Source organism: Grampus griseus (assembly GCF_964374135.1).
Source record: "Grampus griseus genome assembly, chromosome: X".
Taxonomy (NCBI): domain Eukaryota; kingdom Metazoa; phylum Chordata; class Mammalia; order Artiodactyla; family Delphinidae; genus Grampus; species Grampus griseus.
In genome coordinates this window covers 113,865,939-114,010,117 of record NC_138999.1, presented here as the reverse complement: position 1 = coordinate 114,010,117, position 144,179 = coordinate 113,865,939, and the positions used below count along the sequence as shown (strand labels likewise).

At 43.8% G+C, this 144,179-nt stretch overlaps 1 protein-coding gene across 1 annotated transcript; it reads left to right on the top strand.

The window, feature by feature from the left end:
* Nucleotides 1–24,241: 24,241 nt before the first annotated feature.
* On the top strand, nt 24,242–133,026 carry GPC4 (glypican 4; the record flags this gene model as incomplete). Its single annotated transcript, XM_082681649.1, has 9 exons — nt 24,242–24,401; nt 95,843–96,001; nt 110,181–110,572; nt 123,050–123,215; nt 128,402–128,532; nt 128,626–128,772; nt 129,364–129,500; nt 130,159–130,334; nt 130,433–133,026. The coding sequence occupies 9 exons, from the start codon at nt 24,242–24,244 to the stop codon at nt 130,633–130,635; spliced, it is 1,671 nt and encodes a 556-aa protein (XP_082537775.1). The 3' UTR covers nt 130,636–133,026.
* Nucleotides 133,027–144,179: the final 11,153 nt, after the last annotated feature.

The following is a 144,179-nucleotide window of genomic DNA, read 5'->3' as shown; positions in this document are numbered from 1 at the left end:
TGGGGACCGGATCTTGCTCATTTCTGAGTCCATGGTGCCTAGCACAGAGCCTGGTCAGAGTAGCTTGGCCCATTTAATGATGTCTAAACTGCCCCAAGGAGTTTTAGTGGGTGAGACCACAGCAAGAGTGCAGTAAGGGTGTCCTCTCTTAGTTGGGGGAGGAGTCAGAGGGAAAGGCTAGCATTTCTGGGGCCTCCCAATCTCCTTATAAGGAGGAGTTTTACTTCCTGGAGCATTAGGATAATAGTCAAACGTCACTGTTGCCTGCTTCACCCCACTTCCCAGCCCTCCACTCTATTTACACTCTGCCACACAACTCCACTCCCCACTATAAAGTTTGGTTTTCTTTTTTCCTGAACCCAGGCCATGGCAGTGAAATCCCGGAATCCTAACCACTAGACCACCAGGAAACTCCTAAGGCCTGGTTTTCTGTGAGTAAGATGCAGGGGCAATAACTAACTTTAAAATCCGATCAGATATTTCAAGATCTACCAGGAGACCTCACCCATCCTGCCAAACAGCAGCCTCTCAGATGGACTGGTTGTCTTATAGAAAGATGGGGGAAACTGGGTCTTTCCATGAGTCAAGGTCAGTTACTACCTTAAAAGTGGTAAGATCATGCTTTCAGGAAATAGGGTTTTATTACTTTCCATCGTGTAATAACAGTAAGAAAGTGTTGCCCAAAGAGATTGGGTTCACCTCTTTGAATGAATATAAGGAAATAAAGTGAAACAATCAGGTTACTATAAGCAAAGGATTCCAAGTGGGTGCTCTAAAGACATTTGGTCTCTTTAGTAGGGCTAGTGTATGATTAACACACATTTGATATGATTTTGACTTGCAAATCTCTTTTCATAGATGTTCCAAAGCAGCAGTATCCAGTAGAACATTCTGAGATGATGGATATATTCTATATTTGCATTGTCCAATAGGATAGTCACTAGCACAAGTGGCTGCTAGGCACTTGAATTGTAGCTAGTGCAACTGAACTGAATTTAAAATTTTTCTTTATATGTATAACTGATTCACTTTGCTGTACAGCAGAAACTAACACAACATTGTAAATCAACTATGCTCCAATAAATTTTTTTTTAATAAAAAATAATTTTCTTGGGCTTCCCTGGTGGCTCAGTGGTTGAGAGTCGGGTTCGTGTCCCGGTCCGGGAGGATCCCACATGCCACGGAGCGGCTGGGCCCATGAGCCATGGCCACTGAGCCTGCACGTCCAGAGCCTGTGCTCCGCAGCGGGAGAGGCCACAACAGTGAGAGGCCCACGTACCACAAAAAATAATAATAATAATTTTCTTAATTCCAATGAATTTCTTTTTAAATAGCTATGGTTGTCTAGCGCTTAGCGTTAGCATATTGGACAGTACAATTCCAAAGTAAATCTAGGCCCAATGAAGGTCCCAATCACCTTGCCACCTATAGATCAAGATCAGTTTGTCTCTGGCAAACTTTCTTTTAACAAAGCAGTTATTATTATTATTATTTTTGGCCACACCACACAGCTTATGGGATCTTACTTCCCTGACCAGGGATTGAACCCGGGCCCCAGCAGTGAAAGCGCTGAGTCCTAACCACAGGACCACCAGGGAATTCCTGTGACAAAGCAATTTTTAGAAAAATTACTATTAACACTTTCCTGAAAAGGGAAAAAATTCATTATTCCTGATCTTAGGATTGTTACAACTACTGATACATTTTGGTACATGTTTTTCCCACTTTGCCCAGCTTGCTCATTAGGACCTCGGGCCTTCTGGCAGTCAGAAGGCCTTTGCAGGGCTGCAATAGCCATGGGCTCTGCAGTGGACCCCAGGGACCCCGGGGTCAGCCATGGCTGGTTATCCATAGCCTCACATGAGTGCTTCCGGAGGGGTGAGCAGAGGGGCCGAGGCTGTTCACTGTGGAAGCAGCAACCATCATGGCATCCCAGTTTTGTTTTTTGTTTTTTTTTTGTTTTTTTGCGGTACGCGGGCCTCTCACTGTTGTGGCCTCTCCCGTTGCGGAGCACAGGCTCCGGACGCGCAGGCTCAACGGCCATGGCTCACGGGCCCAGCCGCTCTGTGGCATGTGGGATCTTCCCGGACCGGGGCACGAACCCGTGTCCCCTGCATTGGCAGGCGGACTCTCAATCACTGTGCCACCAGGGAAGCCCCGGTATCCCAGTTTTGACTCCCCAGGTGGCAAGGTCTTCTCTGTGTTCCAGACTCATGTTCTGTCCTACCTTTTAACTTCTAGAAACTCTCCTCCAGAGGTAAATTCTGGAATACTGGAGCTGGAAAGATCCCTAGCAATGAGCTAGTCCAACCTGCTTAGAATGTAGATGAAGAGAGACACAGGGCCAGAGACTGAAGGAGATTGGATCCCGGACTCTTGACTCCCAGTCTTTTCAGCAGCTTCCCAAGTCCAGTGACCAGGGCTTCTTCCTCCTCCTGGTACTGTCATACCGCGGCTGCTGAAAGGGACCGAGGCAGGAGAGGGACCAAATGTGATGCACTTCTCCTCTCCCAGATCTTCTCCTCTGTTTCATTTGCTCAGCAAAGTAGGAGCAAGTGCCCTTTACTACATCTGGCCTCTGTCCTTTGGGAAGCCCCAGCCAGATAGCGAGGCCACCATTGCCTCTCCTCCATGCCTGCCACCATTGTGAAATAAGGTCCTGGTCGCCTGTTCCCACCATCCCCTTCCCTCCGGGCCTTCTCAGAATGGCCTGGTTGAAACCTGAGCCCAGTTCTTTCCCACACAGGAAAGAAAGGTTCCCACAATGGAGGCCGCCTCTTTAAAGGCTCCCATGGCACACAGGAGGAAGGACCACATTCCTCTAAGGAGGCAGTCCTGGCCCCAGGTTGGGTAATTTGCCCACATGCTCCTGCCTCTTAGGGGGAAGCCCTCCAGCTGGGGTACACATTCACGACTCGCTCTATGCCCTCTTAGTTTCTCTAAGAGCCCTGGCCATCACGGGGTCTCCATAACTTGGAAGTCGGGACCCTATTGCTACTTTCCAAATCCCCTAGCCCCATTTGCTCCCAGTAAATTTAAACAACTGCATGAGTGCGTCTAAACTCCCCTTTGTGCTATAATTAGGCTGGAACAAGGCTCACCCCAGGACAGAAATACAGTATGCAGCGGGTTATAGACTGCTGCTGGTCTCCACAGTAGGGAAGGAGCGACCTTTTGAATAGGAGGATTAACACATTAGCACATAGATTCCTGCTTCCGGGGAGGGTTGAATTCTAGGATAAGAGCTCCAGCTTGTAGAAAGGGGGGGAGGGGAAGGGGGAAGCCGGCACACTAAAGACTGTGTGTTCCCGGGGTACCTGGGGAGTCGACACAGGAAGAGGCCCACAGGCACCAATCAGGGGAGCAGAGCCACTCCAGACCTTCCCCGGTTCGGGGTTGTGCCGGGAAACCGCAGAAACCCAGGAAGGAAAAGCCTCTCCTGCCATCGCCTCTTTATTCTTCCCTGTCAGGTAGTGTTGGCGCAGCTGGCAGGCTGCAGCAAAGCCCAGGAAGCAGGAGCCCTGAAGCCAGCCTCACAGGAGTACCCGGAGGGGCAGCTGCGTGGCCTTGGGCAGGTGCCGGCCCTTCTCCGCCGGCCTCTGTTTCTTCATGCACACAATAGGGGATATTAACATTCATCTCAGGAGGTTGTTAGGAAGATTACATGAGATAACATAAGAAAGCACCTAGAAATGAATAAGTAACACCTAGCAGGCCCTCAACAAATGATAAGGCCTCACGCTCCAACATCCTCTCTGCCACCCACGTTGGCAAGAATTTCCTCAGCAGATTCCCCACTGATTCTTGTCTTTGACTCTGTCTCCAGCTACGCCCCAAGACAGTTGTCCCATGGCTGTCCCCTCTCCTTGCCCATTTAGTATAGGGTGCAGAGTAGGAGTGATTGTGGCCACCCTCCTACTTCTCCTTCAAAGGGCTCAGCCCTGGAACACGGCGGGCCCAAGTTGGTGATGGGCTCCGCCCTGCTACTCTTCACAGGAACTCATGGAAAAGAAGCTCTTGATCTCCTCAAGGGCCAGAAGGGAGGTGATGGTGGCAGGGAGGGGACCCTTAGGGTCTCTGTACCCACTCATGAAAATGCATTGAAGTGGGCTCCGAGACAGCAACAGAGGAAGTCAACAATCAAGGGGCTAGGTGACAGGTTCATTTAAAAGAGAGCAAGAGAAGTTGGGACATTACCAGCTTTCGACACCCCCCCCCCCACTTAAGAAAGATGAAAAAGAAGAGAAAAAACAACCTGAAAAACTTTTAAAAACCAAAGAGAACCTAACAATAATAAACTCTCAAATCTAACAAAAACAGCCAAGAAACTCAGGGAAATGTCTGGGTTGTTGAGTCCCTAAAATAATGAAAAGCTTTTCCTTTACCTCTAGGGTAAGATTGGAAGCGGGCAGGGAGGGAGAAGCAGGAGGGAAGAGAAATGGGAACATGTGTATATGTATAACTGATTCACTTTGTTATAAAGCAGAAACTAACACACCATTGTAAAGCAATTATACTCCAATAAAGATGTTAAAAAGAAAAAAGATTTGAAGGGGGCAAAAGATGTTTCACACCCCAAACCTGCTGGACAACCACAACTCTGCAGCTTAGATACGAGGCAGGGTGCAAAGCAATACGAAGGATGGCAGCGAAGCACCACTTGCCCTGCAACAGATTTGCCTTCCCCAGAACAGCACAGGGCCAGTTCATTTTCATGGCTTCTGCTTGCCCTGTTTAGTTGAAGATTGACAGATGAGGCCAGAAGACAACTCACTGAACGTCTATAAGTCTCAGTTTCCTCATCTGTAAACTGCGGGTGGGTGACAATACCTGACCTGCCTTCACCCCAGTGGGACCCTGGCATCTGAGTTTTCATTTGAGATCTTAACATTCATTGAGCTCATATGTCCCTGGGGTGTGCTGAGTCTTTGCTCCTTTGAGTCCAAGAAATGAAATCCTTTGTAAATTATAAATTAATACCCGCCCCCCAAATTATTATTATTGAAAGTAGCACTCCAAAGTCTTGAATGCTTTCTTTAAAATGAATGTTCATCTAAGGGCTGAATACACTTAAAACTTAGATGGAATTCAAGATACAGGCTCTAGGACTTCCCTGGTGGTGCAATGGTTAAGAATGTGCCTGCCAATTCAGGGGACACGGGTTCGAGCCCTGGTCCGGGAAGATTCCACATGCCGCAGACCAACTAAGCCGGCGCGCCACAACTACTGAGCCTGTGCTCTAGAGCCCGTGAGCCACAACTACTGAGCCCACGTGCCACAACTACGGAAGCCCAAGTGCCTAGAGTCCCTGCTCCGCAGCAAGAGAAGCCACCGCAATGAGAAGGCCATGCACCGCAAGGAAGAGTAGCCCCCACTTGCTGCAGTTAGAGAAAGCCCAGGCGCAGCAACAAAGACCCAACACAGCCAAAAAATTAATTAATTAATTAGTTAATTTTAAAAAAATAAAAAGAAGGCTACACAGATCCTAAAGGGTGTCTTATGGCCTGATTGTCATCTTGTTCTGTCTAGCAGAGCTAATATTAAAAAAAAAAGATATAGGCTCTAAATCTGCCTCTCCAAGTGCACATCTCCAGGTTGAGTCTATCAGGCCTGAATGGTTGAATTCTGCTTTGTGAACAGCCACTCTTTCAGAGAATGATGATTTGTGTAGGGTCAAAGGTCAAGAATGCTAATTTCATGTTTTTACTCTTAGAGTACCTTTAGGGGACTGGCAAACTACTGAAAAATGGTTTGGAGTTTGTAAACGTCTTGTATTTACTTGCCACGTTTGCTTGGTGGCAGCTCTTCGTTGGAGCAGAAGAATGTACTTGCCTTGGAGAGTGACTAAACAGGTGGGATGCTACAGCCAGAGGGCCTGCCTGGCACCCGGGAAGCCCAATAACAGAAGGAAGGCCCAACACCTGGAGTGCCCAACTCCCCGAGGGTCAAAGCGGGAGCATCTCAACTCACCCCAGGAAGTACTTGGTCTGGAGCCACGTCCCCTCCAGGAGACAGGCTTGGGGGACCCTACTTAGATTTCTAAGGGAAGAAATCCCCATTGTACAAGCTGGCACTGGCACTGGCCCTGGACCTAAGAGCCACTGAGGTCAGGATGCCAGGATCTCATGTTTAGTCATTTTGAATTATGGGCGGTTAGGGCTTTGGTTTTGCAAATTTAGGCAGAGAAGCAGGATTCCTGGTTAGGAGGACTAAATCAGAAACTTAAACACTTACCCACATGGAGAACTCATTACCTTAGCAGGCAACCCATCTAGGTTTTAACAGCTCTAGTGTGTTAGAAATCTCTTCCTTATATAGCATGGAAATCTTTATCCTTGTAATTTCCACCCTTTGTCCCCAGTTTCTCCCTCAGAAACCACATGGATTAAACCTGCTCTTCCCACCAAGAGGCCTTAGGAACATTGTTCCTTGACTCTCAGATTTGGCTGGGCATTGGCTATAGTGATATGCAGTTGGTTAGATAGATGCCTTTCCATCCTTATGATTCTTTGTGGGAAGGAAATTGCTCCTAAAGGGAGACATGACAGTTCCTAAGTCACATAGTATCTCAGTGGTTCCACTAGGAATCCTTCCTGACTCCAGGTATGCTCTCCTTTGCCCCCTCCCCCAAGAACAAAAAGGCTCCCCTGAATTTCTGTTATCAACCAGAATGTTGTGCTTTGGCTAATATGATCAATAACTCCTTAGCCAACAGAAGCAAACGTCACACAAAACCCTTTACTGTGGTGGGAGTAGTAGCGACCAGAAATGTTTACAGTATTAAACATACCTTAAAAGGTCAGGCTTGGGGCTTCCCTGGTGGCGCAGTGGTTGAGAGTCCGCCTGCCGATGCAGGGGACGCGGGTTCATACCCTGGTCCGGGAAGATCCCACGTGCCGCGGAACGGCTGGGCCCGTGAGCCATGGCCGCTGAGCCTGCGCGTCCAGAGCCTGTGCTCTGCAACAGGAGAGGCCACAACAGTGAGAGGCCCGCGTACCGCAAAAAAAAACAAAAAACAAACAAACAAAAAGGTCAGGCTTTTCAAAATAGACACTCCCATCCTCCCACCCCCACCTCCCCTTCCCCACTCCCTTTGGCTTCTAGCACTTTTAATAGGCAATTTAGGGGGACTTCCTAGGTAGCCCAGTGGTTAAGAATCCGCCTGCCAATGCAGGGGACAGGGGTTCGAGCCCTGGTCCGGGAAGATCCCACATGCCGCGGAGCAACTAAGCCCCTGCGCCACAACTACTGAGCCTGCGCTCTAGAGCCTGTGTGCCACAACTACGGAAGCCCGCATGCCTGGAGCCCGTGCTCTGCAACAAGAGAAGCCAGCACAATGAGAAGCCCGCACACGGCACCGAAGAGTAGCCCCTGCTTACAGCAACTAGAGAAAGCCCGCGCGCAGCAACGAAGACCCAACGCAGCCAAAAATAAATAAATAATTTTTTTAAAAAAATAGGCAATTTGGGGACTTCCCTGGTGGTCCAGTGGTTAAGACTCCGCACTTCCACTGTAGGGGGTGCAGGTTCGATCCCCGGTTGGGGAACTAAGATTCTGCATGCCGTGCGGTGCAGCCAAAAATATTTTAAAAATAAATAAAATTTAATTAAAACAAAATAGGCAGTTTGCTGTCAGAGACTCAATTCCACAGAAGGTAATCTGGGCCTACGTTGGAGAGGTAATTATATCCAATCTCCTGAAGGAGATGACTGAGCCACCGCCCTGTGCCACCTTCCCACACCCCCATCTGCTCACAGGCAGGCTTTCTGGACCGAACTGCCCTTGGCATGTTTGCATTTTGTGGTTCCTTTTGCACTGTCTGAGCCAGCCAGCCAGCTGGCCGGGGTCACCAGTTAATGCCACTTAATGCTACTTAAGCTGGGCTTCTAACTAGCCTGTTGACCAAGTCCCCAAGGTCAGACAGTCAGCAACTTCTATTGAGCCTCTCTGCCCTTTGCTGAGTACTGTTCTAGTCGCCTGGAGAGGGAGGGGGAAACAAAAGAAATAAAAGCCAGGGCCCTTGTCTTCGATGGGTTTACAGGCCCAATTAGCAACTCTCTTGAGAAAAGACTTAAGGACACTTACAAAACAACACACAAGTGGGTATAATAGGGAGGGGAGTGAGCCAAGGGGAGATTCTAAGTTCCTTGAGGGAAGGGCTCTGCCTTTGTGTCCCCCCAGGAAGGACCTCTCCACTTCCTCATTAACCTTTTGTTTGGAACAATTAAACAGACCTTGAGGCTGGCCGGCCTCCTCTTTCTCTCTGGTCTCAGGCTCAATGATCAAGTTGACAACTCTGGGGACTTCATTGACTTCAGATGGGGGTATTTCAATATCTTGCTGAGATGGCTGAATAGGCCTTTGATGTCATGTATATCCATTCGGATCTCAGCATTCCATCCAGGGGAGGAATGATAAAGCTTTCCTCTGGAGTGTCTTCCCCTACTGTCTCCTGCTTTATAATAATAATAGCAGCTGCTAATAACTGAATACCTACCCTATGCCAGACACTTTACATATGTTATTTCATTTAATACAATAGAAAGGATTATTATTAAGTTAAATGAAAACAGTACTATCAGTATTTTATTTGTTCAGAAACATTGATCTGCAAAAACAAGAAGGCCTGGGTCCAACCTGGAGTTCTTCTGCAGGACGGTGAAAAATAAATCTAAAAAGGACACAGAAAAAAAACACCAAAGGAATAAAAAGTTCTGAACATACAGATGAGATCCAACTATAAAACATGCCATCACAGCCACATCTCCCCACAGCAAAATGCTGGCGAAAACTCTAGGCAGTGTTACATTGATTAAAGTGATATTTAGATCAACAGAAATTGACATAGATCATGTTTTTCAAAATGGATTAAAAAAAATCGCTATGGCACATTGACGTAAAAAATGAAGGGAGCTAATATTTGTCATCAGTATATTGCGTTCAAGCTTCACAACAACTCTTTGAGGAATGCCCTATTCTTATGCCCATTTTTCAGATGAGGAAACTGAAGACTAGAAAGGTTAAATATCTTTCCTGAGATCACATATGAGCAAAATGGCAGAGCAAGGCTTCAGACACAAGTTTACCTAATTCCAAATCTAGGATTCTTCCCTCTACATCATGTTGCCCTCTATCAATGAATGAGTTAACCCAGACAATGAGACAACAGAGGAAAAAACTCAATTGCATCCACCCAGCCCCAGGCAAAGTGCTGAGCTGCCCTCTACCTCCCTGTGGGCCCGAGGAAGAGCCCCCAGCCCTGAACTGCAGCCAGAGGGATTGCCCATCTCTGAGCCTCACCCCGCTGAAAGGCAAGTGATTGATTGTCCAGGCTTGGGCGGGGCTGCAAAGGCAGCCCCGTCCCAGGAAAGACGCCGGGCTCACTGGGGCCTCAGTGTGGGCCAGGCCCGCCCTTCCTCCAGTCCCTCTGCCCCCTGCAGCCACTACCGCTAGCCACAAACAAGGGCAAGGAGGCCCACTCCTCCCTGGTGGGTCTGGCAAGCACTTCCTGCCTGTCAGGCTGGTTCATCTCTGTGCCAGGTGCCCAGCTGGGCCGGTGGCCTCTCTCTGGACACCTGTAGCCACCTGTCTGGGTGGTCTGGTCCCGGACCAGGGCCCTGGGGAGCAGGCAGCCTTCCTGGGACGGAATGGATGGATATGAGCCCAGGAGGCAGCTACGCAGGATGGTGTGGCCAGGACAGCGGGGCACCGTCTATATTGTTCCTCCTTATGCGTAATGGGTCATAATTATAATACTTGGAACGCATGTGGGGCCTGCTTTTCAGAAGCGCAAAGCCCAATAGAGTACTTCAGTTTCCCAGTCAGTCTCTCACACACAGAGGCACGCACACACACTTTAAAGAGCAGGCCAAAAAGTGTTATAAATAAAATTCTAGAACATGAGTGGGAGGAATAAACAGGAAAATTTCACTGTAAGCGATGAAAATGCACCAACTCCTTGTAGGATGGCTTTGCTCCAGCAGCCCACAATTGTGCTGTTAATCAGAAAGCAGGCGAGATCTATATTGTTGCTTTGCTCAGGCTTTTTCTCCTTCTCCTTGTCAATACACATTAGAGACGGTGTAAATACCATTGGTTTTCAGGGTAAAGCTAGCAGTAAGAGAAAGAAGACAGTCCTCATTGGTACAGTGACAGCATAACCTGATGGGTTGCACTGACATTGCAGAGCATCCTTTCCTCCCAGCCACTCTGGGCTCCAGGCTGCCAGCCCCATGGGTTTAGCTCACTTGCCCCACTCTCCCCCCAGGCTCCAACGTCCTCCACACTCCTCTCTCTGCTCATCCCCAGAGGTTCCTCATCCTCTAGGCCTTTGTTCAAGGTATTCTGTTCATCTGACACACCCTCCGCCTTCCTCCTACCTCTTTGGGGTCTCTCTGGTGTGGATAACACCCCTTGCCTGGACCCAGCCCCAGAAGGCCCAGCCATCTGACCCCTCCTCTGACCATGAGGACCACTGGCTATCTGGATCTAACACATGCTGCCTGCTTTGTGAGTTAACAGTTCGGTCCCCACTAAAAGTGGACGCTCCCGGAGGCCAGGCTGGGGCTGTGGCTTATACCCTCTTCATAATATGTACTTGATACGTGACTTTTTTCAAAACTTGAAAAGCAAAGGAGTTGTCCAGGGCATGGTCCCTATTTTGATGGCTTTCATCAAAGTGTAATTACCCAGTGGCTGCGTACATGACTCATAGCTCTTGTGACAATTCCTCTATCACTTCATTCTTCTCTTATTTGCACAACCTCTCCTCTCCCCGACCCCGGCCTTTGGCTCAGTGTTTGTGATGGGCCAATAATTCATATTTTTCAGGCCAAGGTAGTATTTTCAAAAATAACACAGGAGCCAACTCCATAGCGCTAGAACTTCTTTCAGTTCTTATATTGTACAAGACCAGGAAATACACATGGAGGTTGCTAGGAAGTAGAGAGATTTTTTTTCTTTGGGCCTCCACAAATTAGAAATAAAAGAACCCATGGGAAAAGACGGGTTCTGGAAGGCTCAGAAGAGCTCTTCGAGAATCTGCTAAATAATATTTTTGTCTGCTGTGTGTAAATGTGACTCACTTTGAAACCATCTGTCATGCAGTCCTTTGGAGAGAGCTGAGAAGTATTTAAATCTGTGAAAATGAGTATATTTTGGTATATACCAAAGCAGTGGTTTGTTTTTTTTTTTTGCGGTACGCGGGCCTCTCACTGTCGTGGCCTCTCCCGTTGCGGAGCACAGGCTCCGGACGCGCAGGCCCAGCGGCCATGGCTCACGGGCCCAGCCGCTCCGCGGCATGTGGGATCCTCCCGGACCGGGGCAGGAACCCGCGTCCCCTGCATCGCCAGGTGGACTCTCAACCACTGCGCCACCAGGGAAGCCCCCAAAGCAGTGTTTTAATGGGCCCCTGCTGCACGTTGTCCAGTGCATTCTTTGAAATGTGAATTTATCCAATTGTCAAGTAACATTTAACATGGAGTTGAAAGAAGTGACAGGGCAAGGAATGGCGAGGCCACGGTGCAGTCTGTAGCTGTGTTTCTTCACGGAATGGGCAGAGAGGCTGCAATGCAGGTGGGAGAGCCATGTTTCCTCAGGGGTCTGGGGTGGAGTTAGAGATTTTGCTGCTTTTCCTGCCGTTTAGGGAAGCAGCCTTCCCCAGGTTGGGGGAGGACTCTGGCCAGCTGCTCCTCATTTCCTAGTAAAGGGCTAGCTTTGTGCAGGCAGCATTGGGCATGATGACAGCTTAGCACTTCAACCTTTATAACATTTCTGTTTTCACTGCTGTTTAAATTACTGGCAGGAGCAGCAGCAGCTGCGGTAAAAAATTTGAAAATCATCAAAAAGGGCTTCTTCATGTAGAGTGGAGAAGGTAGATGCAGAGAAAAACTCCTTTCTCCCAACACCCAAAAGACTAATTCCTGGTGTTTCACATGTGCGGTGGTGGGTCACCAATTGTCTCTGGGGGACATGCCTTGTTTGCCAAGTAAAATTGTAAATTTCTTGAGGGTCAGGATCTTGTCTGGGGCAAAAATCAAGCGTCAGACCTGGAAGGAACTCCAGAGCCCAAATATCGGAGATGAGAAAATTGAAGTCAAGAAAGTGGGAAGTGGCGAAGTTAGGACTCATCAGAGGCCTCCAGATTCATGGCCCAATGGCTTCTTACTATACTGTTCTCCAAAATCTGCCAAATACAGACTACTCAACTACTGTGCCACAAAGGGCAGCAGGCTAGAAACTTCTCTTATAATACCTGGACACAATCCATGATAAAGAAAGTATGTCAATACCCAAAAGAATTGGAAACTGGTACTCAAATACATGTACATGCATGTTCATAGCAGAGGATGAATGGATTAACAAAGTGCAGTATATATACACAATGAATATACTTATAACGATTTCTTTATGCATCTCCTTGGTTATTTCCTTAGGATAAATTCCTGGGCGTGCAAAAAATGGAAACCACCCAAATGTCCATCAACTGATAAATGGATAAACAAAATGTGTATATTGTATATAATGGAATGTTATTCAGCCAGAAAAAGGAATGAAGTACTGATACATGCTATAGTATGCATGAACCTCAAAAAAAATTATGCCAAATGAAATGAGCCAGACAAAAGGACCAATATTGTATGATACCACTTATATGAAATGTCCAGAATAGGAAGATTAATAGAGAGAGGAAGGAGGAAAGGAGGAGTTATTACTTAATGGGTATAGAGTTTCTTTTTGGGGTGGTGAAAAGGTTTGGACATAATTAGAGGTGGTCGTCGTCCAACCCTGTGAATGCACGAAATGCCACGCAATTGTTCACTTTAAGATGGTTAATTTTATGTTATGTGAATTCCAAGTCAATTAAGAAAAAAAAGAAGGAAAAAAAGCGTGTCAGCATCTTAGCTCATAGGTCTAGGCTGTATCCGACTGCTGGCTGCCCCAGCGTCCCACGTGGTCTCACTGGGACACAAAGAGTGTTATGAGACCAGCCTGGCAGTCAAGAGCAGGGCTTTAGTATCAGAATCAGGCACAGTTCTCAGCTCTGCTACTGGTCATCTGGGTGCCCTCAGGCAAGTGATTTAATCGCCCTGAGCCTCAGTTTCCTCAGTTTCCTGTAAAATGGGGATTCAGACCCTACCTCCTGGAGTTGCCACAAAGATTCAATAACATATAGCAGGTGCTCAAAAGGTGGTAAATAATATTTTGAGGGAAGGTGTAGAGATGAGAAGAAATCAATAAATAGTAGCTGTTATCAAGGGTAGGGCAGCAACCTCTTCCACCAGCCTGAAAGAAACAACAAAGGAGCCAAATGAGTATTGGACCTTAAAAGTGCAACATCTAACAGTATTCAGCTCAGGGGATGTGACTGTCGCACCCTATTACCTTGAAGCAGTTGGACAGCCAGGAACTCAGGTTCCCCTGACTATTAAAGATAGACTATGCTCCTCAATAGAATTTGTAGCTTGTACTCTTTATTTTATTTTATTTTATTTTGGCTGCATTGGGCCTTAGTTGCGGCACGCGGGATCTTTCGTTGCGGCTCGCAGGCTTCTATCTAGTTGTGGCGTGAGGGTTTTCTCTTCTCTAGTTGTGACATGTGGGTTTTCTCTTCTCTAGCTGTGGCGCACAGGCTCCAGGGTGCGTGGGCTTTGTAGTTGTCGTGTGTGGGCTCTGTAGTTGTGGTGTGTGGGTTCCAGAGTTAGTCCCTGACTAGGGATCCAACCCGCATCCCCTGCATTGGAATGCGGATTCTTTACCACCGGACCACCAGGGAAGTCTCCCTGTAGCTTGTACTGTTGACTTTCTCCCTAGTTTCCAATCAAGTTCTCACTTACGTAGTTTCTACCTGGTTTTCCACTTTCAGCGCTATAGTTGGTAATGCCACCATTTCAGCCCTGGGATGCTTGTGTCTGTAACAGTCACTTATTCTTCATCCTCAGATCTCCCTCCAGGATTTGGTTCATTCATTTTTCCAGCTTGTCAGCTTTTGAGCATCCTGGGCAAGCTTTGCCTAGATAATTCAGCATTGCCTTCTAATCATCACCCACACACATGCCCACCTGAGAGCCCTGAGGTGTGAGATTTCCAGAGTAGCTGCTTGGTAAATGCTTGAGAATAATGCAAGAAGAAAGAAGACTTTTGTTTAAGTGAGCCGAGGTATAATGTAGCTAACAGACTGGGAGCATTAGAGAGGAAAGAAAAAAGCAAGTAAGGAAAATGAGAGCTTCTCTTCACCAGGACAGTGATGCTCATTTTAAAAATATATGTTTATTCAGGGCTTCCCTCGTGGCGCAGTGGTTGAGAGTCCGCCTGCTGATGCAGGGGACACGGGTTCATGCCCCGGTCCGGGAAGATCCCACATGCCGCGGAGCGGCTGGGCCCGTGAGCCATGGCTGCTGAGCCTGCGCGTCCAGAGCCTGTGCTCCGCAACGAGAGAGGCCACAGCGGTGAGAGGCCTGCGTACCGCAAAAAAAAAAAAAAGAAAGAAAAAAAAATTTATATATGTTTATTCAACCTTACCAAACAGGAAAGGGGGGGAAGGGATAAATTAGGAGTTTGGGATTAGCAGATACAAACTACTATATATAAAATAGATAACCAGCAAGGACCTACTGTATAGCACAGGGAACTATATTCAATATCCTGTATGGAATAGAATGGAAAAGAATCTGAAAAAGAATATATATATATATATATATATATATATATATATATATATATACATACACACACACATATGTATATGTATAACTGAATCACTTTGCTGTACACCTGAAACTAACACATTGTGAATTAACTACACTTCAATAAATATATATATGTTTATTGTTTTCGAGACTGTAAAAATCCCACGTTTTTACTGTAAAATACAGAAAAGTTTCCAAATTTTATGTGTAGACACACACACACACACACACACCCCTCAACCCTTCTACTGAAAAAAATTATAGTTGTGGTTTCTTGTATCCCCTTCTTTTGTACAGCATACATAAAGTGCATGAATCTGCAATGTACAGACGGATGAATTTTTACATATGTACACGCTCATGTAATCACCACGAGGTGGTTACAAGATATAGAACATTCTAACACCCCAGAAGGTTTTCTTGAATTCCTTTTTTCATAAATATTGCCTAACACCAGCAAATTTTAAAGATCGTATCATTTGTACATATTTATTAAAGGTGGACAACCTGACACGAATCTATACCTCAAAAGAAATAAAGTTAGGTGTCAGAGACTTGAGAGCATTTAAATCGGAAATTTGACTTATGAAAACAAATTTCTCTTCATGCATTTTGTGGCTGCCTCCTTACCTTGCCCCTGAGAAGTCAGGGCAGAGCAGTCAGGGTTCTCTTAGAGGTGGTGGAAGTGGAAGAGTGGGGAAGAGGCTCTTTCTCATTTCTGCCAACTCGTGTGCATCCTCCCCCTTCCCCCCAAGCCACGTGCATGCTGTGTACTTGGAAAATTAAGAAAATGGCAGTTCGAATTCTGGAAAGTCAGTCTGGGTAAGGGAAACTCGTGTATGTCAGCAGAGAGGGACATGGGCAAGGCCAAAGCCCTGTGCTGCGTGTGGAGCCTGGATTCCGCGAGAGGCCCGGAATGTGTGTCCAGGTTTAATGGTTTCCTTGCTCATTTGAATGTGTTATTGTTCGAGCGGCAGCAAGAGCAGCCGTTCTGTAGACATTACCCATCACTGGTTAGAAAATGACAATGTCAAACTATGTCTGACCCTGACTCTCTTCAGTTCTTTTTATCTGTGGTATCTCTTTGGAATAATAAGGCCTGCTCCCTGCTGGGTCTTCTTAAAAATGCACATTGTCTCTTCACATAAAAGCAGGGATGATGGAGCTAGGGAAAAAGAAGAAAAAGAAGAGGAGGACAAGACGGGGGGGGAAAAAATAAATAAATAAAAGAAAAGGGCTAAATTGGCACTTCATTAAGAACTTCCTTTAAAACATTCTGGTGCTTTCTAAAGGGGGCTTGGTTCTGCGGTAGCTCAGTATCCTGATGCTCACAGAGGAACTGGTTTCAAGATGTTCAGGGCCAGTGTTGGGGAGGGCGCCCTTCAGCTTCTGGGAGCCCTGCAAGTGTGAAGCTGCCACCAGACGGCTTGTCTGTTTATCTAAACAAAGCAGAGAATAAATATAAAATGCACTAGGCAGTGCCATGTGTCCCTGGGTGTCCTTCGCCACCTTGAGCCACAGCGTGCCCGATACCTAGGAGCCTGCGTTCTCACGTAAAATCCTGAGTAGAAGCGGCCAGGTTAAACAAACACCATTAATATGGCCACTGTTCTAGACAGAACCCATGTTTTGCCTCTGACAGTCTTTCTCTGGCTTGAAATTTCAAACAAAAAAGGAAAGGTCAGGTTTCAGGTGGACTGACTAGACAAATGCCAAGGTCCCTTCCAGATCGCACATTCTAGTAGCCTCTACTCAGACCATGCTCGGTTTTCTGCCTCCATGCTACCTTTTTGCCTGTGCGATTTTCTCATCAGCTAGGCGAGATGTGGAAGAGTTACATAAACAATTTTGAAAAATGAATGTTCCAGAAGCGCCTTCACAACCTAAATGCCAAACACTTAGTACTTTTATTTAATCAGAAGGATATGAAGAAATAATTTTCTTTCCATCAATGAACCATTTATGTCCACTGGGTAAATTACAGAAGGAACTCTCTCCCAATTATATTGAAATACACATTTTATATCTAAAGCTGTAAGGCAAATTACAGCCAACAGCTAGAGTTTTGCCATCACATGGAAGTGTGCCCACTGAAAAGTGGTTTGTTTTTCCCATTAATTAGAAATCCTCTCTATAAATTAGACTATAAATAAGAGCTTAGGTGTACAGAAGACCAAGTCCAGAGACAAAAGATCTCTTCCCATACCACCTTTGGTTTTTGTTCTCCTACAAGCATGAGACATGAGTCGGAATTTTTACAAACTACATACTTCATGAAACTTTTGCCCCAGTAATAAAGTATGAGAAAATATCAATACCAGTAGATATGTGATTATTGCATAAAAATGTCCACGTTACTCTCTGGGCCTCAGTTATCTCATCAGGAAAATGGGGATAATAAGAAACACCTTCCCTGTAGTGACAGAGCCATACTGTATGAAAGTAACTCAGATCCCTCTCTGCTCTCCAACTTGTATAATTCAATGCTAATTATGGACCAATACGGAGGTAATTCATGTATCCCAATACAAAATTATCAGACCAATTTATTATCCCGCTAAATAGCCTTCAATGCTGACAGGGCTGGATCTGCACAAACTGTGAAGTAGATGGAATTTATAATAACCATAATAACAATAGTATTGGCTCATATTGATTGAGCCCCAAATTTTAGGCTCCGTGAGAGAAGAGACATTGTTTTATTCATGAATATATTCCCAAAGCCTGAAAGAGTACTGATCTTCTAAATATGTGTTGAATGAAGGAATGAGTGAATGGATAAATAAATGGATGCTTTGTACCAGGCTGTATGGTAAGTGCTTTCCGATTATTTCAATGAGTAGATATTTTCTCCTCCATGCTTGGTGCTGAGGGCACATAAAGGAATTTGACATGCTCCAGGCCAAGAGGAATGCTTTTCATATGTTTTCTCTTGTAATCTTCACAGGGTAGGCATGACACATGAGAAAAGGGAGGCTCAGGGAGGGTAAGTTACTTATCTAGGGACACACAGACAGGAAGTAGCAGAACCAGGATTCAGCTCTTGGTCTGCCTGACCCTATAGCCTCGCCTCTTTCACTGGGCAACACTACCTTTCTTCTGTCTGTCTTGTATTTATTTTCTTTTTCTTTTTCTTTTTTGCGGTACGCGGGCCTCTCACCGTTGTCGCCTCTCCTGTTGCGGAGCACACGCTCCGGATGCGCAGGCTCAGCGGCCATGGCTCCCGGGCCCAGCCGCTCCGCGGCATGTGGGATCTTCCCGGACCGGGGCACGAACCGGTGTCCCCTGCATCGGCAGGCAGACTCTCAACCACAGCGCCACCAGGGAAGCCCATGTCTTGTATTTATTTTCTGCTCTTCATAAAGAATCCCCGGATAAGGAATCGTTGGGACTTTATCACTTGGCTGAGAAGACTGCCATGGCCTAACTTGCCTCTTTTCAGTCCGTCCTATGCCTCCTCACTTCATTCTTTCGAACGCACTACTTGTATCTTTTCACTCTCCGCTTATAAATCTTCAGTGTTGGTAGGATCAAGATGGCACCGTCCTCCCAGGGTAATGTGTCCCCCTTATCCGGCACCGTATTTCGTGATAGTCACCCGGATGAACCTGTACTTGGTCAAGATGGTGTCTTCACTGGCCTCATAACCCCCAATCCTCGCTGCCTAGTGATTCTTCCCCATCCTTCATGGTCCAAAAGGAGACCTACCTTCTCCACTCCTTTACACATCAGCCTTGCACTGTCCTCGAAGTTTTCCTGGGCATATTCTGGGTTTGGAACATAGTGAGAAGTGACTACATCATTGAACTTGGACTCAGAGGACCTCAATTTAAGACTCCGAGCCAGTTTCCTCACCCGTAAGTTATGGAAAATAATACATGCTTCACAGATAATACATGTGGAAGCAATACCTAAACTCTGCCGCACTAAACAAATGTGTTATTATTGTGAGATTGTCTTCCTATGGAATTCTTTTTTCACCAAAGAGTGTGACACTTGGAAATCATGTTATTGGAAGATTGATTCTGTGACAGCCCCTGGGTGGATGGAGGGAGGGAGAAGTTGGAGATCTGTTAGGTGTTGGCTCTACAGTCCAGACAAAAGGTAATAGAACTTGGACAAAGGTTGATGGCTGTTGAGTGGAAAGGAAGACTCAGTCCAAGTTTTTAATACAGAGAGAGGGAGTGTGGCACCTATGGCCTGGGGAAAACTGGGGGCAACCCTGACACAAACAGGAAAGTATGGTGGCTAGGTACCTGGAGTTGGTGATTAAAGCTGTAAACACAGATGAGCTCTCTGAGAGAGAAGGAAAAGTAAGGCAAGCTTCAGGCACTAGAGAAAGAATACTGAAGGGAGGTCAGGAGTAAGGAGACAGGAACAGACCACACACATCAACTCCTTCAAAGTGGCTGATCCTTCAATTACTGGTACTTCTGTAAATTTCCAGAGGGACCAAGAGGAGAGGGGCCACCATGAAACAAACAGCAAATTGGGATGAGTGTCCTGAGGGACGTGCATTGCCTTCTGCTTTCTTCGCCAGTGTCTTTCTCCATGTAGATATGGATCTTACCTCCCCAGGCAAGATGCCAGCTCCTCAAAGGCCTCTGGTCTTTCAAGTTTCTAGGGCCTTCGCAGAACCAACTTTTGTTCACAGGAAGTGGTAAGAAGACACTACTTGCTTGGTTGCTTGAAAAGGAGAGGTGTGCAGCGAGGGAGGAAAGTTACTTGGTGAGATCTAGGCTGAAGACAGGCTGAGTTTGTCCAGGAAGCTTTTAAGAGTTCCGAAGTAGTAACTAATTTAAAAATCAGGAGATTTCAGGGAGTTCCCTGGTGGTCTAGCGGTTAGGATTTGCTGCTTTCACTGCAGTGGCTCGGGTTCAATCCCTGGTTGGGGAACTGAGATCCTGCTAGCTGTGCTGCCTGGCCAAAAAAACCCCCCAAAATCAGGAGATTTCAGATACAATTCTAGGTCTTTGTTTTCCCCTGGGATACTGCCCATCAGGTGAACCTGTACCCTTGCAGGCAACAGGCATTTACACAAAAAGCCTAAAAAGCCTTTTGGAGGCTGGGGGTCGAGGAATCCTCAGAGAAATCAGGACCTCTGCTAAGGCACAAATGTGGTAGTCATTTTATAAAGACAGTGCTCTGGAGGCCTAGAAGCAGGAGCCATTAGCTCTGCTTGGGGGGATCTATGAAGGCTTTCCAGGAAGAGGTACTATTTCAGCTGAGTTTTGATGGATGAGTATGAAGGACTTGTCCAAAGAATGGAGGGGAATGAAAAGGTATTCCCAGCAGGGGCAGGGTGAGGATGCAGGCATGATGGAGAATGATACAGGGTTGGGGAGGCCCAGTGAGCAACTTGGTAATGTAGACTATGGCCCGATAGCAAAGATCCAGAGCTGCTGAATGACTTGGCAATTGACCTGGAAAGCAATAGGGTACCATGGGGGAGAGGGGCAGGGTTAAGCAGGGGAGGGACATTGTTCAAGTGATGTCAAAGGCTCACTCTGATGGCTGTGGGAGGGCTGGGTATGGTAGGCGGAGAGACTAGAGGCCCACAAGACCTATCCTAAGGGAGGAAGCCACATCCTACTCTTTGTCCGCCTATTTGGCAACCAAAGCAGTTTCCCAGCAGGCCAAGAGAAGGGCCCCCAAAGCTGAGAGAATGGACCTAACTCAACTAATTCTTAAGGACAGCAGCAGTGAGTACATACTTTGTTCCCTCTGCCCACCAGCGAACATACCCCAGTGCTGCATCAGGAGAAATGCCTCACCTGGGAAGACCAACTGTACCACAAATACAGTAAACCGTGAACTCCTTTCGGCTTGTGTATCTCCCCTCTCTCTAGGGCTGGGCAGCATCTGGCACATAGTAGGTGCTCAATAAACATTTATTAATCTGAAATAGGGACACTCATATGGGATTCAGTCAAAGGCCTTACATTTTTTTCAGTCTTGGTTCAGCCACTCAAGAGCTCTGTGGCTGTGGACAAGCCACATAACTTCAGTGAGACTCAGTTTGTTGATTTATTATTATTATTATTATTAATTTTTGGCCACGCCGCATGTCATGTGGGATCCTAGTTCCCTGACCAGGGATCAAACCCGCACCCCCTGCATTGGAAACACAGAGTCTTAACCACTGGACCACCAGGGAAGTCCCTGCTGATCTATTTTAAAAATCAGTATGGGAGTGTGCCTGGAAGCACTTTGCAAACTCTAAAGTACTATATGACCAAAAGTGGTGTGTCCATAAAATGGAATACTATTCAGCCATAAAAAGGAAGTGCTGACACATGCCACCACATGGATAGGTCTTAAAAACATGATGCTAAGTGAAGGAAGCGAGATGCAAAAGGCCACATGTGACATGATTCCTTTTATATGAAATGTCCAGAATTGGCAAATCTATAGAGACAGAAAGCAGCTTAGTGGTTGCCAGGGGTTGGGGAGAGAAGGGAATGGACTTAATGTGTTTTCTTTTGAGATGCTGCAAATATTCTGGAACTAGATAGCGGTGATGGTTGTGCACCATGGTGAACGTACTAAATGCCACCAAATTGTACTTTTTTTTTTTTGACCGCACTGGGCAGCTTGCGAGATCCTATTTCCCTGACCAGGGATCGAACCCAGACCCTGGGAGTGAAAGCGTGAGTGCTAACCACTGGACCACCAGGGAATTCCCTGTTAATGTATTTTATCACAGTTTTTAAAAAGCCCCCCAAAAGGGCTATATGAAGGTTAATCATCCTGAGAAGTTGTTGATTCTTGCACTCTACCTGCAGACCCCAATCCATTTTTTGGCATTCAGAGAACTTACAGAGTAGATACACCTCTACTAAGGAGCACAGGAAAACTGGAATGGGAGTGGGGGGAGGGAAGGAGGAGCTTCGGGCCATCAGAAAAGGGAAGCTGGATGGTATTTGTTTCATAGATTGCCAGTTGTTCACCCTGTTTGTATTTACATGAAAGGAGGCTTTGAAGTGGGAGCCGCCTCTGAGCAGGGCTTGGGGTTCCTGGCTTGCGTGGTAAAGTTCAGACTTGTCCAGATCCGTTTCTAGCCAGAGGTTACTGTTTCTGGTGGAAAAGGCTTAAGTTTTGGTTAATAATACATGAACAGGAAGAGCCGAGTAAACTGGGGGGCAAGGAATGAGTTCCCCCTGGACTTGGTATGAAAGGAAGCTTTCTCTGATTTGGGCTTCATAGTTTGGGAGTATCTTTTTCTCGCTCACAGTGGCTGGGTTTCATTTTATTATTAATGTTGGTTGCATCTCAGATCGTATTCTTTTTGGTAAAGAACATCTTTGAGTAAATGCATCAATCAATGAAAGTTAAAAGTGCTCTGGGCTAAGCCCTAGCAATGCCTTGAGGACCTGACGGTTATCCGTTTAAGGAAAACCTGGACCATTTGAAAGTCCCTCGAAAATGGCAGGAAATTCATCTGTAGCTGAGTTTGCTTATTTAGAAAGACTCCTCTCCTAGCTGCAGAGTTAAATGTTATGCCAACCCACCGAAACTGGAAATTTAAGTTCCACTTATAGACGGGTCACAGTCTGTCTGTTTCTGCTGATGATCTCCAAGAGTTAATAAAATGTAGAAGAGTCTGCAGTGGGCTTTCAAAACAACAGCTAGCTACTTTCTACAGCTCCTCACAGCCAACCGTGTCAACGAGGTTCGCAAACAACAGTGGAGGAAGTCTCAACAAACCCCATGAGGGTGATAATTGTAATGATGGTTCATATCTTCACCCTATGTAGTTTTATGGGAATTGAGAGTCTAGCCAAATAATAAGTTCCAGCCCCTTTTATCTGCCCAGTTCCCAGCACACTCCCGAGGTGTCTGAGGCGCTTCTCACCCTAACCTCTTACAGCAGATTGTAACAATAACAACCGTAATGACAAGTTCTCAATCTGCACAGTTCCCTTCATTAAAGGAGCCCTGGAAGCTTCAAAAACACTCATTAATGGAATGTGACAAAGCTTAGAAGGTGGGAAGACTCACCCATTTCCAGTTTTCAGGTGGCTAAGTGGAGACAGGGACCCAGAGAGGTGTGAGACTCTGTTAAGAGGCTTAAGGGCAGAGGGGAAGGGGGTTCCTGGGCTACCTTTATTCCATGTGACCTGGGAGTCAAGTCCCGGGTTCTGGACACCCCCCCTCCCCGCGCCAGCTACATGCTATCAGCAAGTCGCTTCTCTTCTCTGGGCCCCAGTTTCCCTTCGTGAAGAAGGAGGGTTTGGGCCAGAAGGTTTCCAAGGTCAACCCTGAATTTGCTCTGCGGTTGGCAGGGCAGCGGTTCTCCCGCTTCAGGGTTTGATTAGACCTGTAGCAGAACCAGACTGGGGGCTGGGGGGGGCTGAGAATGCCTGCCAGGTTTCCGAACAGGTCGGTGCTCCATGAGCACCGTCTGACGGAAAGCAGGTCTGAGGAGGCCAGGTGAGGCTCTAGGGCCAGCTCGGAGTCCCAAGTCCCTCTGGTGCCCGCTTCAAACAATGAGATTAATGCCAGCGCTTTCCACTCCTAGCCCAGGAGCTGGGCGGTTACGGGCGTCCTCCAGGCTGCGGGGCTGTAGCAGCGGCGGAGGGGTGCTGGTGGTTAGGTATCGAGGCCGGAGAGCTCCGTCCGGCTTTGGCCCGCGGGCAGCGGGTCAGGTGGCCGCGCGCAGAAGGCCTAGGACTCGGACGTGGGTTTCAAGTCCCCAGCCTCTCGGTCCCCTGGGACTTGGGCCCTTCACCCCGGAGAAGTCAGCCTGTCCTCCCCGGGTTGGGGGCGGCGGGCAGGCTCCCCGCCTCCCGGGAGGAGGGAAGGAGGGAGGAGTCCCGCGGGGCGTGTCGCGCGAGGGCGTGTCGCGCGAGGGCGCGTTGCGCGCCCGGTGCGGGCCCCCTAGGAAGTGGATTTGGACGCTCCGGATCCAACCCCGCTTCCAGGTTTTCTCCCGTCCCGGCCCTGCTTGCTCCCGCCCGTCTCCGGCCCCCCCGCCGCCCGCCCCCTCCCCCTGAGTGCCGCCCGCTGGGCCAAGTTTGTCGAGCGTCGCCGCGCACGCCGGCCAGTCAATCAGCGGCAGAGCTGAAGAGGGCACAGCCGTGCGGCCGAGGGCAGAGCGAGCCGAGCCGAGCTAGCAGGGCGGACCAGCGCCGGGCAGCCCGAGCCGCGCGCCGCGAGCGCCCGCCGCCGCCCCTCACGCCCTCCTCGGCCCCCGCGGCGCCTGCCACCTTCCCCTCCTTCCCCGCGCCCCTGTCCCGCCTCCGGCCAGCCCGCCCCGATCGCTGCCCCCGCGGAGCCGGGAGGTCACCGGCCCGCGCCTCCGCTCCCCTGGGCCGCGCACCGCCTCCACGCCCTCCTCCTCCTCCCCGGGCTGGGCGCCTGGCACCGGGGACCGTTGCCTGACGCGCGAGGCCCAGCTCCACTTTTCGCCCCGCGTCTCCTCCTCCTGCTCTCCTCCTCCTCCTCCAACTCCCCTCGCCCTCAGACTCCGCTCGCGAGCCCCCGACTCCGCGCCCGCCCGCCACTTTCCGTCCCGCCCCGAAGGTGGGAGCGCGTCCGCCCCGGCCGGCACCATGGCACGGTTCGTCTTGCCCGCGCTGCTCTGCACCCTGGCCGCGCTCAGCGCCGTGCTGCTGGCTGCCGAGCTCAAGTCGAAAAGTTGCTCGGAAGTGCGACGTCTCTACGTGTCCAAAGGCTTCGACAAGAACGATGCCCCCACGCACGAGATCAACGGTAGGTGGGAGCCCCCGGGAGGCGAGCGCAGAGACGGGAGAAGGGGCCGCAGAAGCCCCCTCGCCCCGCCGCCCCTCGCGCCGGACGCAGGTAGCCGAGACGGAGAAATGGGCAGGCGCGCCGGAGCGAGCCCCGACGCAGAGCGTTCGCTGCGGACGCCGGGGCCCCGGGTGCGCAGCAGGCGGAGGGGCGCCGCCGAGTTACCCGGCGGCACTCCCGCGCTCAGCTTCCTTCCCCCACCCCCCCTCCCGCGGTCTCCCTGGTCCCAGGAAGCCCCAGAGGACTCTGGCCCGCAAAGTGCGTGTCACCGGCTCCCTCGCCTTTTCCGGGTTGAACTCCTTACTGGGCTCCCCGCTTTGTTGTGTGGGTGACGAGAGGTCGGGTAGGGTGGAGGTTGCCAGGTTCCGGGGGGCGCAAAACGTGGAACTTGATGTTTCATTGATGTTCTTTAAAAACCCACTCCCCGCCTCTCTTCCACCGCTGACACGGATTAGGAGTTTTAGTAGCTACAGCGGCTTTCGAAGTGGCCTTTAAAAAGCAAACGACTCTCCACCCCTCCAAACCCTGACTTTTGGGGACTCTCCTGCTTTCCGGAACGTGTTGGACGAGAAGGGTATTTTCCCCCCTTTTCTTTATTTCTCACCTCATTTTAAGGGTTAATTGCACTTTAAATTACAAATCTTTGAAAGGACTGATTACTGGAAGCCTGAATCTCAGTTGGGAGATGGTTATGCAAATAGAGACCGCTTAGCCTGTGAAAAAGTTCACCGGGTTTCGGCGCTGGGGGTGCGTGGGGTGTTTGTGAAAGCCCTTCTTGCAGCGCTGGGGAGGCAGCTTTGCGGCGGGTGCCCTTCGCCCCTCCTCGCCAGGCTGGCGGCTGTGGCCGGGCCGATCCCCTCTGGGTGGCACTCATTCGCAGAGGCCAACTGTTGCGCGCAGTCCCGCGGGCCGCGCTGGGGCCAGCGGCCGCGCAGGTAGCCTCTTCGCCCCGAGGGTTCGGAAAGAACCACGAATCTAGCTGGCTGATGGCCAGCTTAACCTAACGGAGAAGTGAGCGATTCGAGCCCCGGGGGCCAAGCCTCCATTCCAAACCTTTCATGGAAGTGAGCAGAGCGCGCCTTTGCCTCGCGGTGTTGGTCACCCGGGTGGGGCGGGCAGGGGGCCGGCAGCCAGCAAAGGAAATACTGTAATTTCAACCAGGCGCTTCCAAAGGCTTAGGAAGACTTGGGGGTCATTATTTGGGAAGGGCTATTAATAACCTTGGAGATTAAGTGCAGTCATCAATTACATAAAAATTACAAAGGTAGTTGAGGGAAGTTGCTGGGCACTTTTCTTGTGTGACCGGCATCTATCTAGAAATAGAACCTAAGAAATGGTTGGAGCAGCCTAGGACCCCACGCACCTTGGGAGGTATCAAGTACCTCGCACGTTACTGATTAGAGACTGTTTGCCCTTGAGCTGCTTGTTTTTTGGGGAGCTCACGTCTGTCTTCACCGCGGCACGATGTTATTGGTTGTAGAGCCCCAAGAAGCCCTCTTTCCTTCCCCTCTCCCTTCCGCCCCGCTCGAAAAAGTAAAGTTGAGCCAGTAGCCACTGAAGCTTGGGGGCTCCACAGGTCAGACCTGGGGTCTTTGTGCCCTGCACGGTTTGGGCCCGGGGCCCAGTGGAGATGATTGGCGTGAAGGTTACAGTTGTCATTCCCACATTTTGAAGGGATAGATGCAGCGATGCACTTAATGGGAACGTGACAAGTTTTCATCTTCTGCTCATGCAAAACAATATGTGCCTTTGAGGTGGACTGGAGGCGTTCGGGGAGTGGGCTGTGAAATTGTCCTCCCCACTTTCTCCAGCTGTGTTCTGTGCAGGCTTGCAAGGGCAGGACATCTTCCCCCGCCAGCATCTCAGGAAAAATGAAGTTTGAAGGGTGCCCAAGGACAGTGCTAGGTGTTCCCTTTGATTGTCATGGTCCCCAGAAAACACCTGAGGAATGTTTTTGCATAAATATTTCTCTGGACATATTCCCCCTAAAGATAAGAGCGTTATTAGTGACCAGCAGCAGGAAATGGAAGCTAATGTGCTCACACCCAAAACATTTTATTCTTTTTGTCTTGTCCTTCATCTCCCTCCCAGGGCTGCTGCTTTTATTTCCCCTTTTGAATGACCTACTGGACTGCATTCTCCCGAGGAACAAAGGAAGTGCCTTTTTAGCTGGAATCCTTGGAAGACCACCAAGGACTTTAGCTCATGCAGTGCAATTTCGCACCACTTTCAACAATAACAAAAATGCATGACTGAATGGCTCAAAAATGTGGAGTGTTAGAGGCATTCATTTGAGTCTAGGACACTGTCACAACACAGACAGACCCAAGTAAATACCTTTAGACGGCCAGTATAGAAACGGGGTAATCTTTACCATCACCCTGGCCTCTCCAGCTGCATACATTGTCGTTGTCTTCCCTGGGCTCCACTCAGATAATTTTGGTCATTTGGGAGAGCATACTCAACGTAGCGACTTGAATGAATTAGTTGCCAGGCACTTTCTTTGGTTGGGGGTGTGTGCGTATGTTTTCTTAAGTGCAAAAAGTCCAGGATTGTTTTCCAGGCAAAGGGTCACAGTGTCTGGGTGCCTAGCCCCAAGTTTAAGGTTTGATTCTTGATGGCCTTGCACTTGCCTTCTAGAGGTTTGAAGAGGTTTTGAGAATACTCCACGTTCTTAAGGAACGGTTCAGTCTTTTTAGATTATAATTAAGATAATTTGATGTGCTCACAAGGGTGTCGGGGAGTACACCATGCTGACAGGGCTCCGACCTAAGTCCTGCATTGCCTATCCGCTTGACCCCTGAACTTAACCAAATACTGTGTAGCCCAGATGCCATGATCAAAAGGGATCTTTAACACAAAGGATGGGTTTTTGTTCAGCTTCAATGGGCATATCTTTTGGAGCACCTACTGTGTGCGATATTCTGTGCTTAGCATCATGGGGGCAGCAAGAAGGACGGGAGGGCCTCTGCCACCAGGACCTTCCCAGGTAATAGGGAGATAAGCCTTGCACACACACGATTGGAATACAACATGGTGTGCAATAAGGACCATATGAGTGGTACAGATGAGAAAGGAGTACCCGGGGAGTTCAAGGGAGAAGGGATTTGGGACTAGGATATTAACTTACTAATGGTAGTTCAATAGTAAAAAAAAAAAAATAGTATTTATAACAAGGAATTGTAAAATCTTACCATTCTCATTGCACCTCCCTCCGTAAGGACAGGATAAAGGATATGCAACAATTGGCATTAATTACTAATCTAATCTTTGCTTGTAATTGTCTTGAAGAGTGAGGCAGTTGGTTAGAAACCTACTTCACCTTGCCAAAGGTCCCTTCCACAGTGACATCGAATGATACCAAGGAGAACTTTGCATCACAGGTGTGATTTGGGAGTTTTTATTTTCCTGTTCCCATTTACGCTCATGACCAGTGCACCTGTGAGTGTGCACGCATGCTCACATGTGTACCTCTGAGGGAATCACATAAGCTATGTTAGGATTACATGGGAAAACATGTGCTGGAGAAGTAGGAATACTTTTTTTTTCTTTCTTTCTTTCTTTCTTTTTTTTTTTTTGCGGGGCCTCTCACTGCTGTGGCCTCTCGTTGCGGAGCACAGGCTCCGGACGCACAGGCTCAGCAGCCGTGGCTCACGGGCCCAGCCGCTCCGCGGCATGTGGGATCTTCCCGGACCGGGGCACGAACCCACGTCCCCTGCATCGGCAGGTGGACTCTCAACCACTGCGCCACCAGGGAAGCCCCAGGAATACTTTCTGATACTGCGTTGATTATTCCATGTAAGACACAGCATATGTCTTCAAGAATTGTATTCCCTCTTACCTACTTTAAGTAGATGAGTTGGGTTTTGCAGAGAACTTGTGATTTTTCTCACCTGTCAGTATAGAAATTGTCCCAAGTAGTACAGGGACTATCTCCTGGACATGCTCAAAAAAGAACTTGGTAAAAGTTCCGGCTTATGCAGCTCAATCTCTAGTTAGAACATACAAATATAAAATGTTTGATTCAGCATAATTACTATTTTCGTTTTTTGTTTGACTCACGTTGGGTTGCACGCAATTTCAGGATTAGCTGGAGAGTAGACTGAAGAATGAAAAAGGAAGGTTTTTTGTTGTCTCAACAAGGGAAACATCAGTGATTATCTAAGTCAGTTGGGAAGGGGTCTGTGGCTCCCCAATAACATCTGTTTTAGCCCTGAGGTGGTTGCCATATATGTTCACCAAAAATGCATTTTGGCTTCAATGAAAAGATGAAAAGAGCTGGTGGCTATTAAGTGCTTTCCCTGGGCCTGGTCCTAAACAAGATCGTCTCATTTAAAGTCCACAGCAACCATATAAAATCAGAATGATGATTATATTCATCATCCCCATTTTACAGACAAACAGATTCAGAGGGATTTAGAAATCTATTCGCAGTCTTACAGCTAGTTAATGTTGGAGGTGGGATTTGAACCCTAGGTCTTATCTGACCCAAAGTATAGTCTATGCTGTGTTGTACAGATAATAAGAAAGTACCTTCCCAACTCCCATAGGGGGCTGGTCTTAGAAACATAAGCTATGAGAGGACCAGCAACTAACTGGTAAAAGACCATCATCACAGCACTATGCTGATGCTCTAGTAGAGAGATCCAGTCGTGTCCTCTGCAGGCAAAGTGTTGTACCCAGACAGAGACAATCTAATGTTAACAGTAGAAGGACTGTAAATTGTATTTCCTGGGTCATGGGGAGCCCACGATAGCTTCTGAGGAGGGGAATTTCGTTAGTCAGGCTGTTTCAGGAAGATAACTAGTGGCACTGCAGAGTTCAGGGTTGGTGAGGCAAGGGGAAAGCAGGGAGAGCTGTTGGGAGGCTGTTTTAAATAGTTCTTAACTGCCTCTTGTCTGTTACATCGGATCCATGGTCTTTGCACACAGCTGTCTTGTTTCCTAGTTCATCGTGTGTGCAGGCACACGTGTGTCTTCTTGCCTCAACTGTAAGTAACCTGAGGACAGATGGCAGCTCCTGGCATTTTGTGTGCCCAATGGTACCAGGTGCGCGAGTGCGGTGCAGTATTTGTTAAACAGGTAGGGGGATGACAGATAATTGTATCGCCTTGTCTGGCAGGACACCGGTGCTATCATGGGATTATACTGCCTTGGTGATAGATCATCATCCCATGGTCTCTTGCTCTCCTGGGAAGCTTTTGGGTCTAAACATTCTGAAGTGAAATAAATTTAGAGTAAGTCTCCTAGAAATGTTGTTATAACTTGGAGAATGTTTTTATTCTTTTGGGAGTGTACTCATCTTCACCACTTCATTAATAACCGAGTGTCATAGGCATTTTTCAGAAGCATTCGGAATTCTGTTTTTCTTTCCGCCTTGAGATATACTTCTTTTAAGAAACAAACAGTTGAGACTTGTGATGAGGCAATTTAGAACAAATGGAGAAGAGTAATTTAACACCTTAGATCCAGCATATAGAGCTGTCTGATGCACGTCAATTACCTTTAAAAAAATAAAATCTTAAATTTGTTGTTTTTACCAAGGTGAAGAACACAGGCTTAAGGATATCAATAGTTTATATAAGCGGGGAATTCCCTGGCGGTCCAGTAGTTAGGGCTCCGCGCTTTCACCTCCTACGCCCTGGTCGGGGAACTAAGAACCCACAAGCCGTGTGGTGTGGCCAAAAAAAAAAAAAAAAAAGCAGACACTAAAATACGAACAGGTAAAAACTAGCATTTTCAATTCCACTTGGCTAAACATCTGTTGCTTACCATAGAGAACATGAAAGTGCAGAAAATTCATGAAGCAATTCCATCTTGGAGGTAATTTGAAATATATTTAAGTTCTGATGCATTTAATTCAGCAATCTGGTGGGAGAGAAAAATCAAAGCGCTCCATCAACCAGGTATTCAACCTTTGAAAAAGAAACTCTAACAAATGTTAGAAATTAGGAAAAAAATTGAATGGAAGAGTTAAAAAAAAAGTCAATAACCTCCAGGAAGCCTGGAAACTATGTAAAAACATCTTATTGGAAGCCCAGATAAATGTGTGCCAGACATCAAAAAGACCAGCTGCTTGGGGGAAGAAAAAAAGAACCCGGCATGACTAACTGGCAGAGTGAAAGAGGTGCTTCAGGGAAAAAGGCATCTTTCACAAAATGGAAAGTTTAAGCCAGCAGAAGAGGGAAGTCCACGAGGTATGGCAGGGCAGGTACAAACTAGAAATTAAGTGAGCTGAAAGAATCAGAGGTGAGCCTTGCCAGGGATTTGAAAAAGGGCCCATGTGATGATAATGGTGAAAAGGGTGGGCTGAGTCCAGCCTCTTAGAGGAAAAGCAATATGGCTTCTTTAAGGGGCAGCCATGCCTGATTAACCTCCCAGAGATCTTTGAAAGAAGCAAGTGGGTGGATACAGGGAAACAGACCTAGTTTAGATTGTCAAGAATTATGCAATGGGATTCCAAGACGGAGTATATTCAGAAAATGCATTTACTTTGGGATAGGTGAGGACATTGGGTTATTGAAAAGAGGAAATAATGGAGGAAGGGCGGGGGAAGAGGGAAGAAACCCCACTGTCCTAGGTGGAGTAGTTTACATGGAAAGGCCATGGTTTCTTGAAAAGAGCAGTTCTAGCCTAGCTCTGTGACAAATCAGTTGTCTGATACCTTTGGTGAGGTTCTTTCTCCTCGATTTGAAAAATGGGAGTGGGGTTGTTAGAATACTGGATTACATCAGTGATTCTCAACCCTGGCAACGCTTTAAAGCACCTGGAGAGCTTTTTTTTTTTTAAAAAAATAAATTTATTTATTTATTTATTTTTGGCTGTGTTGGGCCTTCGTTGCTGTGTGCGGGCTTAGTTGAGATGAGCCGGTGCTATTCTTCATTGCGGTGCACGGGCTTCTCATTGCGGTGGCTTCTCTTGTTGCGGAGCACGGGCTCTAGGCACATGGGCTTCAGTAGTTGTGGCGCATGGGCTTAGTTGCTCTGCGGCACGTGGGATCTTCCCGGACCAGGGATCGAACCCATGTCCCCTGCATTGGCAGGTGGATTCTTAACCACTGCGCCACCAGGGAAGCCCTTGGAGAGCTTTTAAAATCCACTAGTGCCTGGGCATCACCCCAGACCAATTAAATCATACTTTCTGGCAGTGGGGCTAGGTCTTGGTAACTTTTTAAAAGCTCCTCAGTGGCTCTAATGAGCGGCCATGGTTGAGAACCAGTGCCCTAGATGATCTGTGAGTTCCCTTCCATCTCTGAGATTCTGTGATTCTGAATTTTCCAATGAAATTCATCACAAAGTGTTATCTCAGAAGAGAGCTTTGATTTAGACCCAGTGCGTGCTTGTTTCAATTTTGGCTAACTTGGATTTAAGAGGAATGTCTGGTTTATTTATTTAAAAATTTATTTGTTTTATTTATTTTTGGCTGTGTTAGGTCTTCGTTGCTGCACGCGGGCTTTCTCTAGTTGAGGCGAGCGGAGACTACTCTTCAGTTGCGGGGCACGGTCTTCTCATTGCAGTGGCTTCTCGTTGCAGAGCACGGTCTCTAGGCACGCGGGCTTCAGTAGTTGTGGCTCGTGGGCTCTAGAGCACAGGCTCAGTAGTTGTGGCGTGGCGCATGGGCTTAGTTGGTCCGCAGCATGTGGGATCTTCCCGGACCAGGGCTCAAACCTGTGTCCCCTGCATTGGCAGGAGGATTCTTAACCACTGCGCCACCAGGGAAGTCCAGGAACATCTGTTAAACTTGGGAAAAATATTTTTTAATCAAGACGCAAGTATATGCCATAACCAGTGATGCTTTGCTGAGGGTGGAGAAATAAGACTAGGACATTGAGAGTACTTTGGAGAGAATTAGACAGGAATCCAGCCTTGCTGTTGTTTATTGATTGTCAGTGTGCTAGGTGATACTTCTTCCCCTCTCTTTATTGGTAAAATAAAAGAAATCTCTTTATCCCTTACTTTAATGTCCTCTTTGCCATGTGTTTATTCTCTTCAAGTATCTTATCAAGAAATAGAAGTACAGTAAATCCCTAGGCTTCTGGTCGGCACAACCATCCAGAACACAGCTGGGAATGTGGAAGTAAGCAGAAAAGCTAAATGATGGAAACAGCTGTCATAAAGCCCATGCATTCTACTTGGAGAAAAGACCTTCAGAAATTTGTCATCCGCAATCATTGATTTTTTTTTTTTCCGGTACGCGGGCCTCTCACTGTTGTGGTCTCTCCAGTTGCGGAGCACAGGCTCCGGACGCGCAGGCTCAGCGGCCATGGCTCACGGGCCCAGCCGCTCCGCGGCATGTGGGATCCTCCCGGACCGGGGCACGAACCCGTGTCCCCTGCATCGGCAGGCGGACCCCCAACCACTGCGCCACCAGGGAAGCCCCGCGATCATTGATTGAATAGCTCTTCTATCAAGAGCAGAATGCTAGGTGCTGGGGATTCAAAGAGTTCCTTTAAAACCAGAATCAAGCTTTTTTGAGGCACTTACATTCGAATTAGGTAGATAGGGTTTAAATGTGGGAAGATAGAAAGTTTAGGTTACCTGGCTTCCCAGCACTACTTGCTACTCCTTACCTGATTAGGAGTAGCACGTAGTGCTGGTTGGGTTGTGGACCCATCAGAGGAAGGGATGGGTTTGGAGGCAGGCAACCACTGGACCGCCAGGGAAGTCCCTCAGGGCAGTATTAAATAATTGTATATTCTGATTTAAAAGTTCCGAAGGTTTTTTTTTTTCTTTTTCTGCACCATGTAGCTTGTGGGATCTTAGTTCCCCCACCAGGGATTGAACCTGGGCCCTCAACAGTGAAAGCGCAGAGTCTTAACCACTGGACCGCCAGGGAATTCCCAGAAAGTATATTTTAGAAAGAGTGGACATCTTCTAAATACAAAAAATTGCTCTTGAAAGCACATTACCTTTTTAGAGCACCTAGTTTCCCAACAGTGCTGGGTCAATAAGGAGTAAATTCTGTGTGTCACTTTGTCCTTTTCTGGAAAAAAAAGTATTTTAATATTAATATTAATACCACTGAGTATTACTAATTCAGTGGTTTACTCACTTCAGAGCTTTTGGTTGGTGATTTTGTTCCTCTGCACCTTGTCTTCTAATCCCCTTAGAATGTCAGATACTGCTGTTACCACCTGCTGTGCTCAGCTTGGGAAACTGACATGCTGACCTGAAGCCACTAAAGGCAAGAGTTGGTTTTGAGTTAGAGGTGACAGGTTTAAATATGTGAATATTGGTTTCCCTTTTATACATTTACCAAACTAAGTAAATGGATAATCATATTTAAAGAAACACTAGAAGTTAAGGACGGGAGTACTGTATTAAGAATGAGGACACATTTGAGGGTCCTTGTCTCTGATGAGGTGGCTGTTGGAACCTTTAAAGGAAAAGAAGCTGTTGCTGCCCGGTCACGGCCATGTAGCTCCAGCTTTTATCACACTGCCAGGCACATGGTAGGTGTTAGAGAAATGTTTGTGGTTCACAAAGAAGTTCAAGCATGATTTGTGACTTTTGTATTCATTCTGGGAATGAATATTTCTATTCATCCATCCCTTTTAATTCAATTAACTTATTTTTAGCTATTTATTTTAGAATTTCTAATACGTTTAGTCCTAGATGCCTAAGTGAGAAAGAGAATCTTTTTTTTTTTTTTTTTTTTACTTAGAATGTAGTGTTATTTCTCAGCTTGCTCAGAGGTGGGAGCTAAGTATTTCATGTGGTTTGTTTTAATCCTGGTAGACAAATGGTTGCTGCTTCTTACATTGTCTGTTCCAGACATTAACAGGAACTCTGTTGTACCTGCAGAGGTGCTTCTAGAAAAAATAGCCTTTGCTCCTGTTCCAGCCAGGTGTTCGCGTCCCTCCCCTTCCCCAGGCATTTCAGGTTGGGCCCCAGACAGGGTTGTCCTCTTTGTCTAGTCTAGCTCAAGGTCACCTGGTCCCCACTTCATCCCAGCCATCTTTTCATGCCAGTCCTTTCTCCTCCCAGCTACTTTGTCCGTTGGCTTTCGCAAGCCTCTTTAAGCCTGGCTTCTTTCTTGATGTTGGGCTTCTGTCTACAGGAGCAGACTGGGAAGTGGTTTCTTTTGGACTGCAGAGGTTTCCTTAGTTCTCCAAACCCTTGACGTCGCCATCCCAGCAAGCATCAAGCCGCAGAAAAAAATTTTCCCTTCAGTTATTGTTTCTATTCCACCAGCCGGGTTTGTCTCCGTTGAGTTTTCAGTCTGGTGTTTGGTTAGAGATGAAAACAAAGAACTGTGTCCTTGCAAACTGCAGTGTGAAGCATGTGGTTAACAGTTACTACTTGCAATGGTCCAGCCTGAGTGGGAGTATCATTTTTCTTGGCAGTCACTTCACAGAAAGTCCTGCTTCTTTGGTGCCAGAATAAGCAGTCATTGCATTCCTTACAATTTATAGTCAAATTATTATCTACTATTGTTAAAATTGCCTTAATTATGGAATAGTTCCCCATGCTAAGATTTTAAAAAGCAACGCAAGACAACTTTTCACTGGTGTATTTCAGAAATAGTCCTTAAAAATCACTCTCTGACTAGGATGTCAGAGGCTATGATGAGGAATAGTTTTTTGTTTTTATGGGGAGAATTTTTTTTTTTAAGGGGAGGAGTGCAGTGGGTTCACTTTAAACCGAATCCTAACTAACTGCCCCCAGCTGGCTGGTTGGTTAATATTCTGCCTTGTTTATTCCCAGTTTGGAAGTAACTTTCTTTTTCCCCTGCCTCTTCAGGTCCCACAAGCCTGGATTCATTCTGGGAAGAAGGCTTTACTGGTGGGAGGTGGGTTGATCATTAAGCAGTGTGGCGATGGGAGAAGATGGTCTTGTGTCTTTCAGGTTGGAGGGCAAATGAAGAAACCAGAACCTTCCAAGATAAGAGACTGTTCGTTTTCTTGGGATCAGAACAAAGGTTTAGGTGACTGGGTGGGCAATGTTTCTGTTTAGATGCTCTCTCAGAATCTCTGCCTTTGAGCTCTGCTTTCAATATGGATCCAAGAATCTGTCCTCTTCTCTACCACCTCGGTAACTACTGTCCTGATCTCATCTCCCATCACCTCTTCCCTGGATGATCACAGCTGCCTCTGACGAGTCTCTGCTCTGGCTCTTGCTCCAGCCTCTTCCCCACCAGTGTGTTCCCAGCACATTAGTCAGTGTGATCCTATTCTGTTAAACCTCACTCTGACCTTATCACTTGTGCTCAAAGTGCTCCAGTGACTCCCATTGCCACCCAGACCGAAAGCCAGAAGCTTAGGAGGCCTTACAGGGTCTGCCTCTGGCCCCCTCCCATGCCAGCCTGCGCTTTTTATAATTTTCCCCCATATACTGGTCTGTCTTCCTCAGCAGGGCTGGCTCCCTCACAGGGTTCTGGGCTTTGCTTACCTATCCCCTTCATGGAGGAGCCTTTCCTGACCTCTGTGTAAGCTAGAATGCCTCGCACAGACACTTTGTCCCTCTCCCCCACTGCTTTGTTCAGTTCTCACAATCTGACCTAAGGGCAGGGACTTTGCCTCTTTTACTCACTGCCCTACACCTAGTGTCCAGTGTGTTGCTTGCACTCGGATGTTTCTTGAATGAATGCATGAGTGATTCCTCCTGGCAAGTAGCGTGCTCTTAACCGTCCGAAAGCTTTTTCCTAAGAACATCCTACTTGTGAGTGTGAGGCTACACATCTGACCCTCCATCTGTAGAAGGAGGGTGCCTAGGCCGAAGGTTCATTCAGCAACTGCTTTCGAGTACCTCTGAATTGATGGGCATGTTGCTGGGCACTGAGGGTGAGGCAGCGACCAAGGACGACACAGGCTTCGCATGCATGGCGTCACGGTCTAAACGGCGAGACACATATTGACTTGGTAGTTCTCCAAATCAGTATTTAGTGACAGTTCTGATAACTACTTTGAAGGAGAAGTAGTCTTGAGTGCATACTGCACATGACCGGAGTGGAGCACAGTGTGCGGGAACTTTCGACCCCCCATTTAGGCCCGTGGGGCTTTCCTCACTTCCTAGGAGATGTGCGTTTTACACCATCACAACCACCGCCCCTGCAACTTGAATGGCAGGGTCTGTTACTGCCAGTGGGTCCTGAGGCGAAGGCCGGAGTACTTGGAACAGCACAGGGGAGGTGGGCCTAAGTTAGCGAGGCTTACACGGAGCACTCTTCTCTGGTTTTATCTCTTGGCCATCATTTTAGAGATGGGGCTTACGTGGGCACCAGAAAGTGCACGGTGAACTCTTGTGTCACCTTTGCACGGTTGTCTTCTGTTCTCGGGGTGCTCCGTGGAGGAACCACCAGGTACCATGAGTACTGAAGCCTCCAGGTTTCTGTGAAAGGCCAGCGTCCACTCTTAGCCCCACAGAGACCACAGAAATGCTAGTTTTTAGAAAATATTTTATTGAAGTATAGTTGATTTACAATGTTGTGTTTAATTTCTACTTTGCAGCAAAGTGATTCAGTTATACATATATATTCTTTTTCATATTCTTTTCCATTATGGTTTATCACAGGATACTGAATGTAGTGCCCTGTGCTGTACAGTAGGACCTTGTTGTTTATCTATCCTGTATATAATAGTTTGCATCTGCTAATCCCAAACTCCCAATCCTTCCCTCCCCCACCCCTCCCCCTTGGCAACCACAAGTCTGTTCTCTATATCTGTGAGACTGTTTTTGATTCGTAGGTATGTTCATTTGTGTCGTATTTTAGATTCCACATGTAAGTGATATCATGTGGTATTTGTCTCTCTCTGTCTACTTACTTCACTTAGTATGATAATCTCTAGGTCCACCCATGTTTGCTGCAAATGGCATTATTTCATTCTTTTTAATGGTTGACTAATATTCTGTGTATATACACATGTATATGTATATATACATATGTGTATGTGTATATATACATACATGTATGTATGTATACCACATCTTCTTTATCCATTCATTTGTCGAGGGACATTTAGGTTGTTTCCATGTCTTGGCTATTGTAAATGGTGCTGCTATGAACATTTATATAGCGTGTATCTTTTCAGATTATACTTTTGTCTGGGTATATGCCCAGGAGTGGGATTGCAGGATCACATGGCAACTCTGTTTTTAGTTTAAGGAACCTCCGTACTGTTTTCCATAGTGGCTGCACTAATTTACATTCCCACCAACAGTGCAAGAGGGTTCCCTTTTCTCCACATCCTCTCCAGCATTTATTATTTGTAGACTTTTAAATGATGGCCATTCTGACTGGTGTGTGGTGGTACCTCATTGTTGTTTTTGATTTGCATTTCTCTAATAATTGAAATGCTAGTTTTTTTGACCAGTGAGTGGCTCAGCATGAAGCCCTCGGGCCCCTCAGTGACTATTCCAGTAGAATTCTGGGTCAGCAGAAATGGGCCAGATGCTCTTGCCAGTTGGTGGCAGGATTCCTTCCCTCTCCAAGCCTTTATGAATGGGAACCAAGTGTGCAGGTCTCCAAGACAGGGGGACCCTGGCTGTGCGGATGAGTGCAGAGGCTGGCCAGGGAGATAGGATTGTAAGGAAATGCAGCCCAAGTGATAAGTGTTCTAGCAGTTATCATCGGAACAGGATGGGAAGGAGCATTCCCTGCCGTACATTGAGCCCCTCAGAACAGGATTGTCCCCATTTCAAGAAGGAGTGTATTTCAGAATTTTATAATATATATATTTTTAAATTGAAATAGGATTGATGGTTTTCAGAATTTTAGATGAGTACTCTGGATAAAAGTAGGGCCTTATTTTTGTTAGTATGTTCGGAAATTCCAAGCTCTAATGAGGAACCCTGAGGCTGAATTATGTATAGGCACCACCTTGCGTGCTTGACAGTTTTACCTACCAGTGCACAAGTAGTCATGAGATCCCAGTATTCCCAGTGTTTCCCGGTTACAAACCAGTGGTTTGCACCATCTTCTAATCCAGACCCCCTCCTTTTACAGCAAGGACAGTCTGTATTGCAGTGATGAAGGCTGAAGCCCCAAGCTCTTGATTTAACGTAGTGAACTGGCTGTATCTGTAGTAAATGGGTGCGTATGTTTGTATGCAAGGGCCAAGTCTTGCGTAGGTATGCAGATTAAGGTGTTCCCTATTTTATATATGGATTTAAATATGAAGATTTTGGCATATGCCCTATTTTAAATACAATAGGCTGGCACTATCAATATATAAGGATAAGTTGCCTGATTAAAAATAGAAATAAGCATTTTGTTTCTTGTTGTCCAATCAAGCAAATGGTCCATATGCTATGAAGTACTCATGGTTTGGACTAAGATGTGTGGGTTCATGCTGGGGCAAACCAGTCCTTAGCTGTCTAAACATAGCTTTAAGTTTAGGGAGAAGTGATTAATTGTCTCTGGTTTTATTTTTAAAACAGACACAGCATGGAGCATTTTTTCCAATAACCTCTTAGTGTTTCTCTTAGAGCCCAGAGATTTTCTTCGTTGCTCCTAAGCTCAAGAATGAAGTAAAATACAGTGAGATTCTGGGATAATGGAGGCTGAGGCTAAGCTTGTTTATCTCTGCTGGATCTGTAATAAAAGGGTTTCCTAGGCAAATGAATGGTGTAAATAAGATCTTAGGAGATGTTTGACACCTGCATAGGGGAAGCGAGGATCTCCGAACACCTCAGGAACAGCCATTTTAATTGAAACCATTGTGTTAATTACAAGTATCTCTCTGTTTATTGAAGTAGGGTCTCTAAGTTACTATGGTGGGAGAGTGGGGAGAAGTCACTTTGGGTTTAAAAGTGATAAATCTGTGTTTCTTTAAAATATTGTATAATTCAACTCATATTCCCTCCAATTAGTCAAATTTATAGAAGGCATTTCTGTAATTGACCATAGCAACATGAGCAACTAATGGCAGTTCTGCTGTTAGGGCAGGATATGTTTTCCTTCTTGAAGTCCCAGCAGCTGTTGTATCCTCAGAGTTTTCAGAAGGGAAAAACAACCCGAAAAATTGAGATGTGTTTTTCATGTGAGAGGAATGCAAGCTGATCACTAAGAATAAAGGGAAATGACTGCATTGGCGCAGTTATTAATTTCAGAAATGTCTTTGAATCTGTGCTATATGCCGGAGTGTTATGCCAATGCTTTGTGGCTTCCTGGGGTGACACTTAAGAAATGTAAGATTTAGATCCTGTATTTTGCCAAATACGAATTGCCTCAGTATTAAGTGTTTTTCTTAAAAATTGGTTGTAAAGGAATTTTTCACCATTTTCAAGTTACTTGATGTGTGATCAAACCTTAAATTTTCATAATAGTGTATATTTAGTAGTGTACGCTCTTGTGGAAGAAAGCAGAACCCCAACTGCAGACAGCTTCCAAGGGACCATTAAAATGTCCTTAAAGTATTTCACTTGTATAGTCATTCTTGGAAATGAAGGACAATTTTGATCCTTAATTTAAAAAAGGAAGAATAGGGCTTCCCTGGTGGCGCAGTGGTTGAGAATCCGCTGCTAATGCAGGGGACACGGGTTTGATCCCTGGTCCGGGAAGATCCCACATGCTGCGGAGCAACTAAGCCCGTGCACCACAACTACTGAGCCCGCGTGCCACAACTACTGAAGCCTGCGCGCCTAGAGCCTGTGCTTTGCAACGAGCCCGCGCGCCTAGCGCCCGTATGTTGCCACCGCAATGAGTAGCCCCCACTTACCACAACTAGAGAAAGCCCACACACAGCAACGAAGACCCAGTGCAGCCAAAAATGAATGAATGAATGAACTTATGTTAAAAAAAGGAGTTACTCCCTCTTAATTGGAGGGAATATTAAAAAGAAAAAAAAAGGAAGAATAGGTACTTCCTTGGCCATCCAGTGGTTAGGACTCCAAGCTTCCACTGCAGGGGGCACGGGTTCGATTCCTGGTGGGGGAACAGATCCCACATGCTGTGTGGCACAGCCAAAATAAAAAAACTAAACAAAACCCCAGGAAGAATAGCAGGACATTTTACTCCAGCTAAATGTAAAATATTGGAGATTTCTTCAAATACCACATCACTTCAGTACGTTTCTTGGTTGTATTGAATTCTGTCCACTGAAGTAGTTGACTTTTGTGCTTTTGTTCTTTTCTAAACAATTTATTGTAACCTTGACCAGGCCTTTCTCATCTCCTTTCTCTTGCAGGGGGCCCAGGTCCAATACATGGTGGGGGAACTAGTTCCCGCATGCCATAACCAAAGATCCTGCATGCCGAAACCAAGACTCGGCGCAGCCATATAAATAAATATTAAAAAATAAAACAACAAGAAGAGGCTAACGTGATTTCATTAGCCCTCTAATTGCTTTATTAATGGAACCTGTTGGTCCGTTCAAGAGCAAGGGTGCTGGTGACCGGTTCTTCAACCATATGTCTTTAATTTTTAAAAATCTGGCAGGGCCTGAAACTTTGAGAAGTCATGTCATTTTCTTCCAAGGTTTTAAAAATTTAACTGTAATATAAACCCTACCTACTTAAGATTATTTAATCCATATTCAGTAAGATTCCTACAATCATAGTGATCATCATTATTTTAGTTACAATAGATAGTATGTACTGAGCACTCATTATGGGTCTTTTTGGAAAGCATTATGTAGAGTAACCCATTTTATATAAACAGAAAATAAAAAGACACGATGGAAGGAGAAGGGAATGAGGAATTCTAAAAGCAAGGCTTATGCCAGTGAATGGGCTATGCCAGTAGGCTTTCCAGGTAGCATTTATCTGAGAAAAAGAAACCTGACAGTTCTTCAGGCAGGACACTTTCTTGTTGTTACTAAACCTGGAACGAATTTATTATATAGCTTTTTACGTAAAAGACATCAAACAGTGTAATAATCAGTGTCATCAATATGATGTCATTTATTGTACTGATCTCCCATAAAAACCCCAAGAAACAACATTTGAGAAATTCAGTCTGGCTTTCAGATCCATGGTATTATCTTCAGTCTAAAGAATTCGCCTCTTCTACCTTTCTGGGTAACTGCTTCCTTTTTTTTTTTTTTTGCGGTACGCGGGCCTCTCACTGTTGTGGCCTCGCCCATTGCGGAGCACAGGCTCCGGACACGCAGGCTCAGCGGCCACAGCTCATGGGCCCAGCCACTCCGCGGCATGTGGGATCCTCCCAGACCGGGGCACGAACCCGCGTCCCCTGCATCGGCAGGCGGACTCTCAACCACTGCGCCACCAGGGAAGCCCCACTGCTTCCTTTTTGTGTATGAATTCATATCTCTTGGTCTCTGAGTCAGAGCTCTCCTGTAACAACCCCATGATATCAGCAAGTACAGCCACCTGCAATGTCCAGAAAACCAGAAAGAGTTACATACCAGGGGAAGTGAGAGCCTGTGGGCTGAAGCCACTTTAGATCTAGGGATTGAAACCATTTTGGGGAGCTGGACAGCATCTTTGATTCTTCAGCCATTTTTCTTCTCCCTGTCCTAACTCTGCTCTCAGGACTTTGTACCTGGCACTCAGAATTGTTAAGAGTGTCATTTGGCCTCCAGAGATTGCTGTTTATGGTAGGTTACATATTTTCCAATTGAAAAGGTGATATAACAGTAATAATAATGAGTAACTTTTATATCCTTTGCACATCACAGCCCAATCCCTATTCACATGTACACGTTTCTGTGTGGCTTAAATTATAGTACTTGGTGTATCTGCTATTTTTCCAGTTTGATTGAGATATAGTTGGCATACAGCATAATGATGTGATTTACATATACCATGAAGTGATTATCACAAGTTTAGTTGAACATTCATCGTCTTGTATAGATAGAAAATTTAAAAAATAGAAAAAAATTTTTTTCTTGTGATGAGAACTCTTAGGATTTCCTCTTAACAACTTTCATATATAACATACAGCAGTGTTAATTCTATTGATCATGCTGTACATTACATCCCTAGTACTTATTTATCTTATAACTGGACATTTGTACCTTTTGACCACCTTCATCCAATTTCTCCTGTATCTGCTATTTTTAACATAACATGAAAAATGCTTCTGTAGTTCTATCGAATTCAAATTTTCTAATAACTGTATGGTAGTCCCGGAAGTTGATGTACCAGAATCTATTTTACGTACCCCATACGGCTGTTTAGTTATTTCTGGTGGTTTGTAGATGTGTGTGTTGGGTTTTACATTGAGCACAACGATGATCATCTTCATCCCTATGTGTTTGGCTTCTGTTGAAGAACTTCCTTAAGTTAAATTTTATGTAAATCTCTGTTTTTTTCTTTTTAATTTCAGAAAGCTTAAAAAAAAAAAAAGAAACGTTCCCCTGGTGTCTCAAGCGTGCTGGCGGCACACTCCAGCCTCCTCTGTTCAGGTGTGCAGGGAAGAGAGAGGAGAGGAAATCTGAGGTTTAACCCAGGGACTTGGTCAGCTCTAAGAGTTCAGTTGTTTTTTCCAGCATTTCCCAGATGCACCCTCTCTCAGCTCTTGCCAGGAACCTACATGTACTTTGGTCCCTAAAAAACCTAGTTCAGCAATAATCCCAGAAACAGCTCAAATGTTAGTTGGTGGGAGGGGGGATTAAACCTGAAGGCGAGTATGAATTAGCTGCTTGCAGGGCAATGCCTTTTTCTCTGGTTCTTCTGCCCTTTGATTGGAGGAGGGTTTCCCACATGTCTGTGTGTCCCACTTAAAACAAAACAAAGGGGAAAACCCCAAACAAAACCCTTCCTAAAAACATTTGTCATCTAAACAGAACTTCCTAGAAAGCAGTGTCATTTTTTCTCAAAGGAGGGGCTTGTAATAACCCTCCTTCTCACTCCTCTCCCAGTTTTTGACAATGAGAAGATTTTATGACTATTAGTAGTGAAATGGCTTAATTCAGCTTCTTATTCTCTATGGAAAATAACTTTGCTATGCCTAGTGTCTGTTTCTGGTCAAAGGGCGTTTCCTCTGTCATTGACTTCCACGGTTTGTCTGCTTTCAGCTTTGTGGACGGGAGGGTACAGTCTCGCCTTTTAAATTGTCCGCTTCATCTTTTATCTTTCAACAGGTCCTGGAAAGAAATCGTCCAACGGCTTCTTTCCAGTGTCAGTTTTTGAAAGATCCGTGGCTTGCTTTATTTTGACAGGTGGCTGGTGAAAGAGGTGCTTACAGGGTGGGGTAAAGGAGGAGGGGCATCTCAGTGCAGAGAGAGGAGAGAGGTTAGCTGCTGCTTCTGGGGCTTTCTGACACAGGGCGAGTGATTATTGTGCTCTTTCTCCTCAACGGGGCCTTGAGAGGAGTTTGCTGACAAGGTCTCCAGTTGGAAGACAGCTGTACCCTTTTTAGGACCGTTTCGGGGTCTTTGCCTTTTACTGGGAGCAGAATTAGAATCTGGAGAGGATGCAACTGTGTAGATTAATTTCTGGTGATGGTGAACAGTAGTGATAAGTCATTCAAAAGCTAGGTGTCTTTATTTGGGGGAGCTGTAGCTTTGGATCAGCCCCAGAGGCCAGGCCAGCGTGCTATCTCCGTTGGTCTCAGCGACCCTGGTGTTCAGGGATATCTTCCAATAGTCCTGAGTTGCTTTTAGCCATGCTTGCGTTAGTTTATACCACTCCTGGGGATGGCAAATTGACTGTCGACTGCCTGCTGGATAAGTTAGTGCTTCTTTGTTATAACTGAAGCAACTCCCCAGGTCTTTTAACCTTTGGTTATTGGTAGCTTCCTGAGATTGTCACTTCTAGGGTTAATGGGCCTTTATGATGTCCTAAGAGTTAGAATACATATGTATCCCTTTACATCTTCTCTCCGGTACCAGACTGCCCTCTCTCCCCATCCCATTCTACCGCTGACTTTTCATCATTCCAGTTTCTGTCTCCTGAGCCTTCAATTCAGGTTACGACTTGTTTCATTTGCACAGCCCAGCATTATACAAGAATATTCCAGGTGGTTGGAAGAGAGGTAGGAGAGTGTTTTCTGATTCCCATCCCCTCCCTAGGTTCGGGGACAGTTTTTTTTGGTGTTGTCGACTACAGTACATTTAACAGATTAAGCCCTGTTAATAATTAAGAACAAGATGTAAGGTTTAAACGGGTCTAAAGAATTAACCAGTAAAACAAGTGAAGCTAAGACGATACATAACTGAAAGGATTGGGGATCCAGGAGGCTCTTTTCCAGACCCTCTTTTCTTGCTCAAGCCCAATCCTGGCTTCCAAGTGGCCTCTTGGGGAGGAAACTGAGTGATCAGTAACGGTGAAAGCAGGGAGCAGAAATCGGTCCACATTGTCTTTTGTACTAGAACACTGTGGTAACAAAGGCCTCTTGGAAAGAGGGCCATCTGCTGAGGCAGGGAAAGCTTTCTGTCTGCCATGAAGGGGGATGCTTCTTGCATGGGGTTTTAGGAAATTCACTGTAAATTAGAGAGCCTTGATATTAAAGAAAGTGGCTCAGTGTCCTAGGTGAAGGCAGATGCTAGCAGTAACAGCAAATAATAATTAAAGTTTTTTTTAGGGAGGGGTTTCGAGAAACTTGACAATATGCATAGCTCTTAATTCCTTTTGCTGACCTTTTCAGAAGTTCTAAGCTACTCCACTATGCCGTTTGATTAGAATATTTACATTCGACTTTAAGCTGATTTGTTTGGTTTGGTTCGGTTTGGTTTTTCCCGTAAGCAGACACAAGCTGTAACATAAGCACGGAAACATATCACTGGCAGGCAGGAGAGAGCCTTCCTTGGATGGCCTGTGAGTCAGGAAGCCTGGGTTCTGCTCCCTGCTCGGCCCCTGACCAGCGGGGGTGATGGGCATTCAGTAAGTCATCATATCAGGGCCTGGTTCCTGGTGTTCATTAAAGGAGGGCGTTGCACTAGATTATCACTAAGATCCTTTCCAGCTCTGATATTCTGTATTTCACTGCAAATGTGTTGAGAGCTGATGAGATGATCTGGAAAGATGAGAGGAATAGAAGGAAAGCCCTTTCCTCATTGCATATGTATTCTCGAATACAATAAAACCTTGAAATGAGCAGTTCTGGGTAACTGAGCTTTCTGAATGGTTTTTGTCTCCTTCCTCGCTGTCAGCTGTCATTCTGTATCGCTGTCAGCATGCCGGCTTTTAGCAACTCCTGTCCCCCCTTCTTGGCTGCTTCCCTTGTGTTCTTAGAAACCGTAGCATTAGGCTTACCAGAACTCTGTGCCAAGTAAGTGGAGAGAAGCTGCTGGGAGGGCCTCGCCTATGACCCCAGCCCGTGGACGTTGGTTGATCAGAGCTTTTTGGGGCTTATTTTTAGGTTCCAGATAGGCCATGTGTCACTCTATCCCTGTTTGTCTCAGGCTAGACGTTAGTGTAGTTAATAAGCACATTTCTTTTCTAAGCTAATTAGTCACAGTCGGTGGATGAGAGGAGGTGCGGAGGCACTGAGACCGGGAAGGGGCCGGGGACTCAGTGTGTATCCCAAGGTGTAGCCAGATGGCTAGACATGCATCAGAAGATGCCTCGTTTTCTAAAGGATCAGAAAAGTGGTTGGGAGTGAAGAGCTAGGCTAAGGAGCCGTGGCTTGGATTCTAAACCCGGCCCGGGCGGGCCTCTCTGCTTGAAGTAGGGTGCTGCCTGGGCCAGTGTGTGTACGTTTAGGATTCGCTTGTCTGCCTGGTGCCCGAAATGTTGCACTCGAGCTTCTGAAAAGCTACAGACACGCTGCTTGCTCCCTGTGACTCAGGACGTAGTCCCAGAGTGGGAACTTCAATCAAGCCAACGCTCCAGAAAGTTCCTCGGCAAGGCATTAACATCCCAATAGGCTTCCTTTTTCTGAATTTTCTTTCAGTGGCTCCTGCATGAGACAGCAGAAGTGAAATGATTCATCATTACGTTCAGAATAGTCTCTCTGGCCATGAGGCCAATAGCAGTACATAGCCCACAATCCAGGCGGATAAACCTTGCCAAGTAAAAGAAGCCAGACTACTCATTCGCCAAGAACGGCAGGACTGTCAGGTCCCCTCCCCACCAGCCGTGGCACACGTGTTCTTCCTTCTGCCTAAACTTGCCCCTACCTACTTCTGCCCATTGAATATTCTGCGTCTCTCACAAACCTTTGCATTCATTTTCTCTGATACCCATGGTTGAACATCTCCCCTTCTTGCCCCTAGCATTTTGCTAGGAAGGAATAGATGGACGAATAAATGGACATTAGAATTAGAATGAACTATTCATTCACTGATTCTGTAAGCATTTATACAACATCTTCTATGTGCCCAACTAAGTGGCAGTTACTAGGGATATAAAAAGACAGATCGTGTCTCAGTCCTCAAGGAAATAATCCTCATCTCCTATTAAAATTGGCTATTGGTTTTATTACCTCTCCAGGTTTGGAAGCTCCTTGAATTCAGGCATCCTGATGTCTTGCTCAGCTCTATAATCCCCCATCATGCCTCGCAGCACAGTACAGGAGCTCCATAAGTGTTTATTAGCTTGATTTGAAAAACACTCAACTTTTGCCCATGAAAAAAAAAGGGCATACGTTCCCAAAAGCCCTTTCCAAAGTGTCGTCGTTGGCGTGGTGCTTTGATCTAACAACAGCAGGCGTGTTAGTCTTTGAAGCACACACTTCCCTCAACATCAAGTGGACTAAAAACACAAAGGGTTAAGACCAGTCGCTGCCAGCCAGGTACAGGAAGGGTCTTCTTTTTACTGTGAAGCCTCCAAAATAAGGACTTCTGCCCACTTGTACTTCTGGATAAGTGCACGTTCCAGCCTGCCACCTATCTTGTTATGCCCAGAGTTGATAGAGTGCTTTTAGCTACAAATATGTGCATCTATTGAAAAGATTCGATGCCGTCTACTCAGCTGTAGAAAAGCCTAGCAGAAGAATTGTTTCAGGAAGAATAAGGCTTTTAGACCACACAGTGGTGTTGGAGAAAACAACTTCTAATTATCTAGTTCTTGAGTCTAGTGTGAAAATAATATAGCTAGGGATAATTTATTACGCTGAGTGTAAATGGGTGTTCAGAGTTAGAAATTGAAGAACTTACTGGGGGAATTCAAGTATTTAAGCCCTTTGATTCAACCATCAGCACTGCACTGAGAGTTAGGAAAATGAAGGGCTGCAACCTCACAGGTCCTACATATCATGTGATTAATTATCAACAAACCTTTCGAAGTATGATGATAAAATTAAATCCAGCTCTCATTTACAGGAAACCCTGCCTCTAGTACAAATTATAGACTTACTAGGTTTATCTAGCAAGGCCTGTCCTTTAAGTGCTATATAATTATTCCTAAACCTTTCAGTAAAGAATTTGAGAAATAATATTTTAAACCCATAAGCTATAGTTCACTAACAAGCTGGAAATCTCATTTAGTCTTCTGTGCTTGCTGGCTGGCTTATTTATTTATTTATTTAAAATGTTCAAAAATTAACCTTTACTCCCCAGAAATGCTTCCAATTCTCTGCTGTTTCTACTCTGGCAGACAACTATAAATAACAAGGAATTAATATCACTACAAAATGCTTCGGGACAGTTATTCGCAGCATGTAATTGAAACCCACTGCTGTTTTCATGCCGCATGACTACAATAACAGAAAATACTGGGAGACCAAAGGAGAGACTCTCGGCTCACCCCAAGGATAACCGGACGCCTTCTCCCATAAAGCCACTTTGCCCTTGTGAACTGAGGCCGGTGTGTTATGGCCAAGTAAGATTTAGTGGACATCTGTGAAAACAGGCTCCTGTCAGGACACAGCTGATCAGCAGTCACAGTGAGGATTTGAACGGCCCATTGGCCCATAGCACAGGTATCCTTCTTCATGGGCTGCAGATCCCAACATCTGCTACCTCCAATGGGCTGGGTTGCATGATGGACGCCTCAGAGGGAGGGACTGAAGGCTTCTGGCTGCTGTCCCCCTCAAGTCTTCCCACAGAATCTGGTCTCTAATGGCCATAATTAGCTTGGGGTCCAGAAGCACTGGGTGTGAGTTTTTTTCTAAAATCAAATTCTAAAATCAAATTCTGCATAAAAGGAGCTCTCATCTCAAAAACATAAACTAAACGGACTAGAAACTGGAGGCAGGGGGTGGGGGGGAGTCCTTTGTACTCAGAGAATAGGTACTTTTATTTTAAGTGTGCCAGAGTGAATTAGGACTATTAATGCTTTCACAACTCTGCTAGTTATTGAGCCGGTCCTTAAAACAAGGGAGGCAAGGGGGGATCTGAATAGACGGATCTCTGACTTAACAGCCACTTCTCAGGTTGTTCTTTAGGCTCTGAGCATGTGCACCTGCCTCTCATTTCCATTCACGTCATTAAGAGCCGCATATCATGTGTAATACAGGACCATCAGCGTTCTTTATTGCTGTTCTTTGAAAGGGAATAAAATCATGTCCCTTTCATTCTCTCTGAAACACGACGTGTTAGAATTAAGGGCCCTGGCACTTTGCCCAATTACTTTTCCAGATAAAGTTTCTTGATTAATGTGCCTAGAAGTAATTTTCATTTAAACAAGCAAATATGTATTCTTTGTTTAAACGTTTTCCAATTCCATTTGTGTCCCTGGTAGAGTCCTCTGAAGGAACTGCTTAGATTTAAAAACAAAACTAAACCAAACCAAACCAAACCAAAAAACCCCAAAGAACAAAAATACCTCCCCAAACCAAATAAAATGGACGCCAGTGCCCTTAATGCTATTTCACAGCCACGAGGCCCCTGTATCAAAAAGCTGCTGCATAAAGAACCGGCATCAGTACCCTCAGCAAAGCTGAAACCCCAGTCCTATCCCTCTGCCAAACTACTATTATCAGTAGTTTAGGAATGTCCCTTAATTTTAGCGTTAGCTTAATAGCACATACACATAGATAAGCCATCCACAAATCAAACATGAGTTTTGGCTCCCTTGCTTTTTGGGATGTAGGTGGGAACAGCAAAAGGAGCTCAGCAGTTAGATGACCTGTATTGTAACTAGTACAGAGGGCCTATTCTGGGATAAGCTTCAAGGAATCTTATCGATATATCAACTTCACAAGCATCTTGGAAGAGGATTTTATTTCTTCATTTTTCTGATCAGAAACTGAGCCTCAGTTTTTCTGACTGTAAAACAGGATACTACCTTTGACAAAAGAAAGTAATATATGGGAAGATGCTTCAAGAGCCGTATGAACCACGTGAGGTGGCATTATTAAGACAGCTACTTCTGTTCTGGTTATACATAGGTACTTTCAAGCAAAAATCAAAACCAACGAGCCCAATCTTTTGACTGTTCCTGATGTTTAACAACAGAATTTTTTAGTGTTTCTGACGTTTCTTCGAAGACCACCTCGATTACAAACATTTTTAGACTCCTTTTCCCCAACCTGCCACCCCATAAAAATTGATTTGTAAATGCCACTGCAGGTCACCCTGTTTGCGAGCAACACCGTGTCCTTGAACGAAATGCTCTACTACAAAGTCAAAAAGGACACGTTCCTGTGAGGCAGAGGCTGTGTTGCCCCTAAATACATTTTCTTTATTTACTCACAAGTTGGAAAGGTGCAGGGACTTGGTAAGGAAGTAGTACTAGGCTCTTGGAGTCATCAGTTACCTGTACTGAGATACATGTTGATATTTTTATGCCAACAGATGTGCATTCATTATGAGTCCTGGCTTAGGGTTCTCTGGCCCTGATCTGAGTTCCCTCTTGAGTTCAAAAGGGCTGCTGAGGGGATCCTGAAGGGCAGTGCCTCCCAGCAGGGTGTTACAGACTAGAGAGGGCAGGCCTTAGTTTTCAAGCTGGGTCCAGATACTCTTCCTGTTCTGTGGGGAGTGGGCGGCAGGTCAGAAAAGGGAATGCTGGCTAGTAAGAGATTTGCTGGGGGGGGGGGGGCGGTGTCAGGGCTGTATGCATGTGCCTGAGATGTGACATCTGTGCTGGTAGCTTCTTAGGGTTCCTGGTTACTCTGAAGGTCTTTGCTGACACCCTTGGGGAGTGATATCTGACCTGGGACCTTTCGAGGTTCCTGCTTGTACATGTAGCCCAACGTCTGAAGCCTTCTGAAGCCTTCCGGAAACGCTTTACATGTGCCAAAGACAAGGCCCCGAGTCTGCTTTTGGCCTGGGCTCTCCCTCCTACTCAGGTAATTGTGCATCCTTATGTAACCTTTCAAACTGAAGACTGAGACATTTATAGCAACCCTAAAGTTCCTCTCATCTCTTCTCACTTTCCCCTTTCAAAGTTTGAGCTTTGAGGTCCGGGGTGTGTGTGTGTGGGTTTTTAAGAAATGAGTTTAATTCACTGCAGATTTAACAACATCGTATGTATGGCCCTGCTCCCAGCTTCAGCTGAAGGACGTGGCTTTGTTTGACAGAGATCCTTGAGACTTATTAACTTTTAAAGAACAGATAGCACGATTCCTTCCAGGAAAAAAGAAAAAGATTGTATGGCTTCTTTTCATAAAGGAGTCAAAGTTGTCACAATTAGTTAGGGCTTTTTTATTTTGTGCATGGCCATTTGCTCTGGGTAGTGGGTTCCTATGGACACATTAAAGTGCAATTCTTTGTGCAATTTTAGTTCTCTGAAGAAACTTTTCACGTTGCATTATCACAATGATAAGCATAAATGTTTTTGAAAGGGCTTTTTAACTTTAAGAGCAACTCTTAATATTTTTTAATGGACTTTATTTTTTAGAGCACTTTTAGGTTCACAGCAAATTTGAGCAGAAAGTACAAAGAGTTCCCATGTACCCTGCGCCTCCCCACATGCACAGCCTCCTCTGCTATAAACATCCTGCACCAGAGTGGTGCATCTGTTACAGCCTGAGCCTACAGAGTTACATCAGTGACCCTACGTTATCACCCAGAGTCCACCCTTTACATTAGGATTCTCTCTTAGTGTGACACATTCTGTGAGTTTTTGACAAATGTATAATGACATGTATGCACCATTACAGTATCACACAGAATAGTGTCACTGCCCGAAAAATCCTCTGTGCTCTGCCTATTCATCCTTCCCTCTCTCCCTGCCCCCAACCCCTGGCCACCACTGATCTTTCTACTGTTTCCGTAGTTTTGCCTTTTCCAGAATGTCCTATAGTTGGCATCAGACAGTATAGTCTTTTCAGGTTGGCTTCTTTCAGTTAGTAACATGCATTTAAGTTTCCTTCATGTCTGTTGATGGCTTGATAGCTCATTTCTTTTTAGCACTGAGTAATATTTCATTGTCTGGATGTACCACAGTTTATTTATCCATTCACCTACTGAAGGATATATTGGCTGCTTCCAGATTTGGGTAATTATGAATAAATCTATAAACATCTGTGTGCAGGTTTTTGAGTGGATATACTTTTCAGCTCCTTTGGATAAATGAGTATGTTTAGTTTTGTAAGGAACTTCCAAACTGCCTTCCAGAGTGGCTGTACCATTTTGCATTCCCCCCCAGCAATGAATGAGAGTTCCTGTTCCACAGCCTCACCAGCATTTGGCGTTGTCAGTGTTTTGGATTTTAGCCATTCTAATAGGTGTGTAGTGGTATCTCATTATTGTTTTAATTTGCAATTCTCTAGTGATGATGTGGAACATTTTTTCAAATGCTTTTTTTGCCATCTGTGTATCTTTGGTGAGATGCCTACTCAGGTCTTTGCCTCATGTTTTTAGTCAGGTTGTTCATTTTCTTATTAATATTTTTTCATCCTATGACAGATGTTCATTTGTTCTCTTCTAACTGGCAGCTAGACAGTTTAATTTTGGTTACATATCTCACCTAAGATATGTAGGGTTTAAGGCAGATCATGCTTGGTATATGTTCCCCCAGGCTTGCAGAAGGATTCACTTTTATGAACATGACTCTGGTGAAAGGGCAGGTAAAAGTTAGTGATCAATTAAGTGTGCAGCTGTCAATTAACCTATTGAATGTATAAACCATGTCAGAAAACCCAGTTAGTTCTGCTATAACACAACGTATTCATTCCTAAAAGTCACTCTGCTATGTAAAATCATGCAGTGAAACCACAGGGCTTATTGGGAATATTGGGGTTAGGGTCCAACAATTAAAAAAAAAAACTTCACCAGTGGCACATTTTAAAAGCAGGAAACCTAAGAAAAACAATAGCCTACTTTTGCACATGCTAAAATGGTTAAGAAATATATAAAAACTACAATAAATACGACACTTTACCTTAAAGAACACCTGAAGTTTGCTTGTGGTCACGGGGGTGGGGGGTGGTCAGAAGGGTTGCAGACTGTGAGTCCTGGAAGTGGTAGAAGGATGTTATCTGAAGTCAGATGGGAAATTAATAAATGTGAATGGGTGTGACTCAACAGGTGAACTGACAGAGCTGGTGGATGTTTGTGTGTTTATGTGTAGATTCCTGCTTGGTTTGTTTCAGCTGGTTGGAGTCCTGCTTTTACCTAGTGTTTCTTGAAGATGAAGTCACCAGTGAGGGAACCACAAGTGAGCTGTGAAATTCACAATTATGCCCAAATTGCTTCCTGATTTATCAATGGCATTGGAAGAAATTTACATTTTCAAAATAAGCATTGTAGCCAAGTGGACTATAGTTAATATCCTTTGTTGATTTCTTGAGTGGCTGTGGGTAGTAGCTGCTCACATGTGACCTCCTTTGTCTGTGCTGCGCAGAAGTGCTCCTCTTGAGGGTCCACTGACCAGGGCTCTCATCAACAGTCAGTCCCTCCACAAGGGGCCTCTTGTGCTGCCTGGGAGGGCCGGTTAGCATGCGAAGAGTGACTTCTGGTTTTATATTGATGGGAGAATGCTGTGTTAAGACCTCTGGCTTACTCATAATTGCTGGTGTGGATGAGGCATTGGCCAGCAATGAGTGGCAAGAAGGCTTCCCTGGAGCTGGTCTAACTAAGGCTGGCTGTATATTTGAGCCCTCAAATGGACTGTCGTCCTAGAGTAATTAAAAGCATATTAGACTCTGGTCTTCTTTCCAGTCTCTGGCATGGATCGTAAGAGGACTGGATTCAGTTGTGTCTCTTTTCTGTGCACTTTTCCCCTGATGGATTAAAGAAACCATCTTTTACTAGGGAAACTTTCAATCATGTCAAAACCTCGTTTTCAAAGGGAAAACACCACCTTAGAGAGGAACTTATTTTCAAATATAGACATTCACATTGCATATAAGTATATAGACAAGTGCTCTAACAACAGCAGCAAGATGCTGCCCTTCTGTTCTGGAGAACAAATACATTATTTTCACTTTGGAGGGAGGGATTCTCCACAAAATACAGATGCTCTGCTCTGTGTGTATTATTTCCTATAATTCCCCTCACTAAACATGCTTTGGCTCTATTATTCTTGGGAACCTTTGGGTTTTTCTGTAGATTGGCTGAGACAGATAGATCCTTAGCCTTAAAACTTCTTGCTATCTGGGAGCTACATCAAATTTATGGGGCTGCTGTGCTTGATTGGGAATGGGTCCTTGGAATTAGGAGCTGACATTGTAAAAAGGTTAAGGTTTTGTGAAGAAAACTCGGAACTGTCCCATCTCCGGGTCAAAGCCATCTAGTTTTCCTGGAGCCCCATATTTCTCTGTTACTATTATTTCCTATTTAGGACCACTCTCTTATCTATGGAAACGCCACTGTTTCAGCACTGATTTCCGTGTGTCACCTCCTTTCATTCTTGCAAAACATTGTAAAATTACTCCCCCCTCCCCCATTTTCCACTTCAGGGAACTGAGACTTATCTAAGTCTCTTGCACAGGATCAAGCAGCATGCAATTTGAACCCAAGACTTTCTTTTTTTAACTCTTATTTTTTTTCATTGTGGTAGATTTCACATAGAAAATCTACCACTTTAACCCTTTTCTTTATTTTTTTTGGCTGTACCGCATGGCTTGTGGGATCTTAGTTCGCCAAGCACGGATCAAACCCGTGCCCTCAGCAGTGAAAGCGCGGAGTTCTAACCACTGGACCACCAGGGAATTCCCTATTTTAACCATTTTAAAGTGTACAGTTCAGTGGCATTTAGTACATTCCATAATATTGTTTAACAGCACTCTAATTCTAGAATATTTTCATGTCAAAAGTAAAATCCTGTACCTGTTAAGCCACCATTCTTCATCTGCTGCCCCCCCCCCCCCAGCAATCGTTAATCTGCTTTCTGTCTGTAAGCATCTTGCCTATTCTGATATTTCATATAAATGGAATCATACAGTATTGGACCTATTGTGCCTGGCTTCTTTTACTTAGCACGGTTTATCCCCATGGTTGCATCTATTGGCATTTTATTCTTTTTATGGCCGAATAATAGTCCATTGTATGGACATACCACGTTTTTCGTCCATTCCTCATTTGATGGATGGCCTGTGGGTTGTTTCTACCTTTTGGCTATTTCAGTAGTGCTACTATGAACATTCATGTACACGTTTTTGCCTGCAACACCTGTTTCAGTTTTCTTGAGTATATGCCTAGGAGTGGAGTTGCCGGGACATATGGTAATTCTGTGTTTCATTTTTTTTTTTTTTTTTGCGGTACGTGGGCCTCCCACTGTTGTGGCCTCTCCCGTTGCGGAGCACAGGCTCCGGACGCACAGACTCAGCGGCCATGGCTCACGGGCCCAGCCGCTCCGCGGCATGTGGGATCTTCCCGGACCGGGACACGAACTTGTGTCCCCTGCATCTGCAGGCGGACTCTCAACCACTGCGCCACCAGGGAAGCCCTGTGTTTCGTCTTTTGAGGAGGTGCCAAACTGTCTTCCACGGTGGCTGCACTATTTCACACCGCCATCAGCAGGTGTGAGGTGAACGCAGGTCTTTCTGACACCAGAGGCTGTGCTCATTTTCTTAGGCCATACCGTCTCCTAATAACTCCGCAAAGGCTCCAGCAGCCCCCTGCCAAGTCTCTCCTCCAGCCAACAACAGAAGCACGTTTCAGCATGTCTCGTGTTTCGAGGGGAAGTTGGTGGTAATACGACTTCGGCTTGGGGGAAAGAACAGGTGTTTGCAATTTGTCAGTGGCCATCTCCTCTTTCTTGGTGTCAGGTAGTGGTGAAGAGGGTAGGCTCTAGAAGCAAATACTGTATGATTCCAATTCTAAGAAATAGCCAGAATAGGCAAATCCGTAGATAGTCGGGTCAGTGACTGCCTAGGCCTTAGGCAGTGATAACTACGGTATGGAGTTTCTTTTTAGGGGTCATGAAAATGTTCTAATATTGGCTGTGGTGATGGTGCACTGAATATACTAAAAACTATCGTGTGGCATACAGTTCTTTTTTTTTTTTTTGGCCACACTGCGCGGCTTGTAGGATCTTAGTTCCCCAACCAGGGATTGAACCCAGGCCCCTGGCAGTGAGAGTGCAGAGTCCTAACCACTGGACCGCCGGGGAAGTCCCTGTGTGGTGTACTTTAAATGGGTGAATATTGTATGTCACTAAAGCGTTAAAAATCAATGTCGGCTCTAGAGTCTTACTGCTGCTTATTAGCTCTGACCTTGGACAAGTTCCTTAGTGACTTCTGCTCCAGGGTTCATATGTGTAAAAGATGGTAAAATAATAGGTTATACCTACCTCATAGAGTTGTGAAGATCAAAGGGGCTAATATAGATAATATAGTGCTTGGCATGGTGTCTGACACATAACCAGTGGTCATTGCATGCTGGTAACTATTAATATTAGCATCATAAAATAGTTTTTGAAGATCCAACTGATAGATGGTGTTCATGATGGGACAGTGAAGACAGGAAGTAGGTGGAATTCCTCTTACAATTTGAATTCTTAGTTCAACCCTGCTGCCGAGGGCAGTGAGTGATACAGGACAGCATAATGAGGCAATAATTCGGATAGTAATGGGAGATGAGGTCATGTGGCAGGGGGCGTTGGGTAGAGACCTAAGGGCTAGAAAAAGAATATTGGTGCTGATGTGGGAGAGGAAATTGTATTAAAAAGGCTGCTCTGCCCTTCACTGACAACAGATGTTGGGAGGTCTTGGGCTCTGGGCTCCAGGGTCTCTGACCCCCTTGAAATTCTCTCCGGTTTCTTTGGAGGTCATGATCCCACAGTTGGAGGAGTCCTGGTGTAGATTAGCTCCCTTGGATATGTTTTCCTCTCTCTTTGCCTAATGCCTCCCATACCCAGGAACTTGGAGGTAGGTGCTCATGCTAGCAAAGGAACCAGCAGCTTTTCTAGAGCAACGGAGGAAAAAGCTGGGATGGGATGGAAGGCAGGAGCCTAAAAGACAGGGATCTGTGAGTGAAAAGAAAGCAGAACAAAACGCCGAGCTGCTGCGCTGGTCCAGTTGCTCTCAGGCTGAAGGCCCTCCAGAGAGTCAAGCCCTTGTCTGTGTTCCAACTTGCAGCCTCCAGGCATGGGACGATGTCCCACTTGAGGGGCACACAAGAGCAAAGACAGCCTCCCTCCCCCCAGTATTTGAGGAGACAGACTCAAAGCAAACACATAAAGGGACTGAGGATCACGTCCAGAGAACATGCTCTTGAGTCCAATGGGTAGGCTGTAAACCGAGTGTGTAAAGTGCCTAGCGAGGCAATATGGTTAAAGGTTTAGGTTCACAGAGTGCTTTCCTGCCGTCTCTGCACTTCCTTTCCATAAGCCGGTGTCCTGCGTGGACTGATCGTGTTTTACGGCCGGGAACACCCTGGGCTATCGACCCGCTGAGTGATTTGTCACTGAGAGACTGTTCAGCGCTGGTGTCTGCTTCTGTGAGGGTATCTGTGCTGGATTCCATCATGGGGGTAGGGATGCCTCTGCCAGCCGAAGCCGCACACGCACACTCTGTGGCCTAGCGCATGCCTGGGCCATCGTGGCAGATATGGGGATATCCTTGCCAGGAGGCTGGCAAGTGTGAAATGCCATTGGCAAGGACCGGGGCCTGGAGCGTGCAGCCCTGTTGCCCAGGGCAGGGGAGGGGGTGGTCGTGGGCAGCAGGAAGGGGCCTGGGCTCTGATGTGCAGCTTCTCCCTGCCTGCTCGCCCACCCCTCTTCAGCCTGCTGTCTGCCCATCAGCTGTGGGACTGCCAGCCTGAGCACGTGGGCTGCTCCTTGGCTTCGAGCCAGTGGCGAGCTGGGAACCTGTGACTTTGAGACTTGGCCCTTTTCAGTTCTCTTTGTTCAGAAAAAAGTTTCATCCTGGCTCTCTTCAGTGGCTGCCGAGGATTAGGAGAACCCCGGGGAGACTTGGCTATAGGACAGCTCTCAAAGCTGTGCTGGGAAATTTGAAGAGGGGCCATTTCTCTCTGTCTTATTTCAAGTGACATTCTTCTCTCCTTTCCTAAATGGGTTTTTACTGTTGCAAACCCTACAGCATAATCCCCTCGTGTACTTTTGTGATTCCGCAGCTATGGAGGGGATTAGACCAGTTTCTGGACCAATAAAATATGGTAAGGACCGTTGAAATGGACAATAAGAAGGAAAGTTCAAATCTAGGCGCTTGTTTTTAATGGTTGGACCAGTTAGAGCCTGTGCTTGTTTTCCTGGGTTAGCATTTCTCATTCTTTAAAAAAAAAAAAAAAAGTCTGCTTTTCACTGCCTTGGAGGGAAAAAGAAAGAAGGGAGGCTTTGCTCCCCTGAACAGAACTTGAGAACCGGACAGCTAAACGGCCAAAGGCTATGGTATTCCCAAGTACAAGTGGGCCATTTTCCAGAATGTGTAACTGCTTGTACTTTCCCCAGTTTAATATTGTTAAGAAATGGAAATTGCCTCGGTTGTAAAGTGGTTTCGTATTAAACTTTCTTTTATTAGTGTCAATGGCTTTTAGCTTTTAAAAAATGCTATTTATTCCATGACTATGAATAAATTGTGTTTTGAGAATCTGATTATTAAAAGAGACAGATTTTTTCCATTTTCTGTACACTGCCCTTTGGTATATACGATAAGTGCCTCTATCCGTCTTGTTACCATGTTTCTTTTGGTATCTTGGGGAGAACTTAACTGTGAGCTGCTTCCATTAGAATTATTTCCTGGAGGACACATTAACAAATCAAAAAGCTGTAGATGACTACATATACACATACCGGGGTGCTTGGTTCGGTTTCTGTAATCCCACAATATACAAATGTTGGCAGAATTTCCATGATTGTATTAATCCTGTGAGCTACTTTGTCATGCATGCTAGCTGATATTTACAAATGGAGGTCTGAAATGGTCCGAAACTTTGAAGTTGCTTTATTGTGCAGTATGTGAAAGTGGAAGTGTTTATATTTCTTGTTTTAGACTATACTGGCCAACTGGGCAGCAAAAAAATACACAGTCTCCTAATAGGCTGCAACAATCTCGTAAGAAACCTGAAGGTTCCTGGGGAGTTTTCACAGCCTAAACCAACAAGGTTTTGTCAAAGGTTTTGCCAAGGTCTTAAACCCTATGGATGGGTTTTCAATATCTGCTGTGAAATGTTGGTCCATTTCTATGTCATCCACATACCTGCTGAATGACTTTCTTAGTCAGTTTCTGTATTGTGAGTTCAGATGGAATACGATAGCCCTGCTACAAGGAGCTCCTGGTTCTTTAAGGGCTCTGCTTGATTAATGGGAGAGGATTTGAGCATAATTAGGAATCACATTGCGTTTGAAGACTGGAAGTGGAAGCCCAAGAAGGGTCACTGATTTGTTCTCAAGGTCATAGAGTCAGACCGAGTCAGCCTCGCTTCCTCTCAACATGTGTAACAGACTGGATATAGGTTGCTTTTGCCCTTTCCCCCACTCTCCCTATTGGATACATTTTAAAGGTTTCTATAATCAAAGAAGGTCTGGGCTCACCCTGGCCATGCTCTTTGTGACTTTGCACATCTCTCTTTTCTTTCCTCCACCCACCTTCCACTGATTGTCTGTTTCTCCCACTGGCCTTCTCCCTTCCTGTCCCTTTCATTTTATTGTTATTGTTGCCCTTCTGCAGAAAGTCTCTTGGTAGTGTTCATGTGTTTTAGAATAGAAGACGATATTCCAGGCACAAGTGAGTTACCCTCTGGTTTGTATAAAGAGTAGGCCTTTCTTTTTCCTTTGGTTGCTGCCGGGGGAGTGTTGGTTTTGGTCTCTCATGGACTGGAGTATTCCCCCCTCCCCCAGCTCCATAAGGCATGCTATGAAACTTACCGTGTTAAGGTGTACAATTCAGTGGTTTGTAATATAGTCACAGAGTTGTGCAACCATCACTTAACAGTCTATTTTAGAACATTTTTGTCTCCCTCTCACAAAGAAACCCCTCTAGCAGTCAGTCTCCCCCTATCCCCCCCACCCCGCCTCAGTCCTAGGCAACCACAAATCTGTTTTCTGTGTACAGAGTGACATCCTGAGGGCCCAGTGTATGGTCCCTTCCCTGTGATAAGAGGAGCCGTGTGGCTACTCGCTTCCCCACCTTGACAGTGGCCTTCCTGATTTTTGCCCATTTTTCCTCACTAGCTTGACATATCACTAACTTCTTTAGTCCAGTAAGCTTGGAGATGAGTGTGCCCTGCACTCCAATTCCTATTCTGCAGGTTCCGGGATAGGACCTTGGAGAGCCTCTGTGTTGAACTCCCTTTCTGATGTCTGACTTCCTGCAGCCTCGTTGTTTGTCGGATGCCCCTTGAACCCTGGTGATAGAAAAGCCCAAGACTGGAAGCCTGCTCAAGGCAGGGACTGTGAAACCCCAGCTCTGAGCCCAGTGCCTGCCTGTGGCATAGGAGATGCTCAGTATTCACTGAATGAGTGAGCTTACGCACTGATATTAATGAAGATTAAATTACCCTAGCATTTTGAGACATACCTGTCACTGTTAACTGAGTTCATTTATGCTGTTGTGTACGTGTGTGTTTTCTTTAAATAACCCAACTATGGAATCATTTTAAAAATAGCATGTAAAGCTGTTGTCAGAACAAATTCGGGATGTATCTCATTTTGTGTATTAATGAGACATATGCTTTCCTCTCAACCTTTTGTTTCTTGTGAGTTTGGTCCCTATCGAGGAGAAAACAACATGATGCTCTGTTTATTTTAAGGGGAAAAAAGGAGACGGTTTAGAGGACGTAGTAGGACTAATGCTATAGACATCAGTACTCCAGGTAGCTGCTTTGGTTCTTTTTAGCGTTTTTCTCATTTATATGAGGATGAGCATCTGGTAAGGAATGCTTTTACTTGCCATTGAGGACATGCCTGTCGTGCAGTCAGAAAACAAGTGGGAGTGAGACACTCTATCTGAGATATCGCTGATTGCCGGAACAGCGGGCTTGGTGTCAAAGTTGAGAAAGTGTCAATAAAATGTTAATGGGGAGACTCCAGGAGTTCAGGGCATTTTGAAGCTCAGCACGTATTCACATCCCTCTGGTATCAGTGAAGATTCCAAAGTGAAACCTGTAGGGTCATTTGGTTTTAATGTTGTCCCGCAATAGGATATTAAAAGCCACACACTAAGGAGCGCAATATTGAAAATTGCTTTGAACTTGCAAAGCTTGCTATCTCAACTGTCCCAGCAACTTTCAAAATGTGATAAGCAGGAATGCAGCAGTTCCAAAGACATGTGCTTGCTCTTAAGCAAACGCCTCAAATGCTCTTAATTTGTACCAGAGACCTTATCAAAGGCCTTGGCAAAACTTCCCGTTTGGCAGTTATGAGAATTAGTTGAGCTTAACCTCTGAGGCGTGGGGTAGGGGTTGGGGAATGAGCATTTCATGCTACTTTCTCGTTGTCAAAGCAGGTGGACCATGGACGAGTGGAAAAGGAATTGGGAAGCAAAGGGGAGGGAATTTGAGAGGATCCTCTTTTCCGAGCTGCCACAACTTTCCCTCCAAGACCACTGTCCCCACCGGGCACAGTAACCTATTAGTAACAACGTTAACCCCATCAGTGAAAACTTGGCTTTGTGTTAAGCTTTGGATGTTGGCGCTCCCACCCTCAGGCCCCATTTAGCCATGATACTGCTAGGAATAAAGCCTTTTTAAAGAAATTGTTTGTTCATTCTTATTAAAGACTTTTTAACAGTCCAGAAGACAAATTCCGCGTTAGGAAAATAAGTGATGCCTATCTGGCTGTCTGTGACCTTGAAGTAATGACTGGCTTTCCTAGAATTAGGATCTGTATTGCTTGAGAAGCTTTTATTATTTTATTTTTAATAGATCTTTATTGGAGTATAATTGCTTTACAATGTTGTATTAGTTTCTGCTGTATAACAAAGTGAATCAGTTATACATATACATATGTCCCCATATCTCCTCCCTCTTGCATCTCCCTCCCACCCTCCCTATCCCACCCCTCTAGGTGGCCACAAAGCACCGAGCTGATCTACCTGTGCTATGCAGCTGCTTCCCACTAGCTATCTGTTTTACATTTGGTAGTGTATATATGTCCATGCCACTCTCTCACTTTGTCCCAGCTTACCCTTCCCCCTCTCTGTGTCCTCAAGTCAATTGTGAAGCTTCTAAGTAGATGGTAGAAGAGTGGGTCAGAAGAGTATTTTCAGAGATGCAAAGTATCTACAACTTCGTAGATACAATCGTCAGCAACCATTATTTTGAAATAATTCCATCTTCCTCAGGAAAGATGAAGGGATAGTCTTTATCAGTAAATGGAGACCACAGCTGTTTTTCTCTAACATATGGCAGGGGGATAAAAATCTTTTACTATATTTTGGCATTTAGGAAAATGTTATAATTTGGTTTTTTTGGAGTGGTGTGTGTGTGTGTGTTGTGTGTGTGTGTGTGTGTGAGTGAGCGAGTGTGTGTGTGTGACACATTCCCCTTTATACCACGTGTCTCGATTTTTAATCATTTCCAGAAAATGTAAGAAACGGAAAGAATTCTGAAGGAACTAGTAAGTAGGTGTTCATATTGAACCAGAAACTGCATTTAATGGTGTTTTCTCCGTGAACATCTAAGAGTTGTTGTCAGTAGTCCTGAAGCTGACTGGCTGGGGGGGATCTTTACACGTAGGGTTAGATGACTCTGGAGAGAGGAGTCCGAGGGTTAAGCTTGGGAGTGGGTTAGGAGATTTCATTCTAGAAAATGAACACCCGCATGTTTTGATTACCCTTAATTTATACCCTTGGGGCCTCCTTACAAAACAAAAAAACATTCTGGAGTTGAAAAGCAAAATTTGGGCTTCATGGAGCCTCCTTCGAGCTGTTGAGCCAGGGTCTGGGTGGAGCCGCTTGGTGTTGGAATAGGGGGCCACACTCATTGCTATGAAATTACCTGTAGCCCTTTGGGCTCAATTTTAGAATGACTTTTAGAATGTCCTGGAAAGTAAATTACTTACCTTGGGGCCTCGGTTTCTGTGAATTGCCTCTCTCTGTGAGAAACCTTGTAACTCATATAATGGCCTAAGGTTTGTTAGATTTATATTGATCAGTTTGGAAAAAGGGAAATCAACTCAAGCATTTTTTTTTTTTTTTTTTTAAAGAAATCCTATGTCGGGCTTCCCTGGTGGCGCAGTGGTTGAGAGTCCGCCTGCCGATGCAGGGCACATGGGTTCGTGCCCCGATCCGGGAGGATCCCACGTGCCGCGGAGCGGCTGGGCCCGTGAGCCATGGCCGCTGAGCCTGCGCTCCGCAACGGGAGAGGCCACAACACTGAGAGGACCGCGTACCGCAAAAAAAAAAAGAAATCCTATGTCCATTAAGGACAAGCTTCGTGTATAAAGATAGCTTTATTTATATTTAGAAATGATAGCTGCAGGCTTTTTAAAACATTAATTAATTAATTTGTTTTTATTTTTGACTGTGTTGGGTCTTCGTTCCTGTGCGCAGGCTTTCTCTAGCTGCGGCGAGCGGGGGCTACTCTTCGTTTCAGTGCGTGGGCTTCTCATTGTCGTGGCTTCACTTGTTGCGGAGCATGGGCTCTAGGTGCGAGGGCTTCAGTAGTTGTGGCTCACGGGCTGTAGAGTGCAGGCTCAGTAGTTGTGGCACACAGGCTTAATTGTTCCGCGGCACGTGGGATCTTCCTGGACCAGGGCTCGAACCCCTGTCCGCTGCATTGGCAGGCGGATTCTCAACCACTGCACCACCAGGGAAGCCCTAGCTGCAGGCTTTTCTTTGATGAGTTTAGATTCCAAAACCTGAGCATGTTTCAGCATTGGGGAAGGGAGGCTACTGACACTTCCCCCAAAAGACAAAGTGATTTGAGTAAAGCAAAAGAGTTGGTAGTAATATGTACACACATATTGTGTGTATGTGAGTTTTTAGTCCTGAAACTAAAAGTAATTTAAAATAACGAACACCGTGTTTCAACGGACTGTGTATTTGCCTTAAAAATATCACTATCACTGAGTATGAGTTGCTTCTTAGCGATTTGTAGTTCTGCCCTGTCTTATTTAGGCCTAGAAGTCAAGAAAAAAGTAGACTTTTAATTAATAGTTTTAAAATTTGCCACAGTTTCCAATTATGTTTATATTTGAACAGGAAGAAGGCTTAGGACTTTAAGAAAAGTGATGCTCATAAAACACACTGAAGGGGAACTTACTTAAAGACTGGTTTCATATATGTGTACACACACACACACACAGAGCAGTAAATTGGGAAGCCACAGCTTGATGAATTTTTCAAATATTTTAGGAAAGGTTTCAGAGCACTCATGAAACAAAAGCATTAAGGACTGCTTGTCATAGCTAATAAAGTTTGCTTGGATCTCACTTGATTTTTCTGCTTCACTTCACAAGGTAATTGAAACTTCCTTTTTACTTCGAGCTCCCCCCACCCCCCCAAGAGCTACAGTCTTAAAAGAACATCTCTTTTGGTTAGCAATTCTATGGAATTTTTCTGAATGTAGGACTAGGTCTTAAATAGTTATAGAGCTAGTGGTCTTTCAGTCCTTGGCAGGGAAATTAGTAAAATCTCTAAGTGGCTTCTGGCGGCTGAATAACATCCAAAGAGGAAAAAATGGCTTATTACAGCTGGAGCATTTAAAGCATCTCTTGGGTAAGACTGGAAATTTGATCCAGGTCGAAAAGTAGAGATGATGGAACTGTACCCCTGGAACAACGAAGGTATGAAAATAGGAAATCTCCAGTCGTCAAAAATCCCTGAAGAACTTAGGTATAGGAACTATGAATTGAGGCAGATGAGTCCAAATGATGAGGTTTCCCAGTGATCCACGTCTGCTTGTTTGCTTCTTTATGTCAAGTGGTTCTCTAGAAAAATGCTTTTCTCCATCAAATAAACCAACCTGGAACTCTTAACCAGCTCTTGCAAAATAGCTTCTTCCTCCCTCCCTTCCACCCATGGTTGGTTTTGGGTTGACAGTAAAAGACAAAACAGATTGTTGACTTTACCAGAAAATTTGGGGGACAGATTTTGCTGCTGTGGCTGCCGCTGAGGTGAACAAAAACCTCAGATTGCATGTCCCGTATTCTCAGGGCAAAAGCACTTATTTTGGGAGCGATGTGGGTGGGTTTTGAGGCGCTCTTCTGTTTTTGTTTTAAAGCGTTTGGTAAGAAGACACTTAACTTTGAAATTTTATTTTCATATGTACTGGCTTGAGAGCCCTGACCTCCCACCTCCGCTCAATCCACCTTGTCAGCTTTCATTTTTAACTAAGTAATCAACTAGTTGACATAACTTGCTTATTTTAAAAGCAATCATATGGGAGTAATTTGGCCTCTTTTTTTTTTATCAAGTCGAGTGTTAATTATTTTGATCTGCCTCTTGAATGGTGGGTTGTTAATAGTAATATTAGTCACAGCTGGGCTGTGAGTGCTTGAGTCCAGATTCCTTGGTTGACTGTTTCATAGGTCACTAAACAATTTTCTGATGAAAATGATTTATTTAAAGCCTAATTCTTGACCTCTGTCTTCCCCCAGTGCCTTAGGATAATTAAATGCTCAGTACTGTACCTCTAACTAGTTACTTGCCATTCGAGAATTCCTCATTTCAATGTTCATATCATATCCAGAAAGAATTATGTGTCCTGGAAGGAAAGCTTTGTAAATACTGGGGTGTTTAATTCAATTTAAATTCATTTTGAAGAGACTAGTACCATGGGTTGAGTGACTGCATTATAACTCACTGTGCAAACGAAGGATTTGAAAAATATTTTGACGTTCTTGACTAGGTTTCATGTCATTCTTTATCAAGTGCATCATAATATATTAGGTTTATTTGCTTAGCTCACACTGTCTAATGTGTACAAGTTTAATATCATTTAAGACAGACTCTGGTTATCTCATATAAGTGACAATGGTTCTGTGAGAACTATAGCTTCACAGAAATATAAGAAAAACAGGAACTAGGGTCAGAGGCCCGCCAGGGTATGAAAGGATCATAACCTTTCTCAGAGAAGGCAAACTTGACTGATATGCTAGTTTTTATAGAGCACTTTATAACATGAAGGAATGTAGTAACAGGACTGAAAGCAAACATATAGCAGTAATAAAGATTAAATCCATTGTATGTCCTGCTTTGGGGGGAGATAAAAGGATGTGGTTTTATATAAAATTACTTAATTATAAGTAGGATAAAAATGTCCTGGTTTTGCATATCAAAAAGGTACAGCTCTTCCTCAACTTACAGTAAGTCAAAAATGCATTTAATGCACCTAACCTACAGAGCATCATAGCTTAGCCTAGCCTACCTTAAACTTGCTCCGAACACTTACATTAGCTTACAGCTGGGCAAAGTCATATAACACAAAGCCTATCTTATGATAAAGTGTTAAAAATCTCACGTAATTTATTTATTTATTTTGCGGTACGCGGGCCTCTCACTGTTGTGGCCTCTCCCATTGCGGAGCACAGGCTCCGGACGCGCAGGCTCAGCGGCCATGGCTCACGGGCCCAGCCGCTCCGCGGCATGTGGGATCTTCCCGGACCGGGGCACGAACCCGTGTCCCCTGCATCTGCAGGCGGACTCTCAACCACTGCGCCACCAGGGAAGCCCTCATGTAATTTATTGAATACTGTCCTGAAGGTGGAAAACAGAATGGTCGTTTGGGTACAGAATGGTTGTAAATTTATCGATGGTTTTTCCTCGTGAATGCGTGGCTGTCGCTGCCCCAGCATCACCAGAGTCTCCTACCACATACCCCTATAGCCCAGGAAAAGATTGACATTCAAAATTCGAAGTGCGGTTTCTATTGATTGTGAATCACTTTCGCACTTTCCTAAAGTCGAAAAATCATAAGTTGAACCTTTGTTAAGTCAGGGACCGTCTGTACTGTATTTTATGACGTGTTGCATGTATACGTTTATGTATAAGTAGGATTTACACTTGGATATATGAACAAAATCAAGAAGCCAGGTCAAAGTCTAAAGATGTGTCATCCTTGTATCCCTTTATATTGAAGTAATGTCAGTATTTTCTTAGATGATAAAATTACCATGCTCTTAAAAATATTGAGCGTGAAGCTCTAAGTGAATCCACAGTCTTTTAGATGGTAAGTCATGAGAGTACAAAAGACGTCGAAAGGTGATTAATTTTATTAACAGAGCTTTTGTGAAATGAAAACATCCCCTTAGACCTTGGTGTGGAGGAGGGAAAGAAGGCGGTGTTTTCAGCTTGGACTTTGGGAGTTCTGTAAAATATGCTCCCTTGCCGGCCCCGGGGTGTCTTGTTCAGGGAGGCCTGCATCGTTATCGAAGGGCCTCGATTGGCCATGCAGATAATTGGGATTAAATTAAGACTTCATACGCTGCCAGGAAAAATAATAGCATATCCATTTCATCTCCAGTACGGTTTCAAGATGATTCACAGTTGGAAGATAGATGGCATGGACTTGAACCACTATGCATTTTATTTTACCCTTTTATTTGAAAATCTCAGCAAATAGATACTGTACTTGAAATATTATAGGTGAGGGAGGGGCTCATTGTTCCAGTTTGCCCAGCACAGTCCAGGTTCTCAACCTGTCGTCCCAGCATAATTGTTAATACCGCCTCTTTTCACTCTCAAACGTGTCCTGGGGTGGACTGTAATTTACGGTCACCCTAAGGACAGGAATCGGTATATTCACAAAAAGAACTCGATAATTAAATATGATTTAAAAGAGTCTTGCTCCAAAAAAATGGGTACGTGAACTTGCAAATATTTGCTAGATGTGAGTTAGCCTAAGTTAGCAGCAGGTTGATGTCCTGGAGGAGCAGGTTCTGTGTATGTTGGAAGAGCACTTTTCAAAGACGCAAGAAAGCCATCTAGACGGTGTCTAAAAAGAATCACTTAGAATAGAATTGCGGCCTATTCCGATGGCACTCCAGGGCCCCCATTATGAACAGCACCTCTCCTGACCCTGGCTGCGCACGCAGGCACAGTAAGAGTGGGGGCTCACGACTCGCACGCGCTGGGAGGAGTTTTGTGGGCTCTCGAGTATCTGCTTCCCTCCACAGGCTTCTGCCTGAGAGTTGGATGCAGTATATGCAACTGCCTTCCTCCAGGGCCTGCCAGTGTTTGTGTTTTTGAAATCACCGATAAAGACAATCTTTTCTTTTGTGAACCTCTTTCCAGGGAACAACAAAGAGCAGCCAAGAAGCGCGCTTTACTGTTTTATTTGTGCATTTTTTAAACTGCTTACAGTGCTATAGGGCGAAACTATGAATTATGGTTTTGTGCCTGGTGATTAAATCTCCCCAGCCTAGGGAACACCATAATACCCAAGTTGGATAGAAATGTCCAAATAGTGCAGAAGAGGTGTTTTCGAATCAGATTTATGTGTTTATTATTATGACGTGGTTTAGTGGACCTGGAGCAGGGTGATTGATTCCCAGGCTGTATGGGATGACCTTGGATAAGTCACTTAATCCCTCTGTGCTTTAGGTCCCTTTTCTACTTTTCCAGGCTTAACAAAGCTACGGAAATACTCTTCTGGGGTTAAAGGAGTGAATTGCTTGCTTACAGGAGACACATTCACTCACCCACCCTTGTGTCTCGCTTGCTAAAACAGGAGAGGTCACGGAGGGCTTGACAAGCGCCTTCAGCTCTAACCCTTGCCCCGAGCAGGATGAGATTCAGAATGCATAGAGTTCCCGGACAGGAATGTGCAACCTAAGTGTAGCAGGAGGTAAGAAGGCCTGGAACTGGCCCGCCCACAGGCCTGCAGGACTATTTTTAGTTCTGGGGCACTAGGGTGGGTCAACTCCTTTTCCAGGGCAGTGTTTTAAACTGGAGCCATGAGTGGCAGGCCCCTCTGGGGAAGCTTTAAATTGGGCCAGGATGGGGTCCCAGTCCATCCCTGGCTGATGATAAGAAAACTGAGTTATTTGGGCAACAGTGGATAGGGCAGTTACATGTTACTTACCAGGAGAATATCTCAGTTGAGAAAACTGGATTACCTTGGAGCAGTTGGGAAGTGCTTCTTTTCGCCATCTGGTTCAGAGAGACCATGACAGAGGGAATAGGGCAAAGTAGCAAGGATAGAACACATGGCTCCCCATGTTTTGAAAGTACCTTAGCTCATAAGGCCAGACTCGGACCACCTCCGCCTGCTTTCCATGGAGCCCTGTGCCCTTGGAGTTCATTGTCAGAGAGCTTCACGTGTGCACCTTTATGGTCATGGGAACAAGTTATGTTAATCTTGCTGACTTTCAGTTTCAGTGGTGATTAGAACACTTATTTCTTAGGATTTTCTTACCTTAATCAATTGCAAGTGATTTTTCTTGGATTCTTTTAAATGAAAAATTAAATAGAGAAAGACCGTAGTACATTAGACTTGGGGCTAGCGTACAGGGGAAACTGAGACCCCCAAAGGTTAAGTACTTTGCTTGGATACAATTTATGAAGTTGGTCCTAGGGACTTACCTCTGTCGTGCTAGGCTGGCACTGGGAGTAGGTTAGGCTGGCAGTGGCCATGGGAAGAATGTTTTGCTTTAGTTTATTACCGTTTAATTCATTGCTGCTTTTCAGTCCTTTACCCTTTGATAGAATCAGAATCATATTCTGTTTGTCGGTGGTATAAGTTTAAAATTGATTTCCAAAGGATAAGTCTGCAAAGTCCGTTTATTTCTGTAGAAATGTCCCCCCATTAGCCTTGGCAGGCCTCCAGCCTTGCAGACGTAATGGACCGAAAACTCTGCTGGTTGCCAGCTTTTGGCGTTCATACACTGGAACGTACCAACTGGACCATCCCACAGAGGTAGACGTAACTGTAGTCTCATAACTTACAAAAATACAGCTACTCTATTTGGCCTGCTACTAAATGTAGAATGTAGAAGTTGCCGTTGAACACAGAGAGGCAGGGTTGGGGAAGAGAAAGTACACTGCAGAAGGAATCCGAAATGATCCGATCTTCCTAAGAACCTCTAAGGACCTCCGTTGACTAAGAAATGAGAGGTTTGGTCTGAAGGCCCTTTCCAGCCTTCCTATTCATCCAAGTATTTACTGAGAACAACTCAACCAGGTACTGCAGCTCTGAGGACGCTCAGGTGAATAAAAGAAACCATTGGCTGCTAGAGGAGCACCCAGTCTAGGAGCTCATTCGGGGGGCCAGTGCTCCTTAGCTCTGCCCTCCACAGGAGGTCCCTGGGTGCCCCTGAGGAACAGAATCATGGGAGCATAGTAAGATCTTAGAGCTCCTATGAATGTTGGAGCTAGAGCGGGGGTCAGAAGTCATTTAACAGATGAGGTCACTGACACCCAGAGAGGTGTCACATCACCTGTCATACTTGACCCACATCACCAAGCTGGCTTGTGGCAGAGTCAGTTTGAGGACCAAGGCTTCTTATCTTCTTCATCATTGCTCTTTTAAAAAATCAATCAACCTATCTATCTATCTATCTATGTATCCATCTATCTATCTATGGCTGCATTGGGTCTTCGTTGCTGCACCCAGCCTTCCTCTAGTTGCAGCGAGCAGGGGCTACTCTTCGTTGCAGTGTGTGGGCTTCTCATTGCGTGGCTTCTCTTGTTGTGGAGCACGGGCTCTAGGTGCGCGGGCGTTAGTAGTTGTGGCACTTGGGCTCAGTAGTTGTGGCTCGCGGGCTCTAGAGCGCAGGTTCAGTAGTTGTGGCACATGGGTTTAGTTGCTCCGTGGCATGTGGGATCTTCCTGGACCAGGGCTCAAACCCATGTCCCCTGCATTGGCAGGCGGGTTCTTAACCACTGCGCCACCAGGGAAGTCCTTCATCATTGCTCTTTAAATGATACTGTGGTACTCTCTCTCTCTCTCTCTTTGGGCTTAACAGAATATTGGTTTGGTGTCATCCATGGTGACCATTTTTTGCTGAGTACAGAGTGAGAATGGTTCACCATCCTTTCCTAAATCATTTTGATCATTTGTCTCTGGTGCACCAGCTCACTGGCTGCGTTCTCTGAGGGACGCGCAGTAGTGCTCAGGGTAGGCTGCAGTGGATCCCAACCTTTTGTAGTCTGAGAAAACCATAGTGCGTTCTGTAAGTGGGGCAGTATTCAGTGTGCAGAAAGTACTTGGCAGACCTGTAAATCCATAGATGTTTGGCAATATCGCTAAGACCCACAGGTTGAGAACCACTGAACTGAACCATTGAAAACACGTGTGTGCGCCTTCATGTAATGATAACATTTGGAGCTTTGGTCTTGGAACTTGATGTTATGATCTGAAATGCTTTTAAACTTGAGTCATCTCAGTGCATACGTGATCTATGCCTTCATTACATTCTTTTGACCTGAAATGCATGAAGCTGATAAGGACTTGAGAAGGCCGTTCTGATGGCATGTAAACACTTGGACTGATAAATGTCCTGCTATAGTATTATATCCTCGCTGTCCAGCTCTTGAGGGATTGCTTATTAACATTTTATCAGCCAATCATTTGCCATTTCTGATCTTACTGTCTAAAACGTGTGCCCTCTAACCTAACATCTAGTACAGGATGTTGCTCCGTCTTTTTGCAGAGAAAAGCATGTGAAACAGCTGCAAGTATTTAGGAAAGATGAGTAATGCAGAAAATAGTGCATGTTTGCAGGTTTTAACAGGGTTGTTTCCTTTTCTAACAAAAAATAAATGAGAAAAATCACAGCCTGTAGGTTTGGAAGACCTCAGACAATAAAATCATTCTGACTTTCGTTTATGAAATGGGGCTGGAAATTCTTCAGACTTTCTTGTTCTTGAAGAGATTTCCCTGTCAATGTTGGTATTCAGCATCAGAATAAAAATGGAATAATTTGAGTATGGTAGAGCAGTAAGTCAGAGGGTCTTCTGGGAACAGATCTCAAATCCAGCAGGCTCTCAAATAGATGGTTTGACATGGAAGCTTGGTAGGATGTTGTCATAACTGGGATGGAATGGAAATGGGTAGGGGTGGGTTGGTGGAATAATGCATACTAGACCCCGAGCTCCTTTAGGGCAGAGAGTGTGATCATTTTTTATCCTCATCACCTGGCACAATACTTGAGTGACTAGAGACAGAAAACTGGTGGAGATATAGGTAGAGCAAGCATGGTAGTGGTGAAAGACTAATGAAATTGGGATGAAAAAGCACAAGTTTTAAAAATTAGGTGGAAACCACAGGGGGTGTCTACAGGCAGCCACCAAAACTATAGTTGAAATAGAATGAAACATTAAAAACAAATTGGGGGAGGTTGTAAAAAATTACTTATTTGGCTTTGGGGCTAAAATTCTGCAGCTGTCATCAGGGAGAATGCTCTGCCCGGCAGCCTGAGTAATGAACAAAAAGAATTTTCAGTAGAAAATAAATCAACAAGCTCTGTGACTGGCCAATTGTGGCCTCCCACCATCTTTGACAAGAATGACATTTTACCCACCCAAGCCATTCTCCTAAAATGAATTGATAATGTTTGCATTAGAAGGATCTCTTGTTAGAGAATGAGACTGTCTTAAATTTCTTACTGAGCTTTCAGCTGTGTTAGAAACAGTGGCTATTCTTAGATTTTCAACAGCATTCATATCTGGATATCTTTGGGATAATTTGTTGTGTTCTGACCTGGAAAGTTGATTATGTTTTCCTTTTACTATTTCTGAAAGATGTAATTCACATGAGAGTTATTAAAGTTATCTGATTCTTATTTACTATTTCATTCCAGTTTTACAGTTGTGTGTGTGTATTTGAAGTTCTGAATGCCCTGGCTAAATTTTAGGATGAAAACAGGAAGTAGTGACTATATTTAAGTGTTTTCTTAGTTGAGGGATTAAAACCCATGTTTTCGAGTTTGTTTTGTTTTGGCCATCACTCCCAATTTAAATGGCGTTGTTGTTTTCTGGTGGCCAGAGGAGCTTGTGGAGACCAATAACTTGTGTTAAGCTTGTATGCGAGGTCATTTCAGATGAGATTCTTAACTGTAAAACGTCTATGGATGGCATTCAACATACTTTTTGGCCTGACTGAGTAATTCCACTCCTAGGTACATACCTAAGAGAATTGAAACCCTTTGGGCAGAAAAAAGAAAAACAAAACTGTAAATTTGGGGATTACTGAGATTTTAGTGCTGTAAAACTGGTTTCCTATTAATGTTTGTATCCAGTATCAAAATAAAAATCTGATACTATAATAAATAATGTAAGTATGTTTGTCACAACATTATCCACAGTTGTCACAAGGTGGAAACAACCTAAGTGTCCATCAACAGATGAATGGATAAAGTACAGGCCTACATTGTTTTATTGTGTTTCACTTTATTGCACTTCACAGATATTGCGTGGTTTGGTTTTGTTTTATTAAACAAATTGAAGGTTTGTGGCAATCCTGCATGTTCGTGTCTCAGTCACATTTTGGTAATTCTCACTATATTTCAGACTTTCATTATATTTGTTATGGTGATCTGTGATCGGGGTCTTTGGCGTTACTATCGTAATTGTTTTGGCATTTTTAATAATAAAGTATTTTAAAATTAAGGTCCGTACTAAAGAAGGCATGTAAAATTAAGGCATAGTGTAGTGTAAACATAACATTTGTATGCACCAGGAAAGCAAAAAATTCACGTGACTTGCTTTGTTGTGATATTCACTTCATTGTGGTGGTCTGGAACCAAACCTGCAATATTTCTGAGGTATACCCCTAAGGTATAGCCATACAATGAAATATTATACAGCCACAAAGAAGAATGAAGCAGTGATACATGCTGCAACACAGATGCACCTTGAAAACTTTATGGTTTGTGAGAAAAGCCAGTACAGAGAGACTATATATTGTATGATTCCTTTTATATGAAATGTCCAGAAGAGACAAATCCATAGAACCAGACAGTAGATTACTGGTTGCCTTGGGCTGATGTATGTGTGCAGTTGGAGGGGAGAGCATGATGGTGACTACTAATATGTATGAAATTTCTTTTGGGGGTGAGGAAAATGTTTTGGAATTAGATAGTGGTGATGGTTGCAAAACTCTAAACATACGAAAACCCACTGTATTGTACACTTTAAGTGGGCAAAGTGTATGGTATGTGAATTATGTTAGGATTTTTCGAAGTTGCAGGGTGGGATGGAAAGCAGCATGTTAGCATCGTTTCCGATGTCCAGTTCTCAAATGGCTAATGTCGGGGTTCACCTGACTGATGGGATGGAAGAATTACAAGCTGGACCACAGGAGACCAGGGTTCTAGCCCTAACCAAATAAGCTGATACTGTCCCACCTTGGACAAGTTCATCCACATTTGCAGGGAACTTCATTTCCCATTCTATAGACTGAGGAAATGTGATCTCGAGATCATAAGTCCCTTCCAGTTCTTAGTAGTTGGAAACTTTGATGGCATTTACTTACGTGCAACCTTATTTCACTGTTCTCCATCCCCAGAGAATGAAGGGTGATGTTGGGAGTTGAGCCGTGGGAAAAATAGCGTATCCTTTTCATAATAAAAGGATTGAGGGTATCTGGGGAAGGGGGGAAGGAAAGGAGCTTGGCTTAGTCACTTTGGGCTGCTATAACAAAAATATCATAGATTGGGTGACTTAACAGAAATTTATTTCTAACAGTTCCGGAGGCTGTGAAGTCCAAGATCAAGGTGCCAGCAGAGTCAGTGTCTGGTGGGAGCCTCTGGGGTATCTTTTGTAAGGTCCCTAATCCCATTCACGAGGGCTCCACCCTCATGACCAAAGGCTCCACCTCCGGATACCATGACAATGGGGATTAGGTTTCAACATATGAGTTTGGGGGGTGGAGGTATACAAACATTCAGTCTATAGCAGAGCTATATGTTTAAAAAACAAATCTGATTTCTCAGACTATTGGGTGAGGGCATGCATGTGGGGTTAATTCCTATTACTGATCCAGGCCGGACCTTGACAATGATTTACCCAGGCACCCTTTGGCCTCTCTGCCTTGGAAATCCCAGCTCTCCTCATGCCTCAGCTTTCTGTCAGAACCGAAATCCATCACCACCATTTGTTTTACCAAAAGTAACATCGTCTCTGCCCTGCCCTCCCCTTCTGCCCTTAGCCTGGCTCGCCTGACCTGACTTACCTGTTCTTTGTGGTGGGAGACAGCTCTGCAATGGGTGGGAGGTGGAGGGGGTCCAGATCCACCGCAGCACCCATTCATCATCGCTCTGAGAGGAAGCAAGGAGTTTACAAGCTTTTAGTGAAAAGTCATCGTTGTGTAGGTTTTCCGGAAATAAAGATTGTGTGAGCCATCACAGAGGGCTGTTTTCAGGACATCCCTCACAGAGGATGTTTGTTCGTTCCCCCCAGAAATGCTGGCAGTGTGTAAGCTTTACATCCCTTCTTTAGCAAGGCATCAGTCTGGTGCTTTTAGTGTCTGATCCTGCTAAAGAAGTAGGAAGTGTTAAGAGGGCCTTGTTCTAAAGAAATGATCTCTGAATATCAGTGCTAAGCACCATCTATGACCACACACATGTCCATTTATAAAATGCCCTATGACACTGGGAGCCATGATGGTTTTATATCAAAGTTCAGTCTCCAAATCGGGTCCATTTAAAATTGTAAAACCGTTCTGAACTTGTATTGTGTTTATGTTACACATAGGGTGCAGATGTGGCAGGTAACATTTGGTACACTGGCACTTTTAGAATGAGAAATAGTGAGCTACTGTTTTCTCCTGCTTCTTCCCTTCTCTGTCCTTTTCCTTCAAGGTTTTTGTTTCCATTATCATATGTAATTTGTTTGGGGGGGTCTTTCCCTTACTGAGCGTCCTGCCTTGTCACTTGTTCTCTTTTGTGAGAGATGAGCAATTTTTGCATTGGGGTACTCTAAAATGGATGATAGAATTTATGCAATTTGGTGTTCCAGAAACTTTGGTTATTTTGGCCTTTGATATCACCCAGGCTTTCTAACATTTTATTTCCCTGGAGCACTTCAGGCAGCTATGGTGTTCTTCTGGCGTGCGCAGTGGCTTATTCTAAGGCATACGGTTTGAGAAATGGCTCTTCTTAAGTATCTTATTTTTGCTTTCTTCTTGGATGTTTCAGATCTGTTTCCTTCACTAAGACCTAGTTGTCTTGAGATAAATTAAGAATGGTCTGAAGTGCAGACAGCAGAGTCTGTCTTCCCAAGTAGGAAAATATGTGTTTGTAGAAATAAACAAGCCCGTTCTGAGAAATAAATTTATTTTCATGTTTACTTAACTTTTTTCTTTTAAATCTTTTAGGATTAACATTTTTGGTAATATGAATCAGCTGTTTGAAGCCCTTTGAAAGAAAAAACAGCATCATGACCTGGGTCAGCTCTCTGGTCAGTTGTGTCTCTGGCAAGGACACCACACTCAGGTGGAAGGACAAAGAATGTTCTTTTTTGGAACAAAATCTAAGGATCTAAATGTATACAAAACAAACCAGTTTTCGTTAATAAATCACTCCATTGATCTCTCTCTGAATACATCTAGAACTTTTGTGAAGCTCTTGAGTTGTAACCTCGGACAACTGTTGACCTTACACTTGTGGCAGTCAAATATTATGTGTTAGTTGTCTTGCTTCATCTGAAAAGGAAATATTTGGAGTAACAGATTTTTCTAGATAACTGTTCTTTTACACATCAAACAAACTTTTAAAGATGTTCTAAACATCTCAGTGAAAATATTTCTGAAATATTTATTCTCCTGCCTAATTAAACAGAACGATAAAACCATAACTAATTAAAGAAGACCCAGGGTCAGCAGGGAAATCATATAATAAATGATACTCTAATGCAGTAATGTCCTTAGGGGTTTTTGAAGTATGAGGAGCTATTTGCCCCTAAGCTAAATGGCCCTAGAAGGTTCTGCCTGTGTTGCTTCTGCCTCCGTTTTCAGCTGTCACTTGAGCTGTCCTTGATTTGGGTTCACTCTTTGTCGTTTTTCACCCAGGGCAGAACTGAAGGTCTAGAAATCAGACAACAGAGTTGGTCAAATATGCAACTGGAATATTTGTGTGCAAAATAAAGGCGGCGTCCCAGAGGGTGGCTCCAATATTCTGCAGTAAATTTCACAGACTTTGACTGTTTCTGTTTTCCTCTTTTAGTTGTTGTTAAACCTCGGCTTCCCTTGCTCATTGGGTTGTCTCAGAGGTTGAGGCAATGTGTGAGCGATTGCTATGCTTCTAGGGTTGTTTACTGAATGAGTGTAATATATCGGTAGTCCATAAAAAATACTTTTAAAGCCTTTCCATACGTGTAATTAAAAAAAGTAATATTCCCACCTTTCCACACCAAACCTTAATTTATTTTCCTTCGTCTCCTCCAACTCCCTTAACTTTTTATCTAACTTCGGAACTTTACTTATCTCCTTTGTATCTTTTAAGGTTCAGTGCCAGTACACAGGAGCACAGGTGCATGGTAATGCTTTCTGTTATGTTTTTAGCACCCTCCGTAACTTGTATATTCGGGGTCCCCTTTATTCAAATGCATATTCTCCTTGCCTCACCAACCCCACAAGCTCTAGTTTATTAGATGAACGGGATTTTTCTCCTTTGCCAAAATATTTGGTGTTCTGTCTCCTCCCAGGCTATATTTTTGTAAATATGCACTGATTTCACCTTTATTGTAAAGTTGGCCGGCCTACTTGATATGGAGATGAGTCTTACTGGTTTCTACTTCCCAGGGTCCCCTCTGGAACCCTTCTTATGAATAGGAATCGCGTTGACAAGCACCAGTCTCTTGGGCACAGTGGCTGTTTGTAATGACGGCCGACACATGTTGGCCAAAACAATTTCACCCTTGAGTGACTTCAAAACTGGCTGGTGGATACCATCTGGTCCCAGTGATTTATCTACTCCTGGTTTGTGATTAGATGCAGAGCATCGTGTTTACCGCTATTTGATCTAGTACCTCTGACCTGCTGAGTTCAGTGTTCTGGTTTGGGAATGCGAATCTCTTTCCAAGACAAAGAGTTCATTCAGTCTCTTGAGCATCTCCTTTTTAGCCTGTGACTGTGATTAAGTGGGTCCTCGATGCTCTAAATGGCTTCCTCTCTTACTCTGTTGGCTTTGCAATCTCTTGCAAGTGGCTCCTGCCCAATTTTTGTTTTGTGTCTAACCTTCTCTGCCTTTGGGGCTTTTCTCCGTACCCAGTCTGGGACTAGCTTTTTAGTTCATCGATGATACCTTTACTTCTTTTTACTCTGGCCTTTGAGCCATGATGAAGGTTCTCTCCTCTCTCTCTCCAGCCCTCTCCTCAAAATCTAAGTGCTTGGGAGCACTTACTCTGAAGTAACAATAAGGAAAGGTCCCCCCCTCCCAACCCCGTATTTTCAAGCCGGTCTCCAGGCATCTTGCTTGTTGTTTACTTTTTGAACCCTTTTTTTCTCTCCCTCGGTAATGCCGGTTCTGTCATAGCTTCTTACTCTAAAATGGGCCATGTAATTTTGAACTTTTCTTTTCCTCTCCCATGGCGTTGTTGAATTTCATAGTGCTGGGATCCCCACTACACACTGTTTATCCAGGTCTTTGGTGCCTAACTAACTTCTATATACTACTCAGGACCAAGGCCAGGGTATCTCAGGCCCCGTCCTCCCCTCCCTCCCTGCACACCCCCACCCTATGGAAACATTTGTTCAGGAAGCACTTTTCATCTTTCCAAACCCTGCCTTCACATCCTGGCAGGTGAGTATTATGTTGATGAGTTTTCCTTTTCTCACTCATGTCTGTAAATTATATGCACAATTGTGAAGGGGAAATGCAGGGAAATGTATGGCCCCAGTCTAAAACCTAGTAGAGAAAGACCTATTTGACAGAAATATTAAAGAAATAGAGTAAAAGGAGGTGATTAGATGATAAACTGACAGACGCTCTGAGGTCGATATACTCTCATCAGCAACATCAAAAAATCAGCACTTAAATGCATCACAATTGTGCAGGGCAGCTGTCATTTCCATCTTTGTTCTCCCTTTCTTTGATGTGATAGGGAACAAACTCCCTTCATCTGGGGGTCAGTGTTTTTGTTTGTTTGTTTTTATTTGATACACACTTATCCTTAGATACTCTAAATTTCTGAATCATCCACCTTTATTTTATAGAGCAGAGTGTTCTTTCAACAAAGTGATTGGCTATTAAGAACTGATCATTTGTCAGGATAGTGCAGTTAACATAGTATGTACTCCAGGCACATGTATTTTTTTAAAAAGTAAGTTGCATATTTAAGTAAATAGGAGTGTCTTATTTCAGTCTTTTGTATTCATGAGTGCAGGAGTTCTAGAATGCAAATGATTTATAGTTTATTTGTAGAAATACTTGGATGTTGATGCAAAGTTGATTCCTCAAAATATTAGGCTGGGCTATGTGAAATTGTTGATATTTCACCCTTTTGACCTGAAATAATGGCAACTTCATATGAATCAACCTTTATTATTTTATTTTTTTGGTTAATCTCCAACTTTATAACAGAGCCATTTCAAAACTAAAGAAAAGATCCTCTAGTCTGTAATCCCAAAGTGATATTGCTATAGCCTGAAGTTTTACCAAGGGACAGTTTTGTGTTTGGGCTAAATAAAGCTAAATTGCTGGTTATTTCTGTAATTTTTAGAAGCAATGCTTCTTAAGACTACTAATAATAATAGTAATAATCACAACAGGAAAACAACACTCTTCCCTTGATTAAATATAGCTGAACCCTGAAGCATAGAAAGGACCTCCCTTCTGAGGAATATACAGCCATTCCTCGGGATTGGGGTGGGGGGTTGGTTCCAGGACCCCGCCCCCCCAGGGATACCAAAATCCATAGATGCTCAAGTCCCTTATATGACCTAGTACGTCGTTCCATGTGCTTTAAATCATCTCTAGATTACTCATAATACCTCATACAATGTAAATGTTATGTAAGTGGTTGCTGGTACATGACAAATTCAAGTTTTGCCTTTTGGGACTTTTCTGGAATTTTATTTTATTTATTTTTTAAAATACTTACCTAATTTATTTATTTGGCTGCGCTGGGTCTTAGTTGCGGCATGCGGGATCTTTTTTTTAGTTGCGGCATGGGGGATCTAGTTCCCTGACCAGGGATTGAACCTGGGCCCCCTGCATTGGGAGCACGGAGTCTTAACTACTGGACCACCAGGGAAGTCCCTAGAATTAAAAAAAAAATACATATTTTCTATTCACGGTTGGTCAAATCCACAGATGTGGAACCTGTGGATACAGAGAGATGTCTGTATAGCATCTTTTGATGTCAATATTTATAATAATAGCTACTATTGAGTGAGGCCCTATATAGTTTAATGCTTATATTGTATATATATTATATATAGTTTGACACTTACATAGTTTAATGCTTTCAACGATAACGCTTTCAACGAATCTATGAAGTAGGTTCTGTTTTTGTCCCTGTTCTACAAAAGAAGTGGTCTAGAAGTAAAGAGATCAACCCAAAGTTGCACAATTAGTAAGCGACAGAATTCAGTGCAAACTCAGGTCTGTGTAACTCCAAAGCCTTGATTCCTTCCGTATAACATGGTGCCTTCCTGCCTCAAAGACTCAGAGCAAGTACTGTGTGTAGGAAGCTTTTCAGTTTCCTTTGTTTGAGTTTCCTGCTTGTTGTGACTTTATTCATTTGTTTTGTAATGAACTGGTCTGACTGAGGAACCTTGGAGATGCTGAATAAAATAAGCTGAAACTCTAGGTTCATTCAGAGCCTGTTCCAAGTTGCTGTTCACTGTGAGATGAAAAGAAGCTTGAGTTCTGTATGCTATTCCCGGGCTACCACATTTGTCAACACTATTATAAGAGTTTTAGCCAATAATGCATCATGTTTTTTTTTTTTAAAACATAGGCTCATTATTTTTTTTCCATAGGCTCATTTTGTAATAATCCCTTAGGTAATTTCTGTTTACATTTGCGGCCACAGATCATGGTAGCACAGAGGTTCATCTCACAATAATGGAACAATGCCTTTTTATAAGAGGATACCCACCGTTTACCCATACCCACTCAGTCATCAGGCCAAATGGAAACCCAGAAAGTCAGACTTGCGTCACTGAGCACCTCTTGGCGTGTATGTTTATGAAACTTGAGATTGAGCTGTGGTTCTTTTCCAAGCTTACTTAATTATGGTCTCAGAATCATATTCTATGATTGAATTTATCATACCATAGTAGGGTTAAACTTCGATATGATTAGTTGGTCTTTTTGTATTGGGCTGTATCCATTGTAATATATTCAACCCAGAAACGCCCATGGGCAAAAACATAAGTATTTTTTTCAGATCACCCGGTCGAACTCATTCTAACTTAAGCTGTTCATTTGCAAAAACCGGGGCTTATAATGCTGGACATTCAGCTTTTGGAATGGCCTTTCCCTACTACATTGAAACTGATTCCAGAATGTGATTGAAAATCTTTCACCATGGTAATGCATATGCTTCTGTAACATTGGCTCTTATTTGGGATCATGCCACCTTGGCTCAGAGTTAAAACATAAGATTAGGTAGATGTTTTTTAAAAATGTGACCTTGCACGGTTTATGATCCTATGAAAGGCAAAGAGGACAAAGTAAGCTATTCTCCGTTCTTTCATATTTCTAGTTACCAATGCTCATTGAAGTACAATAAAATGTTTACTAATTCAAACAGGTAAGCACAGCACCGCCCAGTGTTATTTTTAAAACAAGACAGACATTTAATGTCGCTTGTTGTTTGTTCTCATCCTCCAAGACAGTTTAAAAAATTGCCTCTCGTGGGTTACTGTGGGATCTGGAAAGACTAGGAGCTTGTGCAAAATATAGATGTGTGTGTCTGCAAGGAGAAAGTTACTTTAGTTTTTACTTTCCTTTGAAGTACCTTTAAGTATATTCTTAAAATACATCCTAAACCACATACCGTTATTCATTTTTCACATAGGATAAAACATCTTCAAGGAGAGGAGCCGAAAACAAGTATATTAAAGTGACTTATTCTTTTCTGGCAAAAAGTCCTGGTATGAAATTGGGTCCTTGAATTTTCCAAAGGAGGCTGTATTTACTGACCTTCTTTTCTAAGAAGGGCCATTTTAATAATTTTTGCTCGCACATCAAAGACTTTTCACAATAATTATAGTCAATAATTGCAGTAGTAATGCTGTGTGCCATCTGCAGGCTCTGTGTAGTGGAAACTGGATAGAAAAACGTGTCCCTCTGCTTGATGGGAGTTACCGTGAACTTGAGGCCCTGGTGCCAGATTGCCACTAGCATCAGCTTTAGGTGGCCCTGCCACTACTCGGCCCTGGGTCTCATACCAGCTTCCTTTTCTTTCCCTTCCCCTGGGCCCATTTCTCTTCAGTTCTTTCTCTCTCCCTCCCCTACCCCTGCAGCCTGAACCTCCCCATCCCCCATGGTTGTTGCTTATCCTAAATTAGCTGATGGGTCTTGATGCAGACTCACATTCCCAGACTGGAGGAGTAATTGGAACTTATTTGGGATCAGATATTTGACCAAATCAGTTGCTTTACGAGTAGTTGGCCCATGACCCAAAAGATTTATGGAAAGCAATTGGATATTGAAATAATGAAACAGGTACTTACTCTCCCATTGCTCCAGGCCTTTGAAAGCTGTCTGATGTTTGGAATTTGTGAACATGAGGCCTCCAGACTATCTCCTGGCCAGACTCTGATGCTCTGGTACTTCTCTTAGGTCCTGTGACAGACACCATTCTATAGTGATTCCAGTGTCAGCCCTATGGCAGCAACCTTCCTGTCTTCTTCGAGGCTCAAAGCAGAATGGCCTCTCTCCTTTCATCCCCACCCAAAGCAAAACACGGGAACACGCAACCCCTTTATTCTTAGTTTTCTGACAGTTCTGCAGGAAACGGGGCCAGGGTACCTCTGATGCACTAGTTGCTTTCTGGAACATTCATATCTATCTCTGTGGCTCTGGGGTGACTAAGGACTCTGATCTGGCCAGCCTATATCTGAGGATGGTCAGGAATTGAATAGGCCAGTGGGGGCTTGAATGCAGAGCAAACGACTGGTTTCTCTCTTTTCCTCGTCACTTGTTGGCAAGGTCAATCACTTTTTCCATCTTCTTCTGTAACGAAGTAAATTTTTTTGTGTGTCATAAATAAGTAATCACATTAATCTGTTTAGTGCCCAAGATCTGCCCTTATTTTTCCCTTCTCTTAAACCAGAGGAAAATGGTAGATGGCTGGCATGACAGCCCAGCCGAAGAATTTCCTAATTGATACCTTACGTTTAACTTTAAGTACCTTTTTTTTTTTTGTGGTACGCGGGCCTCTCACTGTTGCGGCCTCTCCCGTTGCAGAGCACAGGCTCCAGACGCGCAGGCTCAGCGGCCATGGCTCACGGGACCAGCCGCTCCGCGGCATGTGGGATCCTCCCGGACCGGGGCACGAACCCGTGTCCCCTGCATCGGCAGGCGGACTCTCAACCGCTGCGCCACCAGGGGAGCCCTAAGTACCTTTTCATCAGTTTCAGAGCCCAGAACAAACAGGGATTATTCCTAGCATGGTAGAGAGGAATTATGAAGTCTCTCAATTCCTTTGCTCTTTGGTTTGTCAGTCACTTGAGGGCATAGAAGCTCCTCTCCTCTGACCTCAGCTGCAGGAGTTGGATGGGGTGTCACGCCAGTGATTTATTGACTATTGGAATGTAAGGTTCGGGACGCTCATCATCAAGGGACCAGATTTAGATCTAGAGACGTTTAAAAAATTGAAGCCTGAACATCGTCTGAGAGATGGCATTTTAAAATTAATTTGCGTGTTCAGTGACCTGATTTGTCAAGCCAAATAAGTAAAGCATTTGTGTGAAGTTTTTCCTCTGTGGATTTTGCTTTATTGACCAAGAAAGGCAGTGGAACTAGATGCCCAAGGAATTTGCTCATTGCAAGATTTTGCTTTGAGTCCAAGCTAGTACCTTCTGTTAGTTTTGGATGACTCAAAAAATGGCCACGGCATCTCTGGCAACTTGAGTTGTTTCTAGATGAGATCAGAAGACCTCAGAGATCTTTGGTCGGGGGAGGGTGGAGGAGTGGCGTGATTCAGAATATATACATTAAGAGGGAGAGAGAAGAAGCCTATAGAGCAACAATAAAATCCACTTCTGTTCATCTTGTAATTTTCAAGAGGGTGGAGACCAAGCCTTTTGCCTTTTCTGCACCGATGAGTGGCATGTAGCACGTAAGAGGCACTGGGTAAATACTGCATTAAGCACCAACAATTTTTTTGTGTTGTCAAATTGGGCCAAAGGTTAGTTTGGGAGAAGTGAACCAATACTTTGATACAGAGTTGGAGAAAATTTTAGGACAGGGTTCCATTTCCAGATAATCTCTTGAGGTGGAATGGTTGAAGTAGTAAATGTACTCAATTTTTTAATCCTCATGAACAAATCAAATGTAATTAATCAACAGGTCTGATCCTAAAGGAGAGATTCTGAAAGGTGAGATTGGGGAATTGAATGGCGCCAAGGAGACGGTCATTAGAATAAATAGGGAGATGGCCATTAAAATAAATGCCAGTCAGACCTGGGATGCCTCACTTATAAAGGCAAGCAGGTAGAATGTATAATAGAGAATGGGAACACTGGAAAGTTAAGCAAACTTAATCTTCTAGGAAGGGCAACATCATTTCTGTAAGTGGAATCTGTGCTTGATTAATGACCTTGTGTTTTTCAAGGGACTAAAAGCATATGTGGACAGAGGGAAACCAGTGAATGTGATCTATCTGGGCTTTCAAAAAGCTCCTCGTGGGATTGCACAGCAAGCCAAGGAAACTTAAAATAACTGGCATCACCACAGAATTGTGGGGCTATTCCATCCAATACTATGATTGGCTTTGAGGCAGGAAGCAAAGGGTTAGCGATAAATAAGTCAAGCCTCTGTATAGCCACATTAACAGTGGCATTCTCTCCAAAATTAAGATGGAGACAAATTTTGCTTGAAACTCTAGTAAATGGCCTAAAAGAGGAAATGTACGTTGAAAACTTTACTTTTGGCAACAAAAATGGGACTGAATTCTAGGGTGTCTGCCCCAAGGGTGGCAGGCCCAAGTGTTAGGATACTAGATGATGGTGAAGAGGAGCTTTTTTGAGGGTTGGGGAAACTCAGCCTTGCAAAATGAGGGCTCTGCCTTTCCTCCATCTGCCTGCGCTAAGGTTGCATAACACTTTTATCTCATGCTATAAAAATTAACCCCTGTTCAACTGTGGCCCATGTCCATGGGAAGGGAGACTAATTAAATTAAGAGTCCTTAAATGCAAATCTGTATTAGAGTCAGCTGTAACTTACTGTGACCTTTAACAAGAATTTTGTGCAAGTGGGTTTTAATTAAGTACAGACTTTGAAAAAGTAACTTTTCTTTCCCCTTCGCCGTTTCATTGATACCTGGCTAGAATTTTAAAGAATGGTTCATGTGGCTTGAAATCTGTTGTTAGAGAATCATTTTTCTTTACGTGAGGCAGTGAACTTTCTTATCACTCAGGGTAAAGGCATTCTAAGTAGCCATTTGGAAAAATATCTGTGGGAGAATTCCTAATGAATGACTATGTTGTTATTTAGGTATATTTTTCCTAGAAAGTAGATTTATTAAAAACCTATTCTCACACTGTATTCAGGAGGGAGGAATTTTAGGTATGTCATGAAAGGGGGAGTAAAGAGAAGTTAAGGAGGGTTTTTATTTTTCTAGTTACCCAAGCTGAAAAAAGGCATAAAAAAGGAGAAAACAATGTTAAAAATGTTCGTGACCCACACGACCCGTGACACGCATATAAAACGAAAGGCATTAATTAATGTTTGTATTAGCGCCTCCCCACCCACCTACTGCATTTTCTCCTACACTTGGAATAGACTTGGTACCCAGCTGTTGACCCTTTCCAATCTTGCTGTGAAACCTAAATGGCTGTGGCGGGTTATCTTAGAATGGGGCTCCTCGGGGTTTCTTTAGAGATGATTAGGAGATAATCAGGGAAATCGCTCCCTGTTGGAAGTCTGGTGTTCGGTCAGACCCCTGGGAGAGGGGGACAGGAGTGTCTCCAGTGTTTTTCTGAGGATGCCTTCCTCCTCCACTTTCTCTGAGGTCTGATGTGGTTGCCCGCAGGAGACTGCTCTCGGGGATCATTGTAAGAGTGTACGCTAGGGGTGCAGAGAAAGGACAAGATGCTGGGGGCCAGCATCCCTCCCATCCCAGGAATCCCCATGACCCTCTGAGCCTGGTCTCTTCACTGTCTTAGAGATGGCCCTCACGAGGCCTCGCTCTACCAGTAATTAGGACGCTTGGCTTGGGTACCTAGGTTCCAGAAAGAAGTACTGTTGGGCACCAAAGAAAAAAAATGTCCTAGCCAGTGGTGTTTCCTCTCTAGGCTACATTTTATTTGTAGCTGAATTTGAAACAGGCGTATTTGGACTCGGGCATTCTGTTAAATGACGAGCTCAATGGAGATCGGAAACTAGTGTTCGAGAGAAACTCTCAAATGATGCTACTCCAGGTATGTGCACCTGAATCACTGACAGGAAAGATCTTCATTATTTGTAAAACAAGTAACAGAGCTCCTTCTTTTCCTGCTTGCCCCTGTCGGGGGCCCCCGCCCCCGAGTCAAGTCACCAACACATTTCCGGGAGCCTTTTATTAGCTTAGGTAGTATTTACTGGATCCTCAGAATTGTTGAAGAGATTGGGGTTAATCGCCAGTATTATTATTCCTGTTGAGTCCTGGACCTGGACGAAGTGGTTGGAAGTGTGCAGAATAGATGCAGTTGCTCTACGTGCTCTAAAGTGATGGTAACATAAGGTCAGAGTATGCATTTCAGGTCATTCACTCAGTTGGTTGATGTGCCTTTCTTCAGTGAACCTTTGGTACAGTTAAAATGGAGATCGAAGATTGTCAGATAAAAACTTTGGTTCATAATTTGCTTATCAGTATAAAGCAATAAAAAGCCCTGCTTGATTTCTATCTCAGGTGGATTTTAAAGCTGTTGCAAGCTCACTGAAATGAAGTGCGGGGTTTGAAAGTAGCAGCCCTAACTCTTCCAACTACACTTAAACGAAGTATTCTTAGGAAAATATAATAGAACTGATTTTTGAAATGTATGTGTTTCTGATTGGCCTTCTAGCCTACCTTGCAGGATTAGTGGACCTAAAAATAATCAGTAGCAAAGCCCTCCAGAGCTGTATTTCGGAAAGGTTTTGCAAAATGCTAACTGGCTGCATTTCTCCTACTGATTGGTAGGTGATCTCAAATCATACATCTCCATAATGACTGTAATTTATGTGCTTTATTATTACGGTTTAGGTCAAAAGGCTTCAGGCTTTGGATGTGCATAGCACATTACATGCAGTCATTTCACTGCTGTTTTGCAAGGGAGGAAGGATGGATTAATGTATACATTCCCTCATCCCCCTGGGATTATTAAAAACCTTTAGAGATTTTCTTTCTTTGTTCCCATGAAGCAGAGCATTGTATATTCCTCCTGGGGTTCTTAGATAGCTTGGAGGGGATGGAGTTATACAGCAACCTGCATTTTAGCTCATTTTGTGGCTACATGAATTTAGATCTAGAAAGTGAACAGAAACTATTTTGGTAACTCTTTAGACCAACGGCAAGGAATTGTTTTACCTTCAGAACAAATAAAAATTAGGAAAAGAGTAAAGTAGCAATCGAGGGATTAGGAAAATTACTGCAGCAAGTAATAGTTTGATGTTGCTCCCCAATATTAGAATTACATCAAGTGTTTGATGTAATACTGATGAAAGCCCCCCCCCACGTATTGATCCTTTTTACTTTGAAAACTGAAGCTTGCTTTTTTAAAAATTTTTTTTATTTTTTATTTTTTTTTGGCTGCGTTGGTTCTTCGTTGCTGCATGGGCTTTCTCTAGTTGCGGCCAGCAGGGGCTTCTCATTGTGGTGGCTTCTCGTTGCAGAGTACGGGCTCTAGGCACTCGGGCTTCAGTAGTTGTGGCTCGCGGGCTCAGAAGTTGTGGCTCGTGGGCTCTAGAGCGCAGGCTCAGTAGTTGTGGCACACGGACTTAGTTGCTCCGGGGCATGTGGGATCTTCCCGGGCCAGGGCTTGAACCCATGTCCCCTGCATTGGCAGGCGGATTCTTAACCACTGCGCCACCAGGGAAATCCAAAGCTTGCTTTTTAAAAAAAAAGAAAAAATAAAATTTATCTTAGAAGGGTTAGATTTACAGAATTTGCGAGGATAGCCCAGAGCTTTCCTATACCCCAAACCCAGTTTCCCCTATTATTAACACCTTACATTTCTGTGGTACATTGTCACAATTGATAAACCAATATTGATGCATTATTGTTAACTAAAGTCTATATCTTATTCCGATTTCCTTAGCTTTTTTTTTTACTAACAGTTTCATTGACGTATGATTCATATCCCAAACAATTCACCCATTTAAAGTATACAGTGGCTTTTAATATACTCACAGAATTGTGCATTTATCACCAAAATCAATTTTAGAACAGTTTCATTATCCCAGAAAGAAAGCTCATATCTTTTAGCTGTAACCCCTCCCTTACTTCCCATCCCCCTGCCCACCACCCTCCCCTCTCAGCCCCAGGCAACCACTAATCCACCTTCTGTCTCTATAGATTGACCAAGGCTGGACATTTCATGTAAATGGTATTATACAATATGTGGACTTTTGTGAGTGGCTCCTTACTTAACATAGTATTTTCCAGATTTCACCATGTTGGAACACGTTTCAGAAGTTCATTCCTTCTTATGGCTGAATAACATTTCATTATTCAGATACACCTCATTTTGTTTATCCATACATTGTTGGACATTTGGCTATTTTGAATAATGCTGCTGTGAACATTTGCATGTAAGTTTTTGTGTGATTTCCTTCATTTTCCCCTAATGTCTTTTTCTGTTCCAGGATCCCAGCCAGGGTACCACATTATGTCTCGTCATCATGTCTCCTTAGGCTCCCAAGGCTTTTCTTTTGAAGGCCCTTTAAATAAATGTCTGTACTTACTTGTCATCAGTTCCCCATCACTTATGCATGCCACTGAACTCCTAATTGATAATGCTGTCTTTTCTGGCTATCTTTATTCTCCTAAATTCTGCCTCCAATAAGAAATTTCCCTGAAGTAGCTGGAAGAAAGAAGGTGCTGCTCTCCTGGCCCCTCTGCCTCTCCTAGTACAAGTCATCAGAAAAGTCTCTTTCTGGAGAACTTCATTCAGTAGCTTATCAGTATAATAGATGCTCTTCATTTTTGTCTTGGTTTTGTAATTGCACTGTATTCATAATGCTTCCTTCTTTACAAAGGGCTTCTTTAAGAGCCTACAGTGAATCATGTAGAGCTGGGACTCAAACCCATATTTCTTGCTCCCCAGATCAGTCTCTTCTCCCCAGACTACCATTAGACCTACAGAATAAAAGACACAGATAGTATCAAGTATTTGGAAGCTTTTTAAATTCACTTCTTTAAAACCCCTTGTCAAGAGCTAAGTATCCATAAACTTCACCAAGGAGGTAAAAGAATTATATGCTCAGAACTACAAAACATTAATAAACGCATCGAAGATGATTCAAAGAAATAGAAAGATGTCCCATGCTCTTGGATTGGAAGAATTATATTGTTAAAATGGCCATATATCCAAAGCAATCTACAGATTTAATGTGATCCCTATCAAATTACCCATGACATTTTCCATAGAACTAGAACAAATAATCCTAAAATTTATATGGAACCATAAAAGACCCAGAATTGCCAAAGCAATCCTGAGGAAAAAGAACAAAGCTGGAGGCATAACCCTACCAGACTTTAAACAATACTACAAAGCTACGGTAATCAAAACAGCATGGTGTTGGCACAAAAACAGACATGCAGATCAATGGAACAGAATAGAGAGCCCAGAAATAAACCCACACACCTATGGACAATTAATCTTCGACAAAGGAAGCAAGAATACACAATGGGGAAAATACATTCTCTTCAGCAAGTGGTGTTGGGAAAGTTGGACAACCACATGCAAATCAAAGCTAGAACACAGCCTCACACCATACACAAAAATAAACTCAAAATGATGAGACACCATAAAACTCCTAGAAGAGAACAGCAAAACATTGTCTGACATAAATCGTACCAATGTTTTCTTAGGTCAGTCTCCCACGGCAACAGAAATGAAAGCAAAAATAAACAAATGGGGCCTAATGACACTTAAAAGCTTTTGCACAGCAAAGGAAACCATAAACAGAATGAAAAGACTGGGAGATAATATTTGCAAATGATGCAACCAACAAAGGCTTAATTTCCAAAATATAAAAACATGTCCTACAATTTAATAACAAAAAACCAAACAACCCAGTTAAAAATAGGCAGAAGACCTAAATAGACATTTCTCCAAAGAAGACATACAGATGGCCAGCAGGCACATGAAAAGCTGCTCATCATATCTAATTATTAGAGAAATGCAAATGAAAACTACAATGAGGTACCACCTCATACCAGTCAGAATGGCCATCATTAAAAAGTCTACAAATAATAAATGCTGGAGATGGTGTGGAGAAAAGGAAACTCTCCTGCACTATTGGTGGGAATGTAAATTGGTGCAGCCACTATGGCAAACAGTATGGAGGTGCCTCAAAGAAGTAAAAATAGAGTTTCCATGTGATCCAGCAATCCCACACCTGGGCATATATCCAGAAAAAGACGAAAACTCTAATTCAAAAAGATACCTGTACCGCAGTGTTCATTGCAGCACTATTTACAATAGACAAGACATGGAAGAAATTCAAGTGTCCATCAACAGACGACTGGCTTAAGAAGATGTGGTGGATATAGATAATGGACTGTTACTCAGCCATTAAAAAGAATTAAATAATGCCATTTGCAGCAAACGTGGATGGGCCTAGAGATTATCATACTAAGCGAAGTAAAGTAAGAAAGAGAAGGATAAATACCATATGATATCACTTATATGTAGAATCTAAAAGATGACACAAATGAACCTATTTGTGAAACAAAAACAGACTCACAGATGTGGAGAACAAACTTGTGATTGCCAAGGGGGAAGGAAGGATTGGGAGTTTGGGATTAGCAGATGCAAACTATTATATATATAGAATGGATAAACAACAAGGTCCTACTCTATAGCACAGGGAACTATATTCAATATCCTGTGATAAACCATAATGGAAAAGAATATGAAAAAATATATATGTGTGTGTGTGTGTGTGTGTGTGTGTGTATATATATATATATAAACTGAGTCACTGCTGTACAGCAGAAACTAAACACAACATTGTAAATCAACTCTACTTCAAGAAAATAAAATTTTAAAAAACACACACAAAAAAGGAGCTAAGTTTTCTCCAAATCCCTTTCTGCATGAAAGGCCATCGCAAAATCGAATCTCTTACATTGGCAGTTTTCCTAAGGGCTTTCCAGTCTGTTATTCTCAAATGTCCCTCACTGCAGCCCCCACCCTTAGGGTGCAGTTTGTGTGTCTCTTCTTTACCAAAGGCATTTGGTTGCATTTTTGGTAAAATGAGTTGGGCTACGGAGAATGCTTGCTGTCCAAATCGTGCTGGTGCTGGCATGCCTGGGTTTTCTGCATTGTCCCATAAAACTTTCTGGCTGCTGTTTCCTCCATTTAGGACTCTGGAGGAGTAATCCTGAAGACATTTACTTTATCTCCTACAGGTATAGAAAGCTGACACCCTAGTGGTAACTACAAGTATTCCTCTATCATCATCTCCCCCAAAATGTGTGAGAATCTGAGAGACATTTTCTTGGCTTCTACTTGGACTTCAAAATGAAGTTACAGATAAATTGGGAGATTGGGATTGACATATATACACTAATATGTATAAAATGGATAATTAATAAGAACCTGCTGTATAAAAAAACGAAGTACATGTATGCTTTAATAAACGTATAAATTGGGTATAGTGGTGTATCAGGGAGCATCTTATTATAAAATACGTTAATAATGTCCCTTTACTCGTCTTTTACATGACAATGACAGAAAATGTCCTGTTATGTAAAAAAGACATGAATCTGGATGTTATTTTAAATGCATCTTCAATAAAATATGAAACGAAGCTGAAAAAAAAATGAAGTTACAGTTAGAAGTAGTTATGTTGATAGTAAATAGGCTGGCCTGAGAATGTAACCACCATTTATAACATTTTCTATGGGCAGGTGGGTTATGAGTAACTGGAAATAAATGGACATTATCTGCACCCCATCTGTACATCACAGCCAGCCTTTGGTGAGAGGAAGAAATGAAATAAAATGAGAAAGCACAGGTCTACAGATTGCCCGCCACAGAGCCCTGTTAAAGGATGGACTAGATTCCTCATAGTCAATGCCTGCTTCTTTAACTATTGAGTTGAAGTGCTTCAAAAAAAAGGAACCAATCCACACACTCAGCAGGATTGAGTAGTAATTTATTGTGATTGTCTTTGTTCAGCTTTGAAAAACGAAGGCATTGATATTAAGACTAAAGGGAAATTACACAGAGCTGGTGTGACTGAAAAAAGTTTGGCTCTTTCGAGTGATTTTTTTGTTTTTAATGCCACAGAGTTAAGCTTTAAAAGCACGCTTCATTGACTCTCATCCAAGCCTCCGAGGACAAGGCTAAGGGACCTTTTTTCTTTTGAGGGCCACTGACCCACAAAGAAAAACCCTAATCGAGGGCCATGTACAAAAAGCAACTTAATTTAGGTGCTTTCTTAGAAATCCATAAAGCCTTCAATTCACCTGCTTTTAAAATTAAGAACAGGGAACTCTCAACAAGTATAACAAACAAAAAAGTCCTTCGGTTTCACATTATGTGCAGTTAGAAGAGGTGGAGTGTGGTGAGAGAGAACAGGATGAGCAGAGTGAAAAGAGAGTGGAAAGCAGACAGAAGAGGGCCATGGAGAAGAACACAGAAGGTCCCGGAAGCAGGAGGTTGAGTTAGCGAAATAGAGGAGGCAAATGATGGTTGTAGATCAACCCACTGTTGACTCAAACCATTGGATGAACTTCGATTCCCGGTTCTTCTGTGGCTCTAATGCTTCAGCCTTTCAAACTAGAATTCTTCAGGAAGGGTATGTATCAGAATCCTCTAGGGCCACCCCGCCCCCCTTTTTTAAATGCATGAGCTCACCGCTTCCCCTGCAGTGGCTGTCATCTTCCTGTCCCACATTGGATCCTGTCGTCCCTGTGCTCAACGCTTTCAGCCTAAAGAACAAATTGTGACATCCTTCTTAAATAAGAAGTATACAGGATCACCAGGTTGAGAGGTGATCTGCAGAGAAAAAAAGCATGTCTCATTCAGACACAGCATTTTAGAAGCAGTCTCCAATAGGCAAAATGGAATGTCTTTCCATTGATACGTACGCCCTGGCTTTTAATCATAGAAATCATTTTTGGTGTTACAGTAGAAATATTCAGGTTTTAAAAATCAAATGAGTTGCTCCAGTTCTTAGTACAGTGCAGAGCTGTAGTTTCATTTTCAGATGCACTTGTCCCCTTTTCCTTCCTAGTAACTTCTCATCAGCGGAAACTGGTTATGGCACTGAATCCCCACTGGCCCATGTGTGGCTTGGGATTTAATTCATAAGTGTGTCTTGGACAGGGCCTTTGGCAAGAATGCCAGATTACATTTTCAAGGAATGCTTTTTAGAAACAGACAGAATACGTGGTGTATGCAAGGCTCAAATGGGCAAAAGTGGCCCGTTGGTGTGGCTTGTTTGCACTCAGGGGAAGATGACTTTGCCAGCAGAAACATTACCCAGGTATCTACCCCGTTGTCACCCTTTCCACAAGGCAAGCCTTTACCATTAGACAGAGTCTTCCTGTAAAGATCTTATCTGTAACATGGAAGTGGACTCTTTTTCCTTAGTTTTTGCCAAAACAAATAAATGTGCTTCAGTGTTCAGATATCAGCAGGTCTCCCGAAGGTCCTGCTGAGGGCCCCTGGTGGGTAGGTGGTGGGTGGAGTGCACGGGCCTTTTGTTTAGCTGCTGGCTAGTTCAGTCGGTCACCAGTAAAACTTTAATTGCTGTGACCCATTTTTGAAGGGTGTTTGTTCAGTGCCCAAATTTTAAACTCTCAACATCTAGCACCTTCTTATATGTAGAAAAGTATTCTTTCCTTTTGTCTCTTCGAATTTTCTGGCTTTAGGTTCTGTGTGTGTGTCTGTGCGTATGTGCATTGGAGGTGCAAAGAAGGGTGCTTTTTTCCTTGGTCATAGATGCCTATTTTGATAAGATCCAACGAATGACCCTTTCGTTTATTGTATGTGTGAGCCATGTTAAGATTAGGTGAATATAGATTCGCTTCCAGACTCTGAACTGTTTTGCCTTGGAAATTCAGTGCATTACCACAATCGAATCTTTGCAGGGGCTTGAAAACCAGCCTGTGATTAATTTTAGCCTGTGAAAATCTTAAAAAAGTAGCTGCTCTCTTATTATAATTCATGTACCTAGTTCTGTATGTCCTAAGTTCTCATTGTGAGCATTTCAGTTAATTTTCTTCGTGGTGTGTGAGAGTGATATGGACTCTTTAATACAGCTACGTCAAGTACTGTACTAGTTGGGGGTCCTTTGTATTACTTTATGTATTAAGATTGTGTTTGGGGAGATCCTCAACCCTGAAACCAGGAGACACCTGGATATCTCTTTGTTCATTAGGTGTCCCAGTACCAAAGGCCTGTTGTGAACGTGTTAATCCAGTCAAGAGGCAGTTCTGGTTTTGGTTGTAACAAGGTGTTTCCAGAAAACTAAGCTTCTTCCACTAATGAGATCTAAGATGTTCGGCAACCTCACAGCTCTAAACTCCTTCACATTCTTCCCTGTGCCTCCCCCCAGCCCCACCGCCTTTGTTAGAATTATCGGTTGACCAAGGGTTTCAAAAATGCCAAATGAAGCATTGAGCAGTTTCTGGATGAGGAAGTTATTTGAAGAATGTTTCCCTTCTCCCCTTCTTTAAAAGTCCTTTAATGCTACGTATCCATTTTTGTCTGGCAATAACACTCTCCCTACTTTTGAATTGCCAGGAAGGAAGAACGATCAGGAATATATCTGATTATGTAATTATTTGCATCTGTGCAGTTGACGGTACTAGTGTTCGTCAAATAAATTGCCAACACCATGTTATTTGAAATCCACCCCCTCCGCAAAACTACTTTGGTATCTGTCCGAAGTGAAGGCTTATTTCCTCTAAGCGCCCACAGCCAAGAAGCAGCGACGGCCGTCTGCTCCTGGCCCAGTCCATGTCCATGATTAGTGTTGTTAAAAAGATTTTGCTCTTCATTCCTCCTCCCTTGATTTATTATACACGCTTACCATTGATAGGTTCATATGTCTTCAGTATACGCCTTCCTGAGTTCCTGAGACCTTAGGTCTTTTCAGACCCCTTTTGTCTGTCATGGAACATGAACTGCAATGATAGAAGGAACAGTGAAGGTGAATTGGTATTGTATTGGTGTGACTAACGTGATAGTACCTGGTGGGGTTAGTTTTGAGTGACGCCGTATCTCTTGGTCATTATGAGGGAGAGGCGTGGTCTGTTCAAAGCACAATTTTTGGTCTTTGACAGAGGAGGAACAGGGCAGAAGCTCTCCAAACTCTCAGGTCCAAACCACAAACAGAATGCCGTTGGTGTAGGGGAGGCAGATGGTCTGCATGTCTTTGACATTTTCTTGGCCCTTAGGGCTACCTAAAGGCGACATTTACTGGAAGCCATTCATCTGTATTTGGACAAGTGGCTACACCGCACACGATCATAAAGGTCAATATTATAGTGTCTAACATCTGTACAGAAGATGCTGGACAAGAAAATCTTAAAACCAAGAATCATTTAACGTCCCCCTTTGTGACTTACCATAGAGTCAAATCCCAGCGTGGACTCCATTCTTTCCTCTTGGCTGACAGCTCCTTGAAATGCACTTATCCCTTGCTTTGTTCGCCACATCAATTGCTTATATATTTGCTCAGCTTTTGGTTGTTGTCACATATTTTACAAATCATTCTTCATTAACGGTACCCTCTCTTGCAGTGTAAACTCTCAAAGCTAGAAAAACTGTCTCATTTGCATGACTTGCACAGTATGTAGCATAAAATCTCGAAGAATTTATGCGAGCCTTCCGTTCATATTGAATGATACTCTCTTTACTGGCCACACCGATTTTTCCTGTATGATAACAATCTTCCTGATTGGAAAGTTCTTTTGCCTTTTGGAGATGGCTTCGTTATCTTATTTTTCCGAGAAGGAAATCAATATTTTCAGTATAATGAAACTTTTTAGATAATGCATAATGCCTGGGCCTTTGCAGGAACATCACGGAGAGAAATGAAGCCAAGCGTGTGCACCTAAATCAAACTCTTCCGTTTTGGACTTGATGAATTATGACGGAGATTGATTGTCCTACCTTTTATCTTCCAGGTGATCATTTGAAGATTTGTCCCCAGGGTTATACCTGCTGCTCCCAAGAGATGGAGGAGAAGTACAGCCTGCAAAGTAAGGATGATTTCAAAAGTGTGGTCAGTGAGCAGTGCAATCATTTGCAAGCTGTCTTTGCGTCCCGTTACAAGAAGTTTGATGGTATGTATTGGAACTTTGGTCTACGTAAGTGTAGATATTTGCTTTGTTCTTGAATTCTTTTTCTTTCTTTTTGCCATGCGGCTAGCAGGATCTTAGTTCCCTGACCAGAGATTGAACCTGGGCCACAGCAGTGAAAGCACTGAGTCCTAACCACTGGACCGCCAGGGAACTCCCTTGAATTCATCTTATACCTTTTAGTCAAGTCAGATCTACGAGCTGCCAGTGAAGTTCGTACAGTTGCTTTTCCCAAGTGCCTTTCTTCTCTCAGTGTTCAAGTTTTCTCCCAAGAGGCTCTCCTGGCTGGACCCCAGGGGCAAGTTAGCCTTACAGCTTTATTGTAGAATCCTTCCAGATACACTAGAATCTGTACGGTATGGTAGCCATTATGGAAATATGGTCACAAGGAGCCAAAAAAGAGATTAAAGTAGTTTAATTTAAATGCTTTCATTTATTTTCTTGGGTGAACACACAATAGTGTTGTTGACACAAGTCACTAAAGAAAAATCTTCCTAATAAAAAGCAGGCATCTGAAAACTTAGTCAAAATAACCACAGAGATTCTGCAGATGCTGGACTTCAAATTAAATTTCAAAATGGATCCCTCAAAGCCAACTAGAATTCCTAGAAGCCCTGTAGAACACAGGATTAATGCTCATGCAGCAGTGACCACGCGGCAGTGACCCAGAGGTAGCTGCTGGGCTCCAGTCTTCATTAAGTTCAGCACCATTCCTGGCCTCATTTTAGCTGAAGCTTTGGTCAATCCACGTTAGAGCCACAAGAAAACCTATTTCAGTCCCCTGTGCCAAATACAGATTTTCACATGCACACTTTGTTTTCAGAGTGAAGAAATAGACAATCTGAGCCAGAAGAGAGGTACTTCAATCGTATCTGAAGCAATGTAATAGATGACAGACTTTCAAAATGAAAGTATGGGGTCCAAACACCTCAGGATTCCTTTCTCTGGTGCCATTCACTCAGTTTGCAGGTCGTTATGAAGTAGATTTAATTTTAATAGGGATGATTTCCTTTGTACCTGTTGTAAAGGCCATTCTAATTACATAGTACCTTTGAAGCATGCTTTTCCTGACATTCTGTGGTGAAGAAGTACAAGGCAAATTTTTGAGACGTGAAATGTCTTTGAGCATTTCTGCAAAGGGCTCATTACCATGGTGAGAAGTGGGATTAAATTAGATTTGATCTAGCTGATAAGGCAGCTCCCAGCTAAAGAACAGGTTGTATTTCAAATGTTGCCTTTGAGATTCGTTATTTGAAACTGATAACTGATTTAATAAGTGTTAGTCGGTTCCCAGGCTGGACGACAAAAGCATATATATATATATATATATATATGTTTTTTATAAATTTATTTATTTTTATTATTTTATTTTTGGCTGCGTTGGGTCTTCGTTGCTGTGCGCGGGCTTTTCTCTGCTTGCGGCGAGAGGAGGCTACCTACTCTTTGTTGCGGTGCACGGGCTTCTTGCAGTGGCTTCTCTTGTTGTGGAACACAGGCTCTAGGCGCACGGGCTTCAGTAGTTGTGGCACGTGGGCTCAGTAGTTGTGGCTCGCGGGCTCTAGAGTGCAGGCTCAGTAGTTGTGGCATGCGGGCTTAGTTGCTCCGCGGCATGTGGGATCTTCCCAGACCAGGGATCGAACCCGTGTCCCCTGCATTGGCAGGTGGATTCTTAATCACTGTGCCACCAGGGAAGCCCCGACAAAAGCATATTTAATTTGTAATGCAGTTGAACTAAAATTTTCCAGGTAGTGTACCATTTATTGTGCCCATTTCCCCCAATGCTTTGTATGTGGAGTTGTGTTTAGTCTTTATCTCCTTTCCCTGGATGGATGGAAATAATTTATGTATCCATATATCCTGTTTATTATTCTATAATCCCCAATGCACAGGCTGTTAAGTATGTTAACACCACGTGAAGATGAGTGTTATTGGCAAAAGACATCTTAGACCACCTCTGTCTCTTGGTCACTAAGTTATCAGTATGATTATTGAAAAGAATGGTATTCTCTTGACTATGGCGTTTCTCATTCAAGACAGTAACTGAAGCAATTCTTTTTCCTTTGAGGAGAAAACTTAGAGAGATAATCAGACAGTCATCTTTGAAAACTTGAGATGCTGATATTTAAAAATTACCACTTGGGGGTTTAATAATGGGACTTAGAAGGGAAAATTCCTGCTCTTGAGAAGTGGCTAGCGTGTCAGTAGCAAGATACAGTGGAGATGAGGCAGTTTCCAACCTCCAAGGTCACTGCCTCCAAATCACCCCATTTCTTCTTAGACGTGTCTCCTCCAGGTGTGGAGTGCACAGACATTTAGTGATTTCTCTTCCCACTGGGCCTGGTAGTTTCACTATTCTTTCCCCTTCTCACTCCCCATGGTTTTATAGCATTACTCATGTGATTCCAGTGTGTACTTTTTAAAAAGCCACACAGAGAAATTTTATCAGTAAGTATTAACATGTTTTTTTAAAAAAGGACAGAAAGGGGCTTCCCTGTTGTTGCAGTGCTTAAGAACCTGCCTGCCAATGCAGGGGACACGGGTTCGAGCCCTGGTCCGGGAAGATCGCACATGCTGCGGAGCAACTGAGCCCGTGCGCCACAGCTACTGAAGCCCGTGCGCCTAGAGCCCGTGCTCCGCTGCAAGAGAAGCCACTGCAATGAGAAGTCCGCACACCACAACCAAGAGTAGCCCCCAATCGCCACAACTAGAGAAAGCCCGCGTGCAGCAAAGAAGACCCAGTGCAGCCAAAAAATAAAATTAAAAAACGGGGGGGGGCTTCCCTGGTGGCGCAGTGGTTGAGAGTCCGCCTGCCGATGCAGGGGACACGGGTTCGTGCCCCGGTCCGGGAAGATCCCACATGCCGCGGAGTGGCTGGGCCCGTGAGCCATGGCCGCTGAGCCTGCGCGTCCGGAGCCTGTGCTCTGCAACGGGAGAGGCCACAACAGTGAGAGGCCCGCGTACCGAGAGAGGGAGGGAAAAAAAGGACAGAAAAAGTTTCTCTTGCCCTTCCCTACCAGCCTTCACCTCCAATAAATGTGTTTAACGCTGTTTCTTTATCAGTTTCAAAACTGCCCATGAAAAATGATGATGAAACCCCAGTTTGTTTCTTCTGACTTCAAATTAGACTATGGCACAGACAATAAAGGTAGGGAGCATAGATTTAAATTTTTTTGAAGGAGTTGTAGCCTCAATGTGTTTGGCCTGGAGATCAGAACAGAGCTGGGATACTTTGCATACTTCCTCCAAGCTAGGCTTTCTGAGACAATTAACTGCTTTTATATGGTGAAATCTCAGTTGATTGGTATCCAACAAACCGTAATCCTCAAGTGGGTGCTGCATTTATTGATTGATTTTTTTTACATCTTTATTCGAGTATAATCGCTTCACAATGGTGTGTTAGTTTCTGCTTTACAACAAAGCGAATCAGTTATACATATACATATGTTCCTATATCTCTTCCCTCTTGTGTCTCCCTCCCTCCCACCCTCCCTATCCCACCCCTCCAGGCGGTCACAAAGCACGGAGCTGATCTCCCTGTGCTATGCGGCTGCTTCCCACGAGCTATCTATTTTACATTTGGTAGTGTATATATGTCCATGCCTCTCTCGCTTTGTCACAGCTTACCCTTCCCCCTCCCCATACCCTCAAGTCCATTTCTAAGGTTGGCAATTATGACCTGCCAATAGTCCACAAGGCCTAAAGACGATGTTGAGTGAAATTGTGTAGGGGCTATGGTGACTCTTAGAAATTCAAGAGTAGAGTGCTTTGGTCAAAGAATTGTCTAAGTTTTTATAAAAGTCAAACCCTGGGTTACTGATGTGAACGGAAGGGAGAAAGTTTGGCAGAGTAACAAGATGGCGACTGGAGAACCAAAATGGGGCAGCAAGGTGGCATAAGGAAGGCTGGGGATAAGTACTGAGGAAATAGCAAAGGACACGTGGGAACATAGGAGGTCAAAGTACTTCAGAGGAGCATCTTTTGCCATCTCCAAGCTTACAGTATAACTTTTTTTTTTTTTTTTTTTTTGCGGTACGCGGGCCTCTCACCACTGTGGCCTCTCCCGTTGCGGAGCACAGGCTCCGGACGTGCAGGCTCAGCGGCCACAGCTCATGGGCCCAGCCGCTCCGCGGCATATGGGATCTCCCCAGACCGGGGCACGAACCCGTGTCCCCTGCATTGGCAGGCGGACTCTCAACCACTGCGTCACCAGGGAGGCCCTGCGGTATAACGTTGAAGTGGTGATCCTGAGCTCAGGCAACTTCATCTGTCATCAAAACTTCAGTCATGTTTATGAGATACCACTTCTTTCTAAGGCAGGAACAAGGTTTTTTTTTTTTTTTTTTTTAAATAAACTTTCAAATAAAAATAAGGTTTCGAGGCTTTTAGGGAATTAGCCTTCTTTTACCAGAAAGCATCCCATTATCATTCTGCCTCCATGAGCTCTGGTCAGTGTGAGCGCTAGCGTTGGCATTTTGGAGTCAGTCCACTTATCTCTAAGGTCCTTTTTTGTTCTACACATGTAATTTTCTATTGTTTGTACCTCTAAAGAGACTATACAGTGTATAAACCAGTTTTGAAGTTGTAAACTCTGTGCACGTGTGTGTGTTTGCAGACCTGGCTGAAGTACAGAAGAACTTCCTTAGGCAGCACCTCCCCCCCTCCCAGTTCTCAGATTTCCCATATTTTAAACCTGCGCCTCTGAGTTTAAGGACTCACCTCTTTATTTTCTTACACGTTAATCTTCTTCATCTAATCTTTGACTTAGAATATTCAATATCAGAAATCGACTATCCTGGGCTAGAGACAGAGTCAGAAAACTTTAATGACAGAGCTAGCTGCTCCCCCTGTTGGCCAGTTTTGGGAATTTTTCTTTTTTTGAAGTAGAACTGCTAATTAACATAGCTGAATCGGTTGTCTCATGAATATGCTAATCAGATCCTCCGTTCAGGGGACTTTGAAAGAATTGCTTGGCAAAAGGAATAGAAATAATAGAAGTGCGGCATAATCCGTGTTTGGGGACCACAACATAAAAACCCGCCCCCAAATGTCGCATTTTGTGAGAGACTAGTTGTTTTTCAAAGAATCAGAGCGAAATCAAACAACCCAAATAGATTAAGATTAGAGCTGCCATGTTAAATATATTTCAGAATTACATAGTAAAAATGATGTTAACAACTACAAAGATAGATTATTGCTTGCAAACTCCCCGAATCAAATTATTTGCTAGGTGTTTTTGCATGGTGTAAAAGAAATTTTAAAAAATAGTGACGTTGTCTGATGCTAGCCCATTGGGAATACTACTTTCATTTGCCATTGTAGGAGCAAATGTAGCAACTTTGCCCAGGAGGCAGAGCCCTCCCGGTTGTCAGCCTGTTTCTGCTGTGAACCCACTGTGACCTGGGGCAATTAACTGGTCTCAGTTTTCCCATCCATAAAATCAAGGGGTTGAGCTGGATGCTCTCTAAAGACCCTTTCAATTCTACAAATTCTGTGAATCTTCTCAACATGTGACTAGACCAGCTGCTTCAGTGAAAGGTCTTACAAGATGTTAATTAGGCGTCTGCATGGTCCCCTCTATTTTCCTCCTATCATTTCTTAACCCTCCGCTACTTTCACTGGGTCTTTGAAAACCCTCCCATGAGCCTGAAGCTTGTTAACTCGAATAATAGTAGAAATGTTCTGAATTAGCTTAAAACGCACATAAAAGAAATAATTGTCCCATCTATCTGAAGAGTGCTTCATGTCCTGCCTTTGTGAAATGATAGAAAACAAGGGGGCTGGAGAGCTTAGGGGAAAGGGTGGCCACTCTTCATATTGAGCCAAATTTCTGTTTTAATCAGTGACTAAAAGTTTTCCATGGTTCATCCTGGCCATTACTTCATTAGGCCAGTAGGCTCAGCAGTGTCGGAGACGCAGCAAGTTGAAGGCATTTGAATTCCCATGCCCGTGAAAGACAAATATAGCCAACTAAGCTTCATGGCTTTTGGCTAAGCTGAAGTTTTTGGAATTTTCCTGACCCCCTGACTGCAAGTATTTTTCAACTGCACGGTTTTCTTAATTGTCCTTTGCACGGCCATACTGACTTCGTACAGACCTCCCGGGTCTTTAGTTTAAGTCTTCGACATCCTCAAGATAAATGTGTCATAGAAATGTGTGACGTACATACAACATACGGCTGTTTTTTAATCCTTACCTCAGATTTCATTCATTAAGATGTCTTTTTAAAATTTGTTGCTTTTTTAAACCTCTGCTACAGTGCGGCAATCAGGATGCGTAGCCACGAAAGTACAGAAAAAGACATGAGGCCTCTGACCTTCCTGCAAACGCAGTGTTCCTTCCAGATCATACTATGGGTGTTTGATTTGGTTGGAAAGCACTGCTACTCTGTGCTTTACAATTCTATTTTTCTTCTTTTTTTTTTTCTTTCCATGCAAAAGAGACTAAAACACTGGGTAATTTTGCTAATTCTTTGATAATCTCTGTGAAACGCGATGAGAAGGAGCCGCTGCCAGCTTACTGGAATCAAATCAAGAGCTCAGATAAAACACACACTTTTCTGTATTGACGAAGGTTTTCTGCCTTTTGAGTTGTTATCTCAGGTGTGGCCAGTTGTGGCTCTAGCATTGGCCGTCTCATTGAAAATGCTTGTGCAGCTTCCAGGGAGCTCTGAGCACACTCTCTTTGGGCCTCTGCTATTAGCTGTGGCTTCTTAAAGAAGGCGTGGTGTCAGCAAGAAGCAGCCGATCTGTTTGGAGGCGAGTGAATAAATACACAGAAGAGCTGCAGCCGAATTGCTTTTATCTATTTTTTGGTTCATTGTACTTTGAGCCTGGGAGTTGAGAGCCTTGTTGATCATCTCTGCTCACCCTTTTTCCATGCGTCTGTCTGTCCCAGCAAAGAAAAGGGCTTATTTGATCTAGCAGTGACTCTGACTGAGAGAATTCCCAAGCCAGTCAGGCCTTTCTTGTTCATTGTCCTGGCCCATCTCTATTGCGCGCAAAGCACGTGGTCTCTCTCTCTCTCTCCCTCCCCTCCCCTCCCCTCCCCCTCCCCCATTCCCTCAAGAATCTGAAGCTCTTCACAATAGAGAAGACTGGAGCGGGGAATGCTACATGGGCATGCCTTCTCTGGAGGTCAGTTTGGCAGTGTTATCAGAGGTTTCAAATAGCTTCATTCATACCCTTTGACTCAGTAACTGTACTTCTAGGTTTTGATCTCAGGGAAAGAAAGATCTGCGTACAGATTTATGTACAAGAATGTTCATCACAGTATTACTTGTAATAATGAAAAATAGGAAATTATCCTAAATGTCCCATAATGATTACATTATGATCTGTTCGTATGGTGTCATAGTATGCAGTTGTTAAAACTGATGTTTCTGAAGGCTTTTTAATCACATCGGAACTGCTAACCATACAGTGTTCCATGAGAACAGGGTATAAATACAGGATGACCTCAACCATGTGACAATACATACCTTCATAGAAAAAGCAGGAAAGAAATTCAATAAACCATTGTTGTTCTCTTAATGGTGGGATTATGGGAATTTTTGTTTTCTTCATACCTTGCCATATTTTTCAAATTGCTGCAATTTGAAAGGAATACTTTATAGGAAAAAACGGTATTTTTAAACGAAAAATGTAAACTGCTTTGGTGGTGTTTTGCCATGTTTGGGTTTTTTTTTTTTTTCAGTATTACAGTGCTCACTGTAGACAGTTTGGAAGAAGCAGAAAAAAATGTGTCGAAGGCTCCAGGATTTAAGTCGGATGAATAGAATAAAGGGAAATAAGTCATTTTTGAAAGCATGAGATAGATTACTTTTCCTATTAGATTACTTTTCCTATTGTGTCGCTGCAAAATTGGGGTGAACTAAATTGAGAAACGTTGAAAAAAACCACGCCGATTCCCTAACACCCATCCAACACCACTGTACGCACCTCGTCTTTCTTTGGTCAGGTAGACAACGTATATACATACATACGAATCAGAATCATCGCCGATTGTGCTATTTTGCGTCCTGAGTTTTCTCTTGACATTAGATCATGAGCAGATAGACTGTATTATGAGGTTTGTGTATGAGGTCATATAATAGGTCCACGTGGAGGTTAGTATATGGAGCACTTGGAACACTGCTTCAGCCTTGGAGCATTCTTTTCTTCTTCTTCTGTTTTTTTGGCTGACCACGCAGCATATGGGATCTTAGTTCCCAGATTAGGGATAGAACCCATGCCCCCTGAGGTGGAAGCGTGGAGTCTGAACCACTGGACCACCAGGAAAGTCCCCTCAGAGCTTTCTTAAACATGCCCTCGTGGACCCTTCTCAGTGAGAAGGAATCCGGCTGTGCTAAAGAGACTTGGCTAGCTGGTGCTGGGAGTACCATTGCTAGAAATGGAATGTGGTCCAGGGGAAGGGACCTTACCGTACTGACTGTGTGTCCCTGGCCAAGTTAGCCCGGAGAGAGAATTAGCATTCAAAATGCATTAACTACTAAAAGTAACCTTGGGAAGAAAGGGCTGCTCCTACAGTGGCAGGGTCCTCCAGCCCCCTTTCATATGCTAACAGCCCCTAATAAGGGCCTCAGCTGGCAATGGCCTTCTCCTCCTAGGAGAAGACCATTGTTGAGCTACAGCTGTTGATTGTTAGTCAAGTACCCCTGCTTTTAGTACACCGTGCCCTCCCTAGCAGGCACTCCTGAGGAAAGTGCCTGTTGGAAACTTAACACAGACTTGACCAAAAAAGCAAGACAGAGGAGGAGATAGTCTTTGGTTTCAGTCAGTAAAATGCTTGCTTAATTTCCTTTTTTTCCCCCCTTCCATTTGTAGGTGCTTATGTTAGCTGTTCTTCATCAAGTACTTGATCTTGGGTGAAAGAATGGATGGGTATAACTCTGAGTTTTCTTAACAGTGTGAGAAGTATGATTTGTAGCATGTACCAGGAGACTTCTTTCTTAGGAATTTTGTGGATGTGGTAACTTACTCTTTGCACGCCACACCAGGGCTGTGAAATACAGCCTTTACATTAAAGAGGAAATTAATCCTTATATGTAAAAGGCAGCTTCCTAATAATATAAATACAAGGGGGTAATTTATAGCACCAAGCAAATGGATTGAATAGAAAGGGCTTCCAGTCTCTTCAGATCACAGGTTAATTCTAGAATGCATCCTAGCACATTAATCAATAGCCAATCGATTGTTTATAAAGTAGTAGCTAATGGCACTTAATAGCAGAACTGGGGGTCTTTTGACCTGTTTCAAGAATTTTGAATGTTTATTTGATGCAAGACAAGTGGCGGGGGGATAGAAGTTCCAGAAGTACGTGATGTTCTTCTTTTTGTAAAAGACAGGATATTTACATAGAAAACTTTTATATGGAAAGGTTTTGCCTTTTCTCTCTAGTAGTTTTTCCCATGTTAAATTGGTACTACTGACATTAAGAATAATCAGATGTTAGAGCCGGAAAACACTCCCAATCTCCCAGTCTCCTAGCTCAACCGTTGCATCGAGGTGCTTCTGGTACGATGCAGATGAAATATACATGGGGAGGGTGGGGCATTGACCTGCCGCTTAATTCTCCGTTTTCCTTTCCCTGATTCTTTGCCTCGATCTTTTTGTATATATGCGTGCTGTGCATGATACTCTGTGTTGTAATATGTAAAATCTCTTCCCTGGATTTCTTCATCCCGTGTTTTTCACTCAGGAGTTGCTCCACCCTCGTAGATGTCTGGGATGTTTCACAGAATTGGAAGCTAGAGCCATTAAGCATTTCCTTTGGCTGAATTGTTCCCAGTTTTATAAGGCCTTGGGTCTTCTTAACCATTCTCCAGCAGCTTTGGCTTAATTTCTATTCCCCCCAGATGGCTAATATTTGACCCTGCCAAGAAAGATAAAAACCAGCCTTGAAAGGTTTTTTTTTTCTTTTTCAATAATTGTAGATATAAAGAAACTCTGAAGGTGACAGTAACATTATTTCACATATTATGAATAGTGTCCACTCACTGAGCAGCTATTGTGTGCTAGCCATTATCCATATGAGGTGAGCAGTAATAGCCCCATTTTATGGAAGAAGAAGCAACAGAGGCTCAGAGAGTTTAGATCTTCTGTCCCGTCAAGGTCACACAGCTCATAAATGAGAGGGCCCATGCTTTTCCTACTGTGTCCTACTGCTTTAGATCCTAGCACATTAAAGTGTTTATTTCCATTCTATGTTGTGGTCATTCATGAGCCCTAGGCGTAGCAGTTGCTTCATCCTTGGAACATAAATCCTTAAGCCCCCAAACTGAAAATTGAAGGAGAAATAAACCCTGCTCACAGACACCATATTTTAAATGCTTATAAACTGTCTCCTCTCTCACTCTCCTTTCAGACTCTCTGAGCAGCATTTTTCATGAATACAAGCATTTGCTGCAAGGGAGATCTGAACTCCAGTCAAGTCAGCTTCTGATCCTGGTGGAACTCTGGTTTACACTGGTCCTGGCTGGTTCTCTCTTAGCCACCAAGTGTCTCATAATTGGCTTCAGGCATAATGTTTACAATGGGATGATTGCTCGTTGTCTCAGACCTGCACAGTTTTTCTTCAGCAGTTAAGATCTGATTCTGAGTTCTAAATAATGGGGGGGAAAGTGGAGATGAGCTTTGCAGCGATGAATGAAGTTGCTCTTGGTGGCTGGGGACCAGGTCCTGAATGTCTAATTTGTGTTCTATCCCCCATTGTAGAAGGAAATGTGGGAAGAAAGGTGGGGGGGTGGGGAGGTTAAGGAATCTACAAGAACGTATGAATGAGAGCGGCTAGTTTGATAGGAGAAATAGATGTAAAAGTTTTTTCCCCCCTTTTTTCTTACAGCAAATTATTACGCTTTGATATTGTACCTAATTGGTATGGATTTTAGAATTTAAATTATGTCTGCCAGCCTTAAAAGATCTCTTTGAGACAAAAAGCATAGGTAGAATAGTCCCATTTACCAGGACCAGTAAGAACACGTCTAAGGAGAAATGAGTTTGGGTCTTTTGGTTCGCTTGACTTTTGTTCTGTTGACTTTGCAGGTGAAATAGATGAATATTTAAAAAAAAAAACTTTGCTGTATGAAATGAAAGATTAAGGATTTTATAGATAGTTTAAAAGTCTCTGGTGCCTCCATGAAACCATGCGTGGAACGTGGCGGGTATAGTAAAGGTGAATTGGATGGAGAAAATTCATCTTTCTAGAAATTTTCATTACAGTCTCTTTGGGCAGGAAGGTTAAGATGCATGGCAAAGCTGTGTGCTTTGATTTGAGCCCATACCAACCACTTAGTACATAGTTGTCAAATTACATAGCTATTTGGAGAGATCAAATTAGCAGATTTTAACTCCTTATATCAGTTTTGTAGAATTTCTATATATAATCCACTCAGTGGAATTATATTTGCAACTTATACGGCCACACTAAAGAATCTTTTAAAATGTGAAGGAAAGGAAATCAATTTTCTGAATGATTAAATGAATTAGAGTTTAATATGTATACAGCACCAAACTAAACTCTGAAAATATAAGCTAACATCACACACACACACACACACACACACAACCTTCCTAGCAGAATTTGAATCCCAGGAAATAAAGTAATGTCCATTGTGGTATTGGACAGAGGGCATGCTGGGTTAGAATCAGTCCTGTTCTTCGTTGGATCATTGCTCTTGTACTTCGAAGTAGCTGTATTATATATAACTACACCGACCCATAGGCTGTTGACCTGAATGAGGATCTCTAAGAATGTTTTATTTTTTCCATAAAATGTTCAGTGTCTTAGCATTTCTTTGACCTGGAACACTTTTAAGCCTAAAAAAATAGTGACATTTCATAGTGTTTTTCAGTTAAAACTGAGCTCGACATGCCACTCTGCCCCAACCCTTAAAACCAGCATTCATTAGAAATGCAAGTGAGTATTCAGAATTACTTATTTAATGAGTCATGAAAGCACAAGTCAAATAATTCTCAACATCCTGTTTCTACACTAAATGATGTGTGCCAATTTTATGAGCAATATAGTAAAAATCCAATCTAAGGAAGGACCTATGGTTGCCTTTGGAATGTGCTCTTTTGGATGGTGAAATATTAGTAGCACTGGATTGACACAAGGCTTCCATGCTGATCTCAATAACCAGGCTTTATTTTTCCAGTATGTGAAAGCCAGCACCACTTGGCAAGGACACTAGTGATTCAAGGACGGTACGGGAAGTGGACCAGGTGACATTTAAGGTCTTTTCTCGCCCTAAGATTCCACAACTTTGAAGTCTAGAAAAGTGCTGCCTGCATCTCGACTCTTAGTTGAGAGATACTTCCACACAAGAAAATTCATCCCCAAAACCTCTTTAAGAAATGACACCCAAGAATGCAACAAAAAATTTTAAGCCCAATTTATTGGAAATATATTTTCCTCTAATTAAAACATTACCCTTACCCTGAATGCTCCACGTTCAGCACAGTTGCCAGGTTGGTGCTGATTGCTAGTGAGAGGCAAAATGGGAGAAGTTTCATTGGCTAGAGTCTTGCTTCTCAAACTTTGGGGTATAGCAGAGTGCCAGATGGCTGGGTCCCACCCTCCAGAGTTTCTGATCCAGTAGGTTTAAGGTGGGGTCCAAGAACTTGTGTCCCAGTGGTGATGGTGTGTGCCCATGGAAGCGCACTCGAGAACCACTTGGGGTTTGGAGAGAATCAGAGGCCTTCCCAGCTACCTGATTTGAGTAACTCTTTTCATTATCATTCCCCTAGCTCCTTATGTACTTTCTGGCCTCCTTCCAGGGAGAGAACTTTGGTAAAAATGCCAGGCTGTGCAGTTGTAATGGGGATTTCCCTTTCTCTCGCTGAAGAAAACCCAGGAAATAAAAGGCAAACGGTAGAGAATGGTTTTGTAGCGCTATTGCATTTTGAGAAGATCACTTAATGTTCTGGCTTTGAAGGAGTTGTCTTCTTTTCCTTTCTGTTCCATGTTCACTTGGAGGCAGCTTCTTTCTTGTATATTATTACATTTCCTGCTTATAAACTTGATACCATGAGGTGTTTATTTTTATACCAGACATAGAGTCTTTAAGAATGATTAATGTTGCAGATAGACTGTTAGCTCCTCTCTTCAGGGAACTCCCTGAGAAAAGCTTCAGGAGAAATTAATTTGACATTTGTATTTAAGAGATTAAAGTCTTTAACATTTAGGCTGTGTGGGTATGCAGTGCCCAAAAAGTAAATCTGAAAAAAACCCAAAAAACACAGGTATTCTTTTTTTCCCCAGTTATTTTTCCATGTTATCTTAATCTCATGGTTTTACTGTATGAATCCTTTAGCAACCCGAGGTCACCTTGGATATCCCAGTTTATACTAATGTCACAGGGAACGCCTGAGAAGTTCTTTTCCTGCTTATGTGTGCTGTTTCATTCTGTTTCTTCGCCTCAAGCATTTCCCAGGCAGTTTTCTTATATGACATGTAGATGTAAGGAGGAGAAAAGGAAAAAATAATCATGTCTAAGTAAACAGCATGTCTTGAAAACACCTGTCCTGGTGTCAGGTTACAATGAGGAGGCATTATCCACTTTGGTTTAGATTCTTTTTTTTTTTTTTTTTTTTTTTTTTTTTTTTTTTTTGCGGTACGGGGGCCTCTCACCGTTGTGGCCTCTCCCGCTGCGGAGCACAGGCTCCAGACGCGCAGGCTCAGCGGCCATGGCTCACGGGCCCAGTCGCTCAGCGGCACGTGGGATCTTCCCGGACCGGGGCACGAACCCGTGTCCCACTGCACCACTAGGGAAGCCCTGGTTTAGATTCTTATAGTAAAAAGTTCTAGGAAACCTCATGTTTTAGACTTTATGTATCCATTTTTATCCAGTTCTTTATTTACCTTGTGACTAAATAAGAAAAAGGAGGGAGGCAGGGAGTCCTGAGAAGTTGTCCGTTTAAAGTTTCATTTTTTTCCCTCTTAGACATAGACACACGTGACTTTGTGACACAGGTTTCCTTTCATTGACAAACGATCAGAGATGCCAAATCCCCCCAAAGAAATCCACCTTATATACAAGCATGTTTTCCAATTTAATTTCAGGATTTTTTTTCCAGTTTTCAGATTTACCTGAAAAGCAAGCACTCTGTTATTGAATTACTGAGAACTCTTTCTTTTTTCCTTTCTTTTTTGGTTTTGTTTTTAGAATTCTTCAAAGAACTACTTGAAAATGCGGAGAAATCCCTGAATGACATGTTTGTGAAGACATATGGTCACTTGTACATGCAAAATTCCGAGCTATTTAAAGATCTCTTCGAAGAGTTGAAGCGCTACTATGTGGCAGGAAATGTGAACCTGGAAGAAATGCTGAATGACTTCTGGGCCCGCCTCCTGGAGCGGATGTTCCGCCTAGTGAACTCCCAGTACCACTTCACAGACGACTATCTGGAGTGCGTGAGCAAGTACACGGAGCAGCTGAAGCCCTTTGGAGATGTCCCTCGGAAACTGAAGCTCCAGGTCACTCGTGCATTTGTAGCAGCCCGCACTTTTGCTCAGGGCTTAGCAGTTGCAAGAGATGTAGTGAGCAAAGTCTCGGTGGTAAGCGCTGTTTGCATTCTGTGTTATTGTTTCCTTTTGTTTCACATTAAAAGAAAGTTTGGGAGATGTGGAAAAATAAGTCAGTAGAATTCCATCGTCTCAATAGCAATCGTCTTTTTCTTCTGTTCTTTTTTTCATCTTTCTCTCCCCTCTTCTCTCCTACACTTCGTCCTGATACATGTGCATCATGTGGCTATAAACAATACGGCGATGAACATCTTCACGTATCAACATCATTCTTTCCTGTGGTTTCTTTGGTAACTATTCTTAGAAGCAGGATACGTGTTCACTTTGGAACCTTAATTTTAAAAATGGATTTAGGTACTACCCTGGCCATCCAGTGGTTAAGACTCCATGCTTCCACTGCAGGGTTTGGTTCCTGGTCCTGGTTTGGTTCCTGGTTTGATTCCTGGTCCTGGAACTAAGATCCCACGTGCTGTGAAGCCAAAAAAACCAAAAAAACTTTCAAAAAATGGATTTAATACCTCCATATTCTTTTCAGCTCTTATTCTGCTTCTCCTTCAGAGAAAGAAACATATACAGATAGACTCCACATTTGGTTGTTTTGAGTGACTATGTTTGAGCCTGCTAGTTACAGTCTAGAAAAGAATTTCACATCCATTACTATACGTTTCCTTGTTAGAAGGTATACTCAGAGCCCTTTAGAAGACAGACCTTTCTATGACCATTAATGTGGACCACCTGCTCTTGACTTAATGGCTTTGTTTATAGAATTACCAGGAAAGAGAATGGAATTGTACTAGCAGGAGAAAGCAAATGAAATGAGCCACATTTTCCTCATTTGTAAATTAGAGGAATTGAACCAGACCAGTAGTTTTCAGACTGTTCTTTGGAGCCAGCTAAGGAGGTACCTCCGGGGCCTCCTTGAGGAGAGATAAGGGAGACACAGGGTTCTTCTAGTGGACGAGACTCTGCATCTGTGCCTTTCTCTCCTGGCTGCACCAGGGAAGCTTTGCTTTCCTCAGTTGTATGTAGTAGGGTTTTGAACATGATTTCAAGGGAGAAAAGATTCTATGGCCCCTTCACTCCCCCCACCCCCCAAAAAAGATGAAATTTGAAAACCTTTTGAAGGCCTTTGCACCTCTCCCCTCTGTGACTCAACGCCAGTGAAGAAATAGAATATTCTGGAGCAAAGTTATCTTTGCAGGACTGATCTTAGTGCTGTTACCTTTAGGCCCTCAAAGGAAAAGCCAAATTTTAGCCCATTTGGTTGTTTTGAGGACTGGAGGACTGGTCAAAATACAAACTAGACAGTGATGCTAACAGTAAAATATAAATCCAGTGGCTTCTTAGAGAGTTCATTCAGATTTAGAGTAGCCATATAATTTATTGTCCAAACCAGGAGGTGCTTAAAAACAATTATGCCCAGATAACATGGGCAGACCAGGATTCATGGTCCCCCTAGCGAGGAATCTTACATTTACCAGAGTGAAGATAGAGAATTGTGTATTTTAAAAATTAGGTGCTTATTGGCTGTCTCACTGGGAGATGTTAGTATTAGTTTGTTGGTTGCATTCCATTATTACAGTTGTGTGTGTGTGTTCCCATTTCCCAGCCATAAGCCATCAGGAAACAATTCATTACAGTACGTTTTTGTTCACTCCTTTTCCTCCTGATATTTTCATCATAAATTGCAAAAAAATAAAACAAAAAAAAATTGTTGGGGCATATGAGGGGTGGGTGGGAGCAAGTAGGGAGGTGATGGGTATAATTAAAGGAATAGTCGGAATCCTGAACTGCTACCCCCACCTCTGCAACCATTATTAATCTTGGAGATGCTCGTGTCAGAGTCCCTAAACAATGCACAGTTAATCCAGATCAAAGTTAATTACATTGTAGTTCCCCTAACACATCTGCCCTCCTTCAGCAATTCCTCGCATTTATCCTAAGCTGAATAGGCAGAAAGGTGCTGCTTTTTCTTTTTTTGGTGGCGGGGGCGGGGGAGCTGCATTGGGACTTCGCTAATGCGCGCGGGCTTTCTCTAGTTGCGGCGAGCGGGGGCTACTGTTCGTTGCAGTGCACGGGCTTCTCATTGCGGTGGCTTCTTTGTTGTGGAGCACATGCTCTAGGTGCACAGGCTTCAGTAGTTGCGGCGCACTGGTTCAGCAGTTGTGGCTCGCAGGCTGTAGAGTGCAGGCTCAGTAGTTGTGGTGCACGGGCTTCGTTGCTCCGTGGCATGTGGGATCTTCCCGGACCAGGGATCAAACCCACGTCCCCTGCATTGGCAGGCGGATTCTTAACCGCTGCGCCACCAGGGGAGTCCATGCGTGCCGTGTGGTTTTGAACGTCTATGTGCGTGCCAAAGAGAAAAGCAAGGACTAGAACACCCTTTGCAAGTGTCTGAAAGTGGTTTCTTTACATTAACCATCCCCCCTGAGTTGATTCCTGGGAAAAAGGACCAGGCTGACACAAGCCTGCCATGGTGTTAGCCTCCCTTAGCCCCGTTGGGGCCCCTTTAGAGAACTGAGATTCCAGAACCCCTAACTTGAGGGGGAAGGTGGTGGTCGAACCAAGGAAGCAGGTTAAAAGATTGAGGGCTAGAAGTCTAGTCCACGTTATGCCACCTCCCAGGGTAAATAAACACTCGAGGCTTCCCAGTATCGCATTCTTCTTGACATGGTTCCCAGAATTAACTGAGAACCAATAAGATTGGTTCACCACCAATAAGATTGGTGGCAAATCAATAAGATTGACTGTTCACCCTTACTTACCTGTGCAATAAAGAGTATGTGACCCATAAGGAAATAATCACAATTTCCAATGTTGCTTTTGGTATGAATTTTTTTTTTTTTTTTTTTTTTTTTTTGCGGTACGCGGGCCTCTCACTGTTGTGGCCTCTCCCGTTGCGGAGCACAGGCTCCGGACGCGCAGGCTCAGCGGCCATGGCTCACGGGCCCAGCCGCTCCACGGCATGTGGGATCTTCCCGGACCGGGGCAGGAACCCGTGTCCCCTGCATAAGCAGGCGGACTCTCAACCACTGCGTCACCAGGGAAGCCCTGGTATGAATTTTTTTAAAGCAAGAAAGAAATTTCTGTGTACCTTAGTTTTGTCAAGTTGTTTGAGAAAGTTAATTTCCAAATATGACCCTAAATTTTTGGACAATTGATCCCTATTCTATATTCAGTGTATTCTCATGTCTGCCTAAGAGTTGTTTGCATCGTTATATGAGACTACAATGAATACAAGCTATAGGGCTCAATTTACTTTCAGTAAAACATTACTTGCCAATTGTTTAGTGGAAAATACTGTTATGACTTAAATTTTTTTTATTATAGCTGATTTACAATGTTGTGTTAGTTTCTCGTGTACAGTTTCTCGTTACACACACCCACACACACACTTTTTCATATTCTTTTCCATTATGGTTTATCACAGGATTTGAATATAGTTCCCTGTGCTCTACAGTAGGACCTTGTTATTTATCTATATTACATATAGTAGTGTGTATCTTTTAATCCCAAACCCCTAATTTATCCCTCCCTCACCCCGTTCCCCTTTGGTAACCATAATTTTGTTTTCTATGTCTGTGAGTCTGTTTCTGCTTTGTAAATAAGTTCATTTGTGTCATCTTTTAGATTACATATAAAAGTGCTATCATATGGTATTTGTTTTTCTCTGTCTGACATACTTGACTTAATATGATAATCTCTAGGTCCATCCATGTTGCTCTAAATGGCATTATTTCATTCTCTTTTTATGGCTGAGTAGTGTTCCATTGTATATACGTACCACATGTTCTTAAGCCATTTGTCTGTTGATGGACATTTAGGTTGCTTCCATGTCCCGGCTATTGTAAATAGTGCTGCTATGAACATTGGGGTGCCTGTATCTTTTTGAATTAGAATGTTTTTCTGGATATATGCCCAGGAGTGGGATTTTTGGATCATATGGTAACTATTTTTAGGTTGTTTTTTTTTTTTTTTTTTTTTTTGACGAATCTCCATACTGTTTTCCATAGTGGCTGCACTAAACTAATGTAAATTAGTTACATTCCCACCAACAGTGTAGGAGGGTTCCCTTTTCTCCACACCCCCTCCAGCATTTTTTATCTGTAGACTTTCTCATGATGGCCATTCTGACTTGTGTGAGATGATGCCTCATTGTAGTTTTGATTTGCATTTCTCTAATAATTAGTGATGTTGAGCATCTTTTCATGTGCCTATTGGCCATCTGTATATCTTTTTTGGAGAAATATGACTATTTTAAATGTTGTGTTTGTAATTGATAACTTTAAAAAATAATGTTTTGCTTTACCACTGAGCATCTTCTTGACTTAAGGACTGACTTGAAATCAAACCCTTCCACTAGGTTGAGTTATATCTAAATTACATAATAATAAGACACTCAAGCATCAAATCAGTTTCTAAAGATGTCAAAGCACAAATTATGTAAACATCTATCATCAGTGTAATGTTTCTGTTTAGAAGGCTGGAAAGGAGTACTTGCACATTTGAAAAAATATTCATTACATTCGTTTTTGGAGTATGAGTACCAGCTCAACAGAGATTTTAATTTAAGGTATAGTGGTATGGGGAAGACAGTAAATGATCTGGCTATGAAAAGCATATTTCAAATTGAACATGTTGAAAATAATCTACATTTGATTGAGAAAAATTAGTAAGCTCTAACAGTGTGGGGACCCAAGCAATGTTTTTTCATGTAGGAACTGTTGTCCAAATGTAGTTGACGGGTGGAACTGGAGCAACCCAAGAAATACATTCCTTCTTTTGGTGTCCAGTAGAATTAATTACCTTGGGCCTGAAAAAGACCCTTCAGGGTGGAGAACCTCACCCACTTCATCTACAAAGAAGGCTTTAAAGTCAACTATGAAAACCATTGTGGTCTTGGGACTAGTTATGCATACTTAACTCAGAGATGTTCACACTTTCTTTTCATGAGCAGATGCTCTGCTTCTCCAGTTTACTTTTGCAACAAAAGGGTTGCTGTTATTTGCTGAGCAATGATTTGATTATCACTAAACCCTTTAAAGGCTATTAGCACCAGCAAGCTTAACTGACTTCAGGAGAAACTCACTTCTTACTTGAAGTATGCTTGCCTTGCTTCAGTTTTTCTGGGCGCAGACATCCAGTGATTTCAGCTTACTCCATTGAGCTTTGCAATTCAAACTTCAGAAAAGTCCCTTTAATTAGGAACAGATGGTTCACGAATACCCTGGTGCTACACATCTTTGTATTACTTATTCCATCTTTACTTGTCATGGTTCATGATACATTTCTTATTTACCTGCTAGCAGCAGCAGTTTTGCCTGGAAGGGTGAAGTCTGTTGTGGTCTTTCAAAAATGCACAAGTGGTTACATGCACCGTGAAAATTAATAGCTCCTATGCCAAAGAGAGTTGCATTCTCATGGTTTCAATTAACACTGACATAATGGGGCTGTGTCTATACCCCAACCCCAAACTCCGGGGACTGTAATTAGAAATCGGTGCCTTAGCCTTGTGATGTCTAAATGACTGTCCTGCCTTGAAAACGATTTCCATTGATCCCCCTTCATTGTTGTCTATTCGCAATGCCCCGACACCTACAAGAGTACTACACAAATTAGCTTACCATTTCCCCAAATCATTATGTCTATTTTTAAAAATGAGCAATACAAAAAGCTTTTAAGTGTAGATATGTATTCAACATTTAATATTCTTTTTCACACACAACCTTAAAGACTAGAATTGCAAAGAGGAAGGTGGGATATATATATATATATGTGTGTATATATATATATTCTATACACTATAATACATACAGGGGTGGAGACATGGGGAAGGTAGGGGTGTGGGAAATGTCAAGGACTGAATACTCTCAAAACAATAATAGAGCCGTCTACAAGGGGGCGGATACAATGATGCTTCAACTTATCATAACTGAGTCTAATTTAAAACACAAGACTTATTTTCAAGCATTTATGCAGTTTCAGCTACAGTGTGGCTCCAAATATTCCTGAATGAATCCTAGCTTATTTTATATCTTTTGTTATGTGTTTAAAATCCTATTATCAGGGACATAGGAGAATCTCCACCTTCTTTCTTAGCACGTTTGTGTATTGAAATCAAACCGAGTTGGGAAGTTGTTGAATAAACCCTTCACATCTCACAGCATGTTTGGGTTCCCTATCTTTTTCTTTTTTTTTTCTTTTTAAAATTTTCTTTATTTCTGGCTGTGTTGCGTCTTCATTGCTGTGCACAGGCTTTCTCCGGTTGCGGCGAGCGGTGGCCTCTCTTGTTGAAGAGCACGGGCTCTAGGCGCATGGGTTTCAGTAGTTGTGGCACACAGGCTCAGTAGTTGTGGCTCACAGGCTCTAGAGCACAGCCTCAGTAGTTGTGGTGCACGGGCTTAGTTGCTCTGCAGCATGTGGGATCTTCCCAGACCAGGGATCGAACCTGTGTCCCCTGCATTGGCAGGTGGATTCTTAACCACTGCACCACCAGGGAAGTCCCCTATCTCTTTCTTTGATAGTCCCCCTATCTCTTTCTTTGACCATAATTTGGGGAACGATTTCCTGTTATTTTTGTTGGGTGCTTATGTTACCAAGAACAGATAAAAATCTAGACCCTTTCTGTTTGTTTGGTACTATTGGCAGTGCAGGGGAAAAATGTTGTAGTGAATGTATGTTAGGAACTGGAAGAAACTAGAAGGAAATGTGTTTCTAACTTGAGTGCCGCATGTTGACTGCCATCACTGTGTAATGTGGCTGAAGGCTCATTCTGAATTACTGAAATGAGATCCAGGCTGTGTGAAGAGTTCTGTTCCAGGATTTCTCTTTTTTCAGGCGGCTTGCAGTAGTTTTTAATGTGGTGTTTGGAAAGTGCAGGTTATTTGGTAGAAAGTCCCAATCTATATTAAGAGAGTCTTTGCAGAGAAAAGGACTTCTCTGCAAAGGCATTTTATAGCAGAAATGGAGTGCAGATGTCACGTTAAATGTATACCCTGAGGAACGCAGGAATGAGTATTTTTAAAAGAGTCTTAATAAGTTAAAAAGGAAATGAGGACCCCTCCCCCTCCACTGACTTTTACCATGAAACATAGACTAGCTCCTAAGGTCTAAATTCTTTGTTACCTTACCATTTAGAAACACCTTAGTCAGTTTTGAAGGATTTCATAAGGCTTGGAAGTTAACTATTAATGTATTGTCATTATGCCCAATAACTCAGATTGATTTTGATTTGAGTTAATAAAGGAATATTGAGTCCAGACGATGTTCCCTTTCTATCATACTGGTCCCCCAAAGTAAACAAATCAAGCCATCTCATTCTTCTGTAATTAATGTCAAAACCTTTCCCTTATATAAATAATATGCCACGTTCTAGTAGAAATTGATCATCTCTGCTACATTTAGCTGCAAGTTTTTCAAACTGTTAAAACTTTGGCAAAATATACAGTTTCCTGTTTTGTTCCAGTAACCTCTTTTCTCTTCGTGTCCAGCAGTGTTTACTTGAGCTTTTGAGTTCTTTGTGTCTACCTCTGGTGAATATTTTTTTTCTCATCCCTGTAGCATGGGTTTCAGTACTTGTGGCACACAGGCTCAGTAGTTGTGGCTACTGAGTGCATACGTCATTATTAAAAATTATTAAAATTATTATTAAAAATTATTTTAAAATCTGTCATCTCATCCATAGTTGTCCAGTCAGATATCGTTCCATGTAGAAGAGTTGCATCCTAACTTGCCCATCAACATAAAAACTGATTCATTTGGTCAATAAATTTGAAACCTGCAAATTCTCACTAGAAAATATCCAACCCCAGAGCTGAGGTATTCACTGTGTGTGGATACCCTATGTTAGATCTGCGAGCTATGCAGGAGGACCAGCCCCATGTGCTGCCCTTAAGGTTCCGATAGTCTGGCACTCAAAAGATACACATCAAGGAAATTGAGTGTACCTGCTCTAGGACAAAACTGCCCCATTTCAAATCTTGGCCATCTACTGGAAGATGTTGTGTTTGTCCCTTAATCTCTTTAGGCCTCTGTTTCCTCATCTGTGAAACAAAATAATAATACTCATGTCCTATGATTATTTTGAAGCTTAAATGATTTAATACATATAAAGTACTTAGAACGGAGCCTGGCACATAGTAAGTACTCTATATCGTATAAAGCAATAAAGTCCAATAAAAGCTATCAGTAGAAAATTAATTCTGACATCGAACAGAATATTTTTCTCTTCAGTATTAACATCGTGACCTTCATGATCATGAAACCATAGAAACTGAATAAGCATTTTCTGTCTGAGACCATTAACCCATTCTTTATGTCAGGGGTTCAAAGGAGGAAGGGAAGTGTGTACAGTTTTCCTTTTCCTGTTTTTTCTAAATATCATTTTGAGAAATACTTTTGAATTGCTAAGTGAGGTCCGAAAAATCTGCCTTTTATAAAAGCAACCATAATTAACCCCTACCCGACTCCTCCCCCAGCCCCAAGGATTCTGGAAGTCACATCTGGGCTCAACAGACCCTTCTAAATAAAAGGAAAACATATCAAACATTAGTCAAGACCTGTGACCCAAAGGAATAATCAGATTGATCATTTTAAGTGGCACGGCATGCCATAGAGAATCAGTACGTAAGTGAGGATTAAAGCAAGGTCTTAGAACATGGTTGCCCATTTTGTTAATCCCCATGTGGCATGATCTACCACTGAGTCTTGGGTCTTCTGGTATAAATTATTTCAGTAACTAAGTTATTTGAGGACTTGAGAGAAGTGATTGATTTTGAGTGTTACGAGGGAGTAGAATGTGAGTGAAGTTGAATTTATATTCAAAATTATTAAATCCCCAGAACACAGTATGACTTCGTCTACTATTATATCTGCTTTCGGGTGAAAGGTTTGCCCCTGGCACGGTGGAGAGACCGTCGAGAGCTTGTAATGGAGTACCCTTGAGGGCCTGGTATATCATGACATGACAGCGAGAGCCATCACTGGATCAAGGAGATGCTAGATTTTACCAGAAACTCCACAGGAGAATTTAAATTGAAGTACTGTATACTATTAGGCTTTTTCTTCCCAGTGCAATAGTATTCCTTTGGCTTGTTGACCAACCTACATGGCTCTTTATGGAGAAGCCATAGACGATTCCAAAAGAGAGACAGCCATTTTGTTTGCCCACTGGGGTAGTCTAGAGTCAGAAAGGAGAGCTGGGCCTTAGTACTCTGTGTTCACCATCCTGAACTTGGTCAGGTCAGTGAGAATGGGGACCCAAGACCTGGGGGGTAGTCTCATCACTTCTTCTGGGGGAGTGAGCATTGCAGGGGACCCCTATTTCTTTAGTTCTCATGACTGTTTTAAAAGCCTTTGTCTTTCTACTTTATCCCACACAAGGGGTTTATTTCCCAGGTTCTGAATTCCCTTCATGTAAAAAACACTGCATGATAGTCTGATCAGTGGTTGTGAGACGAAAGACAGATTTTCTCTAACTTTGGTATTTCATATGTCCTTTCTCATCCCGGTTTTCTTATAACTTCCCCAGTTCTGGTATTATTTAGTGTTTCCATAGCATGTTATTGCTGAGTTCCTTGTGATCATTTTTAGTAGTTACACAACAAATCATGTGCAGAACATGAGCCCGTACTTAGCCAAAGAATGAAATGGAAAAACTCCGCCAAACCCAGCTTCATAATCTTCCTTTAATAAAACTCTACTGTGTCATTTGGTTTGGTCTCTCTTTTAAAACTTGAGGCTCCAGCAACCTATTTTAGGATACTCCTGTAAGGCCTACTGCATAAATGATTTGACTTACAGTTGAACCAAGGATGTAGTGAACCCCATCGTAGAGTTAAAAAAGAGAAAGAAAGGGAAAGGACTTCTTTGGCCAAAAGCGTTTCTCGAGCACAATTGTGGAGTTTAAAATTTTTGCTTATTTCCAAAAGGTCTACACCATTTGGAAATTTCTTTGTGTTTTCTAGGACAGGTCCCATAGTCTAGAAACTCCTACTTGCCTTGCTACCTAATCACAAATGCATTCCAGAATAATCCCTGGCACATAGTAGGTGCTCAGTAACTGCTTGTTGACATGTTAACTTTTTACATTGTTTTCTCGCACGAATCATTGTTTCCTGATAAGCATCATAATAAAAAAACGCCATGCGCTAACCTGGTTTTCACAGGCATTTTCATAATAACTCTTTACCTCTCCAGAATCCAGCCATTTTGGCAATCTCACCAATGTGGAACCTAATTTAAGATAAAGCAGAAAACTACCGATGCTTAAGATTCGAGTTTCATAAATTCAGTTTAAAGAGGCAGGGACACATGATACATGTGGGCAGTCGTTTCAGTGTTTGCTAAGGTGCAGTGCTGGAGTCATATGCAGTGAGGTGGCTGCCCACAAGTCAGTTATTCTCTTTGGCTTTGGTTTTCTCATCCCTCAAATGTGAGAGCTGTACTCGGTGATCTCTAGGGCCCCTTCCAACTTCTATGAATGTCTGGCCACCTCCTCTCTCCAGGCCTGTTTGTTCCTCTGTCCAGTGAGGGGGTGGGAAAGTATCAAAGTCCTAACTCTCTGTGACTTTAAAGGCATGCTCTTGTTGCTGTCCAGGAAACCTAGCTATCCAGATCGGCTATTCCTCCAGGGCATTGTTTAGCCAAGATTTTACTGTACGTTAATACATAGTTAAAAGGACTAATTTACTGCCTAGGAAAACATTTGGCACTGGTTAAAACTGTGGAGAAGTCCTAATTGTTCGCAGGGAACCCTGACTTCGGTGTATACAACTACCGTCCTGTTGGATGTACCTCCCCCTTTTAGGCTAGAGTTCTGTTTGAGATAAGAGGGTGTGTGTGTGTACATCAGATAGGAGCCTAACAGTGTGAAGTTTTTCTTCTGATGGTGCTAATCTCCCATTCCTGTCCCTAAGGCTACTGTTGATAAGTGGTATCCAAAGTTACGCTCCAGAGCAGGTGAAGTGCACTGCTGGACTGCCCTGCATCCCAGCATCTGTTCCCTGCGGTGGTATCTGCTTTCAGAAGTCTCTGTTTGCAGAGCTGGTTGGTACTGATAGAGAGGAATGCACTAATCCTCTGATATTGACTCCAAAAGGGGAGGGTGGCGCAGAGAGAATGACAACACAGGAACTCTTGGGGAGCTGCCAGCTTGTGATCCTGGCCATGATCCTTTCTAAGCATTGACGGAAATGAGTGACAGGATGGGATCGGCTCTTCTATGCCCAAGACAATTGCACCCTATAGAAGTGCAATTGAAAGGCCAAACAATTGAAGAAAGATGAAACCAAGTCTCATTTCTCTATAGAGGACGCCTAGCCCAATCCGTCTTCGGTGCCACCTTCATCCTTGCCTCTTCCTTTGCTCATGAACTTTCAGTAGCTCCCTGTGTCCTGCCATATGGTGTCTTGATTTCTGCCTGGTTTTCAATCCCCTTTACTGTCCGGTCACATACACAGCCCTTCCTGTACTCAGCCAACCTTATTTCCCATAATTCCTCAACCCCGTTCTAAGATTCCACGGTCTGCTCAGTACCATGTATGCTTTTGTTCATTTCATTCTTCCTAACTGCGATGTTCTCCCTTCATTTGATCATTGAAATCCAACCCCTTCTGATTAGCGGATGCAAACTATTATATGTAGGATGGATAAACAACAGGATCCTATTATACAGCACAGGGAACTATAGTCAATGTCCTGTGATAAATCATAATGGAAAAGAATAGGAAAAAGAATATAAATATGAGTCAGAAATTAAACACAGCATTGTAAACCAACTCTACTTTAATGAAAATTTTAAAAATAAATAAATCAATCCAACCCCTTCTTCAGAATTTAACTGAAGTCCCACCTCTTCATCAAGTGTTCCCTGAGCACTCTATGCTATACTGCTCCCAAGCCTGGACGGCCTTCACAGAACCCCAGGTTCAAATTTATTCACATTCTTCCCTGTAGGATACATTAATTTTGTCTTCTGTGCAGCTGTTGGCACAGAAGGGAGTACACACGAGGTACCCTTCTAAACGACTGGGGGCTTACGTGTGAAAGGGCAGTCTTGTAGTCAATGTGTCTGAAGAGAAGATGTGCTTGAGTTCCAGTCTGGGAAGGCAAACACGGTGATGGGAGAGGCCACAGCTGGCCATGGATGGCGGGCAGGTAAAGACCACCTCTACTGCTGCGTCTTACGGTGATCCTGGAAATTTATTCGTGAAAGGACTTTGAAATCGTTGAGCCGTTTAAAATGAGTGCGAGTAGTTGAGTCTGTGTGTGATATGCAACTTTGTTGTTTAAGGTAATTCAGTGTTCATCCCTACCTCCACCTTCTTCCCAGCATACCCCTTTTCTTTATCTAATTTTGCTCTTCAGGAAGCAAGCCAGGCCTGCTAAATGTGACCCATCACGACTCATTCTTCAGGGAAGTTCATGGCCAAGCCTTCAAAGTCAACTTGATAGACTTGCAATTGCTGTGTCTATCTTTGCCCCACCGTTGTTTTTTCTTCTCCCAATTAGGTAAATCCCACAGCCCAGTGTACCCATGCCCTGTTGAAGATGATCTACTGCTCCCACTGCCAAGGTCTCGTGACTGTGAAACCCTGTTACAACTACTGCTCCAACATCATGAGAGGTTGTTTGGCCAACCAAGGGGATCTTGATTTCGAGTGGAACAATTTCATAGGTGAGCAGACGATTAATGTATTTCTGTTGCTATTGATTGCTAAGCTTCTGCCACAAGGAATGTTTTATTTATTTTTTAATTAAAAAAATTTTTTTTTTTGGCCACGCCACGTGGCTTGAGGGATCTTAGTTCCCCGACCAGGGATTGAACCCAGGCCCTGGCAATGAAAGCGCAGAGTCCTAACCACCGGACCGCCAGGGAATTCCCTAAGGAATGTTTTAATTGTCAGTGATGAAATTTCTGTTCCTTATGTAGTGTTTGCCAGAGTTCTAACTGTACTCAAAGTTCACACCACTCTACAGGTAAATGTTGCCTTGAACTAATGGTGGCATTTCCGAAGACATTAGACAGACATTAGACGCAGCGAATACCAACTTTTAATAACAAGAAAGTGATTTTTTGACATTTTCCCCCTAAAGGTCAGTTTTAGTTCTGCATCATAGGCTGGTATCCATGTAAATGCTGGAGTACAGCCACCACTGAGCTGTGAAAGCGGCTTTTCAAATGTTATATCTGTTACATTGCAACCAAATCTGCAAACGGCCAGATACCCATTGGGTATTTGGATCAGGTGCAATCTGATTGTGGAAATGTAAGGGTTATGTTTCTGTAGAGATTTAACAATCACAGACTGCTCTGGTGAGAATGGAAGGACTTTTGTCCTGATAATTTTAGAGGTCAATGTTCTCGTCTACACCTAAAACTTAGAAAACCATTACTGGGAACCCAGACACCAATGGAAGTAAAGTGGCCTGTTTCTAAGAATGTTAATTATGTGGGAAGGGACAAATTATGGATGATTGAAATATCCAGTCATCGACTCCCTCGATGCCTGCTTAATGCATAATGGGAACCCCGGAATGTTAGTCGCAGTTGTTGAAGCTGCTAGTGGTGGTGGGGCTTCACCCACGTACTATCAGCACCCCAAAACAAACTCAGGTTTTTCTCCCATACCCAGCCACATTTACGTAATTGTAGAATTTGAGTGTCTTTGTAAGCACCTATTTTTCACTTACTTGTCCACATCATGGGAACATGTACGCAATTTGCTGAGGGTTTTTTGGGGGAGGGGAATGCGGGGATTGGAGCCGGGGAATGCTGTTTAGTCTGCATGAGAGCTGATTACCATATTAACTCTGAAAGTGCATCAATAAATTGGCTCCAACAGATTCTTGAGAACACTGACACAAGGGAAAAAAAAAGATGTGAATATCAAACGCTTCGGCACAATTGTAGCCTAAATAGCTCAAAGCTAGAAGACCTGAAAAAATCTTCCACACACAGAAAAGCCGAATCCCATGAAAGGGAAGGCATAAGACCAGTCAACACACACACGCACAAATGGCCCATCATGCCCAGAAAGAAGCCATGGGAGAAATTGTTGCTGGAAAATATTTCCCATGGAAATAATAAGCCCATGGCATTTCTAGATCTAAAGTTGAAAAGTTTTTTTCTTCCTCTCTTTTTTAATCCCACTCTCACCCCCACCCCAAATGTCAAGTTTGCAGCTCACTTTTGCTAAATTCATTTTTAAACAACAAGATGGTTTGCCTTTTCGCTTTCCCCTGTAACATCTAATGCACTAGTTCTCTGGGCAGAGCTGTAGCGTTTGCTATACAGTAGCAACAATGTCTGGTGACAATGATCTAGTTTGGGTAACTTTTCTGCAGGCACATCAGGAATGAGGTACACTATTCTGTTCTTCTAATGTGTCTGACAGAAACTATAACTCAGAAACTCGTCTTAAAATACAAATTCTTCTATGTATTTTTTCCAAGAGTCTGCAGGTCCATATTAAAACCATACTCTGGCTTGCTTAATTAACGTCTTCAACCAGGTACTCTAAATCAAGGAGGACTTCCCTTGCTGCCACTATTCTCGCTGTGTGTTTTACAAATTACATTTGTTATCTTTGATGAAACAAAAATTCAACCCAAGTGGAAATTGGTAGGATTTCAGAATCAATTTTCTTCAGTTATTTTAAGTGATGCTTTCTGGAGGGAGGAGGAATATAATTATATCTAAGCTTCATTTTTAATGGGTGTTTTATTATTTATTTCTAATAAGCTGATATAAAAGGCCAGGAGTAATAGACATTGTTAATCTCCAGTGCTTTTTCGTGGATTTTCACAAGGGTTTAATTTGCTCTGTGGTTATAGAATTCAGTCCCAATTTACATACCTTTACCATAAGTTCTTTTTTTTTTCTTGGCAAGGAATTTTCCCCCCCTTAAAATGACTGCAGTTAATGAATGGGCAAGGGATTTTTTCCCCACTTCTTTACATCAGATGTTGGGGTTAAGTCGGGAAACTGCCTTTTGTTCATCCAGTCGGGTCGCGAGGCTGAAGATTGGGTTTCTGATTATCGGCGGCACAGTGCAAGAGGAATCGCTTTCTCTAGTGAGAAGGGGCTGCTTTGTTGCCCGGGTGGCGGGGGGCGTGTCGCGTGTCCTGAGCACTAAACTCCTGCAGTTGGACTAGACCCTTTGAAGAGACTAAGGATGAGTTTTCCAACTCTGCCTTCTTGCTGCCGAGCCCTCGTGTCCCTCTCTTGAACTGTACCTATTAAACTGTCGTCCAGCTTTATCAAGGTGGATCCGAATAGTCAAAACACCTTGGACTTGGCTTCGTAAGAGGTTGGTTACAGGAAACCTTCTTTTTGAAAAATACTCCCACCACCACCACCACCACGAAAGTCAGTTTCTGGGAAATCATAAATTACGGGTAGGTGCACCTTGCTGTCCGTCGCATACTGCCATCGTGGTAACATTCACCTGGCTCCTAGCCACCCTTATGAACATCCCATGTTTGCTGCCACTGGGAATTTAGTATGAGGGGGTCGGGATTGCCGGCTGGGACGTCAGCCAGTTCCTGGCAAGAGGCAGGAGCCGGTCAGATACCCCGCAAAGGGAGACCTGCAGCCTAGATCCATCAGAAGCAACAACACCGGACCAGCCATCGTGGGACTCCTCTCGGGGCTTCTCATCAGGGCCGTCCGCTTCTATGGAGGCGCCCACTGGATAGCCAGGCAGGACTTGCCCTGGGGCTGAGGGGCGGCTTTGGCTCCCGGGTTGCAGCCTCCAGGCGGACCACAGCCTCGCTCGCATTCTTCAGTCTCGGGGGACATGCAACGCCATGGCAGCGGCGCGACAAGGGCCCGGCCCCTCTCCCTTCCCAGGGCCTTGTGCACAGCCGGCAGGCCTGGAGTTGACGAAGACACCAAACAGCCAGAAGAATTGGGGTTTATGTTCCCTTTCACAAACACACGAACACGTTCACGATCTGGCCTTTCCTTGCCACTAGGGGAATAAGTAGTGACGAGGTGCGCCGTTTCCTTCCTGTTGAAACCTCTGTGTTTGAGATGTTTATGGTCTGTCCCTTCATAACATTTTTCTCTGGAGCCAGCAACTCCTTCTCGGCTCTGAAGGCATGTGCCCTCTGGACGTGGCAGCCCTGATGCTTCGACAATGATGAACACGTTTAGGTTGTGCGCCACTTGTTTACAAAAGTCCCCTCTTGCTAGCACATCAAACGCATTTTTCCTCTCCTCGAGCACAATGGTATATTCATGCTGGCAGCCTTTCCTTAGAGGTTGGAAGTGTCAGTTTATTGGCGCTTGCCACAATGCAACCTGAAACTTCATTTGTTATGACTTTCAAAAATATTGCATTGCACGGACATCTATTCGTGGTTTGTGACATCGGAACTGTAGTTGAAAGAAATGAGCCCGTGCTTTAAAATGTTGGCTTGCATTTGTTCTCGGGGGAAGGTGAAAGGTCGCTGACCAGATTTGGGTTCACTGATCTGCTGATGCCAGAACTCCTTTCCCAGCGAGCTCGGGTAGAAGTTCAGCTGTGGCCTGCGCTTTGAGAGAGACACACCATCTTCTAGAAACTCGCCCTTCTTTCTGGCAGCTGTCTTTGGACTACCTGAAGGCTGTGGAGAATGTGAGACTAACTCTCCTTTAAGGGGAAAGAACAAGTTTAAAAGTTCACTGCGTGTCATGAATGAGGCATCCTTTTTCTCATTTGGAGATTACCTTTCCAATTTCTTCTAATTTTACACAATAAGTATCAGGGAAAAATACTAAATCGCATAATCCCAAGAACCATGGATGACAAGAAAACCCATACAGTGCTTTTCATTTAAGAGATTCAATGTGTCCTAAAAAATTCTAGACTCCTCCAAAATGAAAAAGTGATTTCCAGAGTAATTAGTGAAGACTCATATTGTGAACACATGGATTTTGCGCCCTGTCTTGGGTTGTCTTTTCATTTGAATAAAAAGAGGTACAGGGCTTCCCCGGTGGCGCAGTGGTTGAGAGTCCGCCTGCCGATGAAGGGGGCGCGGGTTCGTGCCCCGGTCCGGGAAGATCCCACATGCCGCGGAGCGGCTGGGCCCGTGAGCCATGGCCGCTGAGCCTGCGCGTCCGGAGCCTGTGCTCCGCAACAGGAGAGGCCGCAACAGTGAGAGGCCCATGTACCACCAAAAAAAAAAAAAAAAAAAAAAAAAAAGGTACATGTTTTTGCTTTAAAATAACTCAAGGCCCTTGTATTTGAAATGGGAAGTTTATCTTAATACAAAAATTGCATTTCTCAAAATGTCATTATTTGAAAGGTCATTAGAGTTCCTAGGAGCACTTTCATTTGTATTTTCTAACTGCGCACTCAAGGACCTGAAAGGGTTTCATTTAAAAAATGAAAGAAAAGAATTGATATGCCAGGATTCGAACTGATTTATGTTTTTGACTCTTGTAAATGGAACATGAAATGAGAAGATCCGTGGAGGTCTCTGGGAGAACTGGAATGTTATTCTGCTTCCAGCCTTAGGTTTGTCAGCTGGGAGCTAGCTCAGAGCCGTACAACGACGGCCACTGACACATGGAGGGATGAATAGTCAGTGTGTTAGAAGGTTCCCGATTGGGTTTCCTTGCTGTGGAATAAAGCCTTCGTCTGGTCACTTCACACTCTAGAGAGCTAGTGGTACATACTGACTGAATGAAGTTCTGTGTCATAGGAATAGATCTAAAAGCATGAATTAATGATGATCATGCCTCCCCCTCCCCCCCAGCACCCCCCACCCCACCCAAGGGAATCAAAGACAGTGAAGTAATCAGACTGATCACTCAAGGCCAAGCTAATGATTTCCTTTGTATGCTGTATTGTTCTGCCCCAAACCTCATGTTAGATGCTATGCTGATGGTGGCCGAGAGGTTAGAGGGTCCTTTCAACATTGAATCGGTCATGGATCCCATCGATGTGAAGATTTCGGATGCTATTATGAACATGCAGGAGAACAGCGTGCAGGTGTCTCAGAAGGTAAGGAAGGCCGGGTCCTGGAAAGGAGAGGACGGGGCCCGCTCCAGCCTGCGATGTCACTTCCATCACGTGACCACACTTATGCCAATACAGGTTTTCCAGGGATGTGGACCCCCTAAGCCTCTCCCAGCTGGTCGGATTTCCCGTTCCATCTCTGAAAGTGCCTTCAGTGCCCGCTTCAGACCCTTTCACCCCGAGGAGCGCCCAACCACAGCAGCTGGCACTAGTTTGGACCGACTGGTGAGCACTTTGGCAGGAATGGCCGTGTTTAATGACAAAGAACTGAAAACATTTGCTCCAAATGCATCTTTATTTGGGACGCTTCCAACTGTTGGGTCTTTTCAAGTGAAAGTTTTCCAGCAACTTTGCACAGGGATGTCAGTGAATCTGCCTCTTTGATTCCCTAGCTCAGAAATTTCATCCGTAGGCTAACAAATGGGGTGTGCCGAGGCATATCTGAACACCTGCCTTTTGTTTCACAGTGTGGGTAACACATAGGTTGGATCCTGAGTTATAAAAGCCCGCGAGAAGAGACTGTGTCGTATCAGTGTATCTCCGGGGTGTGAGACCCGGTGGGCCTCAGATGGCGGTTCTAATGGAGAGCGAGAATGGACGGTGTATCTAGGCACTAGGCAACATTGTTTTCACAGAGCTTCTATTTCACCTGTTAATTCTTTGGGTGATTTTATACATTTTACATATCAGTGTGATCTGCATTTTTCTCTTCTGACTACGGAGAGACTCTGAGATACTTTACAGTGATGAAAAGGGCACATGTGGAGGTGGTTTTGGGGTTTTACAGAGGTCTCTTTTTCTCTCTTTCTTAATGAGGTTACTGATGTCAAGGAGAAACTGAAGCAGGCCAAGAAGTTCTGGTCCTCTCTTCCTAGTAACGTCTGCAACGATGAGAGGATGGCTGCAGGAAACGGCAATGAGGATGACTGCTGGAATGGAAAAGGCAAAAGCAGGTTAGCCTCCATCGAACGGGTGTGCAATCTCTCCCTTCCTAGATGCCCGGAGACCTTTCAGAGGTTTGCTCGGTTGTTTAGTCGAGGCAGCATGAAGCATTTCACAAGTAGGTGGCAACAACATGGAAGGCTTCTAGACATTCTTAGGAATTGGCTCTGCTGTAGAAGTGTCAGGAAGGCCCCCAGCTACTTGCAAAGAGTTCTGGGTCAAAGGTTTGTGACAGTGGTTATAAGCTGGTGTTACAGCTGCAATGAGGGATTGAGCGGTTTTAATAGTGTCATTATTTTTAATGTTTTATACCTGTGGTCCTGTGCTCGATGGCCTGGCCTCATAAAGTACCAGTTCTCCAAGGGTCTCATTCTCTTACTTGACGATGCTCTGTGTCCCTCCCCTACATACTCAGTAAGTTAGACAAGTACCCACTTCACTCTGACCCACCAACCTCCACGAAATGGGTAGTTTTCAAAAAGGTCACAGTCAGATTGGAGAAACATAATGTATACCCAGGAAAAGGAGAGATTCAAGTTATTCGAAAGGCAAGCACTTACATTTCATTGCACTCTGTGGAAAATGCTAGAACCTAGGCAGGAATCTTTGACTGTCTTCTGTAACTTTTTGTTTTACTGATCATGTGAATGGGGTCATTCCTCATTGCAGGTACCTGTTTGCAGTGACAGGAAACGGATTAGCCAACCAGGGCAATAATCCAGAGGTCCAGGTTGACACCAGCAAACCGGACATACTGATCCTTCGTCAAATCATGGCTCTTCGAGTTATGACCAGTAAAATGAAGAATGCTTATAATGGGAATGATGTGGACTTCTTTGATATCAGTAAGCTTTTGTGCTTCTAAAGGACAAATTGTTATATACCTTGTGATGAGAAGCAGCAGAGTGAAATCTCTATTCCATTGTTTTTTTTTCAAAAATAGGTGATGAGAGCAGTGGAGAAGGAAGTGGAAGCGGATGTGAGTATCAGCAGTGCCCTTCGGAGTTTGAGTATAACGCAACTGACCACTCTGGGAAGAGCGTCAGCGATAAAGCCAGCAGCGCTGGGGTCCCCGCTGGGGCCCAGCCCTACCTCCTCACTGTCTTCTGCATCTTGTCCCTGGTTATGCAGGGAGAATGGAGATAATTCTCAATCTTAGAGAAGAAGTGTTCATCATCAAAAAGGCACCGGTTATCACTTTTATACCATCCTAGTGACTTTGCTTTTTAAATGAATGGACAACAATGTACAGTTTTTACGATGTGGCCACTGGTTTAAAAGATGCTGACTTTGTTTTTTCATTCAGTTTTGCGGGAAAAGGGGATTTGTACGTAAGGTCGGTCCTGCTTCCTCAGAATCATGTTAAATGTGGCTAACAGTGTAGGTACAGAACTGTAGTTAGTTGTGCATTTGTGATTTTTATCACTCTGTTTGTTTGTTTTTTTTTGTTTTTGTTCTGTTTGTTTGTGGGTTTTTTTTTTCTTCTTCAATACGGTCTCACCTTGTTTCTTACAAGAAAACCAGGGTCCTTTCTTGGCATGTAACATGTACGTATCTCTGAAATATTAAATAGCTGTACAGAAGCAGGTTTTATTTATCATGTTACCTTATTAAAAGAAAAAGCCCAACAAGCAGTAAAATTGCCATTTATCCCTGTTGTTTTTAGTTGCCTTATCTGGAGAGAAGAGGAGGTCATTTTAAAAATGTTTATTAAGTTAGGACAGAATGTGAAGGCACAAGGGGGCTTCTGAGTCACTTGTCAGGTTGTATTCAAACATCAATACAAGAAGAAGGTTATACTTCATTTATAGCTGGTGACTGGAAGAGACTGCAGATTAGCCATTTTGGTTGAGTTGGATTGTATAAACTAAGATCACAGGTCCATTTCTTGAAGCCGCTTATACTTAAAGTGTAGTCCATCTAGAAGATTCCTGTTGCATTCTCCCTCGAAAGATATAAGGCATGCAGGATATCGTAGTTATCACCTGTTCACACTTAGTTTGGGGGTGGGTTTGGTTTGGTTTGGTTTTTTTATCCAGGCAAGTGAGCACGCCCACCGTTTGCTGGTCTTCGTGTCCACACTTGACCCTCCTTGAATTGATATCCCAACAATCTCATTTGGTCCTTCTTGTTGCAGATTTCAACCCCGGTCATATAGAGGGAGCTGTCTGGGGGCTAGCCAGAACTGGGGTACAGCCTGGGCTCAGGGAGTAACTATCAACACTCAAGCAAAGTTTTCGTCCGAGCAGGTGTATTTGTGTTTGTTTTTGGATCCCAGGGTTGTTTTTTTTTTTTAAAAAGAGATTTAAGGTGTCTTATTTGAGTCTTTGTCTCTCCCAGCCCCGTCTGATCGGAAAGGCAAGGGTCTTGCCATGCATGGTTCACAGCTGTGTGCTACCCTGTCAGCCAAGCAGCCCACTTGGGGAGATCTGAGTGTCCAGATTGTTTTTCATGTGTTGTCAGGATTTGGCGGGGGGCGGGGAAGGAGTCGGAGTAGGTAGAGCTGAGAAGACCACATCTTAGTGATGACCTTTAGCCGCTCAGGTGAACAGGCAAAGGCCATTCTCTCTTGTCCCAGGCCAAAGAGTAAGTAAGCACTGCCTTGGCCCCTTTGGCGCCCTTTCTTTCCTTGAGTCCTTACCAAATGACAGCCCATAAAACTATGAGAATGTAACAAAACCACGTTAAAAAGAGTTCCCAGAAGTCTTCAGAAAGAATCACGCTCTGCAAGTCTCTTCCTGCTTTAGACAGCCATTAAGATCCCAACCAATTCCACGGAAGCTGAAACCCACAGAGAGGTTGTTTGTGTTATTGTTTAATCTTCAGTTGTAAGAGTAATTCTCTATTTTTATATTGAAACATAATTACTTGATAGCTCAGGGTCTACATTTCCTTCAACTTTTTACACCAAATTCTGTAGAGTGGACAAAATGGAATATTGGGGGCTGTTGTCAACAGAGGCTTAATTTTATTAGAAGTAGCCAGTTATTTATTAAAGCATGATGTTAATAAAATAGGCATATTCTGGCTGGTGTGTATAAGTGTTTTGTTCTTTTATTTTTTAAACAAATCACAGAAGACATAAAATTGAAAAGGCGCTCCATTTATGTATGAGGAAAAATTGATTGTAAATAGCTAAGCTGCCTTGTGAGAACTTGGAAAATGTGCTGATACTTAGTAACTACCTCAGTTGTGAGGAATTTCCTTTTTAGCTTAGACTGCTATTATTTTTACTTGGTAGAAATGAATCTGGTCTCCAAAATGTGGCTCAAAGAGTTATCCCCATAGACTTTGTTAGATTGTTTTTTAATTTAAAACCTTGAACTCTGCCCAGCTGTTTTCTTTCAGTCAAGTTCTCGAAACCAATAACATTTTCCGAATTAAATATTCTTGAAGGTTCTTCTGGAGTCTAACTGATTTGTTTTCTTTCTTTGCATTTTTTTTCCTGTTACTCTGTTATTATTTAAATTGTCTCTTGCTTTTGAACTTGAATATGAAATAAACAAATCCTAGACTTTTCCACTCAGGTCTGACTGGATAACTCTTGGCTTCTAACCAGCTGGCAGGCTCACACCCCCACACCCTCCCCAAAACAGGAATAAAGGCAAGTTGAATATTTTAAAACCTAAGAGTTTAGCATATGAGGTAGAAAAAAAGCTTTGTGAGGAGACCTTACTTTTCCAAAGCCTCAGTTAATAGCACGTGAAGGGTTCGTGCTTTACAAAGTCGTTTCTCATCTGTACCTTAAGAAACAACATTTTACGACACTTAGATTTGTACTTTATTTCAAAAAGTCAGTAATTAGCACCTATGATTTTGATAAAACCATACAAACGATTGACTTAAATTTTTGAACTTTAGTTCCTGAGTGTTAGAAACCTAACAGTTTGCAGGTAATTTTTTACGAAAATTAACAGTTAAATTTTTGAAGTAGAATGTGTCATATGTGATGACAGAACCAGAATAAAAATAGGTATAGATGGTGCTACACAAAATTCTACTTGCCCTTTTGTGTTGGCAGACTATGTCCATTTGCATAGCTAAAAGGTAGTGTGTTAATAACTACTACAGGAAGCCTCTGTGTGTGTGTGTGTGTGTGTGTGTGTGTGTGTGTGTGTGTGCACTCACTCTCAAGCAAATACCAGACTACCAAATACAACTTATTTTTTTGAAATAAAAAAGCACTGAGAAATTTCTTCCAACTTAAAGCTTAGTGGGAAAAATATAATTCGGCATTCCGTGATACATTATACTTTAAAAGTTCAGTTTCCACTTTTAAACTCCTTATTATTTTCTTGTAAAAATCCTTTTTATATATGTGAAAAATACCTGAAAGATAACCTGGTAATATAGGAGTTTTGAGTCCATCAGTAAGGCAAATGCCATATAATATTTATTTGTCTAATTTAGTTTTTACGTAGGTAATATATAGACAGGGTTTAAAAACCAAAACACGTACTATAAAGGTGCAAAGCGCAAGTTTCTGTCCTGTTCCTGCATCCATCTGCCCAGTTACCTCCCACACGTTATGTAAACTTATTAATTGAAGTTCCTTTATACAAATAGAAGCAAATATGAATAGATTTTTCTTTTTTGCCTCTTTACATGAAAGGTAGCATATTATACCCAATCATCTCATATTTTTTAGATTAACTTTAAAAAGTATTGAGAGGAGGAAGAGGGGTCCCTAAAGATAATGGATTCCTGTTCTAAAGGCATGGCTTCTCCATGCTGCCACAGTTTGGATTTTTACTGCATTTTGGCCCAGATTAATCTAGGTAATTTTTCAAGAAACAAACATGGAATTGACGAGGAGCAGTTGGGCGTTTTAGTGCTATCATCCTGGAGTGCACGATTAGGATGCTGCCTGTGGTTCATTAAGCTTCATTTTTGGCGCTTTATTTCCATATCATCACCAGTGAAGAAGACATTGGCAAAAGCGATTGGGAAGATCCTCTTAGAACACAGCACATTAATACCACTCTTAATGCTTGGAAATGGTTCAGAAATGAAACGTGCTCTGGAATCGACTCATATTTAATAGAATGAAGTACTCTTAATGTTTCCTCACGCCCAAATGCCTGGAAGCACCAGCAGCTGCCACACAGGATGGAGGTGAGAGTGTTAGGAGAATATGTAACTAGATCGTCTGGGTTACTGCGTGATGTACCTGTCCGGCGGTAGAGGAATCATTAGGATATGCAAATGTCCACATTCAGTTTTCATGTAAGATGAAAGTTTTACTCATCAATGTTTGAAGTGGTTTCTAAATTCGGAATTAATCAGTAAAAACTACAGAAATCCATTTCTCAGCATGAGTGTCCATGTGCGGAATTAAATGCCCATTTTACTCTACTTTTGACATTTAAATGTTAGGAATTCTGAAAAAATAATACAGGATCATTGTAAAGAATAAGGTTTTCATGTGTCAATCCTGTCAGGTTAAAGCTGATGAAAGGTGACAGGTGTGGTTAAAGAATTGAAAAAACAGCACATGTGTGTTGACCCAATATGCTTTTCTAAAGGTCTTATGGACTTTGATCAAAGTTCTCTGCACTTGTGTTTCTTAGCAGACAGAGTTGGAAGTCCTGTGTGTTTGTGTGTGTATACACACAATCATATCTACACACAGAGGTGTATTTGTGTATTTTCAAACACTTAATCCCAGTTAGACGCTACCCAGTTAGACTATCCCAGTCACTTATGGGCTGCCCTGCTGGTAGTGGTGTGTGTTTGGGAAATGCACACTATTTTAATAATAGCCTAAGGGAAACATAATTTGGAAGGTAAGTCTCCTGCCAAGAAAAAAATATATACACACATGCACATATAAAATGCATTCCAGATAGAACTTCTTAGATTTACCACTGCCTGGGATTTGCATTTCTGCATCACCATTGACAGCCTGAAGCTGCCTGTAACCCACTGTTCTTGGTGGCTCACGGCATGGGCAGTTGGTGCCAGGTTGGCCAGAAAGAAATAATCATGGTCAGTGGGTGATTTTCTGAACATGCAGTAGGATCTCAATCCTCTTTCACTACATTTGCCCTTCAAGGTCTTTAGTGCCCCTGCTCTCATGTCTCTCAAGTGTAAGGAAAAATTGTTGTTATTCTGTTGGAGTTCTGAGTACTTTGGAACGAGCTCTGGTGCAGCAAGGAACAGTTATTTGGGCATGTTTACTGTAAAAGGGAAAGCAGTTCCTTGCCGTTAATTCACCTGTAACCTCTCGACTGAGCAGCGAGGTGGGATGAACCTGTGTGCCTGGCACAAAAGCTGGGCCACGGCAATGATCTCACACGATCCGGCAGAGTAGAAATCCCTCCATTTTGCAGATGTGTCAAATGACTGGAAGAAGCTGGGTAACTTGTCCAAGGGGTGACAGGTAAGAAATGCAAGAACCAGATCTGGAACCGAGGTTGGTCTGCCACAAAAGCCTGTTTATCTCAAGTGGTATTTTTCCTCTGATTACCCTCTTCCCCTTATTCCACCTCCCTGAATCATCAGGAAGGGGGACGGGGCTTGTCAGGCTTGCTGCACGTAGAGCTGTCCTGGTCCTGTGGAAGGGCCAGGGTAAGGGTCATGGCAGACACTGGTTGACTTGGCTGACCCGAGTTCAGGGCAAGGAGTCCAGGACCACCTGGAGACAAATCTTGATGATGCCGAGGTTTTCTAACCGCAGTGGCAGTGGCTCTTTGCTCGGCCCGATTTCAAAACAGAAAGAGCTCGGATGATAGTGCAAGGGACCATGTGGTCTCTACTTGCTGGTTCTTGAAGAACTGGGATTAAGTCAAGTGAACCTGTCTGTCCTCTGCAGGACAGCCTCACGTGACCCTGTGTGAATGGGCTCTGGGGGTGCCCGGACAGCTGCCTTGATCTGTTGAGAAGAATACCATGGTTTACGTTGGGAACATTCACACCTGCTTAATCAGCCGGAGCTTTGTGAGGACAGATGGGATAAATGGGGCCCAGTGAATAGTATCTGGGCTTCTTAAAGAGCCCTTGACAAGATTCCACCTTGCAAGTTACACCTGGGTCAGAGATTGGACACAAAGATCCGAGATAACAGGGGCTGCTCTAGCCTGGGGAGTGTAACAATAGGTTCCTCCTGCTGGGCTGGTCTCAGTTCATCTTAGAAAGGACAACATCTGAAGACAAAATGTGTGCTTTAGGGTCAAGAGAGTTTGACTTGCCATTTCCTGCCTCGGACAAGGGGGCGGAGGGGAGAGAACCCTGGAGCTTTTGTTGGTTGTTTCCTGAACATATGTCCTAGCATGCCCATCAGACAGTATGTGCTAGAAAAATTTGCAAGGTCCTTGACTAGAGGTATTCCCTTGTTACAAGGTCCAGAGAGACGTAATTTAAGATCGGCAGGGACTGAGGACTATGCCTCCAAATGAAAGGCAAGTGTTGGCCTCACTAGTCTGAGGAGAATCACACCTCTAGAATCGGGAGTTGTGGGAAGGGTGAATTTCTATAACTAAAGTTTAGCCAACTGCCTTCTTAGAATGTGTAAATGGTCCATTTTGAACAAAGAGGGTTTCTTCCCTTACTCAATGAGTAGTGAGTTATGTAACTGGATAAACCAAAGATGCTGTACGCTGATGATGAAAGAAATCCCTGGATCCAAGAGGTGGATCAGAGTGGTATGGGGGAGGAAGGCAGCGTCCGAGGTTGCTGTGAGGGACTGGTGTTCTGCAACTTGCCCCTTGGGCCACTGGCCTCCACACAAGTCAGGGCTCGCTGGATCCTTTTGTGCCTCACATTGTGTGATTTGTCTGCTAAGTTCCCATTTGGAGAAATGTACAAGCAAACGAATTTGCACGTCCTTGTCATATTGAAACAGACTCCAAAGATGAACTACCTAGAGAGGCCAGCTGTTGGTGAGCAGAGGTCTCTAATGGCTCTGGATATGTGGGCCTCCAACATCACAGGGATTTGGGGCAGTAATCTGATCTATGACACGTCTGGCCTTGGTTTCTGCACGGGAGGACGAGGGAGGATGGGAGGACGAGGGAGCATGTAAGTCAGATGGGGTCCTTATCGTCAGGAAGCCACTGGGGAGAAACGGGGATGTGGGACTAACTGGTCTGGGGATGGTAGTGTGATAGGTATGCGTAGTGAGGCGGCAGAAAGGAAATGTGCGTAAAACGCAGAGGCGATGCGTTTGCTAGTATGGGACTAGGGAAGCGGGGCGGGGGGTCAATACGAAGCTCTCAAAAGCCAGGCAAGGGAATTGAAAATTCAAGGGGGGCACAAGCTAACGCAAATAATTGAATAGGATTTGACCTGATGCCCAGGGTGTATAAAGAAGATGAACTAAGTATGGGGTCGTCCTTGGGCTTGACAACGTGCTCAACACTACTCTACAGCCTAAAGGCTCAGCTCCCTTCATAGCCCCGTACACTCTAGCCTCTCCCAGACGATCTTGACTTGGAACTTACTGGTGAAGACAACCCAGTTCCACCCAAGGAGTACTTTTCGGACGTCCAGACTCAGAATGCAGTCAGACACATTAAAAGCGTTCCTCCTGGCCTCCCAGCCCATCACACCCTTGCATGCCAGCCATGCACACGCACACATCTCCATTTCTTTGGGCACTGCTTCCAGCTCACCTGCATGCCTCTGCCCACACAGGCCCTCCAGAGCTCCAAGGCATCTTAGGCCACTCCCTTCTGCTCTGGCCTCCTGGCTCTGCAGAGAAACACAGAGAAGGATCCTTGGAATCTGGTTCCCCAGACACCGTCCTGCAGGGACCTTGGGATTGCAAGGGAGTGGGGAAACCTCTGCAAGCATTAGACGGCCAGCTTGAGGGATGAACGGGCCAAATAACCATCAGGTTAAGGAGAATCCCTGCCTGCTTGCCTCCTGCCGTCCCAGGTGGCTTGTGTCATTTTGCCCCTTGGGTGATCACAGTTTGAAAACTGCAAAGCTTGACTTCTTGCTGGGCTTTTCTCTTTTAGACTTCAGGAGCTGGGAAACGGGTTGGGCCCTGGACAGGAAGGAGCTCCAGCTGCAGGGACTCTGAGATCGTGGCCCCATCTGCCCTCTTGGCGCCCTCTCTGTGGGCTGGGAACTGTCCACATTTAGAATGGAGCTAGCCTGGACACCGACTATTGCCGAGTGATAGCAGGAAAGCTGCATTTACATCAAAGAGTGAGGTTTTCTAGAAAATGAGCAGATGGGAGTGTGAAACCTGCTTCTTGCTGGCAAGAAAATATTCTAACTCTCTAATGATGACATATTCTGATTTGAGGGTTCAAAACAGGAGAAGCTCCAAAGGGTCCCTTTACCCCTCCACCCTGACCTTTCACTGTTCTCCATCCCTAAAATACACCTCTTTCTACTTTTCTCTACCAGAGCCCCTAGAGGAGAATTCCACACACTAAGCCTTTTACCCAGAAGGCAGGCAAGCAGGACACTCAGGCGAGCACCTCTCCAGCCTCTTGCCCACCCATCCCCACCCCACCTCTCTCCACCATTCTCCCACTTTTCCCGCCAGACTCTGAGTTCCTGGGGAGTTGCCATCTGCTTTGTAAAGAAAGGTTTTTCTCTCCGGGTCACATAAGGAAGCTGCACCGGCTCCTCTGATTCCAGAGTTGCCAGGGAGAAAGGAGAAAGCTATGCAGAAGTGTTTCCCAGGATCAAATTCCCATCTGTATCTCCCCAAAGAATCCAAAGTGGTCTTGGAAGACCATTATTGGAGTGAACGGGTGATTCTGAGTAATCCCCTTGTCTGTCTTTCCTGTAATCTTCTGGCCCAGACCACATGGATTAAAAGAGTGGTTTCGCCACATCTCTATAAGACATTGAGAGGACGAGATCCGATCGAAGATTGTGGTATTAGTTAAGACGCTCGTGGCTACAAGTTAGGATAAATCCAACTCAAAATGATTTAAACAACAAGGGATTTATCATCTCACATAACAAGACGCCGCGATGTAGGGAAGCTCCAGGGATGGTTGCGTCTCAACGTCATTATGAAGGATCCAGAGCCTTTCCATCTTTCAACTTTGCCAACTTCAGCATGTGGGATAGCTTTGCTCATGGTTGAAAGATGGTTGTAAAACTTCAATAAAGCTGAAAAAAAAAAGATAGCTGTCACAGTTGTAGTAATAATACATCTTCACACGCAACTTCCTGCTGGTAGCAATGAGACTCTTTTTTTATTCTCAAGTCTCCTTTGAAGAGCTAATACCCTCGTCCAGCAGACATCCCCTCACCTCTCATTGCCTAGAATCAGCTCACATGCCCTGAGCTGTTGAGTATGAAGGCTAACCGAGATTCATGCCCTGGTCGGAGGCCAGTTTTACCTGAAAGACGTGGCTACAGGGAGGGGGATGAACACTAGCCTGAATAAATTAGGGGATGATCGGCAAGGAAGAAGGGAGGAACATCTATTGGGTAGGTGAACAACTCGGTTGACTACACCTGTGCACTACCAGAGGGCAACACCAGTAGGCCTATAGGGCACTCTCGCTGCATCTGGGGTGGGGAAGTGCATTAGGCATCAGCAACTTTGGCAGGGATAGACAGCTTCATTGAGCTTCAGGGATTCCAGAATGTAGAGCTACAAAGAAAGAAATTCATCACCTTCTGGACATACCAGCTCAACTCAATTCCCACGGTCTCTTCAAGGACATCCAGGTCAATCTTGAATCTTTAGTGATTGGTTGTCCTCTACAGTAGTCCTGCCAAGTGGTTGCCCAAACACTGCTTGAACACCTCCAGTGGCAGGGATCTCACCACTTAACAAGCCATGTTATCTCTAGGGAGCTCTAAATATTAGAAAGCGTTTTCTGCCGACTCCAAAGTGTCCACACATGTACTGTTTGCTCAGTGATTAGGTGACAGAGCCTTTGAAGTTGCTTGCTGTCAGTGTTTACTGGAAATGGAAGTTTTCAGATGTTTCTAACTAAAATTTCCTTGCAACTTCATATGTGTTGCCAAGAGATACTTAAAAAAATAAACAACCAAATAACTCTGGGAAATTTTTGGCTTGTCTTCATTAAGATCTGTAAATATTTTTCATAATTCAAACCCATTTTGGGTTTGACTGGTTTAAATTTTAACAAGAGATTAGACCATAGCATATCCTAATAACTAACATTTTGGGGGGAAATGTTTTAAGGAAATGCATTGCAGTATTAGCTTTGAAAGTAGTCATTGTATGTGAGTCCCACATTGCTCCTTCCCGGGTTAGATTGGAGCAGCCTAGCTGAACTGGTTGTCCCTGTGGGGACAGGAGATCATTTCCCTTGGCGCCACCTTCACGCAGTGTAGGGCGGTGTATTTGCTGTGTTCACGTGAATCCAGATGAATGGGGAATAACAATGGCTCCCGCCTTGGCCATGACAGTTCAAGGGCTTGGTAGCATTGATTGCTGGGCTGCAGTGGGTAGGGGTTGGGGACAATGTCCCAGGGAGAGTCTAGGGTAGAGATTAAGGGACCTTTTGTCCCCCAGTGACTGTTCCTCTCTGACTACATGGATCACCACTGCCTAACCAGACCAAAAGTAGATGTCCAGGCTCACCAGAATAATGGATTCTAGTCAATTGTTCTCGAATCTCAGTATGATGCTATGGAAAGATTTTCTCTATGTCCAGCTGGGAAGACTGCCCATAAATATGCTTGCATTTTCAGAGACATGATATCACATTTTTTTGAACTGAAGTATAGTTGACGTACTGTATTATTATGTTACAGGTGTACAATATAGTGGTTTACAATTTTTTAAAGTTATGCTTCATTTATAGTTATTATAAAATATTGGCTATATTCCCCATGTTGTGCAATATATACTTGTAGCTTATTTTATACCTAATAGTTTGTACCTCTTTATCCCCTACCTGTTTTTTGCCCCTCCCCCCTTCCTCACCCCACTGGTCACCACTAGTGTGTTCTCTGTATCTGTGAGTCTTCTTCTTTTTTATTATATTCACTAGTTTGTAGTATTTTTCAGATCTCACATATAAGTGAGATACAGTATTTGTCTTTCTCTGTCTGACTTATTTCACTTAGCATAATGCCCTCCCAGTCCATCCATGTTGTTGCAAATGGCAAAATTCCATTATTTTTCATGGCTTAGTAGTATTCCACTCTGTGTGTGTGTGTGTGTGTGTGTGTGTGTGTGTGTGTGTGTGTGTGTACCACATCTTTATCCAGTCATCTGTTGATGGACACTTAGGTTGTTTCCATGTCTTGGCTATTGTAAACAATGCTGCTATGAACATTGGGTTGCATGTATCTTTTCAAATTAGAGTTGATTCCATCTATAATGTTACCCCTTCTTTTCACCATCCTCCTGATTCATGTTCCTTCCCTCCACCACCAACTCTGAAGCCACTATCCTTGCAGCAGCCCTACTCCTCCCTTTTGGATCTGGTTTTGGCTTTGTGGAAATACGGTTAAGGCAGATTCATTCTTCTCTAACAGTGGCCAAGAGTCTGACATAGCCTGTGGAACCAACCTTCAGAAGATTGTTCCCAATTCCCAATAGTCATACTTGGCCATTCTTCTCCTTTAACAGATGTGCCCTCATTTTTCCAGTGGTGTCTCCTGTTCCCTCAAGAGGTCAGCTACTCACTGCTCCTGTTACTCGGTAGGGAGTGTTGTCCCAGCCTGTGGCACACTTGGAGTCCCCCCCACTTTGGGGCACATCTCCTGACTCTGAAGATGGATATAATTTTTTGAATAGCCAGAAGTTAGTAAAGGCCAAGTCTGATGCACTGGACACAGTGTTCTGTCACTAACCAGATCCTTCTGCATATTATATAGATGCCAAGGAAGCCAGGTTCTCGTGGGGTGCCCTCAGTCTCAAGGTAAGTAATTTTGCTCGAAAATGAGATGTGATTATGAAAGGAGAGAGATTTTCTCGCTCGACTCAGAAGTGGGTTCCGAAGGCAGGCCACGTGAACAGTGCTTCACATCTGTACTTGGGAGGAGGAAGCAGCATGCTTGGAACTGCAAGTCCTGCTCTGTCGTTAAAAGTCACCGATTTCATGACTGCATGGACTCATGGTGGGCTGGTGTGAGGCTGCATCAGGAGGTCCTATCAGCTTGGTGGTCTTATCCAGCTTCCTTCAACATTGGCCTTTGTCATCTTGTCACCCATGACCTGCTTCTCCAGCAGTCATCGCTGGTGTGATCAGTGCTCAGACCCATCGGAACCTCAATCTCTCACAGACAAATTCTGAAACTGGAAAAAAAAACTAAGGAAGGCCGGGTTTGTCCCAGGCCCCCTCAGCCTCCCAGGTAGCAGTCTCTTCCTACCCTAGAGACTCGGATGGTGTGCTTTCCCTCCTGGAGCATCTGCAGTTTGACAGGGAGCAACGTCTTCAGCCGAAGCAATGACATCATCATTGAGGGATTTGAGGAGAGGGCGGTGCGGAAGGGCAGGGCGTGGGAGGCTGCTTCCAAGTCTCCCAAATCACTCATTAGCTCCGGAAAACACCAGCCACTGGACTGTTTCACATCCTCCAGAGAACGTGCCACCAAGATGGTCTCCAGAACCTTGTCACGACTGGCCAAGAGGAAGATGGTTTCCATTTAGTCTATACTTTCGGCTGCTTCCCCGAGGGAAGGCCGGGCCCATCCTACTCACTGTTTTTATAACAGGCAGGAGCCTGTCTGGCGATGTGGCCAAACTTGTCGAGTGGCTACGTGGATTGCAGATAAGCTGAGTGACGACTCAGGGTGGAAGGCACCATGAGTGGATGCCAGCCAGACCACCAGGGCGCAGGCAAGCTGATTATACAGGCGGATCCCTACTCTGGAGAGGGCTGGGCTGTTGGGGAACTGGAGGCTGGTTCAGCAGTCCACCTAATTTGAGACCTAAGTAAAAATGTGTGTTTGGTAATGGAGACGCTCATATTGAAAACAGGTGGTGTTTGGGTTTTTGCCTACTCTCGAAAATGGATTGTCTGAGGCCCACAGTGCTTTTCTGGCTCCAAAGTCTCAGCCCGTTGTGGGTTTGGAGCTCCGCTAAGGATGAGGCCTGCTTGAGCCTCTGTTCTGAAGGGGGCTCCTTGAAGGTCAACAAGGATATGGGGTTGTCGCTGAGTTGCAGACCTTGCCTCACAATGAAGAGCAGGGGAAAAAATGAAGGCTGCTGGTCCAAGGCATCATGTAAGCACATGGGAGAGAGAAAGCTGCAGCTGACATGCTAGTACGAGGCATAACATATACAGAAAATGACAAAAGTAGAAGGTAACGCAACTGCCAGCCAAGCAGTACGGACTAGGGTTTTCCAGACTGTTCTCTCAAAGCTTACTAGTGCATTGGAGGTATTTCATAAGTAGGGTTGATTCGTTGGTGCATTCCTTGATGCGTTTATTTATTCATTCCAGAAACTTCTTCCATGGAGAGAGGGGTCAGTGTGTGTGTGTGTGTGTGTGTGTGTGTGTGTGTGTGTGTGTAAGTGAGGGCTCCTGGTTATTATTTAAATAATGCATTTCCTTTCTTTGCTCTCCGCAAATCATACCCTCATCTTCATCCTGTACTGTGCTTATTTTCAAGTGCAGTCAAGAATAAGTCAGAAAGTGATCTGTCCAAGTGTTGCTACCTAGAAACAGAAAGTAGATTCCATCTGTATGCCCAGTCATCCGTAATAGCCTCTACTGCATGTCATCTCTTTTTTTTTTTTTTTTTTGCGGTACGCGGGCCTCTCACTGATGTGGCCTCTCCCGTTGCGG